Raw genomic sequence first — 121,896 nt, 5'->3', positions numbered from 1 at the left:
CCTAAGCACAGCAATAGTGAGACATGCTCCAAGTAGTAATTCTGTGTGCATCTGTCACTATGAAGATTAAGAAGATTCTTGTCATAAATACTGGATTAAAACCAAAACTAATTTCGTGCTGAGATATCTACAGTAGTGTATCAAAAACCTGCCAAAACAAAACTGGTTAATTGCAAAGCAGATGTTTGTAGCATAAAGAAACCTCTTTCTTTTTTTCCCTTTTTTTTTTTCCTGTTTTTTCCTTCTTTTTCAACTTTTTTTCCTTTTTTCTTTACGCACTTACACCATATTATAAACAGCCTGATCTGAGGGGGAAACAGTTCACACCAGGTACACCTGGATGCACAACAAATAAACACATGTGGCAGTGCAAGTAAATTCTGAATTGCCAGGCCCAGTCAGTGATTTGGCTGATTGAACTGTGTTAGGCAACATGACAATCCTACTGAAACCAGGGAAGGAACACAGCCGGATCCCTTCTTGACTTTCAGCAGCAATTCTGTTTAAATAAACTGATCAGTTTGGGGAGCTGTGTGCCTGTCTCCTCCAGGTTCCTCTGGGAATTTCAGACACATGTCCCAGAAAAGGCTAGTCTTGGTTTGGGAGCGAGAGGGATAAAATTAATCTGAGACCTGAGATGTCAAGAGCATGCTGATCTCTTCACTTAAGCCTGCTTTCCAACCTGCCTCTGCCCTCTCTCTGAATGTCTTCCTTCCACCCTCTCTCAGAAAGTAAAAGCCAGGTGAGAGCCAGCTCAGCAATTCCCTTGTGTGAGGCTTGTCAGGGCTGTCCTGTACCAGTGCCAAACGCCAAAGCCTGACACTGGATTTTCTGATGTCGGGCAAACGTGAGCAGCCAGGGTCAGCCTGCCAGCATTACGTCTCTGTTCGACAGCAGGGATCAAGACAATGGCTGAAAAGGAGTCACTAGGATCCAGGGCTGACTGTCCCTGATGTTAATTTAAATGCTAGTTAATTACATGTGTCACATTAGTGGGGTAGGATTGCTCTCCTGGAGAGCCTTCCCCCTACATGCTGTTGTGCTTCTCAAAGCACAGATGAAGAAGGAAAGCTGACTTGAGCATGTACCCAAAATACTTGTCTACCGGCCCAGGGACAACTACTACAGGAAAACCAAAATCCTGACAGAAATACAGCCACTAAAAGAACATAAGCCTGCAGCTTTAGTTGCCCAGCAGTAAACACTTGCTATTTTTTATTTAAAACTTCTCTGGAGAAAGGAAAGTGAACACACCTAACAACTGAAACACCTCAGAGTAGTCAAACGGATGCTCTTGGCCTTGGAGACATTTATATGCACTAATAAGATCCATCTCAGTCATCTCTAGACTGAACAAGCCCAGCTCTTTCCCTGTGTGCTTTCATTGTTGTGACCCTTTTGTGCTCTCATGATACCCTCCAATAACGTGGATTTTTCTCATTATCTCTAGAGGTATTCCTTCGTCCACCTGAGTGCATGCCCAAAATCCATGTTGCAGGAGGATGGAGGAGAAGATTTTGAGGCTGCTGCCTACTTTCTGGTACATAATGGAGGGCATGGAGTGAGGGAAGCGGGGTAGCTGCCAGCAGGGATTGTGCTCTGGTGGGGAAACTGGAGCAATGCTGCTGCTGCTGGCCATGGGGAGCCTGAGAGGAAAAGCAAGATGTGAGAATGGAAAAGGGGCCATATGGAGGCGAGGCAGCACCTTTCTGGGACAAATATCCTTGTTCTCCGACACAACAAATAAAAGGCAGCATCTGCACAGGAGTGGGTGTGAAGCGATCAGCCACAGGTTAATCTGCAGGGGATATGAGACCACGCAAGACTCTCGAAGTCCCCAGGATCCTGGCCATCCCATCAGCTGGACTGACTCTTTCCCTCCCTCCCTCCCTCCCTTTCTTTCTCCCTCCCTCCCTCTTACTTTTCTTTTTCTTTCTTTTGTTTTCTCTCTTCTTCCTTTGTATTCCTTCCTTCCTTCCTTCCTTCCTTCCTTCCTTCCTTCCTTCCTTCCCTCCCTCCCTTTTTCCTCCCCATCTTTAATCTCCCTTTTTTTTTCCTCTCTCCCCTTTCACCCTCCCCCTTTATCCAAACCCCACCTCCATGCACTCCTAGCATGAGGTGGTAGCTGAGGGACTAACACACCGAGTACCACGCCGAATCTGTAATTTGCTAATAAAACTTTGTGCTGATATTATTGTTGTTATTGTTATTGTTGGGTTGTTTTGTTGTTGATAATAATAATAATAGTAATAGTAGTAGTAATAATAATAATAATAATAATAATAATAATAATAATAATAATAATAATAATAATTTTACTGTCTCTTGCGGACTTTGGCCGCCCCCTTCGCCCCCGGGAGCGCTTCCCGAGCCTGTGTCGCTTCCTTCCCGTGCCCGTCACGTCACAGCCGGCGCTGCCGGGCGCGGCCCCGCCCGCGGACCGCGCGTTCCGGCGGAGCTCCCGCAGGTGGGTGCGGGACCGGGACCCCGACACCGAGCGGCTGCCCCGGGCTGCGGCTGCTCGGGGTTTGACTCCTCGGGATGCGGCTCCCCGGGATGCTGCTCCCCGGGATGCGGCTCCCCCGGGTTGCTGCTCCCCCCGGGATGCGGCTCCGCGGCCGCTCCGGAGCGCGGTACCCGGGCTCCTTAATCCTGCGGAGGGTGTTGTTACAGCTTTGGAAGTATCGGCAGCAGCGGGAGATAATGAGGAGGCCTCTGGATACACTGTACCCTGCTGGGCTCGCCGGAGGTGCTTGGGTCATTTAGCTCAAAAGTTTCCGGGTAGACGTGTTTAAAACTCTTATTAAACTATTGTATTATATCTATTATATATTGTTATATATTTATATATATTTATATTTTATATATATATACGCACATATATATATTTTATACGTACATATTACTATTATATGTATATATGTGTATAATCTATATTATTATGTATTTTATATGTAATTATACATATATGCAGGTATATATGTATAATATATACAGACATATATGTGTATGTGTATATATATGTGTATGCATATGTGTGTGTATATATAATGTATACATATATAATATATAAAAATAATCTAATATATGTTTATATATTAATATGTTAATATATGCTAATATACGTGTATGTATGAGTATATATATGTATAGGTGTGTATATATGTATGTAGACACATAAAATATACATATATATATGTATAATATATATAATACTAATATAAAATATGAATGTTACACATATGCATAATATATGTGCATAATATAACAATGCACAGTATCATATACGTAATATATAAAACATGATATACAGTATCATTAATATAATTACCAATACAATGCAGCAAAGCAATACTACGTATTAATGATGTATTAATACCACCTTCTATTGGTTCTATTTAAATATTAAAATTAATGAATGCCAGAAATGTTGTAATATTTTAATATTATTGATATATTTGTAATATGATGTTATATGATGTAATGTGTAACATCTAAGATACTAATATAATTTCGTGATATATATGATTACATATAAAATATTACATGCTGTGTTATATAGTATATATGACATATATATTATACTCTATTATGCTATTATTAGTATTATCTTTTAAACTCCATTACAAACTTCACCTTATGGTAGCAGTCTGTTGTTCTGTGCAAGTTCTGTATAGTTATTCAGAATGGGCCATCCATATAGTACATAGAATAGGCCATTACAGCAACCTGTTGGATGTAATTTAAATTATCTGAAATTTGGAGTGTGGCCCTGGAGCAGACTCCGGGATGCACACACTCCTGGAGGGATTACTGAACAAAATGTGTTGCTCATTGGGATGAAGTGATTCTTCCATCCTTTCTGGGGTGGAATGCAGTGTGCTTGTGCCTTTTGTCCTGGGTTGCTGTATTTTGGAGGAGAAAATGCGTGGAAACATGCACTGATGGATGCGTAACATCACCCCACAGATGCAGCTGGTATTACTGATGGTATCTTTGAATTTTGAGTTGTTGCAAGAACCTGATTCTCCCTGGAAGACTTCTACGTGCATGGGCAAAAAGATTTTCTTGTATTTTGCAGACCTCCTCTGAACATCTGGTGGGGTAAAAGCTCTGTGGGGGTCTCCACAGCTGCAGGATTTGCTGTCCCCACTCACGTGGGCTCCTTGGTCTGTGGCTGTGGCACCTATTTTCCCATTCAGCATTTCCTTGGTAGGTAATAAAAGCAGACTGCCAGAAAATTTAGTTTCCTTGATGGCCGTAGCTGGTTTTGAATGAAGGGCAACAGGAGACTGGTGTTTTAAATGCCATCAACGTGCATTCTGATATTTGCACCTACTTGCTTCCCCCATTCTCTTTCACCTGTTACTTAAAATACTTGGAGAAAAAACACCATTTACGCTTGTCTTTCCTTGATTGATGCAGAGATTAAGTTTATACAGATAATTATCTCATCTAAATAATGGATGGTTTCAGTGTAACAACTTACTTTTCCAGCAGATCAGGATTTATTGGGTGATGGAAATTCTATTAACAGGAATTGAGTCCAACTTGGCTTTGCAAAAGAGAGCTTGGGCCACGTCCAGACTCAAAAGAATCATTTGTTAAACCTGTAGCATTGTGGTGTAGGGGAAGGTAAATTCTCAAGTTTGCAAGCATCCTTCTTTGCATTTATGTGTTCATAATTTTCCTCAAGCAAATCTTTATAATTGGGGGTAGTCTAGAGAGATCCAGAATAATCATAAGGGAAGTTTTATGTATTTTAGTGTCTTTGGCATTGTTATACTCAAGTGAATAAATAGACAGGACTCTGTTTTCTTTAGGTTATTTGTAAAAGCATCCAGCCTGTCTTATTGCTAGCCCTGGAAACAGCAGATTCTTTCTTCAGTAGCGTACTGGTCAGTGAAGATTTGCTGCAGAATTCCAAAGGTAGAATTGCTTCTAATTATGTAAAATTGGCAAGGAAGTTAAGGCACTGCTGACTGATTTCTTTTTGTGGAGTTTCAAAGCTTAGGTACAGATATTGTTTTATTCATTCCCCTTCAGCTGATGTTTTGGTAGTTGTCCTCAGGAGAGCAGAGCATGGAGGGCTAAAACAGGGGTTATATAGCACTGAACTGGTGCTGTTTTATGCACATATGTGTGTGAAGGGAGAATGTGAATTATGGAAAGCTGGGCTTTATTCATTCTGCTATCCACAAAACAATTTGAGAGTATCTTCCTCACTTGGAAGGCTTGCTAGGCTGGCAACAAAAGAATTCCTAAAAAACTTGTCAGAAAGCAGACATTTTGTTTGATCCCATTTTTATCTTGCATGTGAACAGGCCAACATGCTGCAAATACTTTATGCCAAAACTGCATCCATTCTGGACTTCTATTTATTGTGGATTTAAAAATTTTCCCCATCTGACTGAGGCTCTTCCTGCCATCCAGATCTGCATTTTTCCAAAAGGTTCAAGCTTGTTCTTACATATAACATGTGAAATCCCAAACAGTTCTATTTCCACCTGGCTAAGTGAAATGAATGCAGCAGCTGCCAAGGACTGTGACCTTTGGCACTGTGTGGTGTGCCAGTCACTGCTCAGTGACAGGAAGTTTATTGCTCTGCCCCTGCAGCTGACTCTTACTAATAACTGCTGTCTTTTGGCTGTGCAGGAAGATTGGTGGAGCAGTGCCCTGTCACCCATTTTATTTTTTCTTGTTTTCTTGGCTGAGAAATACAGCATTAGAGCCCACTGCAGTGTTCTTCCATAGTGGTTTTGCTGGATAAACTGCCCTCTTTAAAAAAACCTTTGTGATATTAGTACTGAGCGATCCAGTGAAGCAAAAGAGCACTGGGATCTTTTTTACTGAACATCCTAAACTCTGCTGAGAGGTTGCAGCGTGATCCTGCTCACTTCTTAAGCTGTTTAAAACTGTGACATCACACTGTGTGTTTAGCTTTAGATTATAGAGCAACAGGTAAGTCAGGCCTGGAACTGGGCAGAAGCAGTTTGGCTTTGGGTAAAAAGGGATTCAATTTTGTTTGATTTTGCCAGTGTAAATTCTGATATCAGGTGTCATGTCTGCTGGTAATCACCATGCAGACTCCCTTTGGCTTCTGGGTATTTTTTGGCCGTCAGTCCTAAAATGACTTGTAAAGGTCACATTAAGACAAAAGTTTGGAGGAAGCAGTGTTGTTATGAATGTTATGAACAGGTGAGTTCAAGGCTCCAACATGGCACCCTTCAATAACACTTAACTTATTTAAACTCTCTCAAAGGAGTTGCAAATCCCGCAATCAATCTGCTGCTGCAGGAAGGACTCGGGGCAGTGTGAATGCTTTTAATATTACCAAGTTAAACTGTCTTGGCTGGAGCTTTGTACTCACTGCAGAACGCATTATATTAATATTCTGATTAGGTACAGATTAGTTTTTTGATGGAATAATTCGGGTAAGTAGACTACATCAAACACAGCAGCAAGATTACAGAGGTTCAAAGCACAGCACTTTGCATTTTTAAATATGTAATTCCAGCTGGCATCTGTGGAGCTGGAACAGCGTAATGCATTTCTGTCAGCATTTGTGTTGGGGAATTTAAAAGAGGCATTTCAACAAGAAAACATAAGTGTTTTGTTGGTTTTTGGTGTTTTGTTTTTTTTTTTTAATGGAACTGCTGGTTTTGAGCTGCACAGTGTTTCTGGCCTGCCACATAGTAAACCATCTCCCTGATGAATGCGTTGATACCGTGAGCATAAAAACCCTGGGAGAATGTTTTGATTGTGCATATTTTAGAGCCGCGACAGAAGCATCGCATTTACCCTGACATTAAATTTCATGAGCTATAACTTGGCACAGAGCAACTCAGCGTTTTATTCTTGCCTGAACAGGATGATGGTGCTCTGTTTCCTGAGCAGAGCCCTGCCACGAGCCAGGCATTCACCCAGCCCTCTGGGGAGACAGCTCTGCTCAGCCGGCGCAAATAAGCCAGTGTTGACTTTATTCACCAAGGTAAGAACTGTTTACACAATAAAGCTGGGCAAGGCCGTGTGTTTATCAGCTTTGATACACAGGAATCACAGATTAAATGGCTTGTCCTTGCTTTTTTTTCCCCCCATTCAAAGTAGTATTGGGTGTTTTACTTTGTGGGTTCCTGCACACCAGGCTTTGCAGCAAAGTCCTGCTCTCATTGTAGCAAGCAAGAATTAGCAACCAACAAAGATTTCAGAACCCTTTTGCCTCAGTGACTCTGTGGTTCATTTACTGGTTGAAGATTTGGTCCAGCTGCCAGTGTTTCACCCTGAAAATGGAGAAAAGAGATGAATTGTTATACATAATCTGCCAAGCACAAGCATCAACAGTCAAAGCAGGCTCTTCAAAGTGCCTATGTTTAATTTCAGCACTACCTGTGAGACTGTAAAATGTATCCAAGTAGTGTTGGGAGCACGTGAGGGAAGAGTAGATTTTGTTTTACCCTCTTTTTGCTTTACTGGCAACAGATAAAAGCGCAGGAAGGATTCCTAGGCATATTCAGAAAATGAGATGAGCAGGAAGGATCACTTACAGACTGTCACATTCCATGAATTGTTTTTGATTATTACCTGCCTAGTTCTGCAGTTTTATAGAGGATGGCACAAGGTGGGTTATGCTGAGTTTATGTGGTTGCTGCAGCCCTCAAGAGGAGAGTAACTACAAAGCACTGAGAGTGCTGACATCTGTGTAGTGGTTTTAAATACGATTAAAATGATTTCCTCCTGCTGCACTGAATGAATGTTTGTTCATTCCATCACTAACCATACAGGAGTGTTTAAACTGTGTGAAAAATGAATAGGTTAAAAATAATAGGTCAACATCCATTTAATAGTCATAACTATAAAGTTGCAGCTTTGTCTCCTCCTGCCCAGTTCAGCCTCAACTCATTCATAATTCAAATGCAGTAAGGGAGGGAATAATGCTCTTACCTTTGGGTTAATTATCGGAAAAAAAAGCTTTTTTTGTCCTAAAATTCCTAGCTAGTAAGGCACTGTGTGAAATCAGATTTTCTAATAGCAGATTTCCAGCAGTTCTCTAACATAGCCTTTTGTTGAAAGTGGCTTTAGCTCTAAATGTTTATTTTTAACTTTAAATGTTCACTGGCAATTGCCAAGCAAAGTGCAGACTATAAAAAAAACTTAATCCACACTGTTAGCTTATGCTAATTAACCCTTTTTTGCCTCCTCCTTATTTTTAATGAGGAGAAAAGAGGAGGAAAAAGTAGAAGGGAGCTGTGACTTCTGCAACACACTGATAGAAACTATCAAACAGGTTTCCCCTTGCAGTCCCCTTTTATGACAACCCCAGCATTTGTGCAACAACTGCTTATATAAATGTACTTTTGAAAAAGATTTCGCTGTTAAAATAATTCACTTTTGGTTTTAAACCAGTACTGTCTAGTGCCTGAGCTTGCCATGAGAGTAAAACCATATTTTTTTCCTAAAAGTTAGCCGACTTTGTCAAAAGCATTTATGTGACTGGTATGTTAGAAAGCTGTCCACAGGCCTAGGGGAACCAAGTGTGACCTCTTTTGACTGGCAGGAGCCTGGTGTGTTACAAAACCGATGTGCAGGATTCTGGGTCATTCCTTTCAGTCACCAGTATACCCTCCAAAAGCAACCAGAACCATTAAGAACACAGAATTTTAGTATCCTGCATAGGTTTTCAGAGCACAAGGACTTGTCTGTGCCACGGGAAAGGCAATTTAGATGAGATCTGAATAAAAGTAGGGTGTTTAATCCTAAGTAATTCAATGCAGCAAATAAAAAGTAGCTGTTTCATGTTAGCCTTACGTTTAAACAAGCCCTAGGAAGACTTTTCAGTGGGAGAAAGAGGAGAAGGTCTTTTCCAGCTGTGGGCAGAGGGACAGAGCCATCATGTTCACCTCCATATACTTTGCTATGTGAATTATAGCCAAATTCTGCTATTGCAAACACTGGAGCAGCATGCCTTCATGAGTGTTGCTTCTTCACTTACAGACTGCGTGATCAGTGGAACTCAGATGTTCAACTGCAGTGGAAAATGAGGGAGTTTTCAAAAGTGTGAGGGTTTTTTTTTACCCTGTCACAGGTCAAAACACTGCAGCTGTTTGCCAGTTCTCCCTGCTGGAGGTTACTCTCCTTCCAGCTCTGCAGTTTGGAGGATCCTGCCTAATTTCTTCCAGGCGAAGCCACACGGGTTATCTTAAATTGCCTTCTTTTCCCATTTGAACTGAGCCAAGTGTCTTGATCTGAGACAGGCTGGAAGTTACTTGTGTGACTCTCTCATTCCTCCTCTGGGTGCAATGGTACCTGCAGATGTCTTCATTTGGTGACAACAGTGCTTTGAATATTTATGGCTGACCAAAGCAAGGAGTCTCTGCAGGACCCTTCAGATCATTCCCTTGGATCAGCTTTTAGAAGACTGTTAATTTCCTCCATGGGAAATGGGATAGCAAACGAAAAATAATTAAATTCAGTGGCTGGATAGTTTGTTTTGTCTTTTTTCACCCACACTGCACTGATAAGTAAAGGTTCAGAAAGCCCCAGGACAGGGTGCTTGGTACAGGGGAGGGAACCTGCATTTGCAGTAATGGGTGCTCCTGTCTGTGTGTATTATTTTACAGTACATACAACTTCTGTGGTTTACTGCATGCTTTAACCTACTGTGAACGTTTTCCTTTAGAAACCATGCCCTCTGTGTGATGAAGCAAAAGAAGTTCTTGAGCCATACAAAAGAAGGGTAATGTATGGCAATACTGTATATGTTTTCTATATGGAAAAAAACAGTTAATCAGGATTCTTGCTTTGTAAAAAGAAAATTGCTTGGGTTTATTTGCATCTGTTATTCTTTCATGGGTGACCTCTTCAAGATGATTTTAGCACTGATTTACATAAAACTCATTATCCAAAAGCATTTTGTGACAATGCTACTCAAATAAGTATTGGCAAACTAAACCAGTATCCAACATGTTGCAGTAGTTCTTGGAAACACTCCTTTCGTAAATGCTGTTGCCTTGTCCGAAGGAGGAGTTTGCAACTCTCATGAGGCAAGTAATGATAGAATTTGAGAAGGATGTTACTAAGTGGGGCTTCAAGTATTTGAACCATGTGTGACTGCAATTTTTGCCGTTCTTCAACCAGGTTTTGATCTCTCCGTTGAAGGATCAAACTTTTAATGGAAGCATTAAGAGCTGTTGCACTCTGCTGCCTGACAGGCAGCTGTTTTGTTCCCAGCTGCATGTTTGTTGAGCTTGCTGCTCACAGGAGAGTGGTTCCGCACAGTGGAACAAGAATATCCTGGGCTAGGGAGAGATTCCTTTGTGGAGAGGCAGCCAAGGGTTGTGGCTACATATATTTTGTACTCAAAAAAACAGGCACTTATCTACAACACAAAGAATAAACCCAAAAGCTTCAAAAAAACAGCCTTGCATTTCTGGGGAAAACATTGATCAGAAGACAAGCAGGTATTGCTTTTCAGTGTCCAGCAGGAACTGACATATTTCTTTTCTGTCACAGTTTATTCTGCAGGAGGTGGATATTACCCTTCCAGAGAACTCAGCATGGTATGAAAAATACAAATATGACATACCTGTTTTTCACTTAAATGGGAAGTTCCTCATGAAGCATCGAGTCGACACTCAGAAGTTTGAGGACCGACTTAGGAAGGTGGAGCTGCAAAGTGATGGAAACCAGTGAAGAAAATGCAGCTGCTCTGGTGCAGATCTGAAAGGTGAAAAGAACCATATTCATGATCTGGCCTTAAATTTCTTAGATCATATGGTATCAGAGTCTGAAAAACTTGAGTGACTTGTTCTACTTTGTAATAATCACCCAGCCCAGCTGCAGCAGGAGTCACCTTTTCTGTACCATTCATTTCTTGCTCTCGTGGGCTGGTTTTTCATTGACAGAATAAAAGCTGCTCCGTAACAGCAGATGAAGTAAATTCTGTTTGTACATGGTTGGCATGGCCAGGTTTTGGAAGTGGGGGGTGGTACAGGGCTGGTTTCTGTGAGAAGATTCTGGAAGCTTCCCTGGTGTCCAGCAGAGCCAATGCCACCGACTCCAGGATGGACCCTCTGGCCACATCCGAGCCCATCAGTGATGCTGGTGGTGCCTCTGGGATATCAGATAGAAAGAGATGGGCAAAAAACCCTGCAGAACACCACTGCAGCCAAAGAGAAGTGTGAGAATATGTGAAGTAAACAGCTCTGCAGACACAAACGCCAGAAAAGGAGCAGGAGGAGCTGCTCCAGCTGCTGGAGCTGAGGTTCCCCTGCAGCCTGTGGTAAACCCCTGGCGAGGCATCTATGCCCCTGCAACCCTTGGAAGTTAGCAGGGCAGCAGAGATCCCCCTGCAGCACTTGCAGGACCCCATGACAGAGCAGGTGGATGTGCCTGAAGGAGGCTCTGACCTGGTGGGAAGCTTGCACTGGAGCAGGTTGCCTGGCAGGACCTGTGACCCTGTGGGGCACCCATGCTGGAGCAGCTTGCTCCTGAAGGACTGCTGCCTGTGGAGAGGGACCCAAGCTTGTGAAGAACTGCAGCCTGTGAGAAGGACTCACTCTGGAGAAGTTAGTGGAGGACTCTCTCCCATGGGAGGAACCCCACGCTGCAGCGGGGGAAGAGCACAAGGAGGACAGAGAGAATGTTTAATAAAATGACCACAAATCCCACTCTCCATCTCCCTGAACCACAGAGCGGAAGGAGGAGGAGAAAACTGAGAGTGAAGTTAAGCCTGGGAAGAGGGGATGGGTGGGACAAAGGTCTTTTTAAGATTTCGTTTCCTTTCTCCTTACCCTACTCTGATTTCCTTGGTAATAAACTAATTTCCCTAAGTCAAGTTCTGTTTTGCCTGTGCCAGTGATGAGTGAGTGATCTCTCTCTGTTCTCATCTCAACCAACAAGCCTTTTGTTGTATTTTCTCTCCCCTACACAGCTGGTGAGGTGACTGATAGAGTGACTTTGGTGGGCGTGTGGCATCCTGCCAGGATCAGTGTTTAAAAGATGATTAGCACGTGTAGACTGTAGGTATGAAGGAGACTTCCTTGAAGAAGTATAGGAGTCTATCCTAAATGATAATTTGTAATGGAAAATAGGGCATTTACTGTTAAGGGCACTTGATTAAAGACCACACACTCTCACTGGAGTTGTATCTATAGAATGATCATCACAGTTTGATCCAGTTATTGCTAACACCTAACACTGAAAAGTTCATTTTTCACATTTCAGTTCTGTCTGCAGCACAGCTGCAAATCCATTTATCATGTGGCAAGAATGCCATTTTATCAAGGATTACTGCAGTTGCATTAGAGCAATGTAGGCATGTGAAGGAGACAAAATGTCCAAGTTAGACATATTTTCAGGAAGAAGAGAATGACAGATTTAGGAAAAGTCAACTATTTTAACTTAAATAATCTGCAATAGACTGGAGAAAGTTTCTGGTGTTTTTGATCTACTTAACAGATTCTTTAACAAAGAAACAAATCCCTACATGCTGCATTTCTTTTCTTATCGTGGTGATATTCAGTCTTTTCTAATCACTAGGGCTTTAAGCAGGTTCACTTCACAGATGTGGCTCCACAGAGGGAAGAATCCAGACACAATGCCCGGCTGGAACAGCAAACTGAAATACAGTAGGATTCGTTACAGACTCTAAGTTTTGGAGTATAATTTTAATAAGAAGTCAGCTGATCTGCTGTGGTGAAAATGGGCTGTTCCTTTATAGCCTCATCTGCAGTGTCCTTAGCATTTGACAAATCATTTGCAATACAGTTTTGTTGTATTCCCCAAGATGAAAAATTTCTGGGGAGTGGGGAGTAAGAAACGAAAACTTTTTTCCAGCTTGGTAGCTTAAATCAACTCGGCTTGGGGTCTGAAACTATCCAAGATTTCCCAGGAGGGAGACCTGTGCCATTTTTATTGCAGAGAACTTGAGGTAAGTTCAGCCAGATCATCGATCCACAGTGTTTTTCATCACCATTAGCAGAAGAACAGGGCTCTAGAGACAAAAACTTCTGTACTTTCTGCAGTTCATGCTGCTACAGCCAAACTTCTAACTGTGCCACAGGTTACTGTTAAATAAAAGGTCTCAATTACCTCTGTATCAGCAAGTGCCACTTGCTTTTCTTCTGTGATTTGAGATGGTTTCAGAGGGCCCAGGTTTTTCCCTCACTGAGGTTTTGCAATAAGAGAGCTGCATAGTGAACTTGTCAACCATAGCTCAAGTGCTCTTCTAAAATGTAACAGCATTATCTCAAAGATAGGGAGAGCAGAGGTCATGTGGACTCACCCCATTTCCCAAAATACAGAACTGACAGAGACTGGCAGAGCTGTCAGACAGCATTTTGCCTTTGTTTTATTTTAGTAAGGCCTGTTTTGGGAAGAAGAAAAAAAAAAAGGAAGCTAAAACCAAACTTCTTAATCATTTTAGAGTTGATGAATCCCTTGTTCCTTTTTCTGTCAGACCGTGGAGGTTTTCTTCTGTAACCAGTGCCAGATAAGTTTTTTCCCCATTTATTTTGTAAAGTGAATGATAACACGATTTCCATAATAGCTTTTGTCTATTGCATAGCTTTTGTGATTGAGATGGAGCTTTGCCATCAGGGCTGTGCTGCCAAAACCTTCCAGTGGCTTTGCTGTTTTATGCTTTTAAGGGAGTGGAAGCTCTCTCTTCATCAGCTTGGACACAGGAATAGGAGGTGGGAATGTGTCAATATAGAGTGTTGGTGGCACAGGCTCTCCATCTTCCAAAAGCAAGAAAGGATGCATCATATATAAATTAGAGGAGGGTTTTTCTTCTTTTTGAATATAAGAAATGCAGCAGTCTCCCAGCACATGCATCTCTCTAATCAAATGTGCTAAAGTACAGCACAGATATTAAAATGAGAAGGCATATGTCCCTGCTGAATATATATTTATGGAGCAATATGCAACTTCGTGAAAACTGGCAATTTACTCTTTTGACAGTGGGTATTGGCAGGAGTGCAAAACCTCATAATGCACTATCCCCATCATGTAAAAAAAGCTTGAATACAAGATGGGTTTATTTCCTATTTCTGGCCAATTAAAAAGCACATACACAATGTCCCATCTTCTTCCAGTAGCTATAAAAAACAAGTACCAGCCAGGCTTACTTGCTTATAAGTTCTGCTTCTCTGACTCTTTCTTTGTATTGTCAAACTGTACACAAGACACACAAGAAAATGTCTCATTTCTTTAAGAACAGCACTCCAGGCACAGCAGTGTCTTCCTGTCCAAACTGGCCTGCAATACACAATCTCAGATTCAGCTGTAATCACATGGCCATCTGGATTAACCAGACATGGAAGTAAACAAAGCCCCATGTGCAAGTGTTTACAAGATCATATTTAGTTTGGTGGTTTTTTGTTGTTTTTTTTTTTAATTTCAGTGGCAGTGTCACTTTCTAGGCAGTTTTGCTTTATACTCTACCAATATCTCTTATATCTACCAATACCAATCTCTCTTCCATCATGCCCTGCTGGCGAGAAGGCTCCATCCCATTCTTGTGAAGCTGCTTTGCCTTGTATATCCAAACCTGAGTTTTTGAAAGTCAGGGCTGGAGCTGTGAGAACAGAACAGCTTCCAGGTAGGGAACCTCACTTGAATGATGATTTGAGCTGCTTTGGTAAAAATTAAAAAAAACACAGTAAGGACAACAAAACTATTCTCTGCCCTCTATCCTCAACTCTTGTAGCATTTCAGATCAAGTCAGAGCTTGGTTTGGATCTTCCAGAGATAAACGCCACATGATCAGGCTATCCAAAGGCTAAAATGAGTTCCTACAGGGACAAATCCCCTCAGCTGTCTGTCTTGTCCATGGAATGAACTGCAGGGACTGAGGGCATTCCAGACCTTCCTCATTTTCCCTCAGTGCTGCCTTCTGGGACACATATGGTTGATTACAAGAAAAAAAACTAAATCCCTCCCAGTCATACACAAACCTCACTGAAATCAGACACAACTGCACACACTCACTTCCTTTCTCCCATTCCTGAGTCCTTCCCAGGGATATTTAACCCAGGGACCAGTTCAACAGGTGATCCGGCTGTGTTTTTTTCTTGTTGGTTTTGCTTTTGGTGTTTTTTTTTTGTTGTTGTTGTTGTTTTGTTTTGATTTGGGTTTTTTCCTTAGCTATGACATTCCCTGAACGTTCCCTGAAGATCTGCTCCCAGAAAGGTGGCACCTATCTCTCCATCCAGTGGAGAAAAGCATGGTGAATCAAACCACCTTGATACACATAGATTTGATTTATACACTAGGCAGTGGTTTAAGCTTCTTCTCCAGGAGGTGAGACGCCCATTGCAACAAGATCTCCAAGGTGCCAGGAGCTGTGGCTGCAGATCTGTTTGCAAGACTGGGACCCAAGTGACTTCATTGATGTTCCCACTGCAGTGAACACTACATTTCTGCTTAATTTACCTCACCTGCCTCCTGCTAAGGTGTGCTGGGTGACTTGGACAACCCGTGCCAGGCTGTCCCTTTTAATTTTAATTGCAGGTAGCGCCTGTGTGCTGTTTCCATTTCCACCTGGAAGTGCAGCTGTGTCACCAGGGGTGAACCTCCAGGTGCACATACAGGTGGGCTTTTTTTGCTTCACTGGCAGGAAAGCAAACCAAGGACAACCCCTCCCTGTTCCTGTGGGCTGCAAGTAAAATTTTAGTACATCCCAGTGATTTAAATGCAGTTGTATTCAGGGAATGCAGCAATTTTACAAAATTCCATCCCAGCCCTGCAACATTCCTTTATTTCCGAACAAAGCAAGCACGACAGAGGCAGTGAAACGGAGAACTGTGGTTAGGCAAGGAAAAACACTAGCCTTCAGGTTTATCCATCGCTATCTTTGGAACTCGGAGCTGTCATTTTCGATGCAGCTCCAGCTGAGTCTCAGCAACTCGGACGTTTTCATTGACATCAGCACGGGAGCTGCGGAAGTGCAGCTTTTCCCCCCCGTCTCGGACTATGGAGAAAGGGCTGCTTAGAGGTTTTTAACTCCCGTGTGACAAGAAAATGATTAATTCCTTGGTTTCTCGCAGTGCTCCGGCCGCCGCCGGGGCTCGCAGGGAGCTGTCGCTACCCGGCCGCTCCTTTGTGTCGCTGCTGCTCCGCGGGCACCGCCAGGGGAGGAGGAGGAGGAAGAGGAGGAGGTGGAGAAGAAGGAGGGGTTGATGGCAGCGAGGTCCTGTGGCGACAGCCGAACCGAAGGCACGGTTCCTGTGTCGCTCGGGGTCTGGCGGCTGCTGCTCGTGGGCTCTTGCCTGTTTGAGGCTGCTTCGTCCGCGTTTTTGGAAGGACAGCTGAGGGTCCAGGTGGAGGAAGTAAGTGTAACTGGACACATGCAAATGAAAATGCGTGACTCTGGGAGGGCGGGCGGCTTGCGTTTTCTGTACAGGAATAAATTCCCGCTTCTTTCTTCTTATTATTCTTCTTCTTCCTGATATTGTTGTCATCGTCGTTTTCCAGTAGCGCAACTGAGGATTGGATTTAGCTCTTTCCTTAGAGAAAATGACGTGAAACCATTTAAAGAGTAATAATGTCCAGCGAGAAGCGATCTAGCTGAAGGCTCTTTCAGGCAGAATTACCTTCGGGACTTTGGAATCGGGGAGGAAAGAAATACAGCCTCTTTCTGTTCCAGAGGCTGTGACAAACTAGCCATTTCTGGTATTCAGCCTAGGAGTTCTGTATCCCTTAGCCTTTTCTTTAAAAAAAATCTTTTTCCTTTTAAGGGTCATATGGCTCTTTGCAGATATAAAGGTTTATGAAACTTGCAGTAATGTACTTGCACATGTCAGAGGAGTTTAACTTTCAATGCAAAGCAATTGTTTAAACTTAAATTTAACCCTGTGTGGCACCCTCTTCGGCTGCTGATGGTGCATGCAGGATGTTTAGCAAGTAGTGTCTCAACCCTCGACCGTACAGGGCAATCCAGCCATTCCCAAGTCATCAAACCAGTGAAAGCAGGGTATATTCATCCATTAAAGATGACTTGTTTTGGCAAGGATGCTTACAGCCCATCCAAGGTCCGTTGAAGTAAACAGGAAAACTCTCACTCACGATGACTCATGTCCGTGGGCTTTGGACCAGTGCACGGTGTTGGAAACGTGCTTTTCCAAGTGGGACTCTGTAGGTAGCCCTCCTGCTGCCCCCTCGGCTTGTAAAGGGAGTGGGATGAGGTGGAGAGTGGTGTCAGACAACAACTTGTGGGTCTGTGGTTTGCTTTACCTAAATACATTTGCTAATTGTGCATGTGTTCCTCAGGGTTTTACATGTCATTGATCTTTAATTAATTGCTAATGGCTTAGTCTGCTGCTGTTTACGAGGCTGATGAGGCAAATTGCAGCCTGTCTCTCTGCAATAATTATTATTGTGATGGTATCTCGGGGTGTGCAGTGTCTGCTCTGAAACTTCCAGGGGGTAGGGTGCTTGTGTGTGAGGGTTACAGGCATCAGACTCACCTGGGAACACACAGATCAGCTGGCTGCCGGGTCTCCTGGTCAGAAGGGACCTTGTCTAATACTTGTTCTGATCTCTTGCTCATCACAGGCCACAGGATTTCACAAATAAATTCTGCATCAAGCCCACGACTTCTGTGAGGTCTCCACTTGCCCTTATGGACAGGCTCCATCCATGGCAGGGGTTCAAGCATATTTGAGCCACTGCCTAGTGGCTCACAGGCCTGAGCTCTAAGAGGGTGAGTAATATCTTCCATTTAAAATGCCTGTAATTAGGCTGAGAGCTGTTTGGATCTATCAAAATATGGTTTTGCAAATAATGCCTATTAAAACAAATCAAGATAATTGTAGCTGTTGTGGCATTTGTGTTAGCAGAGCCACTTTCTCTTTGCATGAATTAGTAGAGACTCTTCTGCAGTAGATACAAAGTCTTTCAGGGATGTCTGATGTCTGTAGTAGCAGAAACTTAACCTACATTTGCAAACACATCTGCCTAGTGTGTTCTTTGCAATTCTCCAGGGTCTCTTGATGCAAATTTTAGGGGGGCTGTTTCTGAAAGTTGTTCTGAGTGGATTCATCCTCAGATCAGCATTGATCAAATATTACCCTAAAGATGACTCTAGCTAGCTGGAGCAGGCCCAGAAGAGCCGTTGTGGGCCTCCTTCTCTTAAAATAAAACAGGTTATAGACCAAGGAAAAGTACCTGAGAGCATCACAAAAGTGGGCACAGCAGATTTCTGCTGCCAGGAGGGTGTCCTGCTTTCCTTATGGAAGCTGGCAGGAAGAAATGCTGCTGCTGCTTAGACCCTCAGTCTGAAAGGGAGGGAAATTATTTGTGACACAGTGCAGGAGGGCTTGTCACAAAATCAAAGTGCTGAAAATCACCAAAGTGATAATAAGAATGCTTATCAAGGAGTTCTTGCTTTGCTCCCATGTCATCCTTGCTGTGTCAGTCCCCTTGGCACTGTGCTGTAGGTATTTTTTGGTATCCTTACTATGATAGATCCCTCCACACAGCACAGAATCTCGTATCTTTCTTTCTTGTGATTGCTGAGCCTATTTTCACAGCAATACAAAGCAACAGGAAGGGAAAAAGAGTGTCTGGTATCTCTCTCACTCTGCTCTCAGTTAAGCTTTGTGCAAGGCAATGTAGACCAGAATTAATTACTAAATCTAATTATACTTTGTGTCTTGGAGATATTGATGATATTTTCAATTTCAAATTTATGCATCTGCAGCTTCTTTTTTTTTCTTTTCCTTCACTGCAGCAACAAAGCCAGCAAAGCTCTTAAACACGTGCCTATTTTAAGCCTGCCAGCAGTCCCTTTGACTTAATTCAGCTGAGTGGCCCAGGGCAATTGTTTAATATAAAATTCTCTCTGTCCTGATGGCAGTCAAAGTCATTGTGGTTTTGTCAGGGTTTTGAGGGAAGAGGAGGGAGGGAAAAGAGAAGAAGTTGTTTATTTCTGAAGCCTGGCATGACTTGGCCAAGCTCTTCTAGGTAAACTCTCAAAAGGGGGTTCTTGTATGTTAAAAATACTGGTGTCTCGGTACTTGCTTTCACCCTGAAAAAACTCTCTTTTTTATGTCATACTCATTCATTCCAAACAGTGTTAGAAGGTCTTGTTCATTCCCACAACACTTAATTACAATGAAACCACCGTTAGATCTGCCTCAGACATGCCTGTTTCTAATCTGGAGTATGTCCACACCCTGGCACTTTAGCATCCTTCCAGACTTCCTTATCTTAACCTTTTTTCCTTCCTTAAGCTCTTGCACTTTGCTGGTTTTTTATCCATTTTGCCAGTATTTACCTCACAATTTTTCCTTCCTTGATAGCCTTCCCCTGCTAAAATCTAGCTGGCAGAACCAATATGTTTGCCAACTTCATCACTCTGCTTTTGTGTTTTCCTCTTCTCTGTTCAGTGTCAGCCTGAACACTCTGAGCAGCTTGGGACAAGGATTTTGGCCACCCTTCTTTGTTTGTCCCCATGCTTGGACATCAGCATGCACTGCTGCAGTGATCACAGTGATACTTCTTTGATTGTGTCTCAGAGAGGTGTGCCAGTGGAAAACTCCTTGTTTGGCCTCCACTAGGACTAATTTGGGGGATAATTCAGCACCCAAAGCTGGACCACTGTGAGTGACCAGTGGAAAGGAGGGAACAAGGATCAGCACCACAGTTAAAGGGAACGTAGCCCTGACACTGATGAAATTTGGCTAATATGGGGCAACCGTGGCCCATTTGGCTTGCTGAATATCACCTCATAAACTCCTGATCCTGGGACCCTCCTTGGCTCTTGAACTGAAATCTGCACCTTCTCATCCTTATTTTTTTTAATATATGGATGTTGTAATGAATTCCCATCTAGCAACAGTGCGTTTGTTATTCTCTGTTCTGAAAAATGATGATTACTAGCATGCTTCTTTCCTAACAACCAGCTTCCTCTTGTAGCTGTCACTCAGTTTGATTTGCTTATACCACAGATTATCAATGTCAGACTTATTCCTGCTGGTGAAACCCAGTGCTTGACATCCTGGTATCTCAAAATACACAGAAAGGATGAGGGGGCTATTTATAAAACAGATAGTAGCCAAAAAAGCTCGTACCCAGTGTGAACTGACAAAGAAAACAAGGCATACTTGAAAGAAGTGATGGCAAAAGAGTCCACCTGTCTTTAAATTCAGTATTAAATTGAAATTATGAACGAATCTGTCCCTGATATTACCATGTGGTAATATGCATGAATATCTGTTAGTCCTTTGTCTCATTTGAAATGCTCTTCTGGTTTTTCATAAATTAATATTTGGTCCCCAGCACTGAAGATGCTGGCATAAGGAATCTGCATTAAATTTTAAGATTACCTCCATCAATTTTAGCAATCTCCGCTTATTAAATGTATTATGTAAACAGTTTTAAAATGCCATTGCCTAAGAATTTCTGAAATACCTTTGAGCAGGTGCATTGCAAGCTGATTTCACCTCATTTTGGAGGTTTGGGAGAGTGGGATTTTGGGCAGCAGGGGCAGGGGAGGTGCAGAGTTGTTACTCATTTGCAGAGAAATAGTCCTTTCTCAGCTCACTCACAGGTCAAAGCTTGCAAAAAACACCAGAGAATTGCAGTGGACTTTGCCAGATAAATAATCAGTATAACTCCAGCCAGTCTTCAGAAAGTAGATTTTCATTCAACCAGGTATTTAAAAGAAGGAGAGAGAGATTTCTAAATTTGAATACCTGTGATTTAAAAGTATTCACATTTAACACAGTATTTTAGTCCTAGTGATTATTCAAAATGAAGTTTTATATTTTCCTTTTGCTTTCCAGAGTTGTGAGTTTTCCTTGTATTTCTACCCCTTTTTGGGTTGAATTCTGCTGTCTGCACCTCAGTGACTGTGTAAGGAAATTTTCTCTCATGCAGACACGACCAATGTAAACTCTAAGAGCAATTTCTAGACAGTTTTGAACATTATGCCCATAATACTTTTTATCAGAAACACATAAGAATTGCAATTCTGCTATCTCTGTGAGGATAATATTAGCAGAGTTCTCATCATCTTTGCACTGTCCTTACTGGAGCTTTAGCTTTGTGTTAAGAGCTCTTCTGGAGGCATTCCATAAAATTAAATGGAGATTAAAACTAATTGGTTTCTATGTAAGCCACTGTAAAAAACTTGAATAATAAGTTGAGGAAATTGTCTTTTTGAAAGGATTTTTTTTTCTCCCATTGAAACATTTTATCACAAAGGAGTTATTTTCCTCTCCCACCCTATATAATTTTTACTAGTGGCAAAGAATCATTCACTGTAAGTTTCAAAAGAAAACTGTAAACAACGGAAATAAGAATCAAAGTAGTTATTGAGCATCATTTGTATCCCCAAAGTTTCAGTGATGCAAAAGCCAATTACAGGAGCACTTCCAGTATCTCATTTATTATATTTTGGTGGTATTAGTCATGGTGAGTTTCTGGCTAGAAGGATGAAAAATGCAGTTTTCATATTTAATATCTGATATTTAAGCTTTGAAAATCCCACAAAAAAAATTGAGTGAGGAGGTGATTCAGTGGTGTAACATGGGACAGGAAATCGCACAGCTTTTAGAAGCCAAATCAGTGCATTTTGTGACCTTGGCTATTGTCCATTGGTGCTTATCTGAAAGCCTGTATGGGCTGGATTCCTCTGCTTAGGAGCAACTTTAGGAAGAACCTTTTCTTTAGTCATTCCCCTTTGTCTGCAGAGAGATTATTTCCATAGTGAGGAAAATTAGGAGTGCTGTAGGTTTTTCTGCTGCTGACCAAGTCTTTGCAGCAAGGTCTTCACTGGGCCTTCACTGGTTTTCGAGTCTTCTCATCTCTGCCTCTGTTTCCTTGTGGAGTATCTGAGTCTTAGTATTCTTATCTGAAAATGCATTTAAAAGGGATTAGCTGAGGCGTGGGAGTCAAGACACTTTTGAAATGCATAGCATTATAATCTGAAATAATTCAGTGCCCCTGTTAGGAATAGTTTTTAATTTAATCTACTCGTAATGAAAAGTGAGAAATATGATGCCAAGGGGAAAAATACTTACATGTCATCAGGTAAAACTTAGGTAGCTACTTAAATTCCTAGGCTTCCTGACATTCTATTTTACTTAGTTGATCTTAGCTGTTAGGTTTGCCCAGTTTGCCCTGTTGCCCAGTCCAAATATTTGTCTCGTGTTTAAATTGAACCTGATTACTTTTAAGTAATTTGCCGGTGCTTTGTTTCCTCACTGTTTAATCAGTGAATCTGATGACTATTCAGATTTTTTTTCTCTAAGATATATGAATATTTTAAATGGAAATCCTTGCTGGAAGGTATTTGTATATTTAATATCACTAAAGGATTACAAACTGCCCTGTGAGCCAGAAGGGGAGAGGCAGACATGCTTTCTCAGATCCGTGAGATCCTCAACATTCTGTAGGAGAACCTTCAAGTTTTTTTAGGAAGAGGAAAAAGAAGCAGACTCAATTCATCTTTGAAAATTGCAGTTATTAAAGAAGAAAAAAGAGGAAAAAATAAACCTGGTATTAATTAAAGCAGAACTTCGGAGGAAAACAGTAATCTTTTCTGCATCCCAGCTGCTTACAGGAGTACATTTGCTAGTGCCAGACTGGTTACAGATAGGAACCATCCTCTCATGCTAATTTAGGTGGTTGAATAGCTGCCCAAAAGCCTGGGGCTATTTAGATAAAAGTAGGTAGAGTTATGCAGCGATGACTGAATTTGAATCTGTTGTGAGACTCATCCTTCACTCACTGAATGTCCTGAGCAGAAATAACCCAAGCTTACAAATACAGGGTACACCATGCAGGTGACTGCTGCAGCAACCTGTAGGAACTACTGGGCTCATGTTTTCGCATAGAATTCTCTATATTAAACACTGTTAACTTCGGGCAATACACTTTAAACCAGTCTCTCATGCCTTTTGGAAAAGAGCATTCAGGGGGACATTTTTCTTCTCAGAGATCTTCCAGTGCCATGCAGGGTTTTAGTAAAGTTTCAGATCCAGAATCTTCACTGTGTTATAGATCTGATCGTGAGGTCTGTAGGCATGACCTGGAATCCCCTCCCTTTCCAAGCTACAATTTGTGTTCTGACTGTTGGAGGGAGTTTGAGGTCTGACTCTCCAGTGTTCAAAGTCATCCTGACAGAGGCTGCTGTAAACACATCTGTGGCTGGCCAGCCAGCCTTCCCTGTTTGCACTGGGTCTGGCTGGGGTGGAGGTAATTTCCTTTAGTGTAGAAGCCCATAAGTTGCTGAGGTTTTGTTTTGTGGCTGGACCAGTGTTGTTGAGGTTTTTGCTCTCTGTGCCTCCCCTGCCTCCTGCCCCCACAGAGAGTAGGTTGTAGGTTTTTGGGGGATGACCTGTGCTGACCAAAGGGTTTTCCACAGCACATGGTGTCATGCCCAGCAATAAAACCTTGGGTAGGGGAAGGGGGAGAGTGGGTGTTGTCCTACAACTGGCATAAAGCTTTCATTGACTGTGATATTTATTAGGAAGGGTAAACACAAATAAATATATTCTGTTGTGAAGCCGTTACAGCCCAGGCAGTCTGAAGCTTTTTAGAATTGGTAATTTATAAAAAGCTAGTACAGGAAAAGAGTTGTATCATATTTCACTCCTGTACTGGAATTTTATCCTGCATTTTAACTTTTACCCAGTGGTCAGGTTATGGCACCATGTGGTGGCTGCCAGTCTCCGCTGGGACCATCTCCATCACTCCTTTTACTTCTCTCTGAAGCCCCTGTTCCAGATTAGCTTCACATTTCACCTGTTAAACTGGTGAGTCCTGTCCACATGGCTGAGGATCACCCTGGAACATGGGGGCAAAACAAATCCTTGTTTTTCTTTGCTGTGACTGCCACCACTAAACACAAACTGAAACCTGTTTTTGTTCTCTTAAGCGAGGTAATGGATAGTCAGCAGTGAATTTGAATGCTGCCCTACAGGCAATTAACTGTAGATTGCTCTAACCTTGTTTTTCCCACTGGCCATAGCAGTCCTTGACACTGATTTGCCACCTTCTCTTTGGATGCCTCCATGGAACCGAATTTAAATCCTCTTCCAAGTCCCACATAACTTCGCCTGCTTGATGCCTCTCTTCTGCAGTGTGTTGTATCCACTTGTATCATCTCTCTGACCATTCAGGCCTGTCTCATTCCATCCTTTGACTGAGTTTCTCATAATCATCTCTGTTTTCATTTGTGTTGCCAAATGTGGGAAGCTGTTCATGACGTTGTCCTCAGAAAGTTCTTGCTGGTGTAGTGGAGAGGGACAGGATGACCTTTGGAGGTCATCCTTCCCCTTCCAACCTCAGCCTTTCTGTGATTCCACTTGGAAGAGTTATCCTCGACCCCTTGTTCAGTAGTTTTCAGCATTAGCTGTGCATAATTAGAGCTGACTGTCCATTTTAGTTAAGCACCAGTCCCACCTCATCAATAATTACTCTAGCACTATAGAAGGGGAATTATCTCGTTGTGAGCACCATTTGCCTAAATGAGTTGTCATATTTCCCTCTAATTTACACCCTGTTGCTTTATTGTATTGGATCAGAAATGCCCCTAGGCTGAGGAGTTAACTTATTATTCCTATTTGGAAAATATTTCATATATTAGCACAACCATTAAGAAACAAGCAGCAGATCATCTCTGGCTGTCATGCCACTATCACCACGTAGCTGTGGCCTTCCAGAGGAGTATTGCTGCAAGTTTGCACGTGGTATCCATGTGTTCACGTGCTGACAGATTCTGGAAAGCCAAAATGAAAGCTCAGCCCTAATCGAGGCTGAAGGGCTGCACCTGCACTGTCCCCCATCCTGTTGTCACCCAACAAGCTGCCTCAGACCACGGGGGCATTTTGAGACTCTGACTTCATGTGTTGCCAAGAGGATTTCCAGAGCTATCAAAGGCTGATATGCACTTTTGCAGGTGGTGGTTCCCTCTTGCTCTCTGGATATTGGAAAAATTTTTGAGGTAACAGAGGACGTGGTTTGGGAAGTGTGACTTCATATGAATGTGTGTGTCCTACTTTAAAGTTTTGGATAGTAAAAATGGCGGGGTCTCATTTAACCTGAAAAGAAAGAGGAATTATTTATTTATCTCTGAACTGCTGATTAGTCCTTGTAATACTCAAGATGTTTAAGCAGCAACACGGAGCAATAGAAGCATAACAGTGCTTAGAAATACAGAATTCAAAGCTGTGCTGTTGACTCCTCAGGAGCCTGTGTTCAATAACTGTACTTCAGAAGGATGAGGATACTTTAAGTTTGTTCACTGAGGGGTTTTATAGACTTGTGGTGTCTACAGGTGATCAGTTGTAATGTGAATATTCTCTATTCTGTGTGTATTCTGTAGAATATATATAGTAACCTGTAAATGTGAACACAGCTTTTCTTTTAAAATCTATTTTCCTTCCTTTCCTTGAATGTAACAAGTAATATTAAAACCAATTCTGCCCTGGTGCTGCTTGTGACTAAGTTAATTTTTTAAGGGAATCCTTATGAGTAAAATCTTAGTACTGGTGTTAGGATTGAACACATTTCTTAGTCGCAGGCATAATGCTAAAGAAAACTTGAATTATCCTTGGCTCCACTTTGAGCAATGAATCCCAGACAACTTCTAGAGCTTCACCTTTACCAGAGTGCAATCAGTGTTGCCAAGGAGAGTTCAAGGGTTCTCTGGGCATTTGTAAATAGGACAGAGGAGAGAACTCTTTCATCTTACCTGGGCAGTTTGCAGTGGAGACATATGTGAGAAATCTGTAAGAATTCCAGCAAAAAAACCCCTTTCAGCAGCATCCTTGCATCTGTGTAAGGAACAGTTTAAGCCCAGAGTTACAAATACATTGAATTTACAGACACAGAAGCCACAAGCTGCAATGCAAACAGACCTGTGTGTCCTACCTCATTAGAAAAAAGCAGTTTTGTGTGTTGTGTGAGCCAGCTGGTTTATTAAGCAAAAGCTGGAACCCCTCCCTTTTCACGTCTTTTAGTTTCTCTGCTTCATGCTGGAGCAGCCAGCAGAGAGTCTACCACCAAAGAAAACGTGGGGGTTCAAAGCAGGAGACAAAAATCTTGAACAGAAATAGTCTTCCAGAAAATGGTAAATTAGTGCAGAAAGAGATCCTGTGAACAAACTGCCCTCTTCTTTAAGGAAAAGTTAAATTCTGCCTCACTCTGATCTTCCCCACGATGTGTTGTGGCTGTATAAATATTTCGTGGGAATCAACAGAAGGTTGGTGTTTCTCCCCTGGATCGTGTTAAATATTTACATTCTCAGCCTCTCTCCTTTCCTTGTTCAGCAAGGACAAGCAAATTTAGCAGGACTGAATGTAAGTCTTTGCAAATCGCTTTCTAGTACACAGAGATATTTTTCCTTTTCTATCCTCTCTCAGTTCTGAAACTGCAGCTTCCTTGTAGAAAAGAGCTTTGGGTAGTTTCTGATGTCTTCTAGTGTTTTTAATGTCTGAATGAATCTGGGTGTCCATGGGGTCACATTGCCCTTCTCAGAATGAAAATCTGTCAGTTTTCAGGTGAAACCAATAGTTTCATCCCAAAAGGAATTTTAGGGAGCATGGATGGACAGACTGGGATGGGAAGTGTAGTTTAAGCTTAGCAGCAGTGAACATGAACTGTGCTCAGTGCAAGCTCAGCTTGAAAACAAGGCTCTGTCCAGAAATGCTTTGGGTTGTGAGACATTTGTTTCACAACTGACCTTAATGTGCTCACTTTTGGTTAAGTTGCTCAGGGCACAGCTCAGGGTGTGTGATGCTCTGAAAAAGTGATGAAAAATTGTCCTACAGAGCCCTGCTATTCCATAAACTAACTAACTTTTACACTTCATTTGTACTGAATATTGCTGCTGTGGCAGTGTGGCCTCTGGAGAGAGCAAATTCAGCCTAGCAGTTAAAAAGGGAAATTTGCCAGCCTATTCCAGCCACTGAAAGCGGGAGAAAGCCAGGCAGTACTTCCTTCCACCTCTGTTTTATTGTCTGTAGAATGAATATGACTACCTGAAAGTGATAGTTTGATATTTTAATACTGGTACACCTTGCTAGAAAGGTGTAGAAAGCTTTGCATGCTGCCCATAACTTCAGTAAACTGACAGAAGCAGAATTGTTTATCTGTGATGGTCAAAGGACCAGATTCCTTCAGGATATCTTCTAAAGCAGTACCAGGTATGCGTTTTACTTCAGGTAGCCTGCCTGACATCTGTTTGTAGATTATTACCCCTTTCAGCAGTGGTCATCAATCACTGGGTTTTCCTTAATGGTAGGGAATGAATGATAGCCAGAGGCAACAGTGATTTGTCTTTCCTTTGCTTTGCATTTCACTTCCCTGTGCTGAAGAAGTCGCACAGCTCATTCTGCTTCAAGGTTGGCTCAGTCTTCTAGACAAAATGATCATGATCAAAGCTTCACTTCAGAAAGGAGTTTGAAGAGGTCATTAAAAAGGACAGAATACCATTCCTTGATTTTTAAACTTTGCCAGTCCTCAGTTAATTTTTGTGGTTTTACAAATGTATTCCCCCTTCCAGAAAAAGCTTTGAATTTTGTTTTTTGGTTGGGGTTTCTTTTTGCCTGAATTTTGTTTCGTATTTTGCAATTGATGAGTTACTGCTGGTTGATTACAATTTCCCTCTGCCTTGATTTGTTACCTTTCTCTATTTCATCCCCTTACATCCTCCTTCTGTCTTATCCTTGGGGGTCTCTCCACCAGCACCTCTCAGGGCTTTTTGGCAATAGCAGCTACCAGCAGCTCTCAGTTCTAACTCCTGTAATTCATGTTGGTTACCCAAGTTCTAGGATAGAACTTCATTGCACTTTTCATGCTGACAATGACGTTTTTCAGGTGACCATGGCACTCACCCATAAAGTCAACAGAAAGTATGGGAAGTAACAGGAGGCAGAAGCTGTGTAGCAGCACACAAGGGCTGTTAAATGATACAAGGAAGAGAAAATACATCTTGGAAGAACTTATCATTTATCTCAGTGGATTAGCTGAAGTGAGACAAAGTCTTTGAAGGCTGAGAGAATTCTGGCAGTGAATATCCCAGGTGGCTGAGGCTGAAGGTCTGTCCCTTTAGGAAGTCAAGGTGCCCACAAAAGGTGTTGATGTATCTTGTGGGTTTGACATGTACACTCTGTGAAGACAGACTGGCAAGATGGAAACCTCATCTGGGACACTCCAAGGCTTTTCTGACCAAACATTTTTTGCAGTATGTGCTAGTGCCTCATCCTATCAGAAACAGTGCTGTAAACAGAATCTATTTCATTACCCACTGGGGAAAATAATTGCCTTCTATAGCTGTCTGCTTCTGATAAAATCCAGTTATTGGACCTGTGAACCTTTCCAGATGGAGCAGTAGGAAGATGAAACACAACATCTGATGCGGTCCTGGAACTGGGCTATCAGTCCACTGAGAGTTCACTATTCCATGTGTAAAACTCCAGCCACCTGCAGCAGGTCTGTTCTGTTAAATCCACTACCCCACAGCACAGAGCAAATGGTTTATTATTTAGAATGTTTTCAAGGGCAGTATTTTCTCACTGTCTTTTGGACACAGATCAGTAAAAAGATGACTTTTTAGCAGTGAACCGAATCCTGGATTTCAGGCTTTATGTGCCCCTTGTCTCGTGTCACTGTCGTGATGCAAACTCCAGTACAGAAGGCACGAGGGCAAAGTCCTCTGCTCTCACAGTCTCCTGCCCAAGCAGGTGTGACCAGAAGAATTTTGGCTCCTGCTTTCCTCTGATGCAGCTTGGCTTATGATCACTCAGCACAAATTGTTGGAGTATTTTGCTGGCTCCCCAAAGGGAGCTAAGAATACTCTTGTAAGGTGTCTCGAATTGCTGAAAGTTGTTCGCAGGAACAAGACAAATATCCACAAATCCTATGCTTTAGGATAACCAGGGGTGGTGGTTGCTTACACCTGATTGTGGATCTCTGCCTGGAAGTTTAATCCTGTTACTTTTGAAAGACATTTTTATACCACATTAAAGATTTTCGGAGTGCTGTGCAACAATATAGGGGTGTTTAAAAGTGTGCACGAGGACGTTGTGCTGTTGCCAACAGCATTTCCCAGGCAAGAATAATTTTTTTTCTTCCCCAGTGTGTTATGCTTTATAGCTTGGTTCACTTTATAAGGGCTCCTGGCAGATCTTTAAACTCTGGGATACATCCAGAAGAAGCAGCCAAAGTAAAGCTGTGCCAAACCACAGCTACTGTGCTGTTGATTTGTTCATTTTTATTACAGGCACAAATTACAGTATTTAGCAAGCAGTCATTCCCTGACATTTGCAGCAGTGGCTGAGTTTCTCAATGTCTATTATTAAATAAAAATTATAATAGTAATAAATAGTCATAAAACGTCATGAAAAGCATAAAGCAAGTCTTGGAACTTTGTACAACAAATAACTTAGATGTGATCTGAACCAGAATCTACTCTGAATTTGGGGTTTTTTCTGCTTTTGTAGAGAAAGAGAGAATTTCAATTTTTTTTTTTTTTTCATGGTCTCCTTTTAAAACCTCATATGTCTTGTGTTTGGGAAGAATCAGTAGCCCAGTTTCCTCCCAGTATTCTAGGACCACACCAGAAACTGTGTATGTACACATATATATACACACACAAATATTTATATTTAAGCCAGACATTAAAATATTTTAAGCTGATTTACAGGATGTCTCCAGAGTATTGAAAAAGCATGGGAATATTCATGATTTCCCATGATGACATGATTCTTACTCAGCTTTCTCTGAGGATAGTGGGGAGGGGGTGGGGCAGACAGCTGGATGGGAGACAGCAGCAGCTTTTTAGTACATGCTACCAAAAAAAAATGTAGGATTCTCTTTGCATGGAGACACAATGTTTAAAGGAGAAAAAGAAATGCATTTTGTGTCTCCTCAGGTTCTCTGATTGTAAATATTTTGACTAAACCTTTGGGGTGTGGATGTGGTACTTCTTTTCAATCTCCTCTTGTGTTTTTTCTTCTCACTTGAGGGTTCATTGAAATATACAAAAATTGGAGTAAGAGATTGGTCAGGCTCTGCTTGCAAGAACAGGGAAGAGTCTTCCCTAGAGCTCTCTGCGCCCTTTATTTCTTATTAGAAGCTAGTCAGATTTAACAAACCCACACCCAGTGTTTTAAATCTTTCATCTCTTACTTGTTTCATCTCTTACTTTCAAATCTTACAGTCAAAATAAAGGGGGTTTTTTAGTGTGATTAGATTTCCTGCTTCAGAATCGGAGAAGTCAAACCTCTTACATTTCTAAAAGCAGAGAGAAATCCTTTCAGGGTGATAAAGCTGGGTCGTTATGTGAAAAGGGAGACTGAGTGCACCAACACATTTTCCTGTCATTTGTGCGTCTTTTTAATGGGCAAAAATCCGTATTGGCAGCCTTGTGCGTCAGCCCTAAGCCTGTGTAATTTCAATCTTGCCTAAACTCTGTTTTCCTTGGAAGAATTACCATTTGTCATCACTCTGAAACAGGACAGAATCTTCCAGTCTTGTTAAAGCTCGTTTGACTTTCCCAGGTAGTTTTTGCAACAGGAAAGCAGAGGGTGTGTGTATGTGTGTGTGTGTGTGTGTGTCTGTGCGGGGGTGTAACTCAACTTTCTGACCCACAAATATTTGTCAGAATGCTCTCTGTGTTTGCAGAGGCTGCTCTTCTTGTGTGTGAAGGTCAGGCAGCCTCTGAGCCCAGCTCGTCCCTCCCCAACACCTCTGTAAGACATTAACTCAGCAAGAATGAATGAAGAACTAATTCAGGAGAATAAATGACGATTTAGAGGAGCTGCAGGTTGGCTGGGAACACCAAATGGCACCATCAGCCTGACAAGAGGCCAGTCCTTCTCCTGCCTGTCTCTCCAGCTAATTGTGCCCTCCCAGGACAAGGGCAGCGTGGAGCTACCACCAAGATGAAACAAGATCAGCAGAAGATGCAGAAACTGCAAGTTTCTGGCTGGTTTTTAATCTTTCACAAGGAAAATTGTTAAAAGCAGCCTGGAAAAGGGCAGCGTGGTGGGGACCTGTCCTCCCCCTTCTGTGGCAACCAGAGGGTTGAAATGATCTCTTTTGCAATTGTCACAACATCAGAGGTTTAGTTTTTCCTGGGGAGTGTTTCTTCCTAGCTGGAGGCTTATGTGAAAGAGATTTCTACAGAATAAAGCATGGATACAGTGAAAATCCAATGTCTTGCTCTTTTCCCAGAGGGTGGGAAAGAGACTTAGCTTTACAAACATTTGCAAATCTCTGTTTTCTCATTAGTTGAGTCAATTGAGCCACTGATTTCAGGCCTTCTGTGTATGTCTTGTATGGGAGGAGAGAGGAGCTGGCTGAAGAGGGGAAGAGAAGTTTCCCATAAAAAGAGAATTATAGCACAGGGAAACAAAGCTTGAGCCTGAGATGCAGGAGTTGAAGGGAAAAGAGAGTACAAAAGCTGTGTATATCTGAAAGGAAAAGATTAAACACACTGAATTCCACCAAGGAAAAGGCACTGAAAACTCAAACAAAATTTGAAGGAAAAAAAAAAAAGCCAGAAGAAGGAGTAAGAAATTCTAAGGTCACAGTATAAATTGCTTATCTCTTTCTGATTTCAAGCAATAAGTGATTTGATCCACATGCTTCCAAAGAAGCCTCTAAACCTGAAATTCTTTCATAGATTTTTGCCTGTTAAATGAAGAGCAGGGAAGATGCTGACAGGAATGGCAGCAGGGAGTATTCCAGCTGCCTCTGAGCTAATTTTACAGGCACACTGGAACAGGAGTCATGGGTCCACAAGTCACTCATTAGCCCCAGTGCCTGCTAGTCCTGAGTATTTTATTGTTGACAACACTTGTGGCTAGTTTTAAGTCCTTTCCCCTTACCAGTTGCTGGTCTGTAAAAATCAGGGAAGAAAAAGCTGTGCCTGCTTGGCACACCTAAAAATAAACCCACAAATCTTTTTTTAACTTTACAGCTAGGACTTTTCTCTCCTTTTTAGAGAAGGGGAAAGAAAAGAGTGACACAGATGAGGATTATAGCTTGTATTATGGAGCAATCTTCTCATAAGCATGTATAACATCCAGTTCACTTGTCATCTGAGCTTTTTTTTTGATTAAATACCCATCTCAGAGAAAGTCATTGCTACTTGCTGATGAGTAGCTTTTGCAATGCTTGGCATCGGGTTGGAAATTGCTAAGTGTGCTGTACCTGCTATAGTCCTCAAGGCAGGCTATGGCAAGTAAAAATTTCTGTCTAAATTACAAATTAAAAATAATACGGAAATTAAAAACCTACTGCTAGGAAAAAGTTCTTGTCCAACAGCAGTAACCACTCACTGTTTTGTGGGGTTTGTTTGGGTTTGTTTCATTAAGTGACCTGGCAAAGCATGTTTTTCTGGTTAAATTCCTTCACCATTCACAACATCCTGTGTGTTTAAAAACATTATTCTCTGCTGTTGGGTGATACGCTGAGATGCAACTACAGGCGAGCTCCATGCACCAGGAAGTCTCTCTGTGTGCTGGAATGCATCTTATGTGCCCTCAGTCAAAATAATAATAATAATAATAATAACTAAATAACTTTAAATTTCTTTTAGTTTTGTAGCTTGGAGCTGACATGCAGCCCATTGTGTGACATGCACAGTTCTTGGCATGAGAGATCCCTTGCTTGTAACAGGCTGTGGGGCTTTGGGGGTGAATTTTGGACAAGGAACAAACAGAAAGCAGAGAGGACCAGCTGTAATTTGCTCTTGGACTGTCTAGCACGGCTTGTTCTGTTGGGATTATGTGACATGAGCAGCTCGGATGTCATCATTTGGGTATGGTGTGACTGTCCAAAATACCCAGTGGTAGAAGGGGTTTTTTTTTTTTCCTTCATTATTCTCTTTCTTATTAGGAAGGAAAATAACCCAGCTCTGCAGGCAGTGCTGTCAAAGATGCACTTATTCTCCAGGACTGAGAACGCTGCATTTGTCTTTGGCCTTTTTATAGCACTCTTTCTGGCCATGCAGTTTTCTTAATGGAGTCGTGTGTCTGATCCTTTTAGCTGAGAGAAACATTTCAGCATTAGTGACTAAGGAGGAGATGGGGCTCTGTGTGTGCCAGTGAGGACCTTAGGAATGCTGTGGGAGGCAGCTGTAGATTCTCAGGTGGTTGTGGCTCTGCTGAAAGGATGAGAAGTCTGTAAGGATGGAAAAGGAAAACAAAATTTTAAAGCGTTTAATGAAATAGAACAAGATTGCAGCCAACCTGTGCTCCTTCTGCCATATATGTGGGTTCTTATTTGAATTATTTATTTTTAAGTGCAAACACAAAATAAGCATCAAAAAAAGAGAATAGAAGAACTCAGTTCCATCAGTTCTGTCCTTCTGTGGTCACCTTTTAACCATTTTAGCTGTTAGCACATCTGGGAGCTAGAAGTGGTAGAAAAAGATTATATAGCAGTCAGGTCTTTCAAAACCCTGAGTTATTTAGAAGAGTGATGCATTTCACAATGAGTTAGTTTCTCTCCAGTTGAATACCCAGGTGGGAATAAGTTTGGATGCTGCACAGTTTGTGTGCAAAATTAGGCATTCATTGCAGAGGTTTCATGGGTACATTTCCCTAAGTTTTTAAAGTGTTTGTTACACAAAGCAGCGTGGAGAAATTAAAAATAATTTTAAAAAAAGTTAGCAGGGAAACATGTTTGCTTTGGAACTGCTATCCAAAGGTGCAGAGGGACCTAGGAGCACAGGAATTGTCTTTCTAGGTTTGGAGGAAAGGAAGGAAAATATATCCAGGGTGAGGCCTGCTTTTTCATTTTGTACACAGGATTTGTATTTTTGCTCTTTTAAATCTTCCCTATATGAAAGAAAATTACTTTCACACAGTCTACCAAGATATGTGGGAGAGAACAGGAATACGTTTCTGGGAGTGGAAAATGCTCCTTTTTTTGGGCAAGCTAAGCTTTGAAATCTCCTTGTGAAGTTTTCATGCTAGATGGGACAAAATAATGTGAAAGTAAACATAGTAGCTTGAAAAGGCAGAAATCACAGTTACTGATAACTGCAACATTTGAAATGTGATTTTGAAACTGAATGTTGAAGACCAGAGACACAAATAATAGTGATGGATAAGCTGAAGTGCATTTGGCTACATATATATCATCTAATTACTGTGTTTTAAAGGTTCCTGAAGCTTCTATCCCAGAAGAAAATGGTTCCTCTAGTAGGAGAATCTGGGTTTGAATTTTGTACAGTGAACAGTTATATATGTGTTCATGACATAAGTAGAACTCTTTATTTGGCCCTATAATCTCAAGAAAACAGGACTGGGGGCATGTGGGGTGTCTTCAGAACAATAGAAAACTAAAGGAAGGAGGGTTTTGTGCAGCGTGACTGTGAATGAATGGTTAAAGATACAAACTCAATGCTTCTGAATATGTTTGGGATGGTCAGAAAAATCTCCCAAATGCATTGTACTCAGTTTTGTTAAATAATTAAACACACATTGTGGGACTGAACCACTAAAAGCTCTCAGTGAGTGCCTGGAATTCAGTAAGTGGGAGAAGAACCCCCTGAAAGGCAGCCCTGGTCCACAGAGATTTCTCAAGCAGCTTGATTGTGTTTAGCCAACAGGATCTCCCTCCTGTTTTGTCAGGAGGGCTGAACAAATAATCTAAACTCTGCCATGAGTTTAGAGAATCTGCTTGTCAGGCGTAGGAATCATCAAAAGGGTCGTGAGTACTTCGTGTTTTCTTTTTCATCACGCCACTGAATGCCCTTCTGCTTCTCAGAACTGATGTCTGGTAAAGCAAAGAATTCATAGAGAGAGGCACTGAAAAGTTTAAGCCATCTCTGCCTTTTACCTAAGCTGTGGTTCAAAAAAGCGTGCTGCCCATAAATTCCATAAGTTCTGAAACTGCATTATAATTCCCAACAAAAAAACAGATATAATCAAACTGCATGCCAGCTTTTCTTGCATTAAAGCTTTACTAGAAAAAGGGTGGCCAGCTGAGCCAAAGATCTGCCCCCATGGCTTTATGGGTAAGTCTTGAGCTTGCCAGGGTAATGCATCTTGTGGAAGCCTGTTTTCCATCTGCTGGTCTAATGACACATTAAAGCTATAACAAAAAGTTAATTCCCAGAGCCTTGAAATCTTGTCCCTTGTGTCTGTTGGCATCGTGATTGACTGGATGAATTTTGGAGCAGTGAGCAGTTACATTTGTGGATGGTTTGTATCACTGAATGATGGCTAAATATTCTCTGCATCAAGTCTCTGTCCTGCTGTAGTTCTGTGGCAACAAATCTGCAATGCACGTACAGCATAACTTTAATTTTCACATCCTGTGGCCTCACCTGAACTATTAGAAACTGAACTATAGTCTGCCTCAGGACTGGTATGAGGCATTTCTGGCTGATTTGGGTTTTGTAATGTTCGAGATGCTGAAAGCAAAATTAGCCACTGAGTATTTGACACAAAGTAGCTGAACATCAAGTGAAGAATCAGAGAGAAATAACTTAATAACAGTCAGCTGGCAACAAAGGAACTGAGCTTAATTGCTGAATATTCTGTTTCTTAGAATGATGAACATTTCTAATAGGCAGTTTTGTGAACTGGGTTTCCAAGCCTGTTCTGTAAACATGCAGAATAATTGATCTTGCCAAGAGCCTGCTGAGATGGACCTTTTTTAAAGCAGTAAGGTGATGATGGCCAACACAACAGCAAGGAAATCTTGACCCCGCTGAATTCAGTGGCAAACATCTCCTAAAAGTCAATTAATTCAGAAGTCATCTTAGGTGCTGGATCAGAGCTCCTGAAAGTTGCTGGAAGTAGACGGAAGGCTCCTGGTGGAATCTATGCTGAGAAAGACACCAGGACAGGATGGGTTTCTTTGCTTCTTTGCTCTGCTTATGCTGCATTATTGGATTTGCATCTGTCTAAATTCCCTCAGGCTGAGCTTGCCTCACTGTCTGCTGCTGTGCTTTGTTCCTGTCACAAACTTTACAAAAATCTGGTGTTTTTTTCACAGTCTGGAGCTTTAAAAAACATCTGTCTTTGTTTTTCAAAACAATGAGTCTGATGCTGCTCCTGGGTCAGTCCAAGAGAACGTGACAGGACTAAGCTGCTGGGTCCCATTAGGGGCCAAATAAATTTTGGAAGAAAGCAACTCTCTTGTTCTGTATCCCATTTTATTCTATGGTGCCTGGGGATGCAATTACTTAAAAATTTAAAGCCTAAAATTAAAAACAGAATTCTTTTTGTTAACTTCAGCCCTTGTGGAAAATTAGTAAATACTTACATATGCAATTGGGTCAAACACTGTTCCTGAGCTTGCATAGATTTTTCATTGAAGAGAATAAAATACATTATAAATTTGTGCTTGGCAGAAGGACAGAGGCATTGGATTACACCAGACACAGGTTTAAGAATAAAATGCTGGTAGATACTGTAAAAATATTGAATTTAGTATTACAGTATTAATATTAATACTTCGTGTACAGCACCCAGACTTTGCCCACAGGCAATTTACATTTTACTCTCAACACACCCTAAAAACACTAAACTTCTTGTACACATTGAAAACCTCCCAAAATAGGAGGAAGTAAACTCCCTGAAAATATATAATTCTTCTTAATAAGGTGAGCACTAAGTTGCAATTCTTACCACTGGTGGAATAAGGCCTATTGCTCCTCATCAGATATACAAGGAAAATATGTGATCAGTTGTAGCCCAAGTTAACTGCTTTGTCTGCTTTTTAAGCATGCAGACAGGCATGCAAACCCACAATTCTTTATGGTTTCATAAAATTTAGCATGAAGTGATTCCAGGAAAGTCTTCTAAAATGGAAATTAATTAGAAACTTGGTGCAACAGTCACATCTCCAGCTCTCTGGATTATTCCAAATTTTCCAGAAAAGCCTGTCTTCTAAAAAAAATTTGCATTAATATAGGCATCACTTTAAAGTAACCAAAAGTCATCGTTTTTCATCATGTTTTTCCTCACAGTTTAACTGTGCTTTTAAATAAGTACTGAAAGAGAAGCATGAAACTCAATTTGGCTTGAGACAACTGCCTTTCTGGCTCTGCTACTCCTTTAGTTGAAACACAACGTTAATTTCCACCAAGTGAGATGTAAGGCAGTGAAGGTGACTGTGTTGTAAGGAGAGGTTCAGGGGGTCAGTGAGAAAATCCCCCTGGCTGTGGTGAAGTCCTACCTACAGGTCACTGCACACAACAGCCCTAAACAGTGGGATAATCAGCACAGACAGCTTGGACAATGCATGCTGATCTCCAGACTCACACGTGAAATGAGTAAAAGATTGTGTCAGTGGATGAGCAAATGTTAAATGTTGTGGGAGGCACCCAGCCTTTTTCCCCTGTAAATGTTTCTCTGTGGTTACATGGCCAGGGAGCTCCATGGTGAGTGGTTGAGATGCCCTCTCAGTCTTGCTCAGGACAGAGTTCTCTTCACAGCACTGTTATTAAAAAAAGCCCCACAATATAGAGAATAAGAAGTTTCATGGATCTGGGATTTGTCCTTTGGAGTAATTAACAGCTCACTGAACTGAGGATTCTATCGTCCGTTCTTTGTGGAAAAATAATAAAATTTGTAACAGTTGCCATTCATTTTTATTTTAATGGAGGGGTGAGGCTTTTGTTAGCCGAATCAGGGAATTAACAATCTTGTTAATGTGTTCTGCTCTAAGCTGTTGGTTGTCATTGCAATGCTGCTCTGCCAAGGACAAAGGAATAGAAAATAACTTCGGATAATGTAGTCTATAAATTACTTTCACCTGAAGAGTTAGTGTATTCCTGTGCTGAGCAGATCCTGGAAAAATGAATGTTAATTAACTGACTGGTAGACATTTGTTTCAAAGAAAAAAAATTAGGAGTAAAAAAAAATGTTATTAAGAGAGAACAGAGATATCATCTACTTTTAATTATTCAACAGTATTTTGTAGGGATGAATCATTACTGGCACTGCTAAAGCAGAGACAAAATATTTAGTCTAACACTTTGTTAAAAAAAAAGCATTAAATGCTCAAGACAGATCTTGGATCCATTTTCTTTGATTCATGCAGATCTTTACTGAGTTTTATTTTGTGGAATCACACAGAACCACAGAATCAATTAGGTTGGAAAAGAGCTCTGAGTCCAACCTCTCACCCAGACCAGAGCACTTGGTGCCGTGTCCAGTTGCTCCTTGGACATCTCCAGGGATGGGGATTCCACCACCTCCCTGGGCACCTCCTTCCAGTGACCGATCACCCTTTCTGTGAAGAAATTCCTCCTCACATCCCACCTAAACCTCCCCTGGTGCAGTTTGGACTAAGCTGTGGAAGTGGATTGAGCAGCTTTTTTTTAAACTTGTTTTAATTTTTTCGTTTTGTTTTGATTTTGGTTTTTGTTTGTTTGTTTGTTTTTTTGATATTGAATGAGTCTGGTGCTACTTGTAACACAAACCTGCTGGGTTTTGAAGACCAAATTTCCTTTTCTGACTATCACACCTATGTGTGGAGAAGCACACTGGCTTGGATAGAGCACTCTGACAGGTTCTTTTATTTCCATTCAGTTTTACTGATTTTTTAATGTTGGCTGCTCTGTGGGAGATGTGGAGACATATCATACCCTGGGGACAATCTCTGCAAGACTGAGGATTGCTAGAACATGGGGAAATAGTCAAAGCCATGAAATAAATTTGTGGTTCATGAAGCTTGCCAGAGGACCTTTATAAACTGCTTCTCAAATGTTGGGTGTCTTTTCAGAAGGAATAATTTTAAAAGGTCGAAGCCATGCTTTTCTTCCTAGTGTAAGGCAGCAGTAGAGATGGCCACTGGAATTGTAGAGCAGAACTCTGCTAGATAGAGCTGACCAGAGTTTTTTTTTTTATTATTGTTCTGTCACATTTATGTTAGGTTGTCTAAACTTTACAGCAAGTGTTGCAAGAGTGCTAAGCAAGTATTAAAAAATTAACACATAAAATATGCAAGTGTGTCTCTGAAGAAAAAACAACCTAGCAAAAGAAATCTCTTTTTCTTTCTGGCTTGATGACAACAGTTGTGATGGAAAGGCAAATTTTGCAGAAGGTTAACCAAAGTTTACAGGCAACTGGCACAAAGCTTTCATTGACTGTGATATTTATTAGGATGTGGCAGTAAACACAAACGAATAAATACTGTAGTGAAGCTGTTACAGCCCAGGCAGTCTGAAGCTTTTTAGAATTGGTAATTTATAAAAAGCTAGTACAGGAAAAGAGTTGTATCATATTTCACTCCTGTACTGGAATTTTATCCTGCATTTTAACTTTTACCCAGTGGTCAGGTTATGGCACCATGTGGTGGCTGCCAGTCTCCACTGGGACCATCTCCATCACTCCTTTTACTTCTCTCTGAAGCCCCTGTTCCAGATTAGCTTCACATTTCACCTGTTAAACTGGTGAGTCCTGTCCACATGGCTGAGGATCTTACTGGTCACTTCTGGGGAGGTAGAACCTGGAGATAAGCTCAGGAGGTTGATGCTGCTGCAGAGCTGCAGTTGGTCAGCTCTTTCAGCATTTCATCATTTTAGTAGACCTGGGATTCCCACAGGCTGATGTGCAACGCAGAGAGGTGGCACCTAACAAGAGTTTAAAGCTGCTCCCTCAGGATGGTGACTGCTGCTTTGGGGTGCTCAGTGTGAGGTGCTGACCCATAGCATGGTGCTCCTTTACTGGTGCTTAAACCTTCCATTAAGCCACCATCAGTGACACGAAGGAAGAGGAAATAGTCCAAGATGTTTAGATTGCAGGTGAAGTGCAAGAGATCTTCCTTTTTTTTTTTTCTTTTTTTTTTCTTTTTTTTTTTTTTGTTGTTGCTGTTGTTGTTGTTGTTGTTGTTGTCATCAAGTCTGGGCTCTGCTGTCCCAGTTCTGAATGTAGCTGATCCCTGCTTTACCTCAAGGAGTCTGAAATCAAGAGAGCATGAGAAGCATGAGGCAGGGTCAGAGCTACGATGTTGCAGTGGGGATCCGGCAACACGCATATACCAAACCAGGAGTCCCGTGGAAAGGAAATATATATGGACAGACAGATTCTTGCTAGCTGTTTCAGAGATGTTTATTTCTCCAGCCGCATGGCCGGGGCTCTGCCCAGGAACTGTTCCAGTCATGGGACCAAGGGTCCTTCTGCCCGCGCAGGGAACACAAACCAACCAATGGGAACGAGGCTGAGCAGGGACAGGGAAACCCCGTGTCTGTGCCCTCAGGGCCCCTCTCCCAGGGCTACACGGCAGGGGAGGGACCCCAACACCTCACCCATTTTATTTTAATAAAAGGAGAATGAAAACAACTGGATAAACATAACAAGAACAGTTTCAAGACAAAACAAGCCACCCTCCTGAGTCTTTAAATGTCCAAACAGATTCTGTGGAACATCTTAGGGCTGACAGAAGGGAGACAGAACTCTGAGCATGCTTTGTGGGGAAACTGAGGCAGGAGAGGGTTTAACTTCTTCCCTCCCCCTTTTCATCCCCCACTCGGCATTGGAAAGGGATTTTTGGGGAAACAATTGGCAAAAGCATGGTTTTGTGAGGGAAACCATGGATGAAAAAACGGATTGGGAATACACTGGGGGTAACAGGACATAGGGTAAAAGGGAAAGGTGGGATTAGGAAAGGGAAACTGTAGGGGGGGCTTACAATGGAGATATTGTCTAACATGACTACGATTTTTTGCATATATACTGCCTTTTACAGAAACACCATCAGGCCCAGTGACCTGCGATGCTTGTAACCCTTTTCTCCCTAGTACAATATTAAATTCCACCACCTCTCCATCTCCCAAGCTTGGGATGCATTTTTCAGGGTTATTCTTTTTAATAGCAGTTCTATGCACGAATATGTCTTGCTGGTTGTCACACCTTGTTATAAAACCATAATTTTGCTTAACATTATACCATTTTACTATCCCTAAGATCTTAGTTACTATGATTTTTTCCTTTTTCCGAGTGTCTGCTGTTTTCTGTCTCGCTGCGTCTTTGTTCTCTCTTTCGGTCGCTCCCGTGTTGGAATTGTCGGGGCTGCTCGTGCCTGCGCGCTCTTCCCGGGGTCGCGTTCGGGGCCGCGCGGGCCGGGCCGGGCCGCGCCGCTCAGTTCTCCGTGCGTCGCCTCCTCTGGTCACAGTTTCGCTGCTGCTGCCGGGCGCTGCACCCACGTCTCGGCCGGGCCCCCGAGCGATGACCCCCCCGCGCCCTGCTCCAGCGCACGTCTCGGCTGGGCGCGGCTCTGCTCCACCGCCACCGCCACCCGCCGCCTCCCGCGCGCCGCCCCTCTCGGTCGGGCGTTCACGGGGTTCGCTCCACCACGCGCTGCGCGCACCCGGGCGGGCACCGCCGGGTCCCGCCGCTCCCGCCGCGCCTTGCTCCGCCACCGACACTGCGGCTCGCTTGGCTCCGCCCGCGCGCGGGAACTGCCTCGCTGCTGCTCGCAGAGCGCTCGGTGCACGTGGCCTGGGCCGCACGGTCCCTGCGCCAGGCTTCCCTTCGCCAGGACACAGCTGACATTGCTCAACAGTCTCGGTAACTAAATAATATTCACGAAAATATTCTTCCATCGGCATATATTTTGACTCCAGTATTAACTGTGTCCAAACGGTTTTCCAAAAGCCCTTGGTAAGAATTAAATCCCAAGAAACATAGAAAAAGTTCTTAAACAACCATGCCAGGAAGTGTTTCAGTTCTTTCTGAGCTTGAATCAAGCTAAAATTTACAAATCGTTGTTCAAGAATCATTTTAAGTTTAAGATAAATGTCCATATGCGGCTCTGAGAGCCAAGAGTCTTCCCACGGTTCCTCCATAGTTTAGATATGGAATAGCAAAGCAAAACCAAGAAGAGGAATCCAAAGTTTCCAGGGTTTACTCACACAAATCAGTCGCTTAGGGATCGGGGATCGTTCTGCTCAAAATTCTCCACCATTATGTTGCAGTGGGGATCCTGCAACACGCATATACCAAACCAGGAGTCCCGTGGAAAGGAAATATATATGGACAGACAGATTCTTGATAGCTGTTTCAGAGATGTTTATTTCTCCAGCCGCATGGCCGGAGCTCTGCCGAGGAACTGTTCCAGTCACGGGACCAAGGGTCCTTCTGCCCGCGCAGGGAACACAAACCAACCAATGGGAACGAGGCTGAGCAGGGCCAGGGAAGCCCCGTGCCTGTGCCCTCAGGGCCCCTCTCCCAGGGCTACACGGCGGGGGAGGGACCCCAACATTACGATAGTCTGCAATCCTTTCTTATCCATGTGGTTCTTCCTACTTCTGTGTGAGCTGGGTGCTTTACAAGCCTCACTGGGCTGAGTGCTGGGGAGATTAGTTTTCTCCAAACTAGCTTATGGTTTAGGTAATTGGTTTTCCAAGGGCTTAAAAAATAAAAATTGTAAATCTGACGTGAGGTCAGTGTTGGTTCTTTGCTTATCTGCTCTAGGCTGTTTATGAGAAGCATCAAATGCATTTATCTCTAAAATGCTTGGAAATAAAACCGTGTAGCATTTCACGGCTGTAGCTGGAATTAGTAAATATAAAGGCCTTGTTTAAGCCCTCAGTTTCTTCACATGAGGACAGGTTTACACCCTCATCTTTTGGGCTGTTTGAACCCCCAATTTAGTCTTTAAAGTCTCTGTGAAACAGAATGAAATACCTTCTGTGGATGCCACTGGAGACCTTGTGAACATTATGTTACGGAGATCCTCAGGCTGCTCCTTCCTAAGGTGAACTGTGCCAAGCCGTGTCTGAGGGGACTGGTGCAGAGGGAGGAGTTATTATTTCAGTGTCAATGGGAGTATTAATAACACACAGAATAAGCTTTGTTTTCTAGGAGCAGCCCCCGAAGATGATCCAATCTCCAGAAGCTGGAAATTGAATCCCACCTCTGTCTTTGCTCCTCCCAGCAAACCGCAGATCCACTTTTCCACAGCTGCTGAAGTTGTAGTTTCTCTGACTCACTGCATGCATCTGTGACAAGACAGGCAGGAAGATGACTGTGGTAGCAAGTCTCCCCATTCCTGCCCTCCTTCTACTGGTGCCTGTAACCTTCCAATCCACGCAGCTCAATTGCAGCAAGACAGGGCCGTTCCCCTTGCAGCAGCTTATTTTAAGTTTAGACATGTTCTGAAACCCAGGAGATCAAAGTATTTTCAACAGCACAAGAGGAACTCATCCATAATAGAGCCTGTAAAACCAGCTTCTTGCCTGTAAGCTGATTTCATTGTGCAGCAATGGTTGGCCGCTCACTCACTCTGACTATGGGGTTCTGTGACAGCCCTGCTTTTAGGGACACATATTGGGCTGGAAGTAACTGGAATCTGGTGTGGGCTTTCAGCTGTGACACTGAGTTACTTTCTAGCTGCTTTTTGACTGCCTGCTATTCAATAGGGTGCTGCTTGGCTGCCAATATGAACAGCCAGGGGTTTATACAGACTTAAAAAAAAAACAATGGAGAAGAACAACTGGAAGTAGTTCACTGGGCATTACTGTTGTAATCAGCCTCTGCTGATACCACTAAGGTTTAGAAATTAGAGACAACTCTCTCAGTTCCTGGAAATGCTTTATACTTTGAAATTTTTTCTATGTGTACACATTGCTCGTGTTTGCTGGCTCTCAACCCATTTGTTAATTTTCTTTCTCCTTTTAACAGATTCCAGATAAAGTTTTATTTAAAAGCTTCTATTAACTAAATCAAATTAAACAATGAAATATCAAATTGAATAATGAAAAATGAGAGTGACTAAGGCTCAATTTTCCCCATGTTTTGTATAAATCTGTGTTAAAGCCAGGGGACACAAGGGCACCTCCATCCCAGCTCACTTGGGTTGTGGCTGCCAGACCTTCACAGTGTGTGTGTTCATGCTTTGTTAGGAGTACAACCTGTTCAGGAGCATGTGCAAGTCTGTCTTATTTTTTTCTTCTTCCTGAAGACTCAAATGGCAACGAGTCAGTTGCCACCTCCCATTTGCACACATAAAAATACACCCTCAAAATCTGGGTGAAATTTGTTACCACTTGGACTCCAGTGCTGGCCTGTTGCAATTAATTGCCTTTGTTGATCAGTAGGCTTCTGTTGTTTTGCTCCTGACAAAAGACAAGTGTGCTCTGGCCTGGGCCGAGGTTGTTCAGTATTTTGGGGCTGAGACAGTGAATTTCCTGTCTCTGTTTTGCTTATTTCAGAACTGCTTGGCAGTCGAGAGCCGATGGCTCTATGCAATGAGACAGATAGTCTGAGTTTCTGGGAACGCTTGGTCACAAATTCCTATCCCTAATTAATTCATCCTCTGTCTGTATCAGCAGCCAGGAATGTAATGTGCTTGAAGCAGGTACTGACTGTCAGAAACGACAGATCTCACAAATATTGGAAGCAAATATGTGGTTTAATTATTGCAGTTATCATATGGGACTGTTCAGCTTTGGAGATGAGCTGCACTGGGGAGGGGTTTGAACAAGGCTTTGCCTTGCTTTAAACTAATTTTTGTCAGTCTTTTAACTCCCTATTCTTCATTAGGGCTACAAATACGTTGTGTGCTTGGAGGAGGTTACATAGACAAGGATGCCAAGAGCATTAAGATATATTTTATAGAATGATGGGATATCAGGGATTCATCCTCCTTCCACAGCTGTGGTAAGAGATAAACCAGGAGCTAGAAAGGAAGGAGAGCTGCTGGAGGATGTCAGCTTCCTTAGGAAAATGGGATTCATTTAATGGAAAAATTGAACCAGTTTAAGGACAAGTGTGACAAGCTGAGAACAATGCCCAGGTGGTGTGGGAAACGTAATTAACCTTTGGCAATGCAACAGTGTCAAAGTGATGATACAAAAATTCACTAAATTCACTAGTTTATTAGGGTGTTTGTACATTAACTGATCAGTTTTTCAACTTTGGTATCAAAGTTATTATAAAATATTTATGGAAGTATTTTAATACTTTTTAATTAAAGACCCAGAAACATCCACTTAAAATCACACTAGTCTACGGCAAGGAAGGCAAAAGTGATGGAGATGGCCTAACACAAAACAAAAAATGATTGAATCTTACTTATCCAATTTATGGGGTGAAAAATGATGTTTCCAGCAACAGGCAAAAGCTAGGAGAATTGGTACTTAATGAGGAAATTTGTTTCAGTGCTTTTCTCTAACAAGGTGTAATTTCTTTCTGACCTGACAGGCTGCTAAACCTTGGGATGCCATTAAACTGGTAATGAAGTGCCATGCTAAAAATAGCCTTTCTGCTTTCTTTCTGGTTGCCAGAACCAGCAGAATCATCTGTATACTCAATTTACCACTGAGTTTGAGGCATCTCTGCGTGGAAGCCTCCGGGGAGGAGAAGTGTTGTCTTTTCTCTGTCACGCAGAGCAGAGTTCCGTGCTCATCATGTGCTAAACAGGCAGATAGAATTGGGAGCTAGGCATTTGATCCTGAGTGTTTGCTCACCAGGTTAGGATCACCATGAAGTGTCCTTTGAAAGCTCAGTCCTGAGCATTAACTGAACCAAGGAGAGTGATCTTTGTGGAAAGTGTGGTGTGCTGGTTTATTCTATTAAATGGCGGAGGACCTTTGAAGCCAGGATCCTCAAACTTTACATTTCTTGGGCTGCGTAAATATAAATTGCTCTTGATTAAGTGATGGAGCTGGAGTACATTGCTAGGGCTGTTTTTCAGGACTGTAAAGATTTCCATTTTTTGGTTTCATTGGTAATTGTTCCTAACTAAACTCTCCTCAACTGCGGTTGCAGCCACTGCACCCTAAGTGTCAAAACAGAAGGTGAGTGAATAGATTCCAGAAATTTCCACAGTCCTACAGCGAGGTAAGGCTAGCTGACCCTAAACTCTGGTGTTTAGAGTAGCGGAGGGGACAGAGACCGACAAAACCCTGCATTGTGGAAGATAGAAATCAATCAAGAGTTTGTGGAAAACTTACATCCTAAACTTCCATCGGGGTGCTCCTTTTTACCTGCCTCAGCAGCACGCAATGGCAGGAGGACACGTCTTGGAGGAGAATCCTTTAATTGCTTGTTTACCAAGAAAGAATAATTTATTGGAGGATGAAGCAGGCTGGTAAAACACATTGCTGAAAAAAAATATGTATTTTATCTTACTTTTTACTTCTGGCTGTTCACAGCATCTCCAGAGACCCCAGAATTTTGCAGCCCCCGAGGTAGAACTTGGAGCTCTTTAGTTATTTTGCCCTTTGGCAACAGCTAACTTCACACAGATTCTTCTGCAACAGAGCCAACGTGCTCAGCCAAGTTTTAGCATTTCCATGCTTCTGGATGATTTTTGTGCCATCAGTGATGTGTTACGATGTGCAAAGTGGTACAAATATCTGCAAACGTTTTGATGAGACATAAGTGAATCTTTAATAAGATTCTGCTTTGAAATTGGAATTGGAGGAATATCACAATCATCATATTCGCAGACCTAGTGGGACTTGGCCCTGGTGTTTGGGGCAACCCCAGGCATCAGTCTGGAGAAGGGAAGGTTTCAGGGTGACCTAATTGTGACCTTTTGATGCAGAAGGGAGGCTACAGGAAAGATGGAGAGAGATTATTTACAAGGGCTGGAGGGACAGCACGAGGGGGAATGGCTTCACACTGACAGACAGTAGGTTTAGGTCAGATATTAGGAAAAAATTCTTCCCTGAGAGGATGGTGAGGACCTGGCACAGGGTGTCCAGAGAAGCTGTGGATGCCCTTGGATCCCTGGCAGTGTCCAAGGCCAGGTTGGATGGGGCTTGGAGCAGCCTGGGATAGTGGAAGGTGTCCCTGCCCATGACAGGGGGTGGCACTGGATGAGATTTAAGGTCCCTTCCAGCCCAAACCATCCTCTGATTCTGATACACAAAGTTCCACCAAGCAGCAATCATATAGTGGTCCATGGATGTGGTGTCCAGTTTCTGGATTACACACACTCAGCTTCTAAAACAGGATTAGCAATTATCTGCTAGTGAAAACAAATAGCAGAGCTTGCTCGGTGGCACTCTAAAAATCTATGAAATCTCTTGCCGGTCCAGTTACATAATACTATAACTTTTTTACCATTAGTCTGGCTCACTGCTGTTCTGCAAAGCTCTAATAATCCTGGACCAAGCTTGTCTTGGGTATGCAAGGAAATCTGCATGTCAGGGTTGATTTCAGTGCAGAAGTCACAATAACACACAGAGACAAATCCCAGCTGAGATCAGCAGCCACTCCAGATTTCTACCACCTTTATTTCTTATAGAACTAAGGCTAATACCTAGTTCACTTCTAACTCTTGCTACTTTTCTTGTTGGCGTTTCTCTTGGATTTGGATAAGGAGAATAATGTTGTCCAGTCAAATTTTGCCTCTGCTATTTTGATTTAGTTCTGTCTTGTAGTTTTGATTTGCTACTGCAGCATTTCAGTAATTTGCTTGAACATTACTGAAAAGAAATTGAATTTTATAGGCTTTATTTTGCAGCAATAATTTTTCACTTCCAGGTCTGCACGTCAGATCTGATTTGTTTGATCAATGCCAACTTCATGTGGCAATGACTAAAAGCATTCTTGGCAATGACTAAAAGCGTGCTTGTTACTGGAAAAGAAATGGGACTGTTCAGTCCCCACAGCATATAGTTTTACATAACACATCACATACCCATGTAAAACTAGTTAGTGTAGGGGATTATCAGTGATTTTAATTAACTCACAATATTCCCCATGTATTTGTCTCATTCTGGACTAGAGAGAGAGTCTTGGAGTTTGATGAAAGACTCTTCCCCCCCCCCCCCCCCCAAAAAAAAATTCAAGTTCAGAGGGAAGTCTTTATGTAAATATTATAGAAACCCATGGAGCCCACACTTTGATCCTGCTGAGAGAAATAGACTGATATGGGAACAGGAAGCTTTTATCTTCCCATGTGAAGAAAAATGCAGCAAGAATATTTTTAGCTGCTTTTGGCTGAAGGGTAAAAAAAGGGAGAGGAATAGACCTGCATTTGGGGGCATTTTGCTTTTTAAAGTGCTTTCCTCTTTTTCAAACAAGATATTTGGAAGACTAATTCCCATATCATTAAACATCAAAAACTCAGCTGCTGCCAACTGAAACACAACAAGATAAAATAATGCAAAGTAAATTCTCTTCAGGGAAGGAAAGTGGCTTGTTAGATTGCACCTTCAGAATGACCTGGGGTGATCCCAGAGTCTTAGAACAAGCGAAAGCACATATTCCACATGTGAATATATTAGTTCGGGACATGCTTTGCAAAGCGTCACACACAAGCCAAGTTTTGTATAGTTGCAAACAATCATCAGCTGATTCATTGCTGAATAAAACATGAGAATTGAATCTGCCCCATGGGGTTTTCAGTCTTGTTGTAGAACTGACAAGCACCGTACCCAGGGAAGAAGAGGTCTTCTGATTGTACTTGGCGCACGTAGGCTTCAACGCAGAGCACCAGACAACAATTTTAGTAATGCAAGTACCTTGCAGACAGCAAGACGTCTGGGGTGCACCATGTGGAAAGGAGAGAAGTCCTCTGTGCAGGAACTAAATGTTAATATTAAATTTTTATGCAGACGAAGATTAAGGAAGAAAAAAAGTTAATATGAAGATACCTGACTGATTTCAGGTTAAATTACAATGCATCAAAACAGAGGTATGCAGGGTATGATAACAATCTTTGTTTCAAAACTGGAGTCCTAAAGAGAAGCTATGCTCATTGAGCTTCTAATGAAGCTTTTATCAAATGCAAGACTGATGTAGCCAATATTGCCAAACTCTAGAATTAAAACATAAATGTATTAAAAAGAGAAATGTTTTCAATTTTCTACTTGCTTTAATTTGAAAGTGGGTTTAGTATCTTTTCTAAGTTTCATGCATTGAGCTGTTTTCCCATCAATAGTGAGAAGCAAAATGCAATAATTGTAATAGGATCATATTCGTGTGCAGTATCGACTGCAGGAGCTGGAAGAATCAAATGTACTAAAAGCGGGCAAATAATTGACTTAGCAACGATGAACAGAAGAACTAGCATTTTCGTTAGGCTGTCTGCAGAAAAGCCATGACCACATTGTTCCAAGTAGCCCCCATTAGTAATTGGAAACATTTTGCTTTGTGCTGGCTCTTTTTCTGCCCTGCAGTTTTCAGGCTCTTGCTTCCGTCACCTGCCAGCACTCCCTGTGCTCTCTGTTGCTCAAACTCTTGTGCAGACACATTGCTTGGTCACAGCCTCAGAAATCTGTGTGGATTTGGCCACCGTGAGCCAGGTAGAACCACAGGTTAAAAACTGGTCCTGTTTTCGAGGAATTAATTCACACAAGATTTACATGAACAAGAGTTCATTACTAAACCCCAGGCATGAAGTTAAGCCTCAGGTATTAAGTATTTACACCATTTGCAGTTTAAGTAAGTCATTTTCAGCTTGGCCTTACCTAGCCAGGAGGAATCAGTTGGATTCAGCTGATGTTTGTCTGTGTGAGTAAAAAAAGAAGCCAAATTAGGGATTTATTGCATGAGGCAGGGCAGTGATTTGTGTGGTGTTGGCAGCCCTCCTTTCAGCCTTGTAGTGGAAATGAGGAGAGCTATTTTTGAATGTGAAAACGTGGCCTTGGGAGTACATAAATATTGAACTTTGAGCATTTTCCCCTGAGCTCCATCTTACAACTGTGGCACAGTAACTTTGAGTCCAGCCTAAATGTGAGGGAGGTCAATAGTAACAGTTCCATCAAATGCAGCACTTTTGGATCAGATCTGACTGAACTTGTCCTCCTAAGACCTTGTATTTAAGAAAGACTTCAGGAATTTGTGTTTGACTGAAACATTGGTCCTCACGCTGTCTCTATTCTCCCCATCTGCTGAAAAAATAGTTGAAAGCATCAAGGTGTAGTAGGTGTAACTCCTGTTCCATTTCTTTGGTGCACTTTGCTGTGTGTGGGTGTGGTGTGAGTCTCAGAGGGTGGAATGAGCATCCTGCACTCCCAGATTTTGCTTTTTCTGACATAACAAGCGCCAGGAATGAAGCACCTAAATTGAGCAGAGGTCAGAGTCCAGTAGCACAGACTGATGTGGTTAAAACTGCTGCTGCTGGAAATAGCAAAAGGCAGGTTTTCTGATGAAATCTGAGGTGCTTGCAGAGAATGGGACTGCTGAAAGTTTTACAGTTCCTGTGCTGAAGGAAGTGCCTAGTCAGTAAAACATATTGTGCAAAAAAATACTGTTGCTCTCCAGAACAGAGTGCTTGGTGATGTTTAGAGATGACTCCTGGCATTAAGGACTGACACGGATTTCTTTGTCCTAGACTCTCGCTGAGAGCAAATTAAACTCTCATCTTACAGGTTTTAAGCCAAAAAATGATTGTCTCATCTGTACAAAGTGACTTAATTTAGAAGATGAAAGAGAATCTAGAACTTTCTAGAGCAAAAAACCCAAGCTTGTGAGCCTCTTAATTTGCAAGCTTTGAGTATATAAGCAGATACTAATTCTTTCACTGCGTTTTGATGTCCAAGTGTGAAAACAATTGTGGTTTAAGCCATGCCCTGGCGCCAGAATAAGCAGGAAATTTGTGGACAGGAGCGGGGAAATAAGGGAGTGGGTGTCTGAAGAGGACGTGGCAATGAAAAAAAGAAATTTAGGAACATGTTAGGGTAGGTGCCTTCCTAACCTGTGAGGAAAGTCCTATCTGCTAGAAATAATACAACACAGTACAAGAAAATATATATATTTCCTTATACTTTGAAAAAAACCCCAAACCCATTTCTGTTTCCAGATCAGTTGTAAACAGTATTTGTAAACAGTATTTGTATCTTCTTGGGTTTTTTTTCTTATTAATGCAAGGCTAAAATGCCACCTCCACCACAAGTGCTTATGGTATTTATTATCATGTGGAAACTTTCATTTCAACAGCCAACAAAAGGATACAAATCTAAGCAAATGACCCAAGTTAGTGGCTGTGCAGGCGTATAAAGCAATTTAGTAGAGTTACAGTGCCAAAAAGGGAGTCTATTTCTCTCATGGAAAATGGTTCAAGGTTCAGTACACAACAAAATAACAATGATTTATGGGTGGGCAGCGAAGTTTTAAATGCATGGCCAGACTCCTAAGGACTATTTATGCTGGACTGCTTTGTGCTGCTGCCTCAGACTAGCAGTCAGTTTTTTGATGTGCTTGTTTATAAAATTGCACTTTGCAAGCAGCCTATTGCGTGGCAGTTTTTAAAAGCCCCTGGAGCTCTCTGCAGTCAGACCAGATGAATGGAAAATGCTGTTCACAGCATGAAAAATTAGTAATGTGTGGGCTGAAACAGAGTAGAATTGCCTAATGTCATCCGGGTTTGATATTGTGCTACTTTCTGTGTGTCGAAATGCTTTAATGTGAAGTCTGTCCTCCTCAGCTGGTGAACAGTTACCACATCTTCCTCTTGCACTTTCCAGTGGTCTCTCACAGCTCCTTGGGTGGTGGTTGCAGTGGTATATTGCAAACTGGATGCTGTTGACCAAAAAAAATTTTCTCCAGCCTTCTTCTCCTGTCATCGTGTCCCAGAACTGCTGTGTCCTCGTGCTGCCTCTCTCACTGATGGCCATAATGAACAGGTCAGGCAGCATCTTTTATCTCTCCTTGTGGTGAGGCACGTGTCATTATCAAATATAGGAATTAGTCTTATCAATTTAGAGAAACTGATTTTTTACTCTGGAGGACCTGAGGGTCTTGTGGTGCTGCAGCATCCAGGGCTTCCGCTGGAACTGCCAATTACTCCACGAGTTTCTTTACTCAGTGTTTGTGTGTTTGAGACCAGGAGGGCATCCATGAAGCTCTTTGCGGTGGATCATAGAGGGAAGAGTCAAGAAACATTTCAAACAATTCCAGATGTGAGTGTCTGAGAAAGGATGTGCATAAAACTCCACTAAAATAGGATTTTCAGATGCCCCAGAGGTTCTTACTTTTTTTAAAGTGTTCTGTCCATTCCACCTTCACAGTACCCAGCATGATTTCGTAATAGGTAAAAAGCTAAGAGGTTTCACAGTGCTTTAGAGCTGAGAATTTTAGTTCTTCTGCACTTTTTTGGTGGAAAGGGGAAACAAGGATCACACAGCAACTGTGTGATCCAGTGACTGCAGTGGCTGCTTTGGTCTCTGGAGCATCTTAAAGGGTGGCATAAAATTGTTGTCTAAACCTCAGAGATGGAAGGATGAGTTCCTGTTCTCCATTTCTAGAAACAAAGGTAATCTTGTAACACTTGAGCCAGTGGAGAGCACATTTTTCACACAGCCTCTGATGACTGCATTGTTGGCAGCTTTTGAAAACAATAATTTATTACTTAGAATGCAACAATTTGCATTCTGAGTAACCAGCCAGGGTTGGTAGTAGAAAAGAAGATGGGCGATGCTTCTCCATGATTTGCACCATACTTCCAGCTTGCACTAAGACAGAGAATTCTATCTGTGCTCCAACTCTGCTGACCTGTCTGAAGTGAAAGCTGCCCACAGGTCCCTGGGGTCCAAAATTCTGGAGTAAACTCATCAAAAATATGTCAAAATATAAAAATAGGAAATAAAAGTACATTTCTGAAACTTCTGAAAACTGGAGAGTGTTTGTTTTGGTTTTGGTTTGGATTTTTTTCTCTTTTTTTTTGTGTGTGTATGTATTTGCGATTTTTTTGTGGGTGTGGGGGCTTTTTTGTTTTTGGTTTGGTCTGTTATTGTTATTATTATTTGTAGAAGTAGTATTGGTATTATTATTTCGGCTGTCTTTTTAAAAAATAATGCAGTATTTCTTGGGAAAATGTCTCCTTGTGGGATGCTGGTGGTTTTTCATGCATATTTTTAAATCTCGAAGCTGATTGATGCAAGCTCGCATTGCGTTTCTTGAAAGTAATAGGGTCACTAGTGGGAACGTGGAATAAGATAGGTGAATGGGTTTCCAAGTTTGAAACCATGACTGAGAGGTTAAATAAGTGCTTTTCTTAGCAGAGATGCTGAAAGAGAAGGAAAAGGGAGCAACTCCACAAGTATCTGTTCAAGATTTGCAACCCACTGCTTGAAGTGTAAAGATCATTTTGTCTCGTGCAAATCTCAGCCACCCACAGCTTCAGCAGGAAAACACCGCTAAACAAACTCTGCTGTGATAATTTAACTCATCACTCTGATGATGCTTTGTGGGTCTGAGAATTGGGGTGAATTCATGCCCAGTCAGAAAGAGCGTGACAAGGATTCCAGTGGTGTTCCAGTTCTGCAGATGGCTTTGTCTTTAAATTTAATTTCAGGGCAGTAATGCTGGGTTTTAACATCTTATTTGAGTGCAATTTGATGGAAGTGGCAGTGTCTTGCTCACTGGCATTTGTTGAGCTTTGTGGGGTTTTTCTGATACAGAAGTCATAAATCTATTAAATTGGAATAAAGGAATGTAGGAATATAGGAATATAGCATCCTATGAATTATTATGGGGCAAAGGATGTGTTTTGCACTTGAATCTTCTGCCTAGCTTCAACATGGCCTCAGATAATTTGCTTGAGTTTATTGGTTGGTTTGTCATTGTTCTTACATTTATTGCATGAAGAAAATACCTGGAATACCTTTACTTTTATTCTGTTACCCATAAACCCATACATATATATATATGTAAATGAAAAATTAAGACTACTGAAAACACAGAAAAGAAAGAAAGAAGAGCTAAATACTAAGATACATTCATCATGCCAAATTCAGCCACTTTTCTCAGAATTTTCTGACGTCTGGAATAAATATTGATATTTTGTCTTCCCCAAATTAATACTGCTAGATTTCATAAATACTATCTAAACACATCTTCCTGTTCTTGTTCTTTATTTTCTCTTTTATTGAGGCATTTTTAACAGACTTCCACCTGTTTCAGGTCAAAAGCTTTTTGACATAATACATACATATAGGTAAATACTGACTTTGGAGGTTTGTGGCTGGTAGGATTTACAATTCCTTAATGTCGGCTTTGACTTCACGTTTGCTAAGGATCTCTGTGCTTCTCAGGACAACTAATCTTCGTTATTTACCATGGAGTTCATTATTAAAGCACATATAATTTAATTCTGTAATTGCATTACTTTTCGGGCACACGCACTGATCTTGCGTGAAAGTGGTTCTTCTGAATTCGGAAAAACGTGTTGTAACTTTCAACTTCCTTTTACAAAAAGAATGAGGAAGAAAGGGATTACGTTTATCTGCTCTGCCAAAGTGGGATATCAATGCAGTGCTGTAGACAGAAATTTGAATTAACGTTGCTGAGATATAGCCAGATTATTTCCCGCGTGCTTTGAAGCTTTGCATTTAGTTGCATCTTCTGATGCTCCAGCAAGTGCTCCAAACTCATCAAGTTACTGATGGATGTGTTTGTAAAGGCCTGGATGGTCACTTTATATGAAATTATAAACCCACTGTTGTACTTAATGAGGTCAGTGAAGCAATCAGGAAAGAAATATATAATTCTGCTGCGTGGGTCTGTAAGCATGATACATCTTAGGCTTTTTAAGTTTAATGAAGCAGCTACTCAGCAGCTGAATGTTCTTGTTAAAGAGTCTCGGCATGGATTTTAAAACTAAAATGTTGCTGAACACCGTGGTCTCCTTGGAGAGTCTGTGGCTCTTATTCTCTTGAAATGTCTGCATCTTTTATATGTTAATGGTTTTGACAAGAGCCATTTGCTTCATTTTCATTGTAAATTAAGCCCAGAGTCCATTCCCCATTCTCTGAACACTCTATCCCCTGTAAGCTGTCTCATCAGTCTCCAGCTCGCTCCCTGGGGTATGTGTGGTCTGAGAATAGCCGAAGTAATCCTGCAAAACAAACGCTTTGCCAAAGCATTTTCCTATTTTAGAAGCCTTTCTAAGAATACAAGTCCCTGTGTGAAAACTTGCGTTGTGCAAGTGGTCCAGCATCCTCATTAGTCCTCGCATGCAGCAAAATCCTTCTGCCAAATACATCCCTTCAGGGGGCTTCCCAAGGTTAATGCTGCTATTACTCAAATCCAACAGAGGCAAATCACAAGGTTTCTTCTAAACCCTTGGAGAAACACCCCTGTTTAAAGGGTTTTATTAACGTTTAGTTTTTAAAGATTCTTCTCAGCTGCAGTGCTGACACCACACAGCCATGGCGTGCAACACAGAACACTTTTTTTGAGGGGGAAACTCCTGATTTTAACATGGGAATATCATCATTGCAACCTGCAAGGTTTACATGTGACTGCAGCCAAGCGTCCCAAGGCATGCTAGGGAATCTTTCCCCCTTTTGCAGAGGGATTAATCCACCCTGCATGTGTGTTTTTGGTGCCTGACCTGAAGGGGAAGAGGGCAGGGACACATCCTGGTGGAGCCACGCAGCCTCCCCTCCACGACAAACCCACCCAGCCAGGAGCATCCCACCAAAATATCAGGAATTTACATGCCCAGGCTCCTTGTTCCCAGCATAACCCTTCCTTCCCGATTACCATTGAAAGCACCATGCAAAACACACCACCAGGGATGCAAGAAGGAGCAAAATAGAGAAGAGAGATGCGGGCAGGCTGTGATTTCTGCCTCACCTTGTGGCATAAATTACTGCTGTGCACAGGCTGCTATTAAGCAGGTTTGTGTGAATAAAGCCCTGTACAGGATTAATTGCCAGGTCTGTTCTCTGCTGCAGGCTGGTGATAGGAGACACAGAGCAGCAGTGAAGTATTTTCAAAGGGGATTTGAAGCTGATCAGCCATTTTCTCTTCCAGTATATAACTTTCCCCGCTGGCGGACAGTGGCAGAACCTTTAAATTTAAAAGTGCAAAGGGTGAAGATTGTATATTCCTCTGAAATATTTGGAGGGGGAGCAGCAAAAGGTTCAGCCTCTCTGTTTATCACTCGTGACTTCAGGAGTCTGCAGAGAGGAAAAAGCAGGGTTGTTGGCTTGCTGCTTGTGGGATGCGCCGACTGTTTTCCTGTGACACCTAATGTTGTGAACTCGCTCTCCCTGCCGAGTGGGCTTCAGAAATCCGGGGTGGGGAGTGAGGGATGCTCCTTCTCACGCCTGGTGTTGGTCAGACAGGGACAGATGTGTCCCACACCACCTCCCTGTCCTTCCTCCTGCCTAGATGGGGACCCGCGGCCCAGCGCCATGAGGACGAGCCGCTGCAGCCACCTGCCGGGAGTCCCTCCGGAGTGCCCGCGCCCACCAGCCCCTGATGGCAAGAGCCTGGCCAGCAGCAGCGGGGGCCTGGCCAGCAGCTGTCCCCAGTATGTCATGCAGGTGTCCTCCAAGGACGGGCAGCTGCTCTCATCCGTCGTGCGGACCCTCGCCGTGCAGAGGTAGGTGGGGGACAGCGTGAGGAACAGGCCCCTTCCCGTCTGGTTGGACCCCCATCCCAGCTTCATCATGGCCATGCTACAGAATGCACCACATTTCCTAAATGCTTCCCCAGCCAGCGTGCTGAGCAGCCAGACAAGCTGTTTCTAGCACCAGTGCTGCAGCTTCAGTTGTTGTCCAACTGAATGGCCAGCTCTTTCTGCTGCTGGTTTAGAGAAGCAGATTAGTGCTGAAATATATGTTTAATTTATGCCTTTGAAGCCTGCTTCAGGCTGGCTTTGTTCTCATTAGAAGAAAGAAAGAGCATTCTGAAGGCTTTGGCCTTATCTAGACTTGATGCTTGGGTCAAAATTAAATTTGTCTTCACTGGTGGAGTGCTGGAAAAACTTCATGGATCTTAAAGCAGTGCAGAAGAAATACCCACAGGCAGCCACACAGCAGGGATGTGTTTGGTACAGTCCTTTTCAGGTCTGTTTGTATGACTCCTTGACCTCCCTGTATTGTGTCCCAAAGAGAGGGAAACTCTTTCCAGGGACAAGAGCTTTCTGCTTGCATGTGTTTTCCTGAAGTTGTGGCCCTGCCTTCACTGTACTCCAGGGCACGGTGCTGCTCCTTCAGCAGCTCTTTGCTGTTGGCCAGTGAAAACAATGTTTAGGTCAGAGGATCACCACTACAACAAGAAGTGTCCAGCTGAGGCAGATTGAAAACCTCCCTGATGCACTTTGGGATTTCTTGAGGTGGCTACACCACGGGTCTGTGAGAAGCTGGGGAACAAAAAAGTACAGAAGCACTTGCTCTTCTGCCTCTCATCTGCCACTCTGATGTCTTTCACTCTGCACTTTTCCCCCCTAACAGAAGAGATATTTTAAACAAGAAGGCCAAAATGCCTTAAACCATTAGCCCAGCAGCTTGGATTACTAATTACAGAGCAAAGTACTCTTAAACTCAAATATTTCGCACACTGTTAGTTCGTGACACAGAAAAAGGCTATGCCACAGCCTTGTGCATTGACCAGCAGTTTTCTCTCCCTCTCCTGCAGCAGCCCCTTCAATGACCGTCCCATCTGTAGGATCTGCCACGAGGGCAGCAGCCACGAGGAGCTGCTGTCCCCCTGCGAGTGTACGGGGACCCTGGGGACCATTCACCGCAGCTGCCTGGAGCACTGGCTCTCGTCCTCCAACACCAGCTACTGTGAGCTCTGCCACTTCAGGTTTGCAGTGGAGCGCAAGCCCAGGCCGCTGGTGGAGGTCAGTACATGGGGCACGGCCCCAAAGTCTTAGTTTTACTGACAAAACCTTGTCTGCTTTTATACAGGCATCACAAAGCCTCTGCGGATCCACGGGAGCCAAAGTGAATTTTGGTGTTTGGAAACACGAGGGCAGGGGCTCAGGGAAAGGGCAGGGAATAACAAAACTCCTCTTTTTGGGCCAAATCAAAACAAGTGATTAAGAATGGGATCAATGGGTTTGCTTCACTCTGAACCTGAGTGAAGATTTAGGAAGCAGTGTGCAGGGTATTCCTAGAATGCCAGCCGGCCTGGTTGAGGGTGGAAGAGAGGTAAGGAGCAGTTTCTGTGGAATGTGAGACAACTGTCTGGACTCAGAATATTAAATATAGGTAAGGAATTTTATTTTCTTCTTGCTTTTGAGAGAGAGGTAACAAACTTAAGAGCTTTAGAAACCCGGTTTCCATGTCAAAGCCATCAAGAAGGAATTGTTCTTGTTCAGTATCTGGCATGTTTAGACATTTTGTGAGTGACCTTTTGGCCTCTTCTTGCCTATGTGCCAGACTCAACATTGAATTGGAAAATTGTTCTTCCCTTATCAATGAAAATTCAGTTTTTGCCAACTATAGATAGCAGCTTCATTAAGTTTCCGGGTTTTAGGGTATGTTTGGCCCTCAGGAAAAGAAAAGAAACCGAAGAAAGTTCAGTCTCTTGACACTGTTAATGACCTTTTTTCTCCCTCATTATATTTTGGAAAAAGATGAAGCAAAGTTAGAGTTTCTTTTGGAATTAAAAGTGAAATACAAATAACACTTGACAACATGAAGGAGAAGCATCATTTTGTACCAGCTGGTGACAGAGGCACCTACATGCAGAGCTTGGGTTCAGGACAAAATGTCTTTCCTGTGCATCTTAGTTGTTCCTGTAAACTGTGTCAAAACTGGTGGAAGGAGTTACAGTATTAAAAATGATGATGGAAGGAGCTGAAAGCAAAGCTGACCCTACACAGGTTGGGGCACTGTGGTTGTTTGATTGTTCCCTGATGAAGTGAGGCTTCTTTTTTGGCAAAAGCAGTAATAAATAGTAGAAACAACAACAGTGATATTTAGAGTAATAATGGTAAACCTGTCATTTATTTCTCAGCTGAGGACAAATGAAAACCATGAACAAGAACATTTCTGAAACATAGTAAAATGTTTTTTATTTTTACTGCTCAATATTTTCTGCCTTCTCAGCTACTTACACCCACAGTATTTTAGTGCAGAAATCAACAGCTTGATGCAGTTGCAGGAAAGATCATAAAACCCCCCAATCCTTTTAAAAAGGATATGTTTACTGTTTAGAAGGGAACTGAAGATGTACTTCTAAAGTTGAGAGCAGCAGAGACAAAGAGTAACTAAAGTGAGCTGTATGCCAGGGGGAAAATTAAGCAGGAAGATAATCAAACTTCTTGATTTCTGTCAGTGTAAGTCAAGTTTGTCCTGAAAGTTTCTACTTATTTAATACACGGTGCTTTGAAATGCAAAGACCTCCCCACACAAATAATTGCAGCAAATCTGAGAGTTCCCAAAGCAGGACTAAAGCAGGTGCCAAGTTGCCAGATTCCCTCATCCTCTGTGTCCTAAAAGCACTTTCATGCCTGTCTCTCTGTGTTACCTTGAGTGCGAGGACAGGCACGGAGGTTTATCAGGTGCAGTGGGTTTTTTGCATTTCTCACAAAAACCTTGCTGTAATATTTGGGCAAGTGACAAGCCAAAGTGGCCATCTGCTTTTAATACCACAGTGTGCGTAGGTTTGGAATGGGGTGTCTAAGTTCTCTTCATTTAATGAGATAATTATTTCTCCAAAGTTTCCCCTGACCTAGACAATGGAAAGAGTAAATGGTCCTCCTTTCACTGGAGGTGAATGGTGAGCCTTACCAATGCATTTACTAGGTCAAGAGGGACTATTGTACTCATAAAGTGATTTATAGAGCACGGATTCTACAAAGCTATCCAGTAACTCCTCAACAGGCCCTATCTCACAGAGAGAATACATCCCATTCAGGGGTCAGTGACAGGTAGTGAAGAAATGCTCAAAGCAATCAGTCATCATATTGATCTTTTCTCTGAGATCTTCCACCAGGAAAGAAAAAAAAAGGTGTTTTTGACTATTCCAAGACATATTATACTCTTTCTTAAAGGCCCCCCCCCCCCCCCAAAACAAAGAAAAGAAAACAGCATGCTATTATGCGTTCTCTTCATCCCTTCACTGGATTGATCACTGCTTCCTGGTGGCTTAGACATGGGCCTGGAATAAATCTGTTTCAGTGGAAACAAATTGAGATACTTTACTTGTATTATCTATAAATGTCATATGTGAATTTATTCCTGCTGTTAGCAGGAGAGGCTGCAGCAACAGTGAGCTTGAAATGGAATCAGTGGCATGGCTGATGGTTCAGCCATATTCCCTCCTCCCTGTCTCCATCATTATGGAAGCAGCAGAGGAGTTTCTGTGCTTCTCCTTTGTCTCTGCCACAGGTTGTATATTTTTGTCTAAAGGAGAATCTTCTCCCCAGAAATGTGCAATGTGCTGGCTGTTTGATGCCCAAAACCCAACCAGAGCAGCAGGCAATGGTAGCGCAGTCTATCAGGCAGATCCATCCTCTCAACAATAAATGTGTGAAGCTTCCTGGTTTCTTTTTTTAAACTCGTATTATTCTCCCCAGAAGAACTGTGTTTCCACACTGGGAACGTGAATCAGGCACTGTGGTGGTGATTAAACCCCTCCTTCAGCACTCACAGTACTGCAAAATTCAGTTCAAGGAGCCAGGGTCTGAACCCACCCCTTCCACTCTGTGCCAAAGGAAAGAGAAACCTATAATATGGTGGTTGATATGCATAGATTTGATATTCCTTGTGACAAGCCAGCCAAGGACCTCAAAACCAGCTCAGTAAAATCTCAAACTGAAGTAAGTCCATTACTGACTTTTATGGACCTTCCAGTTTTATACAAGCTGCTTTTTTAATGCAGCCAATCCACAGGAAGAAATCTGCACCAGGAATGTGTGGTATTATCCACGTAGCTGTTTTTTCTATGTTTCAGCATAAAGATTAGTCAAGCTTTATGTAAGTGTTATATATCATCTCCATTTCAATATCCATATTGTGCCTGTGTTGCTTCCACTTGGCTCATTACAGAAGCAGGCACAAAACGTGGCAGTACAAATATATTTATTTGCAATAAAATGTTAGGGAACAACCAGCTAAGGCATAAAAATGGTATAAGAGTATTATGTGACCGTGTAAGTCAGGCTTGTATTGCTTGTAAGTTACTTACCTGTCTTGAAACAACCAGGATTTGGTACCTGTTGGTTTTTTGGTTTTCTGTTTTTTTGGTTTGTTTTTTTTGCAAACAAATAGAATTTTATTTTTTAATACTTAATTAACAATACAAAGCCCATAAGCAAAACAGCATGACTAGGAGAAAAAATAAAGTCAGGATAATCACAGCAATATTGGGCTGAAATTAACTTCAGTTTTTCCCACTGTGTTGCTGTCTATAAAGCTTCTATCAGTAAGGTAAAATAAATTTAAAACCCCTCTAAAATGTACACCTATGCATGAAGTAGTTAAGATGAGCTTACATTATAAATTAAAACTTCCCCAAGCCTTACATTGAAATATGAATTTATTCCCTTTGCAAGACTTCGAGTCACAATGTTTTTATCTGCTGGGATTATTTTTACTTATTTTTCCTCTCCACTGTTCAGTGAAGCAAGTCATTAGCATTAAATTACTGTAATGAAGAGACACCAGATTTGCTGCAGGTAGTTTATAAAAGGATGATGCCTCAAGCCAGAAGGAAAATAAATGGTTCCTCGGCATAGTAACCAACCGGGAAAACTTTCATAAATCAAAGTTTGGAGGAAATTCAGCTGTCCGTACAGCATATTAGGGCTGGGAGCAGATAATTAAGGTGTGTCCATCTTCCTTCCTTTCTTGTCCCTAAAAGGGCAGGGTGACGGAGACACATTTTGTACCTAGTTGTCTTCAGCTCTGAAAATAATCCCCCTGAGACCAAGACACAGGGAGAATTTGAAGTAACCATGTATATTTCCAGCGGAAGTATGTCTGAGTTTAAAAAAGTACTAAAAAAAAAAGTAATAAACTCCCCAGCACAGTTTTAAAACCATAAACTCTCCAAGATGCATTTTTTTTTGATCTATTTATTCCTAATGGAGTGAAAACCAGAGACCAAACCAGAATGTTCTTTCTCCTTTAAAGAGAAATTAAGTAGTAGTTTTATGTTCCTTGCAACAAGGATTTGCTACAGTGCACAAATCTTTCTTCTAGTACTGACAGCAGGAGTGCAAACAAGAGCAACCCACTCCCCATTAAAAAAAAAAAAAAAAATTACTTATCAGAGAACAGACTAATTCAAACCATCACATCTGTAACTGCTCATTCCTAAATTTATAACAATCAAGGGCAAAAATACTCGAGGAAATTTTCCAGGACAAATAAATGAACAATCAATCAGAGATACTTCAAGAATGAGCAAGATGGGGGAAGGTGATTGCAGTTTTCAAAGATAAAAAAATAGAAGTGCTACGATTTATTGCACTTGTCTTTTTGTAGACCTATCAAGCATTTATTATCTATCATGTCCTTCATTCCCATATATTTGAGCTTATAGATCAGGACATTTACAGTGTGTGGAAGTATGTGTTATCAACAGTGAATCTCTGCTTTCCTTTTGTTTCAAAATGCAAAATGTGATTTTTGTTGGTTTTCTTGAACGCATATATTTGTCTGCCTAACTGGGAAGACAGTCACCCAAAACAGAATGAGAGCATTGGAAAAATACACAGATAGAAAGAAACAGAGCTTTTCCCACAATTCCACAAAATCTTTTTTTCTTGACACATCCTGAAATCTTCTAACTGACACAAGCATCTCCAAAAATATTAAGTGGCTAGTAGGAAAACAGAACAGCAGTGAGCCAGACTAATGGTAAAAAATTATAGTATTATGTAATTGGACCGGCAAGAACTTTCATAGATTTTTAGAGTGCCACTGAGCAAGCTCTGCTATTTGTTTTCACTAGCAGGTAATTGCTAATCCTGTTTTAGAAGCTGAGTGTGTGTAATCCAGAAACTGGACACCACATCCATGGACCACTATATGATTGCTGCTTGGTGGAACTTTGTGTATCATAAAATCAGAGGATGGTTTGGGCTGGAAGGGACCTTAAATCTTATCCAGTGCCACCCCTGTCATGGGCAGGGACACCTTCCCCTATCCCTGGCTGCTCCAAGCCCCATCCAACCTGGCCTGGAACACTTCCAACAGTCCATCCCTCAAATCCATCTCTCCCCAGTTCAGACAGAAGGTTGTTCTGTCAAAGGCTTTGCAGAAGCCCAGGTAAGTGATGCCCATAGTCCTTCCCTTGTCCACTGGTGTGGTCACCCCATCAGAGAAGGCCACTGGGTTGGTCAGGCAGGACTTGTCCCTGGTGAGGCTGTGCTGGCCGTCCCCAGCCACGTCCCTGTGCTCTGTGAGCTTCAGCAGAGCTTCCAGAGGGTCTGTCCCACGAGCTCCCCAGGCACAGAGGCGAGGCTGACAGGTGGGTGTTCCCAGGGTCTTCCTTTCCATGTATTTTGAAGGTAGGGGCAATATTTCCCTTTTTCCACTCACCTGGGATCTCACTGACTGCCAGCACTTTTCCAGTGTCACAGAGAGTGGCTTGGCAACTCCACCAGCCAATTCCCTCAGGACTCTGGGGTGCATCCCTGCAGGTCCCCCAGACCTGTGCCCATCCAGGTTCCTCAGCTGGCCCTGAACAGGATCTTTCCTTTCCCCCAGTGCCTACCCTGCTCTCCATCCCCTCGGGAAGGTGGGAGGAGAGGCTGCCATTGGAGACTGAGGCAAAAAAGCTGTTGGGTGCCTCAGCCTTCTCCCCATCCCCTGTCACCAGTTTGCCAGTGTTGTTTGTCATGGGGCAAAACACCAGCTGTCTGTGCTGTGGTTTATCCTTTCTAGAAAACAAAACAGAGCAAAACTTCAAAGTTTTATCATGCACCATCCTTACAATGGAAAACGTAATTCTTCCCCTTTCAGAAACATGCAAAAGTAGCAAAATTCCTTTGCTATTTCAAAAAGAAGCCTTGGTTCGTAGAGACATCCACAATTAAAATATTCCCTGGAATTTGAGTTAAAATAGGGGTTAAACTTAAGAAAGAGCAGAATCATTTACAAAGAGGCCACAATATTAGCACAATAACATTATAGAGATGAAATAATTTTGATTCCAGCTCTCAAATACACAGGCCTCTGTCTTTGAGAGCAAAGAAACATCTCTGTGAGCTGTCACCATGGCCTTTCTAAAATCATCTACTAAAGACAATATCACTGTGCCAGCAACTGAATGTTTGATATAAGGAGGAAACCCAAGAACTAGAGCATAAATATTTTTTTCAGCCAAAAGGTAACTGTCAAAAGTTTGTTTTCCTTGGCAAAACATTAATCCAGGAAAGTTTCAAGACACCCAAAATGTTTCACGGCACTGAAAACAAGCATACATTCCATTCTAGTCTGGGAAATTTTGGTTTTGAGTTACACATCATTAAGCCAAGTTTCAAAACGTTTCACTGAAAAACATTAAAATGGACATTCCGAGTAAAAATAGGGTCAGGAAAAAAATTGGTTCAGATGCAATTTTTTGGGGGAGGGGAAATAAACACTGCTCCTGGTCCTTAAAAATGTTCTTCATTCCAGAGAAACATTCTAAAAAACCCAGGCAATATCAGGCTTTCTGTGCTTAAAGCCCAAGGCAAAATGCTCCCACTGGTTGCTGCTGGCACGAAACCAGAAACCACAGTAATTTCCAGCACTTCAGCTTGTGTACAGCCTGCTTCCACCAGGACTCCCTGCTGAGCCATCAGCGTGAAAACGATAAAATGAACTGATAAGTTTTGATGTGCAGTGAGCTATTTTTAGCTCAAAGGAAAATGCATTTAGGGGAGATAATTCCTTCCTGTCCTCTCCCCCCCTGCTTCGTGGTGTAACTCCAGCAATGTTTAAAATCATTTCCCCAAGAAAAATGTACAGAACTAGAGGGTGCTCTCCAGCAGAAACAGATTGTAGCCTTGGGATCTGGTCAGGAAAACCACGGTGCACACACTTTACTTTTACATTTGTGAGTCATCTAATTGAAGTTAGACCTGTGGAGATGAGCACTTCCAGGATTTGGCCTTTGGCAGTGGTGAGACAGCTCAGAATCGTGGAGGTGTTTTACAGCAGTGTTCTGCTGGCAGCTCATTTAGGTTAGGGCAGATAAATTCAGAGTCTGAGCCTCTCCAGGGTGTTCTGGTACTTGGCTGCTGCTTGTTCCAATGATTTCCTTCTCCAATTTCAGCTCTGCCTTGTGAAGTGACTGCAGCAAATCTTTCTCTGTGTGTTACGTGTGTGGGGTGAAGGAGCCCCAGGTGTGTTCACAGTGTTTTGTCAAGTCGAATGTGGTACATCAAAAAATCTCTCCCAGAATGTAAGCAAGGTCCTTCTCAAAACTGTGTCAGCTTTTAGGGTTTTGGCGTAACCTGCTCTTCTTGGGAGGCTGTTCCAGAGCTGGATCCTCTGAAGGATAGGGACTTTTTTTCTGATTCTCATCCTAAATTTATTTGTGGACAACTATTATCCATTTTTTCTTAAGGCAGCCTTGTCCCTCAGCTTAAGTAGCACTTTTAATTCACTGATGTTTCCCTTCAGTTCTCCCATCTGGCTTTCCCCAAGATGAATTTAGGGAATGACTTTGCTGAGATAAATGTGGACCCCCATCCCTCTGAGGTGCTGTATTCTCAAATGGTCTCTTTGCTTGTCCCAGTAAGACTGGGTTTTGCATCAGGTGCTGCGCTTAAAGATCTTGAATTCATTTTTTCTGCCATTGCTGAACTCGTTTCATGTCTTGTTACTCCAGCTCTCTACCTGTGGATCAGGAACAGGGAATGCTGATCACTTTAAGATTGTACTTCACAAAATACCAGGCAGGCCAGCATTTTACTTTAAACACGACCCTTTTTATAACCTCTTTTTTTTCTTTCTCCCTCCCCCAAATGGAAATTATCATTCTGAGAGTCTCCATTTATTGCAGAAATAATTGGGCACATTGACACATTTTAATGGGTCAGATTTCAGAGTTTCACAGTGCAGATCTGATAGCTTCATCTGGCCTTACATCTCGTTCTTGGCCAGCAGGGTAGTCCATACCATACTGCCACAGTAATTAATTAGCTCAGGGCTTTGTTAGGATCCCTGTGTGGCTATGAGTTGTACAAAAGGATTAGTTGACTTGGCTTTTTAGCTGTAAAGTTAACTTGACAGTGCCCATTCCATTCCCAAAACAAATGACTGAAACCTAGAAACAGATGCAGATTTAGGCAGGTGTGCACTACTTCAGGAGAAAAATAAGTGCTGTGACTGAAACCTGTACAACCACTGAAATTGCTTAATCTTTGCTTTTGACTTATACTTCAGAGCTTGCTGATGAAATCCTTCTGGCTTTTTGAGGTTAGACTGTAGATTGGTGATGGCTTTATTTATTATTTAATACTACTCTTACCTGTCACAGCCTCATCTAATATTTGAATTGCTAGGATTTGACTCTTTGTTCAGGTGCCACAAGGCATAAGGAGCAGGGAGCCATCAGCCTGTGAAGCAGTTTCACACCATTTTAATCTGCTCAAACTTTCAATCAAGTTTGATGGCACAGAGAAAAATGCTGTGTTAATTCAGGTGCACTGCACTGTGTCCAGTGACAATTGTAATGTGGGGATAATAACACATGCCTTGACAGGTATGCTGCCTCCCCTGCACTCCTGGTCTTCTTCCTCCTTGCTCAGAACTAGGAACCATTTCTTGCACTCCCTGAGCTGCATGGGTGCCAAAATTTTGAAGTCTGTCCTGGGAAAGTGGTGAACACCTGCAATTCCTGTTGAGGTCAAGGAGAAGCATACAAGTGCTCGGCATTTCTCTTCCAGGTCACCTTCCAAACAAGTGCTTTCCACAAAACCTTTTTGCAAAGTCTTTAAAACCCTTAAAAGCACAATCTCTACTCTCAGGTGCTTTCAGTTCCTCTCGTTTTCTTGGTGGTTTCACATTGCAGGGACTCGTGGAAATGTAACAAGGGGAAGGTTGGAATCAGACCTGTTCAGAAGCAAACAGATATAACCCAGAATGGCTGTGCATAAACCCTTGGGGGTGTTTTTAAGTAAATGGATTGAAAGCTCCAAGGAAAGTAGTGTGAGACTTTCACTCACTTCTCAGCACTTTCTTTAAAGCTACAGTAAAATAAAGAGATGCTCAAATGTAGTTGTATGTCTCCTCATTTTGCACAAGTTCTGCTGAGGAAAACTGCTTGCAGCCCCTTGCTGTTCTCCCCCTCATACTGATGGGGTGGAGGGGTGAGGAAATGGCTGTGTGGGGGCTTAGCTGCTTGTTGGAGTGAACTCTCCACAGCTGGTTATTATCTTTCCTGGTTAAGGAAAGGAAAAAGTCAGTATTGAACCCCCCTCTTTAACTGGCACCTTCCCTTACAACTTCTTACTTACAGTAATACATAGCTAGTTTAAAGCACTTTGCACTTCCTTAGCATTTCAGAAGTATTCAAGCAAGTTAAAAGCCTATATCCTTCAAAAAAACATTTATGAACATATTTTTCGTGTTCTAAATTCCTGAGTTGTACATGAGGATGGATCTTTGGCTCCTGAGTCATTCTGTTGCAGTTAAGCCTCATGGAAAAAAGAAAGTAGATTATTTATTATTTCCACCTGAGAGATGGTGAGGCTGAAGCAAACTTGTCTACTGATTTGTGTCTTTTCTGCTAGTGCCAGAGTAGTTCCTGGCTGCACTCAATTTCTTGACTGTTTTTCACAAACATGGAGAGATAAGTGCAGCATTTGTTTTCATGGTGTGGGTAAATTGGGAAAAGATGAAGCAGAGGTTGAAAATAATAGAGGAGTGGGATACCTAGATGAGAAATATTCCTTACCTGGCACACTGTCCTCGACAAAACTCCTGAGTCCTGCTGCTCCTCCAAGTCAGTGCTGCAGCACTGTAACAGGGAGGAACAGAAAAACCCAAAAAACAACCAACCAACCGAAAAAAACAACAACCCAAAACCAAACAAAACCCAAGAAGGTGGCTAGAAATTAGGGCACTAAGCCGTGAAGAGATGAAATTGCCTCCTCAGCCTCAGTTTCTGGAGCTAAAGGGACAGGACTTCTACTGCCACATTTAACATGCTTGGAGAAACAAGACGACCAAAGAGTTTAAGGATGCACGAGCCTCATCTGGTTCTGCTGGCCCCAAAAACCCATAAAAGGATGCTGCAGAGCAGGTTTGACCAAACCCTACAGCTCATGTTGGCAAAAATTACAGGGCTTAGTAGTTTTCCTGTTCAAATATTGACTTGTGTGACGAGGTTTTGGTTTTATTTTAATTAAAAGGCCTCAATGTACTGTTGTAGGAACTTCTTTCACCTCTGCTCTCTCAAATCCTGTTTATAGAAATGTGGGCGTGTGGGCTTGATAGCTGTTCAATCCTAACCTTTGCTTCAGCAGCTGACTTTCAGGCACTCTGTTTCGCAGGATTAATATCCTCTTAATAAAAATAACCTTGTGTGCCTCGAACTCTGCTTAAATGTGGGTATCTGCAAACAAGTTGAAAATGGCTTTGCGAATATTACGAGCTGAATGTAAAACAAAAATCCTAAAATAGCATGCAAAATGTTAAAACATTTTCTGCACGCTGCACATTAAGGAGGGAGTTTTTCAAAGAAGCCAGCGGGCAAATGCCAGGAGCTGCACTACACTAAACACATCCCATTCTCAAGGCAGCCCTTACCACAGCTGAACAAATGATGTGGTGGGTACAGAGAGAGGTGGACACCAGCAGGAAGCAAGGGGGAGAAAGTCAGGTCTCCAGTATTGCCTAAAAACAAAGGAAAATCCCTGCAAACGGTGTTAAGTGTGGTAAAGTGTAGAAGGTATCTTTTCAGCTTTATACCGGCTAGCGCTTGTATTTCAATGCCTTAGAAAGCCTCGAGCAGCCTTGAGAGGTAGCACGGGCGATCTAGCACTTTAGTAGCTCTAAAATCGGTACCTGAATCAGCTGCAGAGCAAATACCATCAGCAGAAGCAAAGAGGGAGAAATATAGCTCCCTGCTCGCTCAATTCCCTGCAGTTAGAAGCCTTCAAATGAGACAGACGACCAGAGATGTTTACAGGAAGGTAGCTGAGCTGAGAGAGGGCCTTTGCCTCCCCTCGACCATCTTTTTATTCGGAGAAGGGGCAAGGGGATGACTGGGGGCGGACCCGGGGTGAGCGGCCAATCAGACACTGCTGAAGAGTTTGAGTTACATTTGGCTTTGCCCGCGCTTGGAACAAAAGAACTCGGAGCACATGTCTTTGGGAGGGGGGATGGGAAGCTCAAAACAGGCAGCAACAATTCCCTATTTTTTTTTCTTTAAAGCTGGGTTGTAACTCTTAGTAACTTAAAAGTGCATAGAACAGTAACAAAACAATAGTGCAAAATATAATTGTAATCTATCGTCCCTACAACTCGACAGTACCTAGGATGCCTTTAAACTAGTTCCCCAGTCAAAACTCAGGGGTTTAGTCAGGACATCTATGGTATGGAGTATCAGGACAAAGATTTACAAAATACAGTGCAAAAACCTGAGTGCAAAACAGTGCAACTTAACTTAAGGGATTAACATAAAGATCTGCAGTAGGGGGTTTACATGAAGGTGCAAAATCAGGATTCTTTTTACGGCGTCTCTTCCAGGAGGCAGTTTTAACCTCCTTAACTTTTGAGGAAGTGACATAAGGTTTTACCCACTTCCCTGGGATCCATCTCAGTCCTTGAGGGGTAGATACACTGGCATACCCACGTCCCCAAGTCACAAGTTTGTACGGTCCTTGGATTTTTTGAGTCTCTGGGTCCCGGATCAGGACTTCTGGATTTTCCTGCAGTTTCTGTCTCCTGGTGTTCTGGAAATGACGATAGATGGGAGGGTTTGGATCCTCAAAGGTGCCATTCAGGAAGTTTATGGTAAACAGTGCTTTGCTGAGTCTGAGGACAGGTGAGTTGAGTTTGGTGGTCCCTGATTGTTGTAGCAGCATTCGCTTGAGGGTTTGATGGGCACGTTCAACAATGCCTTGTCCAGTTGGGGAGTGAGGAATACCTGTAACATGTCGAAATCCCCACTGCTGGCGAAAGTTTTTAAACTCCTGGGAGGTGTAGGCAGGTCCATTATCAGTTTTTATCTCCTCAGGTATACCGAGCACAGCAAAAGCTTGGACAAGATGTTTTTCAACGTCCTTAGCCTTTTCACCTGCATGTGCAGAGGCATACATAGCACCAGAGAAGGTATCAATAGAAACATGAACGTATTTTAATCTCCCAAATTCAGGGAAATGTGTGACGTCCATTTGCCACACTTCACCGCTATTAATACCTCTGGGATTGACCCCCATGCCCAGTGATGGAAGCTGTAGCTTCTGGCAGTTGGGACATGTTGCCACTATTGCTTTTGCCTGTGTCCGCGACAGATGGAACATGCGGATAAGAGCGGGAATATTTTGATGGTACATGGCATGGCTCAATTTTGCTTGTTCAAAAACTTGGGGGAGCTTTGGTAAGTCGGCTGATAGAACTATGTCTGCTGGCATAGCCAGAGCATCAGCTCTACGATTACCTTCTGCAATAAATCCTGGCAGGTTTGTATGTGACCTCACATGCATGACAAAATAGGGATGCTCTCTGTGGGAAACCAGATAAATTAATTTTGAGAGTAAATCATAAATTTTCTTGTTTGAGATTTCTTTTAGGAGAGCATGCTCAGCTCTAACAGTTACTCCAGCTACATATGCTGAGTCTGTGACCAAATTAAAGGGCTCTTTGAACCTCTCAAATGCTCTAACAACAGCTGCTAATTCAGCTACTTGTGGTGATCCCTGGATTACCTCGATGTCAGATTCCCACTTTTGCGTCTTTGGATTTTTCCATGTGACCACGGACTTTTTACTTTTTCCTGAGGCATCAGTAAAAACGGTAATCGCATCGAGGGGTTTTCTACTTTGAATCTCGAGGGATGAAAGAGAATGGCAGATTAAACATGTCATGTTTTGGGTAATGATTTGAGATTTGGCCTGAGTAACTATCTAATGCAAATTGTAAATTTATATTATTTTGGAGCAGGTGATCTAATGCGTCAGTTGTTACAGGTAAGTAGATGCATGCAAAGTCACATCCTGCCAGGGTGCGGAGCCTTGCTCTACCCTTCATGATAATTTTTGCCATTAGTTCTTGTGGCTGTGTGATGGTTTTAGGAGGTTGGAGTGGAAGGAATACCCATTCAATTATGATGAGGGGTTCCTTCTGCTCTTTGTCCCACTGAAATATGAGGCCATGAAAGCGTGGTACCTTCCCTAGAATGACAAGCTTAAAGGGTAGGGAGGGCTGATACCTGTGTGCTTGTCTGGTGGAAATGAGCTCTTGTATCTTTTTGAGAGACTGCCTTGCCTCTTCTGTCAGGGATCTAGGGGATGCTGGACCGCCTTCCCCTTTTATTAGGTTTGCAATAGGAGCTACATCCTCTGTGGTGAGTCCTAACCAGGACCTTAAATACTTCAGTGTCCCACAGATCTGTTGCACTTCCTCTAATGTTTTTGGGTTATTATTAATGGTGACAGGTGTTGGGGTGATAGAGGTTTCTGTGATTTTGAGTCCGAGGTATTTCCAAGGGCTTGTTCTCTGCATTTTTTCAGGTTGTAATTCAAAGCCCTTGGCCTCTAGGGCCTCAACCACCATGTTAAGTGTCTGCTCGAGATACTGATTATTGGGAGCACACACCAGCACATCATCCATGTAATGCAGGATGATGGCTTTCTCTGCTTTGGCACGGATGGGAGATAGAATTTTAGCAATATACTCTTGGCAGAGAGTTGGGGAATTTTTCATACCTTGGGGAAGCACAAGCCAATGATAACGTTCCATGGGAGTTTCATGATTAAGAGATGGTACAGAAAATGCAAATCGGGGGGCATCTGCAGGGTGGAGTGGAATATGAAAGAAGCAATCCTTGATGTCAAGAACAGCTAAATGCCAATGTTGTGGGAGCATTGAGGGTGATGGCATACCTGGTTGAAGGGGTCCCATGTCTTCAATAACCTTATTAACTTCTCTAAGATCTTGGAGTAGCCTATATTTGTTCTTTCCCGGTTTTTGTATTACAAACACGGGTGTGTTCCATGGGCTGTTAGTTGGAACTATATTTCCTTTAGCCAATTGTTCAGCCACTAATGTTTTGAGTGCCTCTAAGTTTTCTTTTTTTAACGACCACTGGTTAACCCACACGGGTTCATCTGTTTTCCAAGTTAATTTATGTGGATGGCACTCTGCTTCAGTGGCCTGCAAGGGAAAATTTTGATGTCTAGGCGTGATATCAATTTTTGTTCCCCACTGAGACATGGCATCCCTTCCCCACAGGGTGAATTTGGTGTCTAGGACATACGGACGAAGTGTCGCTATTTGTCCTTCAGGACCTTCAATTTGGATGGTGTGTTTGGACTGCTTTGCAATTTGGGTACCTCCAATCCCTTGTATGATGCCCTGAGATTGCAATTCCCATTGCGTAGGCCACTTATCAAATGGAATGACAGACACATCAGCACCTGTGTCTAACATTCCCATGATACTGATTTTATGTGATTTGTAACGGAGCTTACATTCTATTACAGGTTTGTCATTTCCCAAAACCTCAGTCCAACAGATGGCTGGGATATGACCATCTGTGGGCAGGTATTTGGGCAGTGGAAAGGCCTGTGCAATGACTTGACCTTTAGGCATAAAGTACGGTGGATATATACATTGTACAATTAGGTTAGAACACCCGTTCTGATCCATTTTCATGAGTGTGGGTGTAACCTCTATCCCAGCAGGTGTTTCCCGAGTGTCCCCAATAACAAAAAGGTATGTAAATTCTGGCATGTGGTCCACATTCTGGAATGAAATGGGTATTACAGTCTGTTTGTTGTTGTTGAAATGGTGTGCTTTATCACAGGTTACCTTAAACCTGAGTCCAGAAGTCCAAGTTGCTTTGTCTGCAGCCCTATTTATGTCTGAACGCGGAGCTGTTAGGACGCGTTGAGTCGCTAGTTTCCCTGCTGTTGACCTGGGGAAACAGTCTTTGGAGAGTTTTTATCAGCAGTTATAATTGCTCTGCAATTGCGAGCTACATGTCCCTTTTTCTGACAACGATAGCATACAAAGTTACCTCGCGATTGAGTTTCTCCTGTACCTGTAACATTCTCCACAACCTCCCCAACCATCCCCACTTTTTTCAAAAAGGGAGCAGCTGTGTTCAGCTGCACCTTCTTCGTACAGACTTCGAGGATGGATTCAACAGTAGGAGGAGGATACAGCGGGAGAGTGAGAATGACTTGTTTGCAAGCATCATTCGTATTAACTTGGAGAAGTTCGAGTAGGAGTGCTTGTTGGAGGTCAGGATTAGGGACCTGGGAAGAGACAGCTTCGTACAAACGGTTATAAAAGTGAATAATATTTTCATTTGGCGATTGCTTGATGGTGGTATAATGAGAATTAGGAGTTTGAGATGGTAATAATGTTAAGGCCTTTTCAGCAGCACGTGTGATTTCAGTAAGAACTGGACGAGGGATAAGCATTGCTTGTTTTTGAGGATTTGCCATATTACTGTCACCAGATAAAAGGTCTAATGTGATATAATTGTTTTCAAAATCCAGGTAATTATCTGGAGTTTGCAACAAAATTTTCAATAAATCAGATAAAATTATTTTCCATTGCTTTTTCCACACCATAAAATCACCAGGTGTGAGAAGAGTTTGCATTAATGTAAGTAAATCATGAGGTACAAGTAAGTGAGTTGCAAGAGTAGCACTTAAAAGGCTCTTAAAATAATTACTATGCATTCCAAACTCCTTAATTGCCTTGCACAAATCCTTAATATCAGAATAAGAAAGGGGTTTCCAGTCAGGGTTAGCTCCATTGCTAGTACAAGAGAGTGTAGTAGAAGCAGTTGGAGTTACTTCCTGGTAGGCATGGGTTCTCGGATTCAGAGGGGCAGTCACAGGACTGTGGGAACCTGGGGCGGGACAATGGGAAGCAGGGGCGGGGAGTGGAGGAGCAGGGGCGGGGAGTGGAGGCGGGGACACGGCCGGAGGAGGGGAGGGGTCGGGGGCGGGGTTGTGGGAGGCAGGGGCGGCACTTGAGCCATGGGCGGGAACAGAGGGAGGGGTGAAACACGACGCTGTGGGGACGGGGTTGGGGGGCGGGGTCAGGGTGTGACGCAGGAGTGGGAGGGGATGGGGACAAGAAGGGATTTGTGGGATGGGGGAGAAAGGGATTGTGGGAGGTGTAGTTTGGAGAGGAAGGACCATTGCGTCCGCCATTACTGGAGACAAACAAACTGGGAGAAAAGCGGTTGGGGGGAGGGGTTTTTTCCCGGGCTGCGAGCACATGGCAATGGCCGTCCCTGGGAACAAAGAGATCAGGGGAGAAGGGGTTTTTACGCGCGCTTGAAACATGAGGGCTAAAAACTGGGGAAAAGGGAGTGGAGAAGAGGGGTTGGGAAGGTCCTGGGATGGGCTCCGGATTCCCATCCAAGGCAGGGTGCTGAGGAAACACAGGTGAGCCAGGAGGACGATAGCTCTCCTGTGCTGAGAAGCAGTCTGCTCTAGCTGTGTTTTCCAGCGTAGGGGAAGAGGGGTCCGGGACACAGGGGTTGGAAGAGGGTATGAGGGGATTAACAGGGGGGTTTTGCAGTGGCTTTTCATGTACTGCCTTTTTCTCCGGCAAAGCATAACTTAGTAACAGGAGAGGAAAGAATTTTGAAACTGTTTCATCTCCTGCACGCCTCAGAGAGGAGAGTTTTCTCCCCACCTTATCCCAAAATTCAGCAGATCTTATGTCTTCGGAGGTCAGATTAGGAAAGTACTGAAAAAGCCATTGTACAAAAGATTGAACTAGATTTTTAGGGTATTTATGCCCAGTTAAAGAAAGGTAACTTTGAACTTGGTGGTATATTTCTCTATGGTGTGCAGAAACTTCAGATCCCATTATGAATGCACACGAAACCTCAACCCCTTACTCACGAAAAAGGAGGAAAAAAAAAGAGAAAGTTTACACCGGCACCAGCTTAAGACAGGAGCCCCTAAACCAGCAGGGAAATACTCACCAGAATTCTGGATTTATCACAGGAAAGCAGGTCCGGAGAAAAAAAAAACGCGAGAAGGGTCTTCTGCTTTCCAGCCGTTCCCTCGCCACGTGGCGTGGGGGAGGGTACAGGCTGAGGCTCTGGGCTCGATGTTACACAAAAAGTAACACCTCGCCACACAGAGCTGGCACAGCAGGACGTGCAGAGCTAACTCCAGCAGACACAGCTGCCGGGACACCCTGAAAGTCTCTCAGAACCGGAGTTCAGAGATAGCCCCACGTTGGGCGCCAAATGTAGAAGGTATCTTTTCAGCTTTATACCGGCTAGCGCTTGTATTTCAATGCCTTAGAAAGCCTCGAGCAGCCTTGAGAGGTAGCACGGGCGATCTAGCACTTTAGTAGCTCTAAAATCGGTACCTGAATCAGCTGCAGAGCAAATACCATCAGCAGAAGCAAAGAGGGAGAAATATAGCTCCCTGCTCGCTCAATTCCCTGCAGTTAGAAGCCTTCAAATGAGACAGACGACCAGAGATGTTTACAGGAAGGTAGCTGAGCTGAGAGAGGGCCTTTGCCTCCCCTCGACCATCTTTTTATTCGGAGAAGGGGCAAGGGGATGACTGGGGGCGGACCCGGGGTGAGCGGCCAATCAGACACTGCTGAAGAGTTTGAGTTACATTTGGCTTTGCCCGCGCTTGGAACAAAAGAACTCGGAGCACATGTCTTTGGGAGGGGGGATGGGAAGCTCAAAACAGGCAGCAACAGTAAAGTAAAAAGCAGCTCTTTAATGGACGCTTTCAGGTGCACAAAGTGTAGGTATGCACATGCCTGATACAGGATGTCTACAATTTTTATAAGGTAAATTAATGAGTATATCTAGCAGGTACATCCAGTTAGAGACCAGTTGCCCCAGGGTCTGTCCCTTGGAGTTGGTCCAGGGGGTTGCTTGCCCTATACCTTTTTACATCTCTCAGATTCTGGTGAAAAACAAGGTATCCTTGTTAGAAGCTGTCTCCTTGAGGGTACAACTAAACAGAATATGAAGAACCTGTTACAAAGGGTTAGCTTATTATTCTGAAATGTGAGAGAGTCCAGGCAAAGTACTAGAAACCATACAGCTATATATTAAAAATCTACAATTTAGCATGAAAAAGCTAAAAACCTTTAGTCATCACCAGGGACATCCACAGCCACATCCTGCATGTGGTCCATGTTCAGTCCTCAAAGGGGTGGGTCTGTGCTTTGCAAATGACAAAAGAACATCCTCCCTGTGCTGACACTTGCTTTGTCTGTGTTCTGCCTGCAGTGGCTGAGGAACCCGGGCCCCCAGCACGAGAAGAGGACTCTCTTTGGGGACATGGTGTGCTTTTTGTTCATCACCCCGCTGGCGACTGTCTCCGGCTGGCTGTGCCTGCGAGGAGCCGTGGACCACCTGCACTTTAGTAGTAGGCTAGAAGCTGTCGGCCTCATTGCACTCACTGTGGCACTCTTCACTATTTACCTCTTTTGGACCCTAGTAAGTATTGGGGATTTTATTTAACTCACAGGAATAAGGGAAAGAGCAAACGGGAAAATTAAACGCACAGAGTGCTCTAGACCATTGCAGGGGGCGTTGCTTGTCTTTGCCTCCTGTGCTGGTAAGTGTGAGCTGCATCTGCAAAAGACCTCTTGTTTCCACACCATTCCAGTTCCCTGGAACACCAGAAAGTTTGCTTCAGGGTAAGGATTCTCAAATCCCAAACACCAGTGGGGACAGCAAGAGGGAGACAGGGAAGTAGCATGGAGGAGTTCAAGGCAGATGCTACAGGAGGGAGTTTCATCAAATATGATGTGCAAAGGGTGAAGGCACAGCATACAAGAAAAAAAGATTTAGGTGAACAACTTGGCTGCCACAGAGGATTCAGATTTTATTCTAATGCAACATCTTGCCAATTTTACAATTCAAAAGTACAGGATGTGGGTGCTTCCTGTGCTTTTCCTCTAGTTTGTGGTGCTGGGGGAGGTCTGCAGCAGAACACGCATGTGCCCAGCTCTGTAAAAACAGAGCTGCTTTTGCAGTGCAGGTTAAATTGCACCCTGCATCCCAGCACGAGCCACCTGCATGCCATTCCATCCTTGTTCTGTGTCAAGTTGTTAAACTGAGATGATTTTCTGGCCCTAGCACCTTGACAGGATGTTGGCCCAGCAGAAACGAGGGGAAAATAGGGGACAGCTGCCAGAATGGGTGTTTATCAAGCCATGGCCTAGCAGTTCACTGAAAACCCCAAGTTCCTGCTTTGTTTGACATTTCACAGCTCTGCGTGTGGTGTGGGAAGGGGAAGAAGAGCAGGGTGGGTGCAGAGGGGGTGCACTCGCAGCAGTGCTCCTGTGATGGTGCCAGGTTGTGTTGCTGGGGCAGGAAAAGCCCATCCTGCCCATGGTGCTGGCATGGCCACATCCCACAGGGCCAGCACACAGCTCTGGCCCTCACTGGCTGTGGCAATACCGTAACACAGATCCCTTCCAGCAGATTTGGATCTGTGTAAGCTACTGAGGAGCTGGCACCTTTAAAAATCTGCATTAGTAGATCTAGCCCACAGAAAGAAACCCCCTGCACTGAGAGACGAGGAAAAGGGGGTGTGGGGGGAACACAAAAATCCCACACTTCCTCACAAGTATCTCCAAGAAAGCTATGAAAGGGAACGTCTCATTCACACATTTGTGACAGTGAAACCCTGTCTACCCACAGAAGACTTCACCATCACCAAAATTGTTGGAAGTTGTAAAAGGCACTTTTTTTTTTTTTTGTTGGATTTAATTAGCTATGACAAATGGACTTATCCAACCTTGCTTATTAAAACCACTGCAACATCTCAGCTTTGGCCCCCATCCCTGGGTATTGCATTTGCAGAGTAAGAGGCAAAAATGCCTTCTATTCACTTTATAAATTTTACCCCTTCAAAAGTACACAGAGAAATGTGCTACTGGCTCTTGGAGAATATGACAGTGACAGTGAGCCTGATCTAAATGCACACCTTGCTTGTTTTAATCAAAATTCAGGATCTTTGATGCCCACTCAGTTGTGGACAGCTGTGATTCCACTCTAACTTATTATTCGGGGCAGTAGGAGATGGATGGGCCAAGGAAGGCCTTTAGGGGACTGAATCACAAAACTCTTGAAGCTGGGAGGCAAAATAACCCTCCCTTCAGTGATGTAGGAAAGCCCCAGACTGGTTTTGCCTTGGGGAGGGCTCCAGGCTCCCCTTGTCATGCAGGAAGGAATGGTCCCACACACAGACGAGTTAATTCCATCAAATTCTTCAGCAGCATATTCCTTGTCTCTTTTGGAAGTGGGAGAATCCTGTTACATGGCTGTGGCTGTGCAGGGAATAGGTTGAGTGCTGCAGGGTAAATTACATACACAGTGATACAATACTCCTTTAGGTCCTGTGAAAATTAAGGGAACTAAAAACTTCATTTTACTTCCAATAAATCAGCTTCCCTTCTCTGGAGGCAGAAGCTGGCATACAGGTTATTTACACAGCACAGTTATCCCAGTGAGCAGTGAACAGGAGGGATGTTATTTTTAGCATCCCAGAAGCTGTTTTTTCCCCTCCCTCTAAAACAGAGAAGTGATCCATAAAACACTGTTGGTTTTTACTCTGTATTTTTTACACACACCAAAAGAGGTGCCTGGTCCTCCCAAGAAGAAAGCTCCAGACACAAAAAAGGGGATTGGCATTTAAACAAAGAATTCAGGGCCACACCTGCTTTCTCTTGTGTTGTATACATGCCTGGTTTAACAAAGCAGCTGTTACTCAAAGAACTTCATGTTCTGCTGTTTGAAAACTCAACCTGAACTCCAGCTCGCTCTCCTGAAGCTGTCATTGCATTCCACAGGGCACCCACCCTTGCAGATGTTAGGGTGTTTTTTTAACCTCCTCACTACACCAAGTGATTCTGCTGCTCCTCCAGTGTCTTTTGAGAAGAGATTTCTCATATTCCTTCAGACACAATGCTCCACAGAAACAGAAGATGCAGGATGCTTTAGGAATAGAGGTTGAAAGTTGAGGGAATCAGTCTGAAGATCAGTCTGAAATCTTTGCAAAACTGCTTAGTAAACCAAAGCTTTATAGGTTTCCCTCAGACAGCTGTAAAAAGATCTAAAAAAAAAAAAAAAAAAAAGTTTTTTTAGCCCTGGTAGGGCGTCATTGAAAGGTAAATTTAATCCATTAAAAGCAGCCCTTTTGCAATAAGGAAAGGACACAGTGCGTGGGTCAACTCCTGCCCATAGTTCAAGAACACAATAATCATCATGTGGCACATTTCCCTCAAAATTCACAGTTTGTTGTTGATTTTTGTTGGGTTTTTGTTTGGGTTTTTTTTGGAACTGCACATATACACCCTCTTACACAGCTACAACTCCCACAACACTTGGTTGCCACTAAAACAAGTAGCAAACTACTTTTTTGAAAACATGGGGCCGAGCTATCTTGCATCTCCACAACAGTCACACATTTCTCTTCCACAATAAGGTTGAAATTACCTGCTAAAAAGAACAAAACAAACAAACAAAAAAGCCCCCAAAAACCAACCAAAAAAACCAAACACCTCCCCAGACCCCCCCAAAAAACCCAAAAAACCTAAAATACAAAACAAAATAAATTTTAAAAAAATTCAGAGACAATCTAAATTGAGACACACACACTGTCAGCTCATTGCCTCCGTGCAATCCCAACTTTGATGCATTCAACAGTAAAGTTTTACAAGGTAGAACACACAGCCCTGTCTTCAGCTGCCTGCAAGCCTCCACCATCCAAACAAGTACACTGTTTGTCAACCTAGCAACCTGAAGCAAGAGAGTATATCCCAAATTCTCATTCCATGTGTGCCAACAGCTCTTGGGAGGGCAGAGGCAGGAGGTCTGATTTTTCAGGTTGTGAAAAAGGGGAATGAGAGGTAAATTAGGTACAGGCTGCTTTTCTCCTCTGCTGTGTCACCTCGGGGCACGAGCCATCCACATGGCAGGTCTCTCTTTTCACCACTTTTTGCCCGTTTTGTCCCACTGGAAGGTATTTTGAGCCCCAGCTGACTCCTTGCAGGATCACAGTGACTGAAGGCAGTGTACCTTCTGTCCCCAGGTGTCGTTCAGGTACCACTGTCGGCTGTACAACGAGTGGCGTCGGAACAATCAGCGGGTGATGCTCCTCATCCCAAAGTCTGCCAACGTCCCCTCCACCCAGCAGTCCCTGCTGGGCCTGCAGCCCCTCAAAAGGAGCTCAAAGGAGACAGTTGTTTGATTTGGGGCAGATCTGAGCAGGAGCCGTGCACTAAAGATGTTTTTTCTCAGACTTGCTGGGGTCAGGCAGCATCCAGTGCCCAGGAACATGCTATTTGAATTTACAGACTGACTGCAGAGGGATAAATCACTGCTCGAGTTCAAGTCATGGGTGCTGCAGTCATTTGTGACATTTGCTAAGCTGCCAAATGTGTTTAGTTAGCAGGGACCCTATGGATTCTGCAAATATGTTAATTGTTGCATCATCAAGCGATGCAAATTTTTTTATTGTTTAAAGTATTAAACTATGGTAATTAACAATGCAAAACAGGTTTAAAAAGTGCTTTGTTTTTATGATTTCTTGTTCCTACAGTACTAGTTCTTTAGGCAGCTGGACAGCAACCAGTACTTCTTTCTGCTTCCTAAGGCACAGCAATGGCATTTCCTCATTTGATTTTATCTGCAGGTCCATTATACCAATGTTTTCGTTATTAAAATATGTGCGCAATGAGTTCTACAAATTGGCACATTATTTAAATGCTACAAAGTGATTAGGAAATTATCTTACCCATTTCCTATTTGGCAGGGAAGGTCTGAGAGGAAGATTCTTCAGTTACGAATCGAGCATGCGCAAGAGAAAAATTAGACAAATTGCAATAATCTTCCTATCAAAAGTATTACAGTACATAGCACTCAGGAAAAAAAAAAAACAAACCTTTTCCATGCAGAAGCAACAAATTAGGCACCACATTCTCCACTGAAGTGCACATTCTGCTGGTGTGAATTCAAACTTAGCCAATTTACCCTGCACTTACACCAAGCTGAATTTAACTCCACAGCTTACTTTTGTATAGGGAAAGCTCTGCATACATAATGAATGAGATCATCAGATAAGTTTTAGGAAGCAGGGACTCATCTTGCATGAAGAAGAGCATTATCTTAGAGCAGCAGAAACTCCAGCTTGACAGGTAGGATTTGGCAGAGCTTGTGCAAATCCTGACCTCTCATGGTTGCACTGAAGCACCTTTTAAAATATTTGACACACAGCCCTCTATGGTGACCAAATTGAATTTGGAGTGTAGAAACCAGACCTTATTCCTGGGTGACTTTATCTACTTCCCCTTGGTTTTATGCCCAAATCATTCAGCAATTCTTCACTCCCAGAAGATATGCACTTATGTAGACAGACTTACTTAAAATAACTACACAAAATCTCATTACCAAATGCTGCCAGAATGAGAAATTGATACAAAGCCCCTCTGAACAGATGAATTTCTTAGAAATGTGCTTGGACGGCAATACCAACAGGTGCTTTGTTTTCCAAACCCCGCAGGAACTGAAAATCAAAAGGAAGACATAGCAGGAAGGCTAATAATTTGTTACTCATAAAGTTGAAGGTATTATGGGTATTTACCATCAGACAAGAAGTTATTTGATGTTTTGTGTGTGCTCTGTGCGGGGAAAAACAGCTTAGTACACAAAGCCAAATCTGTTAAGTTTCTTTATTCTGTCTGTGGACCAGTCTAGCTGTGAGCATGTTATTTAACAATGTTCTTTGTAACTGCCAGTCATGGGGATAGGAGAATCATGGGGATATAAAGCAATAACAGCCTCATTCCAACAGAAAGCTGCTTACACAACAAGCCAAGGTGTGTAAGAAAATCATGAACCTGCAGATCTGCACTCATCAGTCTGACAACAAGGCTGGGGTTGGTCATGTGTGGCTGTGAATAACTGCTTCTCTTCCAGGGAAAATTATACGAGGCTCCAAAGGGATGGATATCACAAAATCTGTGATAGCCTAAAACCTGTAGTGCTTATTTATTTATTTTTTTTTATACCTCTTCCCAAAGGTAAATAACTATTTAGATGGAAGACTGAACATGCACTTAAGCAGAGTTTCTAGGTAGGAAAAAATCTGCTGGCCAGGGGCCCAGAAGTAAAGCAAATCTGGGTGGGTCAGGATGCTGTCAGACAGTGTTTTAATGCCTACACACATACTTTAGGTAATCTTTCTTCCAACCTCTGTTACTGCTTCTCCTTCTTTGGGAGATACTCCAGAAAGAGTTGTTATTCTTAGTACTGCTGTTGGGTTTGTTTCATAAAACCAAAAATTAGGGTGATAAGGAATTAAATAAAGGGCACAACATTCAGGGAAACATTTATTCAAGCGAAGCTGCAAGGTCTATGCACAGAGATCAGCACAGTGACTTGGCCCAGCTCACCTGTGTTATTTCAAAATTTTTTTTTTTTTTTTTTGGTGCAAATGCAGTTTCATTCATCTGAAGAAGGCATATTGAAGCAGACAGAAGGAACAAGTATGGTCCAGTTTAGCACATGCACGACTCATCCTGTTTCTGTGCTTGATGCAGCAGCACAGCAGAACTGTCTGGTGAAGTCAGCAGCAGTAGTGTCCCATGGATTTTCTTGAGGAAAAAAAAGTGTCAGGAAAGATCCAGTTGGACATCATTGCATTAAAAACATGGAAAAAAAGCATACTTACATTTTTCCTCGTTTTTCCTAAAACACAAGATCTGGGAGGTGAGAGACATTACTCCTTAATCCCGCTTCTGTTCTAAAGCTTTACAGACAGAAGAATCTGCCAGATGGGAGTCGATTTTTTCCTTCCACATGTTGACGCTGTTGCTGCCACACCAAGCCCAAACTTCCATAAAAACTGGATCATTACAGCAAATATTCCACAACAGCAGCAATACCCATTTCTGTCTGAATAGAAGTGAAAGACAAAACTAACCACAGTAGAAGCCATGGCGAGCACAGCTCCTGACAATATAATGACACCTTTGTTATGCTCTCCTTACAAAACAAAATTAATTAAAGAACATAATTAATGAAAGGATGAGTGACCACTTTTTTATTTTTTTTAAATGTCACTCAACTTCCCTCTTAGCAACTTTATGCTTTCTTCTCATACAGCTGACCTTGTCATTTACATTCCTTTTCCAGATAAGGAGTTATACAGAAGGAACAGTACTCAACACTATTTGAGTCATTATTTTAAGTTGCAAGTGATGAAAGCAGCCCATTCAGATTCGGTGTGATGAGTGCAATGCAAAAAAAAGTGAGGAAGTTTTACTTTTTTTTACATAGTCTTTCCCCTGCAGGACTTGGCTATCACATTACATGAAGATTTAGAAATACCACAGCATTCTGTTCAGCAGGAAGGAAGTCACAGCAGAAGCAGTTATTAAAAATACTTCAGTTTTTGGTATTGTTTAGGGGTTTTTTTTTTCATTACTCAGCTGTACAGTTCTGCCAGACTGAGACCTCACAATGTCATTTGCATTTCATTTATTAAACCCAGCTTTGCACCAATACAAAGTCACACAGGGCAAAAGTGACAACTCTGCATAAAGGGACCCGGAGCCAATATATGCAACTGGCCTTTGATGCAATGGGCACCATCAGAAAGAGGTATGAGAATAGATATTGGGACAGACTCATGCACTAAGAGAGCTAAAGAAGCTCTCCCTTTGAAAAAAAAACCCAAACCTGTTAATAATTAAATGTCTTTGCTTGTTACTTTTTGTGAGCCGGCGCTTCATTTAATTGGTTGATTAAAGAAGCATTTTCCTTGCAAGCAGAACTGAGCATTGCCTCTTTACTGCCAAATATTGGGTATTCAAAAATATCTTTAAAAACTACAACACAAACTCATAGAATCACAGAGTTGTTAAGGCTGGAAATGATCATCGAGTCCAACCACTGACCCAGCAGCACCACTGATGTTCACCACAAACCACGCCCCCAGGTGCCACATCCACAGGTTTGCTTTTGAACATGTCCAGGGATGATGATTCCCTGGATTCCAGCTCATTCCAATGCCTGACCACCCTTTCAGTGAAGAAGTTTTTCCTAATATTCAGTTTAAAACTTGTCTGGAGCTGAAGGGGGTTGTTGTGACCCAGTGGCAGGACCCAGCAGTTCCCCTGGTTGTACCTCACCCCACTGGCCTCATCCCATGGATGCAGCCTGTCCAGATCCCTCTGCAGAGCCCTCCTGCCCCACAGCAGATCCACACTCCTGCCCAATTTGGTGTTGTCTGCAAATTTACTGAGGGTGCCCTCAATCCCCTCGTCCAGACCAATAAAGACAATAAACACACCTTGTCCCAACACCTCACTAACCCACTGTGTTATTCCACACTTCAAATTTAATTTCATATGCATTTCTACAGGAGACAGCTTTTTCAAAAGTCAAGGATTACATCTCTCAGTCCTTAAATAGTTTTCAGGTCTTAAATCTGTTGCTGACAGCCTCTCCACACCTGTTTATGGCAAGGCTACAAAACATTTGTCCCTCCCTTTGGTGTTGAAACATTACAGAACTGACGGGAATTTTCTTTATTCTAAGTGTACCAAATGCTTTCCCAATAAAATGTCTCAAGAGAGAATAAATGTTGATATTCCATGTACAACATACCCTCAGAAGCAACAACAAAACACACCACCCTCAAAAACAAGATGCTGCAGTAGCAGGGGAAACCAACATCACAGCTTCATTCCATAGCTTCTATTATTATGCACGAAGTAAGACTTGCTTGCCAATAATAATATTTTTTTGTTCTGAAAGTGCAGAATAGCTATGAAAACTCACATCCAAGAGTTAAAGGTAGGAAAATTCTATCACTCAATCAGCTTAAGCTGAAATGTGCCCTCCTTTATCGATTGCCCCAAATGTAACTTCTTCAGGGTTAATCACACTGTGTTTTTATCACACAGAAGTCCTGTATTTATGCAAACCCACTAAAAAGAAACCAGGAAATCAGCAAAAGACTCTTGAGCAATAAATGCACACCGAGCAAAACCTGAGATAAAATAGCTAACTTCTGCCATAATCCTGTGATGGAGCTAGTTGAATATTATAAATAATTAAGTGACCCAGCATTTCCTTGATGTTAGCCATCACATACCAGGAAAGGTTAAGTAAGAATTCACATCCATCACACACAGCCTCTATTCCCTTTCTAAAAATCACCAATTATTACCAGTTGTCCTGTTTGGAACAGGGCCTGTAAGAGCTTTTATTCTCCATCAACTACTTGATTTCTTTGCCTGGAGAAAAATCCTTCATAGTTATCACGTGGCCATTTCTGTAAAAGCAGCGGCGTTTTTTTACCTTGAAATACAGATACTGCTTATGGTGCAGTATGAATATAAAAGGCACTGTTTCACAGATAAAAACTATCATTTTCAACCCAGAAACCCTCAAATTAGTGTCAAAATGACACACTGGTAAGACAGACTTCCATGGAAAAAATTAAGACCAGTGTTTGAAACAGCGTAATTTATAGAAGAAAATGAATAATTAGCATCTGTTGAACAGAATTTACATGTTAATTTCTCTGTCCATATTTTGCTATCTGCTTGGGCAAATGTGATGTAGGTATGTGAATCAGGGACAAGGAAATCCAAAGCAAAACCCAACTTTCAGCATGAAACTTCTGTCAACACCACCATGAACTAATCTGCACCAATTTCGATTACTCTGGGGTTTTTATAATGAACACTATAAACAAAGAATGCAGTTCCCAGGTTTGCTGCACAGCTCAAACCACTTGTTTCCTAAATTCCTTACCCGTTTTGCACAGGAATGAGTGTGTTTGAGCAGAAACATTCCTGGTAAAGTGTGTTCATCCAGCTACAAGCAATAAATTGCTAAAGAGTTTTCACCTGCAGGATGATTCAGTTTGTATCTTATGCCACTACCAATGATATTCAAGTTATGGAACTTGCAGGGCAGTGCAGGAAGCGTTGGTTTGTTGCTGTACAAGTATTAAAAAAAAGACAAGCAAAACAAGACCTCCACCTTGTGGCAGGATGTTTCACAGTTGTGTTTCACAACAATCCTTCTGCTATTTTATAGGAATTCTTGTCACAGCCAAAAAAACCCTGCCAAAATTATTGTAAAATCTGTATTTCTCCCATTGTCATTGAAGAGGAGGCTCTACAAAGGGTGTAACCAAGAATTTGATAATGCAGGATAATGCAGATAATGCAGTTCCTACCATGACCTAAAATTGTGCATCAACCCCCACCCCTTTCTACCTCCTGCTGGCACAGGTTGAAATGCCACCATGCTGGTGACCAGAAAAGAGCTTATTCAAGATGAAAGACATGTTAAAAAGTCTTAATTTTGCCATGAAAAAATAAAAACTCCACTCAACTTTTTCTAAAAGAAAACTCCAATCAACTTCCAAAATTTTGGCTGTGCATTTAAAAATACATTCAGGCTATGTCAAAGGTAACTATTTTACAGTATTTCTAAATTTCTCTTTATGTTATCAAGCTTGCTTAAACTGCTCAGCCTGGTACTTCCAAGATGTGGTAAAAGCCAGTAAGAACAGACCCATGAGCGAAGAAGAGCACAAATGCAACAGAGTGAGAATAAAGCTCTGAAGAATTAATTTTCCAAACATGAAGTAATATTACTCATTTTAAAGAAGAAATCTTTGGATCTCAAATGCCACTGTTCCATTTACACAGATGTTTCTTCAGCTTCAAAGGCCATCAATTTCAAGGATTCAACGCTCATTCAACTTTCAGCTCAGTTCAAGGACGAAACAAATTCCAAAAACTTTACTCTGCAGCAGAGAGATACTTTATTAAAATGTTTTTCAGACATCAGAATAATGTGAAAAGGACAGAAAAACTTTCAACATTGGCAAAATTACAACTGTTTCCCATACAAATGTAGACTAGACCTCTAGAGACTTTGTTTTGTTACTAAAAATTGTAAACAAATAAGGCAATTCATATTAAAACAGCCTCCTAATTTGTTAAGAAAAACCACATAGGAAAATTTAAGCTGGTAACACTATCTTAACAACACGACTACAAGGTGTAACATGAATCCTCTTCCAGAGTAAGAACTCTAAACCAATCCCCAACAGCACCTAAAATACAAAGAGGTCGTAGCAACTAGTCTAGAGTGGTATAATCTAAAAAAAAATCGATCCCCAAAACACACTGGAATATTCCTACTCCAGCAAGGTTTCAATGAAAAGAGACTGGCGTACAAATCTGAGAGAGACAGGAACGTCAAATCTCAAACAGCTCCTTGAGGGGAGCCACCAGCTCACGTCCTGCGAGGAAGTCGAGATACTTGTCACAAACTTTCCTTTTTTTCAGTGGCAAAGGAAATTTAAGGCCATCAGACTCGCAGCTTCAAAAATTCACAGACAGGAAAATAACGTTGTGCTTCTCAGAAGGCTCTGTTCTGCAGGCAGGGATTACCACAGCTGGAGGAACCTGGAGTGTCTGCAATTTCACATGACCACACAGCCTCTGTTAGATGCCCTTTGCTCTGCCTGTTGAGAAAAGAGAGAATCATTTAAAACAAAACAAACCAAAAAATCCAGCAGCAAAATATTTTCCTACTCAAAAGGACCTACTGTGCATTTTTAATATATTAAATTATTAGCATGGCATGGTATAAACAAGAGTCAGCAAAGCTGTACAACCTGTTACACCCTGGAATTGAAAGAATGTTACATATCCTTTCCTATGAGGGGTAAAGGAGGACAAGTACCAGAAAAAACACAAATAACTGCCATATTTGAATCAGGGAGCATATACAATCACCTTGAGAGGTTTTATTTAAGAAATCTAACATCTCTGATTTCTAACACAGTCTTTTTCTTTTTTTGTTTGTCTTCAGAATTTCATTTTTTCAACATGCAAGGAACATTTTCTCTCAAAGAATTTTCAAATCTCAAATTTTCTGTATCAGGAAAAATATGTGAACAGAAGTCACTAACAAAATTTTCTGTACCAGAGATATAATAGAGAGATTTGAATTCTCTAAACTTTCAGTAAACTCACCTGCTTAAGCCAAACTTTACTATAAACAACTGGCATGGGGGGGAATCTTACTAGGAATGGAGTTTACGGGGAAAAAAAAAAATCCCCATATCTTTAAACTTTGAAAAAAGTGTACTTCTCTCCAAGGGGATATATTAGACAGTATTTTTACCCTGGTTTCAGAAAGACAGCTCCATGCTTTCACTAATTACTGATTAAAAAAAGAAAAAAATTAAAGAACATCCACACTTGGTATTTTTTATGTTTGGGGGTTTGGTTTTTTTTAAGATTTCATGACTTCTATCTCCTTTTTTGCAACGTAAACAACCTTGCTAACCCTAAAAGAAAATACCTGCTGACGGTAAAGGTCTTCCTCATCCAGAGCTTCAGCTGCCTCTTCCTCAACTTCCTCATCTTCCCCTTTACGTGCTGTTGTTTTGAACACAGTGCTTCTCTGAGCAACCTCCTGCAAGACATTTTTAAGACCTGAAGTCTTCAAAAAAACCCCAAAAAACACAAACCAATCTCCTGTTGCTCACCTGCTTAAGACTTTGAGAAATGAAAGCTCCAGCTGCTGGGAAAACTACTTGTACTCATTTTGTTTGTATACTTTTCACAGATTGCTGAGCATAAACAGCTTAGTTTTAAATCTCTTAATGATTAAAAGGTGTCTTTCTAACAAAACACTCATCAGTTTCTTCCAAAATCTGCTTTTTTCATACATATTTAAACATTTTCTTTAAATTGCAGTCACAGTAGCTGTCCCACCCCAAGTTTTAAATCACACCTTACACCTGAATTAACCCCTCGCTGCTTCACGTGAATTTCACTGTAACATTCCCCCCCTCCTCACCAGCACACAGGCATAAGGAAAACTACTTCAGAAGACAAATCACTGAAGAGTTTACCAAAACTTTCTTTTCAAAGCTTGTTCTAAGGCACTGCCCAGCTCCTGGCATGAGGGAGGTGTCTGAACAAGTCATTTTTTTACTATTTAGACTTGATACAGGGGAAAAAAACCAACAGGTTTCAAGTAGAGGCATTTCTGAACTGCAGCTAATTCTCCAAAAGAAGAGAACTTTACCAAACACTGCAGTGCACTCCTGTGTGAAGCCCTAACCTGCATCTTTGTAAGTGGTAACACCACAGAAAAAGCTCACACAGATCTGAGGTGCTTTACCTCTCCCTGAGAATTTTTCAGTACAACTTTCACGTCTTCACCGGTGCCCCAGGAATTCTGGTTCTTCCAGATGAGGTCAGAGGGAGGGCTTGCAGTAACTCCAGCATTTGCAGCCCAGATCTGTCAACAGAAGTCACACAGGAACATTGTTTGCCAGTTCTTACACGTTTCTGAATTACTGACTCATTTCATGTATTTCTGAATCTCTTCCAGTTAAGAAAACACAAGTATCTGCAAAAACGTTTTGGGCAATAAAACACAGAGACTTTAGAGTAGGTAAGCACACCTGTACATGGTGAAAATTACTGCGTCATACAGAAAATAAAGTTCTGAAAAACACCTTTCTGTGTTAATTGCCCCAGCAACTGACACAACTAATGTCCAACACAAACACAGGTGATTATTTTCTGAACGTGTACATAGGAAGGACAAAACTAAAAACCTGATGTCTTTTTGACCCACACAAGTTGGCCTGGAGTCCATTTCAACTGAGCAGCTGAAACTTGACAACTTACTGTAACAGTTTGGCCTGCCTTTAGTACATATCTTGAGGTATATCTGTAACTTGCAGAAGTATCTCCTATTTTTCGGATCATCTCCCAACCTCCCATAGGTTGATCCTAAGAAAAGGGAGAGGAGAAAAAATTATTCCCACCAGCGTTCATTTTCTGTTATGCTTGCAGTGAGTTTTTTATCCTTAAGGTTGAGAGACACATAAAACTTTCAGTAAAAAGGGTTCATTATCACTTGATCTTCAGCATGGAATTAGAATAATTTTAGGTAAATTTATCTTACCTCTTATTTGAAGTTAAAACTTAATACATCCTGCTTTTGAGTTTTGATGTTAACTAATGTTTATGATTTGCATCAGTTTTGTTATCACTTGGTCCAGAAAAATACACATTAGTAATATGTATTAAATATTAAAATCCCCTTACAAATATTTAATATGTTTTTTGAAGCACAGAATGGCAAGCAGCCTTCCTAGAAAACAAAATATTGCTCGTTAGTATTCTTGAAATAATTTTACATATGTACCACCTGCCACCACATACTCCTTTGTATGACCTATCAACTACTTGAAAAGCATTAGCAAATCATATACAAGTCATCCTTACAGAATGACTGCTTCAAAACAAGAGTAGGTATTTTTTATATTCCCCCACCAATAGTTTCTTATCATTCAACAGTTGCCACTGGACTCCAGACAGCTAAAATTATCTAAAATAAAAAAATCTTAGGTATCTTAATGGATGCTGACATTTAGTTTGTCAATGACAGAAACATACCATACTTAAAGAGGATTTACTATGTTTTAACCTATTTATTTATACAAACTGTCAGACACTTGTGAAGGTTCCCCAAGTACAGTTTATTACACTGCACAGCAGGGAGTTGCTCAAATCTAGACTCCCTAGAAAAGTGCTAAAAACATGAACCACCCATGGTTACTGGGAACAAAACTGATGCTTCTCCTTCCTTACGAAACAATGGATGTGTAGGCAAATTAAATAAAAGTTGGGGGGAAAATCTATGTGGTAAACAAGTATGTGTGTGGCAGGGGGGAAGCTAAAAAAAAAAAAAAAAAAAGGCAAAAAAAAAAAGCTGGTTCTGACTCACTAGAAATAGTTTTTGACTTGGCTGAATTGAGTCATCTACACACTAAAGTGTCTAGACCAAGAGAAATGTCAAGGTTTCTTGAATTCACTAAACAAAGCCATCACTCCCCAGCTGTGGTAATTACAGTAATTACAATCCACATTATCACAGTCTGGAGGAGCCTGTCCATGTCCTCACTGATTAGAGGGGACTGGGACACTTGGAACCATCTTTGTCATCTAAATCATCACGATGAGCTGCCTTTTAGTGAAGATAAAGGAGGGAAATGTACTGTATGTAACAGCATCATTTTGAGGGCAACATAAGGAAAAGTTGTGATTATTATTTATCAAAGAGTTCTTCATTTGGGTAGATACGTGTAAACTCCAATATAAACTCCTACCTATCCACAGAATCAAATAACCTCAGTAGTCACTGTAACAGTGACTTTGGCATGGGAACTGAGGGCTCATAAAATTGCGGGTACAGCCAAGGGAGAAAAACTATGATTTAGAAGAGCTCTATGCAGATACAAGGGACATTGGCAACTAATTTCATTCAGACATTTATTTTGCATCTGTATGTATTTCTCTTAGGGCTTTTTAAGGCAGAGAAAGTGCTAAAAAGGCTTCTAAAGCAGCCTGGTTATCTATCTGCAAAGTTTTAGAACTCTGCTCTGCAAGGCAGAACTCTGAAGTGCAAGGTAACGATTTGGTGGGTGGGATACCTTGCAGAAAAACAGCAGCACTGAGAATGGTTGGGAGAAAGTCACCATCAATCCAGAACAGTGTGTGAAAGCTGTCTTTGAGACACACCAGCTCCTTAACGCCATAAGCTCCGGGGTCAACACGAAGCCCAGGAGCTGAGAGGGCACTGAGGACTCCCTTTGTGCCTCAGCTCGTGACACACATGGCACTTTCAAACCTGTTCAGAGGTGTTCTTCAAGCGGATGAACTTCCCATCCACGTCTATCTCCTCGATAGACACATTCCCCGTGGCAGAGGCTGAGTGAGAAATGGTGACACTGCTGCTGGCTTCGGACTCCTCCACGTCAATCCTCTTCCTCTTGCCGCCGGCCGTGCGGACGCTGCGGCTGGACGATGCCCGTGAGACGGTCACCCGGGAGGAGGGGCTGGGGGAGAGCTTCAGCCTGGGGTGGGGAAGGGAAGGAACACACACACACACGTCACATCAGAGGAAAGGAGGCTTAGGGAGGCACCTTCTTTCTCTCCACAGCTCCCTGGCAGGAGGGTGAAGCAAGGTGGGGGCCGGGCTCTGCTCGCAGGGAATGCAGGACAGGGTGGAAGGAAATGGCTTGAGCTGTGCCAGGGATGGTTTACACTGGATATCAGGAGGAATTTCAGGACTGAAAAGGCAGTCAGGCTTTGCCCAGGGAAGTGCTGGAAACACATGGGGATGTGGCACTTGGGGACACAGTTTTGTGCTGAACATGGCAGTGCTGGGTCAACAGCTGGACTCAAATCTTTTCCAACCTTAATGATTCTATGATTTGGCTTAAGTTTTTCCACCTTTTTTTTAAATAAACTTTCTTCCATCTCCTCTTCTTCCCATAGACTAATACACCGATATAGTAAACAAAGCATGTTACATGAAGAAGTGAAGCCTTATGTACTTAAGAGGTGAATAAAACGTGTCAAACAGCTGATTAATGTTCCTGGAGCACAGAATACTGATGGACTACTACATTAAGAGCATAAAGGCATTTCTGTGCATTTGTTAAAGACTGCAAAGAAACAGAAACCCTAGGGAGACTTAAGCCACTGTGGGAAATTTATGCAAAAACCCAGTGGCATAAAAGCTTTGGCTGTTTCATCCCCGCAGTTGAGAGGACCCAGCCTTGAGCAGCTCAGAACACAGTGAAGAATCAAACTACTTTAAATGACAGCCGTGACAGAGGTGAAAATTCTCAGTCTTGGAAGAACTCTGATTCATTTCCAGATGTGGAAAAAATGCAGCTGGCTGATGAGCTGGGCAATCAAAATGGTTATGACTTTATTAAAATTAGTCTATACTTAGAGAAATCTGGCTAACAATTAACTAACCCTGCAATTCATTTTGAAAAAGAATATTAACTATGGCATCAAACAGGCATACAAATGACAATTCATTACCTCTTCTGTGCTGGATTTTAACCAAAAAAAAAAAAAAAAGGTGTTTGCTGCCTTGAGAGCTGGTCTGATACTCAGTGTGCTTGGTCTCATGGTGACTTAGAACTGTCTCAGACAGGAGGGGGCAAAAACAGTGCCTTGCAAAGCAGTCTAGCAGCATTAAAAACTGCTTTTTACCAGAGAAAGAGGCCAGTGAAGGAAGCACAGAGATAACAGAGACACCACCACTTGTTGCTGTGTCCTTTCCTACCTTTCCTCTTCACCCTCCAGCAATTTCCGGTATGCATTGATCTCCATGTCAAGTGCCAGTTTAACATCCAGGAGCTGCTCGTAGTCAGTCAGCTGCTCCTGCATTTGATTTCTTATCTCTGCAATTTCCTTCTCTTTCTCTGCCAGCGTTTTGCGGCAGTTTTCCTGTTCCTGGGCCAGGCTGCTCTCCAGCTCCTGTGCTCTGTCCTGCCACGCTCTAGACTGGGGAAAAAAAGCATTGAAAACATCAATGACGGTGCAAAGGAAAGCCCACCCAAGCCTCCATGTGCTCTGCTGTTCAGTCAACATGGAATTCAAAACACAGGAGTTGCACGTCCTCCTCTACTTCTGAGTTCACACTCACCCGTATTCAACTTCCTGCTCTCCACTTCACCTACTACAAAAATAAACACCTCAAATTCCAGTGAAACTTGCAACATCCTTGGGAAAACAACTACTTGCTCCATTTTTCAGAGGTCTGAAAATATGCTACTGTACTTGAATTCACTCAGGAAAGAAAAATTGAGCTTAAGAGTTTAACTGTTTAAGAAGTGCCAGACACGACATAGTCTTAACCTGCACCAGGGGAGGTTCAGGCTGGATGTAAAGCTGAATTTCTTCACAGAAAGGGTGGTTAGACATCAGAATGGGCTGCCCAGGGAGGCAGGTGGTGTAGTCACCACCCCTGGAGGTGTTCAAGTGCTCTGTGGTTTCCAAATGTCTGCCTTGTGCTTCAGCTTGCTGCTGCTAATCCTGAATTCTGGGAGGCAGTTCCTCTAAAGGAATAAGGGTTGTTGTCAGTGAAAACCTGCCTGCCTATCATCAAAGCCTCCAAGGCTTGCTCAGTGTGGTGGTAAGCACTCCTTGAAGAAACCTAATTTGTCTCCCGCTTCAGAACTTCCATCAAGCCAGCAGATCTTAAAACTGTACACCCAGAATGGACTGCTTATCAAAGAAAGGCCAAATGATGGCAGCTGTAAGGCTTTGCTTTCCATAAGTATGATTTCTTCTGTTTGATTGCCCCTTAAGATTTAATTTTTTAAGGACAGACACAGGCACCAATGGCCCACAACCACAAAGTTTGCTATGCATGCACCCAATTTAGGAAATCATCCCAATCCAGAGACAGAGAGAGGAGAGTCTACATGTCTGACACAGGGGACCAGTGTAACTGGTTGTCAATGTTAAGAGAGTCAGATAAGGAATTTAATAAATGGAGTTTTGTGTCACGTGGAAGATCACAGTGGAGTCTACTACAGAGCTCAGTGCTGGCAACTCAAACCAGACCAGCACCAGGGATAAGAGTGCTCTTCCAAGAAAATAAAGCTTAACTTAGTGCTAGTAAAATGGAAAACAAGTGTGCTGCCTGACTTCACTAACGCTACCAAAAAAACCCCCCAAAAACACAGCAAAATGGATCCTTTGGTGGAAAATCAGTCAAAATGACAGAAGCTGATTTTCATAGCCCTGAAGTTAGCAACAAACACTTCTGCCACTTCAGAAGTTCTCTGAACCAAGCTTGTTGCAACACAAGCTGTCACTCCTGACGTAACAAAACAGAGGCAATTAACTTAAAAAACCTGTTGACCGAACCCCCAAAAGATGATGTTAATCTAAAGGCAGAAATAAGATCTAAGTGGCCAAAACTTTCCATCCAGTTCCTGTGTAACCTCATGCACATTCATTACATCACCTGATATTTTCCAGAGACTAACTTGACTATATAAAAGGAAAACTAGTAAAAGACTCTTACTAGTATCTGCCAATTTATTTGGAAAATTAGGAAATAACAACCCCTGCATTAATATTTTTCACTTGAAATATACAGTACTTTGATGTCCTACTGCACAGGAGGAATACAATCAAAATGTATCACAGAAAGGATGAAACAGCGCTAGTATTTTATATTCCTAAAAAAATTTAAAAGTTTTGCTGCATTTTCAAGTGAGTTACAAAAGCTTACTGCAGAACGAACTCCTAACACTTCTCACTTTCACTCTGGATTTCCCACTGCAGTGCACACAACATTACAAATAGGCCAGTACTGAACACATCACTTGTCATTTGTTATGTCATACTTCTCTGGGTGTGATTTATGCTCTCTGGGATCTAGGAATAACCAATTTCTGCTCGAGATCCTGCCCTACAGATGCTCAAGTACAGCTATTTGATGTTTTTACTCAGTCTCATAGTCCTAATCTGGGCAAGACCACGCCATTAGGGGTTTTTTTTGTCAGATGTCTGGATGCAAATTGGATCTGGGATGAAAAGAGACACTGAACAGAGACTGCAAATTCCAGTTCTGGCTTTGAATGTTGCTTTGTGAAATCCTACACTAGGCTGTCTAGTCACTACTAAACTGCTCAGTGTCAAGAACTTTTAATACAGGTTTGTCTAAAGTCACCTCATCTATCCACAAAAATTTTCACAAAAGCCAGTTAACGCTACCTCGTTTCAAACACTATCTCTGTAGCAGAATACTGCACAGAAAAAAAAAAATTGAAGTTTCTCAAAAGGAGACATGAAGGAATTTGAAAAAGTACAGAACAGGTAGGAGAGAAGACAAACTCAAGTCATGACGCTGAACATACTTACAAGTTAAGGGATTAAACACTGCCTTTAAACATGCCCTTTAATAGAAAAAACAACAACTGCAATGTAAAGAAAAGTCCTTCAATACAAAAACCAACAGCTGTAATTAGCAGGGCTGAGGAGGCACAGCTGGTTACCTCTTTCTGGAGGCTGGTGATGTGGGAGGACAGGCTGTCGATGCGGATGCGGCTCTCGTTCAGCTGCTCCCTGATGGTGTTGGCTGCAGAGCTGCTCATCTCCACAGACAGCCTGGCACTCTCCAGCTGCAGGACACCAAAGTTAAGACATCAGTTTCAAAGTAACTTTCACTAGAAGGAAAAAAAATGAATCACTAAAAACCCACACCCAACGCTAAGCCACCTAGTTCCTCTCTGCAGCTCCAAAGCAGTGGAACTTTTCTTTCTTTAAGGCCAAAATGTGGTGCCTCGGTTACCATGTTGGATTGCCCTGCCCGGAATTCCAGTTCTCTGGATACTTACTCTAGGATTAAAACTTTCCCTTGTAGACATTACTGAAGTTGAACTAGAGAGTTCAGTTTTCATGCTCAACCGAGTTTATGTAATATGCTTAAATTGAAGAAGCTAAACTGAAATTAACAATTCCCTAAAAAGAAGCAAACTTGTTAACCTTCAGGCAATATAAGCAACTTAGTATCAGCACCCTAAGTCACTACTGCTTCATTCTATCACTTCAATCTTGAATAGTTTCACTTTTACAAAGTAACTAAATCCTCCCGGCTGACCACCACCGCACACACTTGGTCTGCACCACAGACTTACGGAACTTGTTGTTGATTATAATGCCAAGGAGTCTAATTTTTTTAAAAAGTAAGATTCAAAAAATACAGAAACAGTATACCTGGTGAGAGATCAAGAAAGCAATGAGAGGTCGCCTTTTTGGTTAGATCTTACTTTAAATAATCTTTTCCAAGCCAGACTGAAGGCCTGGAGATAAGCAGGCTGAAAAGACCAAAACCAATGCAAATAAATTCAGTCTGTATGAACTTTTCTGCTCTAACATCCCACCTTGCTTTTAAAAAATACTAACTGCAACAAGTACAGCCAGAGAAACAAGGTTCAGTTGAGACATCAGGGTGTCTCCTGACATAAATGCTGAATAACAGCAGAGGAAGGAAATGATGAAGCATAACTGATTTCAGCTTTCTGTCTAGATGAGTGAAAAACAGAAGTTTACTGGGCACTGTAAAACTTGCCCATGTTTTGTAATGGGTCAGAGGACTCTATCTTCTGTCTTCTCAGCAAGCCCCATTATGAATTTTTACACAAAATATGGGATGCTTTGTTGATCATTGTTCAGTATCACACTTAACAACACATGAAATTTCCTCAAAATCACAGTAATCCCAGCACTAATCACTCTTTCCCCCAGATCACCTTCACACAGTGCTTCCTTCCTTTCTGTTTTTGTACTTGATGAGGATTAAACCTGCTCCCAAAGTGAGTTGTGAAAATGCAAATTCACACTCAAACGCATGCTAATTTCAAACCGAGCTCCCTAATAAACTCCTCTGAGCTGCCAGTAATTATGGTATTAAGCAAAACAAAAACAAAGCACATCAAACAGCTGTGTGAAAACATGTCCTCACTTTGGAATGGTAAGTCTCCTCAAGCTCTTCTTTGTACAGCTTCACTTGTGCATCGTGCTGCTCTCTGATCTCATGGAGGGCTTGGGCCAGTTTGTGCTCATACTCAATCTGACGCCCAGAATCAACCTCAACTAGGCGAGTTTCATGCTTCCTTCTTGTCTCATTGATCTCCTATGAAAACCAGGAAAACGTGGTAACATTCAGTAAATGCAGGACAAAAATGTTTAGAAGACTACCCTGCTGAGTGGAGAGTAATGGAGGTAGTAGCATTAGATTATTTTGACATGAAACTTTTAGTAGAAACAGTCTCCTCAGTGTTATTTTGCAACAGCCTGTCAGTAAAGTAAGAGCTAGGATACCACCAGCGTTTTTTTCTGAGAGTTGTCTGAACTTTCAACAAATACAATTCAGCATCACTAGACTTTAGAAATATATCCCCCCTTTCTTGAGGTACCTTCTCTGCTTGCACAAAATCAAACTACTGGGAAATGGAAGAATCACTTCCACTAATCAGCACTTTCCCAATTTGCTCGTGTGCTTGCCTGTGCTTTCCCTGGAAAGAAAGAGATTCCAACAACATGAAACAAAGCTGAAAATACTACCAGTAAAAAAAAGTACACATGGAACAAAGACAGTACAGTCAAGTACATTTGTTACTGCCCTAAAGTTCCTCCTGGAAAGCCTCCAGGTGAAAGGGAGAATGTCAAGAAAAAGTTCTAAAAGACAACTATTCATCCACTTTTCTTTCCTTTATTCAAAAACATACTATTATAAAGGCTTGAAATCAGAAACACTGTGGGTCCACAGCACCTGTTTGAGTGTCCCTCTCCACTTTATTTCTCATAATGGGATTATGTGGGAAATTACTAACCTACTTTCTCATTACTAGGAAAAGACATGTGCACCGCATATCATGATCAGAATTTAAGATGAAACAACACGATACACAAAGTTATTTTCCCACAAGAATTCAGAGTTAAAATCATTTTTCCTAGAAAAAGTAAGAAAGAAATCTTCATGCTAGAACAGAGGTAAACCCTACTACTCCGAGCAGGAGTTCAGACAACTTGCAGAGGTACCTCCCAACCTAAATTACTTTCCTGTTCTAGAATGACCTCCCAGTCGTCTTCTTCCCTTTAATAGTGTTGATTCTTGAGACAAAAGCATTTACCTCCTCATACATATTTTTACGGAATTCCAGGTCCTCAATGAGGCTCTGACAACGGTTTTCGAGGTCCACCTTCTGCAAGGTTTCATTTATAAGCTGGTCCTTGGCAGCAGCTAAAGAAGCTTCAAGCTTTAAGGAACAAAAGAATCAACACTACAGTTATACAGCAGAATGCACAAAATGACCACAGCCTCACAGAACTACAGCTAACTACATATTAAGGTTGAACTTCACAACCAAATCCCAATATTTACCCCAGTGATACTACATATCACACACACACACTTTTGCAGTTGCTTATGCAAGTGAGTTCTATATATTTCACGCTGGTAACTGGCATTAAAATTGCTACTTACTGATTTTCCTTACAGATCAATTTTTAATACATGGCAAATACCAATTTTCTGGTCTCCACAACTCGTCCTCTTGGGGTGGCATTGCTCAAGATTACAAATCAAAAGGCTAACAAAACTAGGACAAGAGGTTTCTTTCCTTGTTGTTCCATCAGAACATGGAGAACCACAGGCAGAACCAAAAGGAGGGCAACTGTTACTTGTCAGTTATTATCTGTTCTTGCGAAGTCAATCTGCCCCCCAAAACACTTCTGAAATATGTCAAATGTACTTTGAGTCCTGACCTGCCTTCTTCCCCATAAGTAACATCCCTTGCAATTTCAGCACCTGCAATTTTAAGAGCTCTCACTTTGACCACTCATGTTATTAATAAAACTCAACAGTGCTGGACTCAGAAACCTACTCAAAACACTGCTGCTAGTGTTGAAAGTGAACCACAATTTGTTCTAGCTGTGACTAGATGACAAGTTTTCATCCTTCTATTTGGTTACAAAGTTATATTTTATCACAATAAATAGTATAAAAACCACTCAGAGTATAGAAAACCACCTCATAGTATAGAAAACCACCTCACTTGCTAACAGAACCTGATGGTTAAAGGTTTCTTCTTCTCACCTCTCTAATTTGATCTTTCAAATCTTCAATTTCTCCTTCCAGACTTTTCTTATCACCAAGGGCTGTGGCCAGTGCAGCTTCTTTAGAATTTAGGGCTGCTTCAAACTCACGAAGTTTGACTTGGGCTCCATTGAGGTCAGATTCCTTTTTTGCATAGCTGGAACAAACCAGAGAAAGTGGTCAAGAAAATCTAGAAATACCCCCAAAGTTGACTGTTGACTAATAAAGCAATCTGAATCTCAAACTTGAGAAACACCTGGAAAAACATTTTGTCTTAGCTAAATCTATTGTGCTTTGCAGCACCCTTCTGATCATATGGAATGGCAAAGTTCCACAGACCTGAGGAAACAGACCCAAATCCTGTCTATACAATACCTGCTATGATAGAAATTGCACTGGTGCAGAGGCGATTTGATTTCTTTATGAACACAAGCACACAAGTTTTTCAAATACCTTCAAATTTAGTTTTTGTGTCTACACAAGCAGTCAGGCAGTTTCTAGGTGTTTATTTCCTAAACCAGCACATTCAAACAGGGAAATCCAACAGGAAAAAACTAAAGTAATGTCACATAAACACAAGTTTGTTATCCACAAATAATGCTATCACAGGCTACTACCAAAAATAGGAGAAAGGAAACCCATACTTGTGAATCAAAATGTTTCTTGTCCTTAGATGGCACAAACAACCATTAAGTGTGTAACAATTTCATCCCCCTTGGAGTTCATTCTTTTTCTCCCTGGGATATCCACATTTGTCTATCAAGGGCAGTAGCATGCAGAAGTTCTAGATGGTTTTAACTGAACTATGAACTTTTTAAAGGAATAGACTGATTTAGGCTCAATAATACCACAGCTGGCACATCCTTCTTCAGTTCTCACACTTTTCTTTCCAGATGTAAAATTTAAAAAAAAAAAGGAGAATTAACAACAAAATGCTGAGAAGACTTAAAATTGGATAAAGTTTGATTCAGAATACATCTACTGCTCTTTTTAACCACTGCCCAGGTGGTAAGACACAACAGCAACACTTCTCGACAAAATGAGACCTAACACAAAACCAACACAATTTTAAAAGGAGAGCCCCTCAGGTTTAAAAGATGCTTTTTTCCTAAGATTACCTGCACTTAACATCATGCTCAGGAGAGGTGCGTGCCCACAGAGGGATGCAGGGATGGAATCCGTGTCTGGAGGTTTCAGCACCATAGCCACACCACATGGCAGGCTTTATGCAACAGACTTAGCGCTGGCTAATCCCGATCCCGTGGGATTAGCGTCTGCTCCCCCGTGGCACCCAAGGGGCAGGCTGGGAGCCCCTGAGACACACAAAAACACACCCTTCTGCACTCAGATGCTTCCTGCTGCTCAACACTACCCAGTCCCTTCGCGGCATTTCACTCCTCAGACCCACAGCTGGATCCACAGCTCAGACAAAAGCACAGCATTTAGGGTTTGGACACATGGGCTCCTGCTTCCAACTCTCTGCTTTATTCACTGGAGATTCTGTCCTGACCTTCCTTCTCCCACCCAGGCCTGTAGAAACTTCAGCATCCAAGGAAGGTGTGCAGCAGAAGAGGAAAAAGAAGGAAGGGAAGGTGTCTTGCTCTAGTATGTCTATAAAAAAGCCAATCTCTCCATCCCCTCTCAGGAAGTATGAGGGCCCACAGCAGACATCTGTTGTTTGATCACTGCTGGAAAAAGCTTTAATCAAAACATGAAGAAGCTGCTTCTCTCATGCTGAAACCAAGCCTACCAAGTCAGACCCGAAAATGAGAAAGCTGCAGAGCCATAGACAGTGTGCTGCTCCCCCATCTGCCCCAAACTATCCTGGACTCTGAAACAGAGAGACTCCCCAAAATACACGACCATGCAAAGTGCGTGAATATCTTAAAACTTTCTGGATTTTACTTTCTTTTAACACAAATACCTTTTTAATGCATTTACAGACTGGAAGGCAACTGAGAAGAGCATTCTTGCCATGCACCAGCAGAGAAAAAAGGGTATATAAAATGGACTAGCAACAATAACACGATTAAAACCCAATGTAGCACCTGTACCACAATAAGTAAGTATTACCAGTTAGATCAGCCCTTTCTGGCTTGTTTGCAACAAGACTGTCTGGGAAGCCACACTATAATTTAATGCAACAAAAGCCACAGCAGGGGGGGTGGTGGGTGGGTGGAGAATTAAAATTAGTCACTATTAGTTTTTAGCATCATGAGTTGTCTAACTATGAGACAGCTCATCTGAACACATTCTCAGAGAGAAAACAGAAACTGGAGCTCAACACTTCAAATGCTAAGAGCCAGATGAAATCTCAGCAACTCAGCAGTGTCATCCCAGCCCTAAAGGGAATACAGGAAAGGAGGGAAAGATCAGAAAAGCCTCTGTGATTTATAAAAACAAACACTAATGTATACAACACATACTTCACCCTTACACCCACTAATTTTCACCAGGAAGAGCTTCAGCCTCTTGACAATAGCTGGCTTCTTCCTCCCCAGCAAAGCCAAAGCAACATCTGAATACAGCAAATGAAAAAACCTCAAACACCTTCCTGTTACAGTGCTCAGAAATTAGCTAGAACTGTACTCCTTTTCAAATAGTTTGACTCATGAAAGGAAAATAAAAGCAAAGAAATAATTGCAGACTTGCATCTTTTTCAAAGCAGCAGCTTGGTTTTTCTCTCTTTTGGCTTCAAAGTGTGTGGATCTTCTTATCCATGAAATTGTTAACAACAACCTAGAACTTCCCATAATCTCCTTAAACTTCTTGCTGAGTTAATAGAAAAGCCATGCAGGAAAAAAAAAAAAAATTCTAGCAGTTTAATAGGTTGAACTGACCATCTGGAGTCAGACAAGCCACACACCTAATGCAAGGCAAGCAGTCAGCAGCCAGATCTGGGGAGGTGTAACTCAAAAGCTCCTCTGAACCTGACCAAGCGCAGGATGCTGTCACCCTACAGCAGATTCTTCTCACCTCCCACAGCCCACCCACTCTTTTCTGCCACTGCTTAAGAGTCTGATCACAAAGCTAAGCATTACCAACATTAATCAAACTCTCCTCGAAAAGCACTGGCTTTCAGCCAAGTCATGACATAGATAAACACGTGTTGTAATTCCTGATAATGCAGCCTATATTTAGATCCATAGAAAATTACATTTACTGCACACTGGGCTGGTTTTCCACTACAGTTGTAGAGAAACATGAAAATAATAAAAAACACCCCAACTACAGTCATTAATAATTTATATTTTATTTAGCTACCAGTCAGTCTCCCACATTTTTCCCCTATGACAGACAAAACACTAAGGTTGTGTTTTGCAAGGAAGTGACTTAAAATAATGTAAGAAGGGCTTGTCTAAGAGCACTCAAATTTTTGTACAGAGATCAACGTGAAAGTAAGAGTAACTGGACAAGTTTGGCTTTCCTGTAAATAAATATATGTAATGTGGTTTCAACTTGTCTCATGTCACTCATTTTATTTAACTGTAGTGCTTGAAACCAACAATAACACACCATCTCTGACTGCTCAGCTGTGACCTTTCTCGAAGTCACAAACCCAACCTGAAGTTCATGGTCACCTATGTGAATCCCATGGCTATAACCCTATTTCTAAGCAGAACCTACACACACAAAACACCTATCAAGCCACTGCCCACCACCCTGTCATCATTACCTGTCCACATATTTGAGACCAAATATTTATGTCCTGCACCGCACAGAAGACAGGCTTACTTGAGAATATAAATTCTTACATTCCAGTGGTTTAAGTTATTTTGCAACAAGTTAACCACCCCACTCCTTCCCCCTCTGGGTGCTCTATGGTACACATCAAAACAGCGAGAGATTTCAGATTAAAGCTCTGAAGCTTCCCAGACTCCAATCTCTGCCTCACTTTTCAAGATCACCTACAATAATAAAAATAAGCTTCAAAATTTTTAAGTCAGCTTCCTTTCCACAGTTCCTCCTTACAGCACATATGCACCCTGGGAAACCCTGGAACAGGTGTCACATCTTTGCCTGCACCAACACACCACATGGTTCTGTGTAGTTGCTCAGGGTATCAGCTGCAGAGTGCCACACACTTGCACAGTAATTCAAGCCACAGGCTGATGGGAAGCTGTTCTTGATATTTATTTTATTGCCTAATCTCAATGCAGAAATGTACTTCAGAATGTAGATGGGAAGGAAGGACAACTGGAGATAAAAGGTAAGACAGACAGATAAATCATCTCTTTGATAGTTAAAATGAAAGTTTAGTTCCTCGCCACAATTACATCTGCTATTAATGCTTGCACTCTACAAAACACCTGAAGATAATAAAGGAAGATTAAATCCTTTGCCAACATCTTCAATAAAACACACAATTTCCTTTGAAGTTACTTTAATCACATTGTCTCCTCTTCCAGGAGAGCAGATGTCCCTCAGCACTGGAAAACTGCCACAGTGAAACCTCAGCCTGCCAAAGACAAATGTAAACAATGGGTTTCCTAAATGAACTAGTGTTAACACCAGCTTATGCTTCCTGAAGGACACAGTTTCCTCACACGACCAGTCACAACATGGAAAAGTCCAGCCAGGGATTTTTGACCTGCCATACACTTAAATTAAGTCCCCAGCACAAAAATTCTTTGAAATAAATTTTCTTATCTTGGAAACCATCTCCACCAATGGAAAACTGTGCTGAAACCTGACCCATCAGCAGAGCCACATAACACAGCAGCCAGCCTGGCTTTCTGAACAGCCCTTGTTCAACATGTCTTGGTGACACAGCTGTGCCAAACTTCACAATGTGCATCCTTGTTAAGTTAATTGCTCAAGTGACACACGAGACTTTTTCCCTCCACCACCCTGGCTCTGCAGTTGTCCCTGGTGTGCCGCTGTGGCAAATGATGAACCTATGACACATTACCCCTCAAAAGCAGAAGCTTTATCTGGTCTGTAGGATGTGATGGAGCAACTGGGACCCGCTGCTTAAATGATGACATTATGATGTGCCCACGGATCACATTTTTCACTGCTTTGTATGCCTTGTCTATTTAACCCTTTTCTCAAGAAATATGAAATTTGCAGCAATCTGAACTCTCAGCCAAGGTAAGGCTGCTCTGTTGTAGGAAGTGCACTCCATCTAAAAATATCAGCAGTTATTCCCCTAAAATAATTTGTTGCTAATTGTATCATCACACATTTTGAGACTTTATGATACAGCTATCTGCAGGCAACTACCTGCTTTCACCTCCACTGTTCATGAGCAAGTCCAGCAGCTGGAAATCCATATGCACAGACATTTTTTTCTGTGGAGCTAGTGCTGGCGTCTTCCACAGCCCTTGATTGCAAAATTGTAGCAGTCACAATTAACTGCACTATTTATTTAAAGGAAGGAAGTAGAAGGATATCTCTACAACATCTATCACCAATGGCAAAGCTTAGAGTGAAGTCTTGCCTCATCAACACTGAGAAAATAAACCGGAAATAGTGTGAAATCGGTACGGTCTCTCAATTCTTTCTCAAACTATGGAAGAGAGAGCTCCCTCTTCTCCACCTCCCAAGAGCTATACAAGAGTTCTACACACCTAAAATCAAATTACCTGGTTTTTTTCCCCCCTGAGTCTTCAGATACAGAGATTTATTTTCCCTTATCTCCATTCTGCCCATCAAAAGCACAGAGAGCACAAAAAGCACAGAGCAAGCTTTTGGTGCATCACACCACATAGGTGGCACTGAAGTCAGCAAATCCAACATATAGGTGACTGGGTCTTTAATTTTTATAAAGAAAGAATAAGAGAAGCCCTCCAGCACTTTTGGGAGTAGCTAGAAGCTTGAGTTTGATGCACTAATTCGAAGAGTGGCTGAAAGACAACTGGAATAAAATAGATCAAGCAATTAAGAAGGAAGCCATGCTAAACAGAAAAATCAGAGTTGCACAAGAGTAACACCTGCAAAAATATTCAAACAGCACAAGAAGGCCAGCTAGACCATGAATAATATTGCCCACCTTCAGGTAACTAAGTGGCAAATCATCTTTGCTCCCCCCACAGACCCAAAACACCTTGAGAGCTATTTCTCCTCACATTTATCTCCACTGGCTCTGCAGGGAACCAAAGTCATCACTAATTTGAGTGTTATGACATGGCTACCAGAATACCTAAACCACACGAACCAAACATGCCAGGAAAGTCTTTTTTTCTTTTTTTTCCCCCCCCCTCCTTTTTTCCCCCCAAGTGGTGCTCTTAGATCCAAACTACCACATACTCACATTTAAACTAAAGCCAGCACAGACATCAAACTACAGTTCAGCTTTCAGAGAGGGCAAGGAAAATTCTGTTGAGAGCACACATTCTCATCTTACCTTGCAAACCTTTACAGTACTCCTATGCACACTTGTGGAAAGTGTTTTTAAAAGCAATTTTTGTCAGGTTATAATGTGACTTAACAGCTTTAAGAAGCCATGAGGGAGCATGCTCCAGTTCAAGTGAAAAAAACCTTTGCTCCTTTTTAAGACTTGGCAAATAGAATTACAGATAAGCTTAGATATCCAACACTCAAAGACAAGTAAGAAACTGCTCGCTCATCGTAAGGTCTGCCACCAAACAACACCAAAGAGCCACAAGCAAGTGGAATACAGGAGCTTCAAACAGCATTAAGTGATTGTTTTACTACACTGTCCAGGAGTTCTTGTCCAGATCTATCACCTGTATTCTCTGGGGTACAAAAATGACCAGTTTGAGACATGGATTGACTACCAGGCACTGAGACCACTCTCCAGAAAGGTTGTGACTGCAGCGCAGGAGCAGTTAATCCCCTGCCCCCACCAAATCGTCCGTTTTTTGCCAAGTATCCCATCACAGGCAAACGCAAGACAGAATATGAAGATGTCCATGTCCACATTATTAATGCCTTGGTTCCAGCCACAAAAAGGGAATCCACTACAGACTGCATTTAGAGCCCAATCCCCCACATGCAGTCTTGTGAGAAGCCAACAGAAGAGTGTGTCTTCCTCAATAAAATCACTAAGAGATGGAAATTCCTGGCTTGACCTTGGAGTCAAGTAATGTTGATGCCTGTCTGCAGCTACACCTGGCTCTCCCTATCACTATCAATGACCACTTTAAGACCTTCCTAAGGCACCAAGAGATAACCTCCAGAACAACCAGTCTCACTAGTTAGAAGCTCACGGTTTTAATTTTTTAAATAACAAAGAGGACAAAAGATATCAGGGCTGTCTGCAGATGCACGAAAACATCAATATGCTGGTTACACATGAAATATCTTTTTCATAATGAAATAGCAGGGCTGAGAGTGCGTTAAAGAAAACTAACAGGTTACACAGTACCAGAGGAAGATTAAGAACTCTGCAGGTTTCTTCCCCCCCCAGTATTGACACACCTTGTGATTCCAAGACTAAAGCTCGAACGCCTAAAACTGCAGCAAATCACAGAAATCAAATTGAAGGTAAACACAACCAAGGAACCAAACAAACAATTGAATCAAGTTGAATGTGTAAGAAGCACAGTCTAGTGTCACAAAATCAGTTCGCTGCAAGAGCAGGGAACTTGGCACTGTGCCGTAAAGCCGTCAATCTGGAGGATGTGTGGACACAAATTCTGCCTGCTCTACCTTAACATCCTGGAAGGTGCACAGAAGTTACAGTTCTCTTTGGTTTTAAGTATGCCCCATGTATTACCTAGTGAGCATTTTCACATTAAGAAGTCAATGTGTTTCAGAAAAGTTCCATTTCTCATTCCAAAGCAGCTCGAGCCTTAAGGAAAGTCCCTGTCTGTACAGGGAGCAGTGAATATTCATGGAATCACAGAATGTTAGGGGACTGGAATGGACGCTAAAGCCCATCTAGTCCCAAGTCTCCAGCTAGGGGCAGGGGTGCCACTCACTAGAGCAGCTTCAGAGCTCCATCAAACCTGGCCTGGAACACTTCCAGGGATGGGGCACCCACAGCATCCCTGGGCAACCTGTGCCAGGGCCTCACCACCCTCACAACCAAGAATTTCTTCCCAATATCTCATCTAAACCTGCCCTTTTTCAGTTTAAAGCCATTCCCATCTCGTCCTAACCCTCCAAGCCTTTGTCAAAAGCCTCTCTCCAGCCTCCTTTAGTTACAGGAAAGTGCTCTAAGGTCTCCCTTATTGCGGGTAGCAATCAGAGCACTTCATCTCATCTTTTAAGAGCTAACCTCCCTGTAGAACCTGTTACAGCACCTCACCACCGGCACAGCAAGGATTTTCTGCCTACTATCTAACCCATCTAATCAAAACTTCCCGCTGTTGTCCGCACCGGTCGGAGCCATCCCGACGGGCACCCGAGCGCCGGACCGGCCGCGGATGCTGCGGAGACCGAGGCACTCGCAGCCGGCAGGGGCGGCGCTCGGGGCCGGCGCTTCCCGCCGGGGCGGAGCGGCGGCAGCGCTGCCCGTGCCTCATTCATTCCTTCATTCATTCCTTAATTCACTCCCGGCCGCGCAGCCCCCGCTGGAGCGGGCAAGGGACGGGCGGCCGGGAGCGCAGGGCTCGCACCGCGGGTGTCCCCGCCACCGCTCCGCCCGCACCCCCGTCTCCGTTCCCGCACCTCACGGGTGCTTCCCGGCCCTTTCCCCGCTGCCCACCTGCCCAGCAGCTGCTCGTGCTCGGCGCGCAGCTTGCCCAGCTCGATCTGCAGCTTGGCGCGCTCCCGCGCCGTGTCGTCCAGCGCCCGCCGCGCGTCCGCCAGCTCCGCCTCGTAGATCGCCTTGAGCCCGGTGACCTCGCGGCCCCGCACCTCCTCCCGCTGGGTCACCTGCAGCTGCAGCGCGCTGTTCTCCGTCTCCAAGCTCCGCACCTTGTCGATGTACACGGCCAGGCGGTCGTTCAGCTGCCGCAGCTCCTCCTTCTCCTGCAGGCGGGAGATGCGCGTCGGACTCTGCGGCATCGCGGCGGCGGCGGCTGGGCCGCGGGTCCGCGGCGTGGTTTCGGCCATGGAGCACGGGCGCGGAGGACACCGGCGGGGCGGGGACCGACGGACGTGCGGGCAGACCGACGGACGGACCGACCGCCACCTCCTCCGCCGGCTCCGCACCGATCCAATATGGCCGCACGCCCGCCCCGCCGGACCGCGCTCGCGGCCCTCCCGCCCACGTGACCGCGCGCCAGCCAATGGCGAGCAGCCTTCTGCCGCGGGCTAAATTCAAAACCCGCCAACGGCCGGCGGGCGCGCCACGGAGGCCACGCCCCCCAGGGCCGCGCCCACGCCCCTCATTCCCGCCCCTCGCTCCCGCCCACGGCCCCGGACAAAGGGAGCGGACCCCGCTCCCCTCCCGCCGCCGCGCCCGGGCTCCCCGCACTCGTTGGGCGGTGTGGCTGTAAATTACAGAATCACGGAATAAATCGGGCTGGGGCGATCGAGCCCGACCTGTGACCGGACACCACCCTGTCAACAAGACCGTGGCTCTGAGCGCCGTGTTCAGGCTTTCCTTAGGCACCTCCTGGAGTGGTAACTCCAGCACGTCCCTGGACAGCCCGTTCTAGTGCCTGGCCACCCTTTCTACGGAGAAATTCCTCCTGATGTCCAAGCTAACTCTCCCTCGTCTCAGCTTGGGGCCATTTCCTCCTGTCCCTGTTCCTTGGGAGCAGAGCCCGACCCCCCCGGCTGCCCCCTCCTGTCAGGGAGTTGTGCAGAGCCACAAGGTCCCCCCCTGAGCCTCCTTTGCTCCAGGCTGAGCCCCTTTCCCAGCTCCCTCAGCAGCTCCTGGTGCTGCAGACCCTTCCTCAGCTCTGTTGCCTTCTCTGAACATGCTCAAATTTTTGTCGTGAGGGGCCCAGAAGTGGGCACAGCACTCGAGGTGTGGCCTCAGCTGTGCAAGCACAGGGACAGTCACTGCCCTGCTCCTGCTGCCACACCACAGCTGGGACAGCCCAGGGGCCATTGGCCTTCTTGGCCACCTGGGCACCCCTGGGCTTGTGTTCATGTGCAGCTATAAACCCCGCATAAATAAGGGATTTTGCTGTGCCAGGTGTTTCCTATCCCGAATTTACTTCTTCTTCACCCACAGGCTGCTCGCTGTGGTTTAAAAACAGTGTTGATTTCTGGTGCTACCTGAGCACCCAGTCTGGGGCTGCTTTGAAGGAGTTTGATATACAGGGTGACCAGCAACAGGATGAGAGGGCAGCCTTAAGCTGCGTCAGGGGAGATTCAGGTCGGGCATTAGGAGGAATTTTTTCACAGAAGGGTTGATCAGACATTGGAATGGGCTGCCAAGGGAGGTGGTGGAGTCACTGTCCCTGGAGGTGTTCAAGGAAAGAGTGGAAGTGGCACTCAGTGCCATGGTCTGGGTGATGAGGTGGTGTTCGGTCATAGGCTGGACTTGATGACCTCAGAGCTCATTTTCAGCCTAACTGATCCCATGATTCTGTGAGTTTGCTCATTTCAGTACTCAGAGTACAGTTCCTCAGGTTGAGTTAGCCGAGCTTTGGGGTGTGCATTTTCATATTCCTTGGCTGATGTCAGTCTGGCTCCTGAAAGTTTGCTGCCAGTGAGAGGCATTCACTTTCAGGTTGAATATTGATTCTTCAGAAAAAGCAGGAATCCTTTTGCAAATTTCCACTGCTAGGTCACAGCTCCTCAAAGGGAAAAAAAAATATATTCCAATCACAGGGGTGTATTTAACTAAAGTAATTTAGTCATAGTGGGGAGCTCCTGGGTTTCCTACATGGTACCTTTGCTGACAGAAACTATTATGTCTTTCTGTTTTTCCCCTTCACTGCCAGTTATTAGAATTTGCTCCTTTTCCACTGGAAAAATAGAAAAGCTGGGTAACAAGAGTGATGGCAGCTGGGAAAAAAATTCTACAGCACCTGCTGGAACATAAAATTGTCAGCACAGTAGGATTATAACCCAGGGTAGTTTTACACTGCAGCTGGCACTGGTGTGAAAGCATCTGTGTTCACAGGCAGTACAAGAGACAAAGTTTGGGAGGTTTTATTGTTGGACAAACAGAGCCCTCTGCAGGTGTTCAGTGCTGGCTTTGATTTTGTCTGCTTCCAGAATTTACCTTGGTGCTTGGTTTTTTAAATCACGGAGTTTTTGTAGCGTTATAAAAATGCATGCTATTATCCCTTCCCCATCCCCCGCTATCTGTCTTGCAGTTGAAGTGTGCCTGAAGCAAAGCACTTTTCTTTCCCAACAGAGGTATGGGTGTGATGTGCTCCATTTCCCCTCCCAAATCAAAATAATGTATTTAAAGTCGAAACTATTTGTAAGGAGGCTTTCCTTTCCCCCTCGGAAGCCTCAAGATTTAACTTTTTGTTGTTGAAACCACTGCATTTTAGCTTCCCGGTCTACCACATGAGATTAAACTAAATGGTGCTTATTTAGCAGACAAGGTTGGCTCATACTATAAAAATTAAATGGAAATGAATATTGTAGTAGAAGCAGCTGGCCAGATCAGTCTGCTTATTGTAATTACCCAGTGAAAAAACTAAATGTTGATCTTGCCAATTCCATGCTTATTTTTTACCCGTCTGTGTTTTCAAGTTGCTGCTTACACATCATTAAAAAAAAAAAAAAAAAAGTTGATGTAGCATTTCCTATACACATAAAAAATTATAATAGTTGAAGCTATTAATATCTCATTGTTAAAAAATATACACGTCTGTTGGTTTCAACAGCAAGACTGGCTTCCATAAAGAAACAGATAATCATTGCTGCTGTCAGATTTCCCTGCCGTTTTCTTATGTCTGAGATTTCTTTCTGCTGCTTGTGTGATTGAATTTTTCCTGCTGGATTAGGCTGAAAAAGGAAGTGAGTAAAGGATGGGTCTTCAAACTGCGCCTGGGCTGATGTCAGGCTTATGAAACTGAATATCAACATTGTTCCTCTTTACTCAGGGCAGCTCTGGCCAGATGCAGGGCATTTCAGTAACTGAGACATTTTGAAGAAAAGCCTTCCAACTTGTACCACTTAATGGCAAAGATTTTCTCTGTACACTGATTTAAGTAAAATTCTAGAATCTGGAAAAGTCTGTGGGAAATTTGCACAGATCCTGTAATTTTTAGTAAATGAGCCATTTATGTTTGCTGTTGCCAACTTTGTATTGCTAAAATAGATTTTATGTATGCATATAATAATTTGTATTTATACTGTATTTACTTTTGAATTGGACAGAAATCACTGTGAATAACATTCTGCATATGTATCCATACTCTGAGGGTTACCTCAGTGATTCAGATATTGTTCTCCTAAAGAAAAAATGGACAAATATTTAACTTTATGCTACCCGACACGAGTATTTATGAGAAAATACTGTCTGTTTGTTTCCACCTGGGGAATGTCTGCTGAAGAAGAGTCAAAAAGTGCTTTAGTCTGTGCTTTTAACAAACAAAATAAAACCACAACAAAATGAATAGAAATGTTTTCCTGTAACAGCCATGGCAGGAGGAGAGAGCATGGGGGTGTCTGCAGCTGTTTAGAAAGAGAGCAAAATCTGGAGAATCCTCACACGAGCACATGGAGTAATAGTAATACTCCTCCCTTGTTTTTGGCATCAGTGATGTGAAAATGTGAGTGCTGCATGGCCCATGTGCTAATTCTAATTGCTGCTCTGTATAGCAATGACTCGAGTATGACTACACTGCACTTTGTAGGTTCTCTCATGCAGAACTTGAAGCCTTTCCTAAAAAAAATACTTTAAAAATACTAATTTAGCACTGTGACTTACCAGGATTCAAACAGAGCTATCAATATTGTTTGAGATAAACGAGTATATGAAATGAAAATGAACAAATGAGATTTTTTTTTAAAAACCTGCAATTTTTTTAAACTGCTGTTTCAGGTAGAATGGAAAGTCTGTTTTCCATTTCTGCTGAATCTTTCACACCGAAAACTTTCTTAGAAAACTGTGTTTAGTGTTCTGCGGGATCTCTTTCTCCAGGAGAAGCCAAAATAGGATGAATAAACACATTTGGGACGTGGACACACACAGCATGTGCCTGTGACAGGCTGGAAGATCGAGGAGTGCAGGGGCAGGGGAAGCAGAGCAGGAAAAACAGAAGCGAAGAGAACCATCACAAGAACTGCACTGCACTGGTCTTTGTCATCTAAGTCATCATCTAAACCACCACTCTTCAGCTTGCTCTGCTTAGGCAGACCCTGAGCCACGCAGGGATATGCATTTGAAGGGATAAACACATGGGGTGGGCGTTTGGTTTTGGCTGCAAACAGCCCAGGGAATTGTCTACCCGCACTGCAGAGCTACCCACAGGGGAGAAACAGTGATATGGCTGTTAGCTGTGGTTGAAATCACTTCCCACATTGATTGCAAAACACCAAAAGAGAGAGGGAGAGGCTGTGGAAGGTAAAGGAGAAGGAGGAACTCATAATTACACAGTTCCAATGAAGGTCAGATTAGGCTCACTTTAAAACAGACTGTGCAAAACTGGAAAAGTTGCATTTCTGAAGAACAGGCTACAAACCAAGCTACAAATACAGGATCTTCTGGCTAAAGGACCCAGTTGTTAGCACAGATGGCTTATGCTTAGACAGAAGTACTAGTTTTTGGTAAAAAAACGTTTTGCTGGGAAATTACAGAGGTATTAACCCTACCAGTACATGAGAGTACGTGCTTTGCCGTGGCTGGTCCTGTGACAGGACAACTTTGATTTACTTTGTAAGCGCGTGGTTAGAGAATACATCAATTATTGCCAACTTCTGAGACTTTAAAGGCAATTATATGAATTTTTCAGATTAATCACAACTCAAGGTCTTAGTTAACAGGTCCTTGTCCCCTTAGAGGCAGGGGAGAAAAGCAAACCTGTTGTGTGAGTCAGTGCAAAATTAAACATCTTAAAAAAAATTAAACACTTGCCCTAAGTCTGATCTGGCATTGGACAGGTAACAGCAGGCACGGTGAGTTTCCCAGATTCTCCGAGTTAAGGTGAGGGCCTGTGTAGCTGTTGTGCTCCATGTCTCGGGAGAAGCACAGAACTTCAGAAAACCAGATTTTTACAGCCTGCTTATCTCTCACATATGCTGCTCTCTTGCCAGTCAGAGATCCTCTCTTCTGTTTTTATAGAGATCTGGAGAGTTTGCGGCTCTGGAGGGTTTTAACTTCCAGAGCTGCTCCTCTAGAAAATAATTTCATGCTTTTTCTGGGTGAAAGTGTCTCACTTCCACTCACCCACATCTGGAAGATTGTCATTATCAACTATTAAATAATTATTCAGCACAACTCTTTTTGTTGCATTAGTACCCCAAAAAATAGCAGTTGGGGTGGAAATCCAACCTTCTCCAGCAGGCCTTGGAGAGGGGATGGCTATGGGGTGGGCCCAGAGGATTTAGGAAACCCTAAATTTTACACACACACCTCACCCCACCCTGCTGCCTGCAAGGGGCCACTGGACATGGGGCTGCCTCTCTCCTCCCTCTGCTGCAGCGTCACCTGTGTCACCCCCACAGAGGGACTCCCACCCACCACAATGCAAAAGGGGCACGGCTGTCCCTGGAGGGCGTGTTCCTGCTGTCCCTGAGCAAGGGACACTCTGGTGTCCCAGCACAGCTCCAGTCCTGCCCGCCAGTGAGCCCTGAGTCTCTGAAGGGCCAGCGCCCTGTGCCCATGAGCTTAGCTTGTCTCCATCCCAAGCCCAGGTGCACCTGAAACCACCTTAAGGCAACAGAGAGGGATGGGAAGGCAGCTGAGGATGAGGCTGCACTCCAGTGACAGCACCACCCTCACCTCTACCCCTCCAGGTCCCATAAATTCCAAACTGCAGCCAAGAGAACTTGGAGCACACCAACGCAGCGTCAGCTGTGGAAAGCCTGGTTGCCCTGCTTGTCACGCTAGCTCACAAGTACCCTGGGAAACTGGCCCACAGCATGTTGACCTTTGTGGTGAGAGGTGGCATAAGAGGTGGCCCCAATAGCCCCGAGGGCTTGTTCCCTGTGGGCAGAGGGATCCTAAGACTCTCTGGCTGCCAGACCAGAGGAATGCTGCTGGACAGCCCCTTGCAGGGACATCCTCAGACTGTGGGAGCAGATGTTCTCCATGCCCCAGACTCTGGAGAAGGTTTTGAAGGAGCTGCACATCCAGCTCTGGCACAAAGAGCTCATCCACACAAAGGAGGAGGACATCTGCCTCATCATCTTGGCTGTGAGTCAGCAGGAGAAGCCCTGGTGCCCCTGCCCTCAGCTACACCTGGGGACCAGGTGCTGCACAGTGCGGGCAGCCCTGCTGGCTCTGCCGGGAGCTCACTGCTGGGTTCCTTTCAGCTGCTGGCCTCTGGCAATGTGAAAGAGGAATTCACTCAGCTGTACAAAGCCTTGAGGTTCCTGACGTATCCAAGCAGTGGTCTGCTCTCCCTGCTGCTCAGGGGCCTCACGACGCTGTCGGAAAGAGCCCAGATGGTGAGCAGTGCAGTGTCAGGGCACCCGTGTTGGCAGCGGGCTCTGGGGCCATGGGGAGGGCGCTGGCTTGGCGTGAGCTGGGAGTCAGGAGGTGGGGTGACCGCTCCAAACCCCCTCCCTGCCTGGTGTCTGTCTGGGAAGCTGTGCTGGCTTGGACCTTCTCACAGAATGGGAGCTGTGTGTTTCATGCAGGCAAGAAAGACACGGGTCCTCCTGCCAGACTTGTTAGAGCTCCTGTGCCCTCACTGCACGTCTCTCGGGAAGGAGGCCCTGGTGGTGCTCCAGAACGTGCTGAAGCACCTGGAGAAGACAGAGGTCAGCGCCATCGCTGTGCAGCTGGTGCAGAAACTCTGTCCCCACTTAGACAGGGTAAGACTGACGGGGGAGCCTGAGCCCCCCAGACGGGCACTAGGCAATGTCAGCTGCCCTTCAGCCCAGCCCTGTGAGCAGCACTCGGAGCAGGCCCTACTCCCCTGGGCATTTTTGGGACAGATTCCAGTAGCCTAGCACTGCTCCTTCTGCAGTCTGAACATCTCCCCTCACCACTGCCACCATCACGCCTCTCCTGAGGGAGCCACTGTTTCAGAAGCTCACCTTTTCTCCTTTCTACCCATGTAGAATAAAACCCGTGTGTGACAGCACTGCACTCACTTCTTTGGAGGGCTGCTGGGGCCCACAGTGGGCAGTGACAAGGAAGAGATGAACAAGTACACATGGAGTGCACTGGTCACGCTCCTCTTTGGCCTGAGCAGCCAGGCCCCCGGAGTGGCCAGAGTATGGATTTCAAGGCTGCGTATGGACATGGGGGCATGGGGGGGAGGGTCAGGAGAGGGGACTGATGGCTCCCGGGGGTCCCCGGGTGTAAGGGCAAGGGCTGCTGGCAGTGCTCCCCCAGCCCAGCCTGTGGGGAGGGTTTCTGCAGAACCAGCACGAGCAGGGCCAGGGAAGCTGGCATGGCCATTTCCAATGCCTGCCCTGCTTGCCCCAGCAGGTCTTGGCAGCAGCTGCCAACCACGGAGGCTGAACACGGGGGTCCCCAGAGGCTTCACAGCTGTCCCCACCAGTGTCAGAGGCCACGGCTTCGAGCCTCAGTCCCTGTCCTCCACGGCTGTCCCCAAGAGATCCCCAGACACTTTGGTGGGAGCACATCCAAGCTGGGGATGCGTAAGGGCAGGATTGCCACAGGAACAAAGCCCAGAGACCTCCTTCATTGGGCCCTGTTGCCGTCTCCCAGCATCTGCCATCCTGCAGGTCTCCAGGGAAGCCCTCCTTGCTGCCACAGCGCTCCTCAAGTGGAAGGAGCTCAAGCACCTGGGGCAGACGAAGCCGATGTGGAGGATCAGCAAGTGGGGGAGGGCCCAGGCTGGGCCAGGGCTGCCCCTGCGCCCTCTGGCTCTGCAGCCGTGCCCCATCCGCCCTGCTGCAGCCCAGAGTCCACAGCCTGGAGCTGCACCCTTGTTCCTGTCCCCAACAACACAACCCCCAAGGGCTCTTTAGGCCCCTCTCCCCTCCCTGCACTGAGCAGGAGGGAGGCCTCTGGACAACAGGGGGAAGGGGGGAGATCTGGCAGGAGGAACTGCTCTGGCAGCTGTGGGGCTCTGTGCCCTCTGTCCAGCTGGCAAAGGATGGGAGCAGGGCTGAGCAGAGCCTCAAGTACCTGCAGGACCCTCACACCCTTGTGTGAGAGGCGGCCCTCAGGTTCATTGGTGAGACCCATTCCCTGGGGTTCCTCTTTGGGCAGCCTGGCTCCCATCCCCCTGAAGCCCAGGGGATGCCCCGGGCAGGGCCTCCCCCTTGTTCTAAACAGAAGTAGGGAATTGGCTTTCGTATGTTAATGAGTTTATTAATTGTGCATTAGTGTGTTAGTGGGTTGATGAGTCGTATTGAGAGTAATATGTTATGTGAAGTAATTAGTTGTATAAATTGACAAATGTCTTTGTGTAAAATTTGTATTTATGGTTGAAAACTGGTCATAGAAGTTTCTGGGCATGAGGCGAAGGAGGGGCGCGGGTGGTGATCACATGAACATAAGGGGAGAAGACAGAAGACTCCATTGGACAACTGTACACCAGTGAAGAAGATCCCTAGATGAAGACCAGCCAATCTGAATACCGTATGGAGGTGGGGTCATGGGAGGAGCTATGCTTAGCTCCGGAGTATAAAAAGTATCTCCCTGGCATAAGGGATGTGCCTCTGGCCATGTTCGATTCTTGGCTGAGTACCCAGCAGTGCTTCCTTTGTTTTGTAGCTCAGCAGTTCACTAACTATGGTCTCTTATTGTCTATAGCTTACACTTCTAAATAAAAATCCAATTAAATTTAATTGGCTAGAGAGCTATTCTTGGGGTATCGTCCAGGATAGTAGGTCTCATTCCCATGGCTCCAGAAGATTTCAGGATGGAGGCACGCCCCGCCGATTTTCTTTGGCGGCCCAACTGACTTCTTTCTGTGTCATTGGGAATTGCTGGCCAAAACCCCGGAGCCATGAGGAGACCACTACAAAACAAACGAAATCAAAACTCCAGAAAATCAAAGTAAAGGAGAAGGAGAGGTACCTGGAGGCTCCCTCCAGGTGGAGTGACCCACAATTCAGAGCACTTGACCCGCAGATGAATAGGAGACTGTAAGTAGCTTGCGGGGGGCAGTTTGGGGTGGTGACCTGAGTGTAGCGTGTGTGAGATGGGGACTGGTGATCAGATTCCCGAAGCAAGTGCAGAGCCCTTCTAACTGTGGTTCCATCCCTCCACGAGGAGGCTGGCCAGTGAAGGGGCGAAGCGAGGGTTCTGATGAGTGAAAGACCCCCCCAGGAAAATTCTCCATAGCTCCTCGGATCGAGGATTTCCTTGGGTGAAGGATGGATTGGGGAAAGTAGCAACTAAGATGTCCAGAGTGGGGCAGAGCTAGGCTCAAAGAGAAGGAAGAATATTCAAGTTTCAGTGATAATTTGTGTGAAGCCCCCGGGGAAGGAGAAAACTAAGAAGGGATCCTAGACCCGAAAACCCAGGAGGGCACCAGGATGGTTCTGGGCTTGGGCTGACTGAGGCATCCCAGGCTCCAGACAGCCGTTGGTTCAGGGGTTCCTGAGAAGGAACTTAAGATTTGAAGTGTCTGAGTTTAACTGGGGAAGGGAGCAGGTTTCTCTGCTACAGTCCCCCAGGGAACCATAGGCCGGGGAAAAAGGTTTCCGGGTCCCTTGAGTCTTGCGGACAGGGGTGTTCAGGGAGACTTGGGAGGTCGAAAATTCAGATAGGGTATTTGAAAGGGGTTCTGGGTGAAATAAAGAGTTCTTTTGTTGTGGGGTTCTTTTGGTGGACTGAATGAGAGAGAATTAATTTAAGACTGGCACATGGGTGGGATTGGATGTGTGACTATAATATGAGCGTTGTGATTTGAAAGTGAGTGGTGGCCACTGGATTGTGTGTGAAGGAAGTGTGTCAGTAAAGATATTGTGTTGTTTAAGGAGGCGTTATTTCTGGTGGGTGTGGGATTTTTGGTTTGTGTTTTGGTTAGCGGTGGTGAGAGTGGTGGCAAATTGGGGTATTGTCTGGGTTTCCTGGGGTACAGGGGGGTCCGGCTCGGTCTCTTGATCTGTGGTGACAAGAACACTACTATGTATTACTGTCTCTGTCCAGCTCTGTGGCTCACACATATGTATGCATGCACAAACGTTGGTCTCAAAGAGATGGGAAGGGCCTTTGCATAAATTCCAGCAGGACCATTTATTGCTTCTACACTGCTGAAGATTCAGGGGCAAAGACTAGAACAATGGTGAGCTCAGGGTTTTTCCCGGGGCCAGGGAAAAGGCAGGATTAGGGAACGGGACCAATGGGGGAGCTCTGGGGGAGTGACAAGGGGTAGAGGCTGACAGCCAACCAGGGAAGCCAAACTGGGGCAGATTAACATAACAAAACAATGCATCCTGGGAGAAGCCTTTCTGGTCACCCTAACCTAAAGTGGTTCTTTTGGTACTAGGTGACTTGTCTTACTGAGAATTCTCTGTCCCTTGTAACTTAGGTTCACTGGCCACCACAACTTTGTTCAGTTTTTGCCAGGGGAGTTCTTTGGTGCTTATGTGATAATGAGAGCATAAGCAACACTGGTGAAAGGAGATGTTGTCCAGAGTCCAGGTTCGTCTGGGTGGATATCTAAATCCCTAGTCCGGAGCTTGCCCAGTGTTAGCCGGTCGTTCGATAATGGTTGTGGGAATAGGCGTTGCCTGTGAGTTGTGCGTCGTCCAGTCTCTTTTCTTTCTTTCTTTTCTTTTGGTGTGATCCCATAGAGGACACCATCCACGCGAACGCCATTTTGTTTCATGAGGGTGGAACGTCTCTCTCTGTGGGATGAAGGTACTTCCTAAGAGCATAAGAGGACTAAGACACCGGCAAAGTATAGGAAGGGATGGGATTAAGAAGAAGCAAGTTGAATCGAAGGGAAAGGAGGAGTAAAAGGGACACTGTAGACGTCCCTCTGGACAGTCCTTTGGGAACCATGTTAGCTAATTGGAATATGGACCCCCACACAAAGGAAAAAGACAAAACCAAGATGATTCAATATTGTATGTTGGAGTGGACTAAAAGAGAAATGAGGCATGACAGTGTATATTGGCCTAGATATGGGTCTACTAAGAGATGGATTTGCCAGGCTTTAAAAGCCTTTGTAAACATGAAAGAACCCATAAATCTGGAGGAATGTGAGTATGCAGCCTGTTGGCTGGAGGAGACTAGAACAACAATACTAAAAATATCAGAGACAACCGGAAGGAATGTAGAAAACCAAAGGAAAGAAAAGCAATGGGATCCTCTCGACGTAATACCTCCCCTATATACACCTACTCCAGGGGATATAAATGTCCCTGTGGCTCCTACACCTATGATGCCAGCCTCTCCTTCTGCTGCACCTATTCCTACCAGCCTCGCAGATTGTGCTCAGTGTCCTTCTCCCACTTCCTCCATCACCGAGCTGAATCCTGAGTGTAAACCCCTCGAATTGCTAAACCCTTGCCCCAATAGTGAGGGACCATACTTGAACACGTGGGGAAGAAAGGCCCTCAAACCTAGGAATGGAAAGGGAGACAGGAGTAATCAGGGAGTCAGCATGGTTCCCTTACGGGAAGTTCCAATGCGGGGAGTCAACGGAGGGATGGGTTATGTGAATGCTCCTCTAACCTCCACGGAGGTGAGGGGATTTAAGAAGGAAATAAACGGACTCTTGGAGGACCCAGTAGGGTTGGCAGAACAGTTTGATCAATTTTTAGGGCCCAACGTCTATACTTGGGAAGAGCTCAATTCCATTATGCAAATTCTGTTTTTGCCTGAAGAATGGCAAATGATAAGAGTGGCCAGGATGTGAATCTGGGAAAGGGAAAATCACCAAGGCCCTCTGGAAGAGAACAAAATGCTGAGGGCCTCCCCTCAGTGGAACCCAAATGATGAAAGAGAAAGAAGGGATATGAGTGACTACTGAAATTTATTTACAAAAGGAATCAAAGAAGCTGGACCCCGAGGAAGCAGTATCAAATGAATCTTTGAAGCTGGCCTTTGACCCAACAAGAGAAAGATGAAACACCCACCGAATAGTTAGGACGACTCCACTGTAACATGGTGCAATACTCGGGGATGAACCCTGACGGCTTTGCTGGACAAGCCTTATTAAAGATCCATTTTGTAACACATGCGTGACCAGACATTTGTAAAAAGCTGGAGAAGATCGAAGACAGGCAGGAGAAAGGTTTGAACGGGTTACTGAGAGAGGCCCAAAAGATATATGTTAGGAGGGATGAGGAAAAGATGAAACCTGAAGTGAAAATAATGGTAGCCATGACTCGTGAAAATCAGTTCTCACAGAGGCAGACTCTCAAACAAAAAAGAAAAGGAGGGGGTAAAGTCTCTAAACAGCCCAAACTAGAAAACCAGAGGGGAGGTATCTGTTTCTATTGTGGACAGGAGGGACATTTCAAGAGGGATTGTTGGCAATATGCCAAAACCATGAAAATCTATGAAGAGACTCAGTCCGAGAGTCCTGAGGATTAGGGGTGTCAGGAGCTCTACCTCATGGGAAATTGTTATCCCAGTGAGCCCTTGGTAAACTTACAACTAAGACCCCAGGAGGAAGAATTTGAGTTCTTAGTGGATATGGGGGCGGAGTGTACTTGTGTAAGCAGAACACCAAAATTAGTGGGGAAATAATAGAAGTGGTGGGAGCAAAGGGAGAGTATTTCATGGCTTTGGTCATCAAACTGGTAATGATTAAAGGAAATTCTAGAGTGGGAATAGGGGATGTTTTATTAATACCAGTGGCAGGATGTAATTTGTTGGGAAGGGACTTACAGATCCAGCTAAACACAGGAGTGATCCCAGAAGAATGGAAGATGGTGGCTCAAATGCTGCACCTGTGACAACAAGATGAACTTCAGATAAATGAAAAGGTTTGGGCTAAGCCTGGGAACCAGGGAAAAACGGACATCCCACCTGTAAGGATCACCATCAGGGAAGAATATCCTCCAATTAGGGTGAAGCAATATCCAATTTCAGTAGAAGGGAGGAGGGGGCTACACCATATTATAGTGGAGCTTCTCAAAGACAGGATACTAGAACCTTGTAAGTCTCTTCGTAACACCCCAGTCGTATCTATTAAAAAACCTGATGGGACTTTTAGATTGGTTCAGGACCTGCAAGAGGTTAATAAACGTGCCTTAGCCCAGTACCTGGTGGTACCTAACCCATACACTCTCCTGAGTAGGATCTCCCCAAGCCATCAATGGTATAGCATTATGGATCTCAATGACGCCTTTCGGGCTTTCCCTTTAACAAAAGAGAGTAGAGACATCTACTATCTACATCCCACTATTGAGTGGGAGGACATAGACTAAGGGAGAAGACAGCAACTGTGGTGGACTCAACTCCCCCAAGGGTACACTGAGTCTCCTACACTTTCCGGACAAGCTCTGGAGGAATTGTTGCAATCCTTCTCCATCTTACCCGGAATACTGATGAACACAATACGTTGATGACTTATCAGTATCAGGGGAGAAGGAAGACCATGTCCGGGAAGTTACCACTGCATTGTTGAACTTTCTTGGAGAGAATGGACTAAGGGTATTAAAGAAGAAACTTCAGTTTGTTGAGAGGGAGGTAAGATATTTAGGGCTTGTGATGGGGCAGGGAAGCCGATGGTTGAGCCCAGAACGAGTAAAGGGTATTCTCTCTATTCCTCCCCCAAGGACCAAACAGGAAGTTAGGAAGTTGTTAGGACTGGTGAGATACTGTAGGATATGG

At 43.2% G+C, this 121,896-nt stretch overlaps 3 protein-coding genes across 8 annotated transcripts; 2 read left to right on the top strand and 1 right to left on the bottom strand.

Annotated features, from left to right (window-relative positions):
• The first annotated feature begins 2,387 nt into the window (after positions 1-2,387).
• CZH5orf63 (chromosome Z C5orf63 homolog) lies at positions 2,388-11,833 on the top strand. Of its 4 annotated transcripts, XM_048292439.1 has the most exons (6): positions 2,494-2,781; positions 4,082-4,212; positions 4,824-4,929; positions 6,871-6,991; positions 9,677-9,733; positions 10,510-11,833. In XM_048292439.1, exons 4-6 carry the CDS (start codon positions 6,872-6,874, stop codon positions 10,687-10,689), a joined length of 357 nt encoding a protein of 118 aa, XP_048148396.1. In that variant the 5' UTR covers positions 2,494-2,781; positions 4,082-4,212; positions 4,824-4,929; position 6,871; the 3' UTR covers positions 10,690-11,833. The 4 variants fall into 4 exon arrangements, with proteins under 4 accessions (XP_048148394.1, XP_048148396.1, XP_048148395.1 ...); XM_048292437.1 differs by lacking the exons at positions 2,494-2,781; positions 4,824-4,929 and adding an exon at positions 2,388-2,467; XM_048292438.1 differs by lacking the exon at positions 4,824-4,929 and having other exon boundaries at positions 2,497-2,749.
• A 4,341-nt stretch (positions 11,834-16,174) lies between these two features.
• Positions 16,175-101,879, top strand: MARCHF3 (membrane associated ring-CH-type finger 3). 2 transcript variants are annotated; one of them, XM_048291553.1, is made up of 6 exons: positions 16,175-16,328; positions 17,554-17,701; positions 56,004-56,217; positions 57,255-57,462; positions 75,975-76,184; positions 101,183-101,879. In XM_048291553.1, the coding sequence occupies exons 3-6, from the start codon at positions 56,027-56,029 to the stop codon at positions 101,252-101,254; spliced, it is 681 nt and encodes a 226-aa protein (XP_048147510.1). In that variant the 5' UTR covers positions 16,175-16,328; positions 17,554-17,701; positions 56,004-56,026; the 3' UTR covers positions 101,255-101,879. The 2 variants fall into 2 exon arrangements, with proteins under 2 accessions (XP_048147510.1, XP_048147509.1); XM_048291552.1 differs by lacking the exon at positions 101,183-101,879 and adding an exon at positions 79,789-83,532.
• Positions 86,524-108,325, bottom strand: LMNB1 (lamin B1). 2 transcript variants are annotated; one of them, XM_048291551.1, is made up of 11 exons: positions 107,857-108,325; positions 99,240-99,396; positions 98,275-98,400; positions 97,104-97,274; positions 95,635-95,760; positions 92,907-93,127; positions 91,452-91,677; positions 89,444-89,548; positions 88,929-89,048; positions 88,101-88,214; positions 86,524-87,255 (listed from the first exon to the last, which is right to left on the bottom strand). In XM_048291551.1, exons 1-11 carry the CDS (start codon positions 108,204-108,206, stop codon positions 87,214-87,216), a joined length of 1,758 nt encoding a protein of 585 aa, XP_048147508.1. In that variant the 5' UTR covers positions 108,207-108,325; the 3' UTR covers positions 86,524-87,213. The 2 variants fall into 2 exon arrangements, with proteins under 2 accessions (XP_048147508.1, XP_048147507.1); XM_048291550.1 differs by lacking the exon at positions 107,857-108,325 and adding an exon at positions 100,358-100,460.
• Between the last annotated feature and the right edge of the window lie 13,571 nt (positions 108,326-121,896).

This window comes from Corvus hawaiiensis, chromosome Z, assembly GCF_020740725.1.
Source record: "Corvus hawaiiensis isolate bCorHaw1 chromosome Z, bCorHaw1.pri.cur, whole genome shotgun sequence".
NCBI classification, from domain to species: domain Eukaryota; kingdom Metazoa; phylum Chordata; class Aves; order Passeriformes; family Corvidae; genus Corvus; species Corvus hawaiiensis.
Note: the sequence above shows the minus strand (reverse complement) of the source record. Positions and strands in the feature narration are given on the sequence as shown.

Bases quoted from the DNA above. Each gene is read 5' to 3' on its own strand.
- CZH5orf63 (XM_048292437.1), top strand. From the start codon at position 6,872: ATGATGGTGCTCTGTTTCCTGAGCAGAGCCCTGCCACGAGCCAGGCAT. The intron at 6,992-9,676 runs GTAAGAACTGTT...GTTTTCCTTTAG, and splicing joins TGTTGACTTTATTCACCAAG to AAACCATGCCCTCTGTGTGA. The intron at 9,734-10,509 runs GTAATGTATGGC...TTTCTGTCACAG, and splicing joins TTGAGCCATACAAAAGAAGG to TTTATTCTGCAGGAGGTGGA.
- MARCHF3 (XM_048291552.1), top strand. From the start codon at position 56,027: ATGAGGACGAGCCGCTGCAGCCACCTGCCGGGAGTCCCTCCGGAGTGC. The intron at 56,218-57,254 runs GTAGGTGGGGGA...CCTCTCCTGCAG, and splicing joins CGGACCCTCGCCGTGCAGAG to CAGCCCCTTCAATGACCGTC. The intron at 76,185-79,788 runs GTAAGTATTGGG...TTCTGTCCCCAG, and splicing joins TTTACCTCTTTTGGACCCTA to GTGTCGTTCAGGTACCACTG.
- LMNB1 (XM_048291551.1), bottom strand. From the start codon at position 108,206: ATGGCCGAAACCACGCCGCGGACCCGCGGCCCAGCCGCCGCCGCCGCG. The intron at 97,275-98,274 runs GTAAATGCTTTT...TGGTTTTCATAG, and splicing joins GTAAAAATATGTATGAGGAG to GAGATCAATGAGACAAGAAG. The intron at 89,049-89,443 runs GTAAGTTGTCAA...TTCTGTTGACAG, and splicing joins AGGCAGGCCAAACTGTTACA to ATCTGGGCTGCAAATGCTGG.